This window comes from Heteronotia binoei, chromosome 6 (genome assembly GCF_032191835.1).
Source record: "Heteronotia binoei isolate CCM8104 ecotype False Entrance Well chromosome 6, APGP_CSIRO_Hbin_v1, whole genome shotgun sequence".
Lineage (NCBI taxonomy): Eukaryota > Metazoa > Chordata > Lepidosauria > Squamata > Gekkonidae > Heteronotia > Heteronotia binoei.
Genome location: NC_083228.1, coordinates 54167368 through 54311546, shown reverse-complemented (window position 1 = coordinate 54311546; position 144179 = coordinate 54167368). Strand labels below are relative to the sequence as shown.

The 144179-nt window shown below is 42.0% G+C and overlaps 4 protein-coding genes across 10 annotated transcripts; 2 read left to right on the top strand and 2 right to left on the bottom strand.

Moving 5' to 3' along the window:
* Nucleotides 1-29463: 29463 nt before the first annotated feature.
* CUZD1 (CUB and zona pellucida like domains 1) lies at nt 29464-44328 on the top strand. The gene is made up of 9 exons (XM_060241474.1): nt 29464-29600; nt 30312-30447; nt 33900-34114; nt 34945-35098; nt 36634-36854; nt 40195-40367; nt 41980-42365; nt 43227-43495; nt 44121-44328. The coding sequence occupies exons 1-9, from the start codon at nt 29519-29521 to the stop codon at nt 44291-44293; spliced, it is 1809 nt and encodes a 602-aa protein (XP_060097457.1). The 5' UTR covers nt 29464-29518; the 3' UTR covers nt 44294-44328.
* Nucleotides 44329-45058: 730 nt separating this feature from the next.
* C6H10orf88 (chromosome 6 C10orf88 homolog) lies at nt 45059-54309 on the bottom strand. 2 transcript variants are annotated; one of them, XM_060241472.1, is made up of 6 exons: nt 53940-54309; nt 52477-52680; nt 51184-51256; nt 49990-50187; nt 48614-49086; nt 45059-45674 (listed from the first exon to the last, which is right to left on the bottom strand). In XM_060241472.1, exons 1-6 carry the CDS (start codon nt 54131-54133, stop codon nt 45452-45454), a joined length of 1365 nt encoding a protein of 454 aa, XP_060097455.1. In that variant the 5' UTR covers nt 54134-54309; the 3' UTR covers nt 45059-45451. The 2 variants fall into 2 exon arrangements, with proteins under 2 accessions (XP_060097455.1, XP_060097456.1); XM_060241473.1 differs by having other exon boundaries at nt 48614-48834; nt 53940-54163.
* Nucleotides 54310-62663: 8354 nt separating this feature from the next.
* Nucleotides 62664-119458, top strand: LOC132573753 (disintegrin and metalloproteinase domain-containing protein 9-like). Of its 3 annotated transcripts, XM_060241468.1 has the most exons (22): nt 62664-62897; nt 66484-66575; nt 68500-68576; nt 70322-70400; nt 71428-71504; nt 72115-72334; nt 73775-73840; nt 73923-73994; nt 74648-74820; nt 78034-78118; nt 79530-79651; nt 81263-81434; nt 83796-83885; nt 86789-86984; nt 93524-93629; nt 107637-107811; nt 110174-110254; nt 112374-112479; nt 114569-114701; nt 116112-116190; nt 116794-116846; nt 117224-119458. In XM_060241468.1, exons 1-22 carry the CDS (start codon nt 62825-62827, stop codon nt 117315-117317), a joined length of 2421 nt encoding a protein of 806 aa, XP_060097451.1. In that variant the 5' UTR covers nt 62664-62824; the 3' UTR covers nt 117318-119458. The 3 variants fall into 3 exon arrangements, with proteins under 3 accessions (XP_060097451.1, XP_060097452.1, XP_060097453.1); XM_060241469.1 differs by lacking the exon at nt 73923-73994 and having other exon boundaries at nt 62674-62897; XM_060241470.1 differs by lacking the exon at nt 66484-66575 and having other exon boundaries at nt 62680-62897.
* Nucleotides 119459-127512: 8054 nt separating this feature from the next.
* Nucleotides 127513-141256, bottom strand: IKZF5 (IKAROS family zinc finger 5). Of its 4 annotated transcripts, none has more exons than XM_060241464.1 (6): nt 141122-141256; nt 135558-135620; nt 134467-134580; nt 130696-130859; nt 130356-130538; nt 127513-129728 (listed from the first exon to the last, which is right to left on the bottom strand). In XM_060241464.1, exons 4-6 carry the CDS (start codon nt 130826-130828, stop codon nt 128788-128790), a joined length of 1257 nt encoding a protein of 418 aa, XP_060097447.1. In that variant the 5' UTR covers nt 130829-130859; nt 134467-134580; nt 135558-135620; nt 141122-141256; the 3' UTR covers nt 127513-128787. The 4 variants fall into 4 exon arrangements, with proteins under 4 accessions (XP_060097447.1, XP_060097448.1, XP_060097450.1 ...); XM_060241465.1 differs by lacking the exon at nt 141122-141256 and adding an exon at nt 138231-138294; XM_060241467.1 differs by lacking the exon at nt 135558-135620 and having other exon boundaries at nt 141122-141144.
* Between the last annotated feature and the right edge of the window lie 2923 nt (nt 141257-144179).

Below are 144179 nucleotides of genomic sequence, written 5' to 3'. Positions count from 1 at the left end.
CCAGAGGAGCCTGAGGACTGGGTAAATGGCCCCCAGCAGGGAATCAGTGGCGTCAATCACGATCCCAGCAGCCTCCGTTCTCCCAGCCTAATCTCGGCAGTCACATAGAGAACAGCAGCCACCAGCATACCTAAAAGACTATGTATCTTGAATGGGGGGGGGGGGGGAATGCTGCGTCTTGCATTTCGGTCCCTGAATTTACAACAAAGCACGGGTACGTGTGCTGAGGTGACCTGCAGGAAACCACGGATCACCTGACAGTAAGGGACAGAGGCAATCCACCTGTGAAGATTTGTGGCGTAAAGTTTAACTGGTCAGGATTGGACCTGACTAGGAAGGGGGTTGTTCCAGGTGAATGTATATAATCGGGGACTTGGCCCCGCCATGCTGTCTTTATATGTACCCGCTAATAAAGGATGTTGACTGCTAATCGTGTCCGAACACAGTACGTTAGAAGTTGTTAAGTTCCATGACTACAACCCTAGACATTTCTTGCCTATTTTTTTACATTAGCTACCCCTCGAACATCTACAGAGAGACATATTACAACTGATAAATATAGTTGTCATTTTTTAAAAAATATTTTTTTCTTTCCAACTGTAGTTGACTATTATACACTGTTGAAGTTTTATATCATGATTTCATTCTTTATTTTTAATGCACCACATTCAGCGTCAGGAACATTGGCAATTCCCTCATCCATAAGACTGGCAGATGGAAACACAAACTGTGAAGGCTGTGTTGAAGTCTATCACAATGGAATCTGGGGGACTGTCTGTGATGGTTTTTGGGGCATACTTGATGTGCAGGTTGTATGCAGACAGCTTAACTGTGGAGAGGCCAGTTCCTCTCATGGAGGTGCCTGGTTTGGTCAAGGCAAAGGTAATATCATCCTAAACAACATGGGTGAACCCACTTTTCAGGACTGTCTCCACAACAGATGGGGAGTCCATGATTGCCACCATGAGAAAGATTCTAGTGTCAGTTATTCAGGTGTGCCACGTTATCTTTCAAATACACCAAGGAACATGAAATCTGGAGTTGTTAATAATCTGTGTGTTGGGGGGGAGGGGTGATTGTACATTTTGAAAGGACCGGAGAGTCACTATCTTTTTTCTCTGGTTTTTTATTTAATATTAGGAATTCTTCCATCCACTACAGAGAATCCTGTTTCCTCTGGTAAGCAATGGTGGAGGGTGTGGGGGGGGGGGGGGTAAAGAATGGGATCCAACCGTATTCTGCCTGCTCTGCAGTGCATGCATGGTCTCTTTGCTGGAGGCAGATGTGAAGAAAGATACCTAACCTAAAGCCCTGGCTAGCTCTGGAATATGTATCCAGTGTTCCCTGTTTTTTTAAGGGGCTTTTGCAATACTTTTAGGGCACGGGTGGCCAGCCGTAGCTCTCCAGATGTTTTTTGCCTACAACTCCCATCAGCCCCAGCCATTGGCCATGTTGGCTGGGGCTGATGGGAGTTGTAGGCAAAAACATCTGGAGAGCTACCGTTGGCCACCCCTGTTGTAGGGGATCAGATATTAGCTCATCAGCAGATGTTTAGAGGTACCGTAAACATTGAGAAGAGGCGGATTGATCATTTCAGTTGTAAAGTTCCACGACTACAACTTTGGGTTGAAATGTTTCTTCTTGTCTGTCTTTTGACATTAGCTGTCAAGTCTGCTGTGATGCTTGAGTAGTTTAGTCTCAAACTCTGGTTCAGGAAAAGGATCCTGGGCAAAACCACTCTGTATTCAGATGCTGCTAGCTTAAACTCTCCTTCCCCCCCCCCCCTCCTCTCCTTTGTTATGTAGCAATGCTTGGAAATGGGATTATGGGAACAAGATTGTGGTGCCTTCTCAGAGATAGCCGGTGCTAGGAAAGCGCCCAAGGCCAGCCAGCGCTTGAGAACGATAAAATAATAACAATGTGTGAATGTGCCCTGCATAGAGTGCCCCCACCCCCAGGAATTCCTTTGATGTATACCTTAAATGTTTGCTCTTCGTGCATGCTCGCCAGTCTCTCAATCTGCTTCTACAGTCTTGCAACATGTTACAATAAACTAGAAACTTTTTTATCAAGAAGGTCTCGTTATTGAAACATCAGACTTGACAATTAGCTACCCCTGCAGCATCTACAGAGAGGCATATTACAACTGGTAAATATAGATGCTACTTTTAAAAATAAAAGTTTTCTTTCCAACCGTAGTTGACTATTATACAGTGTTGAATGAACCCACTTTTCAGGACTGTCTCCACAATGGATGGGGAGTCCATGATTACCACCATAAGAAAGATGCCAATGTCAGCTATTCAGTTGTGCCATATTATCTTCCAAATACACCAAGGAACATGAAATCTGGAGCTGCTAATAATGTGTGTGTGGGGGAGGGGTGATTGTACATTTTGTAAGGACAGGAGAGTCACTATCTTTTTTCTCTGGTTTTTTTTTTAATATTAGGAATTCTTCCATCCGCTACAGAGAATTCTGTTTCCTCTGGTAAGCAATGGTGGGAGGGTAAAGAATGGGATCCAACTGTATTCTGCCTGCTGTGCAGTGCATGAATGGTCTCTTTGCTGGAGGCAGATGTGAAGAAAGATACTTAACCTAAAGGCCTATCTAGATCTGGGATATTTTCCTGTTTTTTTATGGGGCTCTTGAAATACTTGTATGGTATCAAACATTAGCTTATCAGAAGATGTCCAGAGGTACCGTTAACATTGAGAAGATGTGGATTGATCATTTCAGTTGTAAAGTGCTATGACTACAGCTTTGGCTTGAAATGTTTCTTCTTGTCTGTCTTTTTGCATTAGTTACCCCTCCAATGTCTACAGAGAGGCACATTACAACTGGTAAATATAGATGCCACTTTTTTAAAAATAAAAGTTTTCTTTCCAACCGTAGTTGGCTATTTTACACTATTGAAGTTTTATATCCTGATTTCATTCTTAATTCTTAATGCAGCTCATTCAGCATCAGCTACGTTGGCAAGCTCCTCATGATTTGATTCTTATTTTTTTAAAAATATATATGTCATTCTAGCTTTTCTTTGACTTCACTGCTTTCTTTGTTTGTTTTTAAAATATTGGGAATTAATCTATCCACTACACAGAATCCTCTTTCTTTTGGTAAGCAATTAGTAACTTTTCCTTGTTTGTAAACAACAGATCAACGTTACACATTTATTCAGAGACTGCACATCCAGTGAACTGTATTAGATAGTAACAGATATATAGTTAAGAATCCAAAGGGATCTGTGAGCTTGTCAACTTATTTTATTTCCACTGTTTATTGTCTGCATTTCATTGTTGAGAACCAAGGCAGAATACAAAATTTAAACCAGTGCAATGGAATACAAAAATGTGTATAATAAAGCAATGCTATAAGACTGAATTACCGTATTTTTCGGACCATAAGACGCACTTCCCCCCCCAAAAAAAGTGGGGGGGAAAGTGTGTGCGTCTTATGGTCCAAAGGTACGTACCTTCGGGGGGGGGCGAGGGGGCGATCTGCTGCCTCTTCCTCCGATCCGGCGCTTCCCCCGCGCCTGCTTGCCTGGCTCCATCTTCTTCAGGCAAGCGTGAGATCGCTCCACGTGGCCCCAGCGCTTCGCAAGCACCGGCTGCAGAGGGGGCAGCGTGCTTCCTACTTCCCTGTGTGCCTGCCTTCAGCTGTGAGGTTTAAAGCAAGCGCTGGGATCGGAGGGGGGAGGGAGCAATCCCAGCGCTTGCTTTAAACATCACAGCTGAAGGCAGGCACACAGGCAAGTAGGAAGCACCCGCCCCCTCCGCAAACGCAGCGCTTTGCGAGTGCTGGCTGTGGAGAGAGCAGCATGCTTCCTACTTCCCTGTGTGCCTGCCTTCAGCTGTGATGTTTAAAGCAAGCGCTGGGATCGCTCCCTCCCCCCTCCAATCCCCGCGCTTGCTTTAAACACAGCTGAAGGCAGGAACACAGGCAAGTAGGAAGCACCCGCCCCCTCCGCAAACGCAGCGCTTCGCAAGCGCCGGCTGCGGAGGGGGCAGCGTGCTTCCTACTTCCCTGTGTGCCTGCCTTCAGCTGTGATGTTTAAAGCAAGCGCTGGGATTGCTCCCTCCCCCCTCCAATCCCCGCGCTTGCTTTAAACACAGCTGAAGGCAGGAACACAGGCAAGTAGGAAGCACCCGCCCCCTCCGCAAACGCAGCGCTTCGCAAGCGCCGGCTGCGGAGGGGGCAGCGTGCTTCCTACTTCCCTGTGTGCCTGCCTTCAGCTGTGATGTTTAAAGCAAGCGCTGGGATCGCTCCCTCTCCCCTCCGATCCCAGCGCTTGCTTTAAACCTCACAGCTGAAGGCAGGCACACAGGGAAGTAGGAAGCACGCTGTCCCCTCCGCAGCCAGCGCTTGCGAAGCGCTGGGGCCACGTGGAGCGATCCCACGCTTGCCTGAAGAAGATGGAGCCAGGCAAGCAGGTGCGGGGGAAGCGCCGGATCGGAGGAAGAGGCAGTGGATCGCCCCCCAGGAGGAAGGTGCGTCCTATCCTCCGGAGCGCCTTATGGTGCGAAAAATACGGTAAATATTAAAAAGCAACACAAATAACAATAAAACTTGCAATATGCACATTGCAGATTCTGCCCTTTTCCCTCCCTCATATACAGAATTTTCCTTCATTTTTTCTTCCTTTTCTGGCTGAATAGCTTCTTTAATCTATTTTCTTCTTTTTTGAAAGATTATGGCTGTCCCGCCTTGTCACATTATTAAATTTTGATACATAGGGACTTAAAAGAAGAGATAAAATCCCCTCCTAAACATATACTTCTGAAAATGGCACACAAGAGACTTGTGAAAGTTCAAAAAGAAAAACAAACATTTTATTCAACAAAGGGGGAAAGGTCAGGTGGAATCAAGGATAAAATGTCTGAGGTGAGTCAATAATAACTCTACAGTAACTTAGTAATTTCACAAACTCTAGTTAATATGTTTCCACCTAGTAAGAGTTTTAAGCTTTTCACAAGGTCTTAACAGTCTTTGAAATGAGAAGCTTCGATTTCACTAACTGCTAAACACTCCAGTGGAGTGCGGCAGGGAGCAATCCTCTCACCAGTGTTGCTTAACATCTATATGCACCCCTTCACCCAGCTGGTATGGAGGTATGGACTGAGGTGTCACCAGTTTGTGGATGACACCCAGCTCTATCTGTTGATGGATGGCCACCTGGACTCTGCCCTGGTAGATCTGGGTGCTGGAGGCTGTGGCTGGCTGGCTCTAACAGAGTCAGTTGAAACTTAATCCATCAGAGCCAGAGGTCCTGTGTCTGAACTGGGGTGGAGTTGTCCTGGAATCAGGCTCCTGACCCTCAATGGAACACCATTGGTGCCAGCACCGGGGTTTAGAAGCCTTGGGGTGATCTTGGATGCCTTGGTCTCTATGGAAGCCCAGGACACAGCAGTTGCCAGATCTGCCTTTTACAATCTTAGGCAGGTTAGGCAACTGATTCCTTACCTCTCTGCTCAGGATCTCCTCACAAGGACCCATGCAACAGTCACCTCCAGACTAGATTACTGCAATTCACTCTACACAGGCTTGTAAGAACATGAGAACATAAGAGAAGCCATGTTAGATCAGGCCAATGGCCCATCCAGTCCAACATTCTGTGTCACACAGCGGCCAAATATATATATATATATATACACACACACACACACACTGTGGCTAATAGCCACTGATGGACCTCTGCTCCATATTTTTATCTAACGCCTTCTTGAAGGTGGCTATGCTTGTGGACGCCACCACCTCCTGTGGCAGTGAATTCCACATGTTAATCACCCTTTGGGTGAAGAAGTACTTCCTTTTATCCGTTTTAACCTGTCTGCTCAGCAATTTCATCGAATGCCCACGAGTTCTTGTATTGTGAGAAAGGGAGAAAAGTACTTCTTTCTCTACTTTCTCCATCCCATGCATTATCTTGTAAACTTCTATCATGTCACCCCTCAGTTGACGTTTCTCCAAGCTAAAGAGCCCTAAGCGTTTCAACCTTTCTTCATAGGGAAGGTGTTCCAGCCCTTTAATCATTTTAGTTGCCCTTTTCTGAACTTTCTCCAATGCTATAATATCTTTTTTGAGGTGCGGTGACCAGAACTGCACACAGTACTCCAAATGAGACCGCACCATCGATTTATACAGAGGCATTATGATACTGGCTGATTTGTTTTCAATTCCCTTCCTAATAATTCCCAGCATGGCGTTGGCCTTTTTTATTGCAAACGCACACTGTCTTGACATTTTCAGTGAATTATCTACCATGACCCCAAGATCTCTCTCTTGGTCTGTCTCTGCCAGTTCACAACCCATCAACTTGTATTTGTAGCTGGGATTCTTGGCCCCAATGTGCATTACTTTGCACTTGGCCACATTGAACCGCATCTGCCACATTGACGCCCACTCACCCAGCCTCAACAGATCCCTTTGGAGTTCCTTGAATCTTGTGCTTGAATCTGATCTGGAAACTCCAGCTGGCACAAAATGCAGAGGCGGCTGCCTGCTGACTGTGTCGCCTATATGGACATATATCCAGCCGATGCTCTGCCAGTTGCTCTGGCTGTCAGTTGAGTACTGGATCCATTTCAAGGTAATAGTGTTAACTTTTAAAGCCCTTAATGGACTGGGACCAGCATATCTAAGGGACTGACTCTCCCCATATATCCCCCAGAGAACTCTACGCTGCTGAGCAACATCTTCAAGTTGTCCCTGGCCCAAAGGATGTCCACTTAGCCTCAACTAGGGCTAGCAGAAACAATGAAACTTACACGTGAGGCGTGTATAAATGCATTTTAGTACAAACTAAACTAAACTAAACTAAGGAACACTGAGCATTCAATACATGAAATTTCCCCACATAGTCTTTCAACAGCCTTGTGAAATGGCTTTCTCAAGGTAGACACAATGGTGGGTAACCAGTTTGGTGTCGGAGAGCCAGTTTGGTGTAGTGGTTAAGTGTACGGACTCTTATCTGGGAGAACCAGGTTTGATTCCCCACTCCTCCACTTGCACCTGCTTGCATGGCCTTGGGTCAGCCATAACTCTGGCAGAGGTTGTCCTTGAAAGGGCAGCTGCTGTGAGAGCCCTCTCCAGCCCCACCCACCTCACAGGGTGTCTGTTGTGGGGGAGGAAGGTAAAGGAGATTGGGAGCCACTCTGAGTCTCTTCGGAGTGGAGGGCAGGATATAAATCCAATATCATCTTCTTCTTCTTTTTCTCAGCATTCGATTCCTAATGATGTGGAGAGAGTAAGGAAGGAACCGCTTATGAAAGGAATCCTCATGGTTTCAATCATCAACTTTGTCAGCCTCCTTCCCCCGATGTTACATGGAGCCTCAGCTCAATTTTTTCAACATGGATCTACTCAGCGGCTGATGAGAGCATGCATAGATCCATGTTGAAAAAATTGAGCTGAGGTTCTGTGTAATGTCAGGGGAAGGAGGCTGACAAAGTTGATGATTGAAACCGTGAGGATTCCTTTCATAAGCGGTTCCTTCCTTACTCTCTCCGCATTGTTAGGAGTCGAACGCTGAGAAGAAAAGTGCTTACCCATCATTGCGTCGACCTTGAGGAAGCCATTTCACAAGGCTGTTGAAAGACTATCTGGGGAAATTTCATGTATTGAATGCTCAGTGTTCCTTAGTTTTGTTTAGTTTAGTTTGTACTAAAATGCATTTATACGTGCCTTGCATGTAAATTTCATTGTTTCTGGTGACCTTTTCACAAAGTTCATTTATTACACCAGGTCCAGTTGTTTTGATCATCAATTAGGGCTAGGGCTTTTTCTGTCCTGGCCCCTGCCTGACGGAACAAGCTCCAAATAGAGATCTGGGCCTTGCAGAGTCTGCTGCAATTCTGCAGGGTCTGTAAAACAGAGCTGTTCCATAAGGCCTTTAGTTAAAGCAGTGGGCATCACAGACCATCAATATGGCCTCCCTGCCACATACTGGCCCCTCTGGAGTAGTGCCTGACTTTAACTATTTTTATTCCTTGTTCTTGTTCAGCTAGGGTTGCCAAGTCCCCAGTGTTGCCCGACATGGAACTTTCACATGCGCGAAACAGCTAATGAAACATAAAACCAAAGTAACCAATTTACTAATTCAAATTCATTAATTCAAATTCAAATGGTGACCATTTCAGAAATCTAATCCTTAGCTGAACATAGGGCTGCCAACCCCCCAGTCTGGCGGGGGTTTCCCCACCTGGGAGGTTCCCAACCCAAAGGCCCACATTGGCCCAGCAGGGGGGACCTCTCCTGACATTGTCAGCATGATGACATCACCTGGAAGTGGCATCTTCACACTGGCAATGTTGCTCGTGGCCGCTCTAGGCATTTCCAGGAAAACTCTATCCCCCCCGGGACACTCTAGCCATTTGGGAGGGAAAACTCTATGGTACCTATTGACGTTTCTCCAAGCTAAAGAGCACCAAGCGTTTTAATCTTTCTTCATAGGGAAAGTGTTCCAACTTTTTAATCATTCTAGTTGCCCTTTTCTGCACTTTTTCCAATGCTATAATATCTTTTTTGAAGTGCAGTGACCAGAATTGTACACAGTATTCCAAATGAGGCCACACCATCAATTTATACAGGGGCATTATGATACTGGCTGATTTGTTTTCAGTTTTCTTCCTAATAATTCCCAGCATGGTGTTGGCCTTTTTTATTGCAGTCACACACTGTCTTAACATTTTCAGTGAGTTATCTACCACAACCCCAAGATCTCTCTCTTGGTCAGTTCACACCACCAGTTCACACCCCAGCAACTTGTATTTATAGCTAGGATTTTTGGCCCCAATGGTATGCATATTGAAGAAAGCTCATTGAGTAGTTGGGCCTTTCTCTGCATTTTTCTCCCTGATGACAGCAATCAGAATGAACTCCCAAAATTAAAAAAAAAAGTGGTTTATTGGCCATGCACAAATGATGCTAGAAAATATTGTCAGGAGAAAGTAGAAAATTCTGGGTAAGTATACAGATTGTACATACATGCTTCAGGTGATTATAGACAAAGTTCTTTATTTGTTCAGGGTAAGATTAACTTTTTAATATCAATGTTTTAAATTGCCTTTCACTGTGTTCTTTCATATAGCACCAACTCCTTTACCTGAAACAGAAGTAACCATTACTTCTGGTAAGCCTTCAGACTGAAACTCACATTCAGCATCTTTTTAATTAACTTAGCCCTGTTCCACATACTGAACTTACTCCTGATCTTCTGTGTGGTCAGTCTCCAAGTTTTGAAATCAGTCTGGAATTGACCACTCTATACCTCGTCCTTTTCCCCACACTATTTCCTGCTTTAAATTCACTGTTCTTCAGTTTACACTGAGTCACGATCCAGTTTTAAAATTCAAGAGCAGCAGACATCAGTAATGCAGTCATCATTGCCATTGGATCAATTTCTACTGGTTTTAACATTTGTGCAGGCAATTAGTGATACTGTGCACTAGCACTAAATTAAGATCAATCATCCAGCACATCACTTTTTTTTAAAGACCACTACAACATGGCTACTGATTATGTTATCTTGTGCCATTTTGAATAACATGCTGATGAAAGTCCATTGCAATAAACACTACTAAACACAAATAAGAGTGATATATACAGCAAAATAAAATGACCCCCAATACACACTGCCAGCTACTAAAAACTACATATCACCCTCGGTGAAGGGAATTACTAAATCCCATGGCTTTTTAAACAGTATATTAGACCACACACCCCTGATGTAGCCAGTCCTCCTGGACCTTACAGTAGGCCCTGTACTAAAAGTCCTATAAGCTATAAAAAAGCCCTGCTAAAACCAAAGGTGGGAAAAGGCGGGGGTGGGGGGGTGGGATGAATTTGTGTGTACTGTTGAAGAAATTAGTAAACTGGCAGCAAAGTACAAACTTTATGGACACATCATGGTAGGGAACATTAGCAAACATTGAAGCTGTTGGTGCAATGCAAACAAAGGGATAACTTGGGGGGAATGGCTCAGAGATTACAGGAAAATAATGCAGATAATCCAAACTCAGAGTAATAAAAATTGTTGAAGGGTGAACAATTGCCTTTACAATAGCACATTTACACACTATTGCAGATATGATCATCTATAAATAATAGCACTTAGCTATCATTAACACACTATTGCTAATCTCCATTATAACCAAATATCTTCCCTATAATATAATTTTCCAGACAGATTGGCATGGGTTCTCCTAATTTCCCATTGGCTGAGCTGCCTGTCACCCATTTTCAATGGAGAGAAACCCCCCACTCTCCAGCTATTGGCTGAGCTGTTTGTCTCCCAAGCTCAATGGAGAGCATCCCCACCCTCCAGTCCCAGGACAGATAAGGATTGAGCCACTGCTTTGTAGAGAAGAGAAAGAAAGCCTATGCTCAAATGGCTGGGGGGGGGGCAGCCAGAGAAAGCCTTCCCTCAGTTGGCTGAGGGAGGAGGAGGGAAAAAGCCAGTCAAAGCCTTCCCTCGATTGGCTGAAGGCTCCTCCCCCTCCTTCTCTGGAAGGGAAACAGAGATTGGGGGAAATGGCATCCCATGGCAACAGAGAAATTATAGAGAGAGAGATACTGAGAGAGAGAGGAATAGAGGGAGGGAGACAGATGGAGAGAGAGAGAGGGAAAGGAAAAGGGAGAGAAAAAGGGAGGAAGGGAAGGGAAGGGAAAGGGGGGAGAGAGAGAGAGAGAGAGAGAGAGAGAGAATTTTATTTGTATCCCGCCCTCCCCGCCGGAGCAGGCTCAGGGCGGCTAACAGCATCGTTTAAATTCCAACTATACAGAGAAAGGCAAAGCAAACAAATTACATTTAAACATTAAAATTCTGATTAAGTTTAAAATTAATTAATTAAATTAGTAAAAGTGCTAATGCTATTTGTTCTTTTATGATGGCGGTTATCATTAGCAATTTCTTTCTTCATCAGTGAAAGCCAGTTGAAAGAGGAAGGTCTTGCAGGCCCTGCGGAATTGTTCAAGATCCTGCAGGGCCCGCATTTCCTCTGGAAGTTGGTTCCATAGGCTCGGGGCTACAGAGGAGAAGGCCCGGTTACGGGTGCATTGCAGCTTCACCTCTCTCGGTCCAGGAGTAGTCAACAAGTTTTTTCCGGCTGACCTCAGTGCTCTCTGGGGTTCATATGGGGAGAGACGGTCCCTAAGGTAGACAGGTCCTTGACCATATAGGGCTTTAAAGGTAATGACCAGCACTTTGTAACGAACCCGGTATATAACTGGCAGCCAGTGCAGCTCGCGCAGTCCAGGCTGTATGTGCTCCCATTTAGGAAGCCCCAGCAACAGTCTAGCCACTGCATTCTGCATCAGCTGTAGCTTCCGGGTTCGGTACAGAGGCAGCCCCATGTAGAGGGCATTGCAGTAATCCAATCTCGAGGTGACCGTTGCGTGAAGTACCGTTGCCAGATCTTGGCGCTCTAGGAAGGGAGCCAACTGCCTTGCCCGCCTTAGATGGAAAAATGCTGACTTGGCAGTGGCTGCAATCTGGGCCTCCATTGATAATGAAGGCTCCAGTAAAACTCCCAGACTCCTAACCCGTCGAAGACCGGAAGAGGTATTTCCCCTTCCTGAGCGCCCCGACCCAGACAAAGGACTTCTGTCTTCGCTGGATTCAGTTTCAGCCCGCTCCTTCTCAACCAAGTTGCCATATCCTGCAAGGCCCAGTCTAAATTCTCAGGGACGCAGTCAGGCCAGCCATCCATCAGCAGATAGAGTTGGGTGTCATCTGCATATTGATGGCACCCAAGTCCATATCTCCTGGCAATCTGGGCAAAAGGCCGCATATAGATATTGAATAACATTGGTGAGAGAACTGCCCCCTGGGGCACCCCACAATCCAGTGTGCACCTCCGGGACCGCTCGCCCCAAATTGCCACCCTTTGTCCCCGATCCTCGAGGAAGGAGGAGAGCCATTGTAAGGCAGACCCCCTCACCCCTATATCGGCGAGGCGGTGGGTCAGTAGCTGATGGTCGACCGTGTCAAACGCGGCCGACAGATCTAACAGCATCAGCACCGCCACACCGCCCCGATCCAGGTGCCATATTCAGAGAGAGAATATAAAGTCCTGTGTTTAAAACCAACATTATCAGAGAGACAGTCCTGGTCTGAAAGGTATCACTAAATGCCTTTGAGTGGGACTAGGGATGCCAGTTCCACATTGGTGGGGAATTCCTGGAGATTTTGTGGAGGAGTTTGAGGAGGTAGGGTTTGGAAAGGGGAAAGGCCTTAGCAGTTATCTCCAGGGGGAAAGAGATCTATAGTCTGGAGTTCAGTTGTGATGCCAGGAGGGCTTCAGGCTCCACCTGGAGGTTGGCTACACTGGGCCTGGTTGCTTGTTACTGTTCAACAGCAGCCCCCCTATGACAGCCAGTGTAGCATAGGAGTTAGGGCTTCAGAGCAAAGTTTGTCACACCCAGGTTCTTGCTGTGGAAGCTGACTGATTCCATACTACTTACAAACTTTCTGCCTAAACTACCTCACAGGATTGTTGTGCAGATCAAAGGGAGGGAGAATGATGTAACTTGCTTTGGTCCCCCCTCCCCTACTGTGGAGAAAGACTGTCCTTTTCCTAAGTAGAGGCTGCAGGGAGGAGGGTGGAGATGGAAAGCTAAAGTCAGACAAGCAGATACAGCGAAGAAGATAAGGTTTCCAACTCCAGATGGGGAAATTCCTGGAGATTTGAGGGGTGGAGCCTGGAGAGTGTGGGGTTTGAGGAGGAATGGGACCTCAGACAGGTACAATGCCATACACTCCACTCTCCAAACCAGCCATTTCCTTTTGGGGAACTACTATTGCCAATCTCCAGGTGAGCCCTCACCTGGAGATCACTCAGAATTACAGCTACTCTCCAGATGGCAGAGATCACTTCCCCTGGAAAAAAATGACTGCTTTGCAGGGTGGACTCTGTGTCATTATACCCTGCTTAGATCACTTCTCTCTTGCTTTTATCCACAGTGTGATTTTGGACTAGTCACAAACTTTCAGCCTAACCTACCTCTCAGGGTTCTTTTGCAGATCAAAAGTGAGCGAGGAGAATGATGGAAGCTTCTTTGGTCCACACTGTGGACTTTTCCTAGGTAGAGGCTGCAGGGAGGGAGAAGGAGATGGAAAGCTAAAGGCTGATACAGAAAAGCTGCCTTGGGTGGATGGGAAGATAGCAAGGGGGGGACACTCGCCCAGAGCATCTTTCTTTACCCCATTTTCCTTACAATGGGCCTTATTCCTAGCATATATATGTGTGTGTGTGTGTGTGTGTGTGTGCATGTGTGTGTGCGCCAGAAGGAAGGGTAAAGAGGAAGTGGGATGCAAAAGGTAGAAGGTGGCATGGATACAGAGGAGGATGTTCAAAAGAGGCATAGATTACTGCTACAAAAAATAACGATTTATGCATTTCACACATGAAGTCAAGATGAGTTGTTATTGGCTTAAAGTGCTCTGGAAAAAAATGCAAAAAAAACCCCACCCTGATGAAACTCTGACAGTGACCTGACATTTAGAAAATGAGTTGTAGAATGAAAAAATAGAAATAGCATAACATGAAGGTAAAATACATATGCAAAACAGACCTTGCTCATGAATAAAGTAAAGAGTATTTAACTTGGTCTTTTGTTTTCTTTTGCCCATTTTAGCTGCCTTCATTACTACATCAACACAAACTACAGCAGGTACATATTTTCCCCGTAATATTTTCATTTCATAGGATGTGCTATAACACTTTCCTTTCTCCTCCTGTATCAGTCCTAGTAATATCTTTAGATTTCATTCACATGTATTGCAAAACTCTAGTTTGATACTATAGGAGGTTACTGGAGTTGTTTACACAATACTTCCTGTATCTTTAGGCCCCAAAAAAGGGTTTTGTTTTTGTTGTCTTTAACAGCTCCTGCAGTTGCTACAGAAGCATCTTCAGATTCTGGTAATTTGTTGATGATGGTGGTGGTGACGATGACAATGATAATGAATGCACAATAAAATATTTACTTTGAACATCAACTATGAGGAACTTACACTCCTGGATCTTTGATAGCCCTTAAGTATTTTTGTACATCACATTATTCCTTGAGTGGCAAAATGGCATCCACAAAACCCATTGCTAGGAATGTTTCCAGAATCCATTTTTACTTAAACTTTACAGCCAATAGGACAGCCACGCTGTCTCTGCTCTCTCCTGCTTAAGGCCCTGATGAATTGTGAAAAGGGTAACATATTGGCTTGAACTGTAAAGGCAGGACAAGGCAGCTGCTGGAAATGAATAGGAAAGGACTTGTCCCACCCACAGACCTTGTCTTTCTTTTTATGTGTAAGAAAAGGAAGGTGCCAGCCCTGTGTTCAGAATCATGGAGGTGTCTCCATGAATTGACTGGCAGTTCCCATAATGTTAATGACATTCGTGACAAATGTCTTTAGGGGCTGCCACCACAGCCCTCCAGACAAAGGTTCCCCCCCCCCCTCATTCAGAATGCACACTCAAAATGCTTAATTAAAACAGACTGCTGCTGTCCCCCCAATGGCACTTTACACAGCTTTTGAGATCCCCAAAGTTCACTGGAATTTCAGTCCCACTCCCCAACAACCCTAAAAATAAGAACTAATTTAAAAAAAACAAAACAAGGAAGGACAAAACGCAATATGTGTTTCCCTAGAAGACCCCATAATTTCTAAAAAGAGAGGAGCTGATGCTCAAGCCTTCATAAAGAGTCCTCAACTCCCTGTTTCTAGTTTTTAAGATCCCTATTGAGGTAGAAATAAGGGGCACAGGTAGACAGTCCTAACTGGGAACAAATTGCACCAATCTGTTGGAATGCTACTTACTAATGTAGTATTTAGGGTTGCCAAGTCCAATTCAAGAAATATCTGGGGACTTTGGGGACGGGCCCAGGAGACTTTGGGGGCGGAGCCAGGAGACATTGTGGGGTGGAGCCAGGAACAAGGGTGTGACAATCATAATTGAACTCCAAGGGAGTTCTGGCCATCACATTTAAAGGGACAGCACACCTTTTAAAATGCCTTTCTTCCATAGGAAACAATGAAGGATAGGGGCACCATATTTTGGGGCTCATAGAATTGGACCCTCTGGTCCAATCATTTTGAAACTTGGGGGGGGGGTATTTTGGGGAGAGACACTAGATGCTATACTAAAAATTTGGTGCATCTACCTAAAAAAATAGCTCCCCCAGAGCCCCCAATACCCGCTGATCAATTCCCCATTATTCCTTATGGGAATCGTTCTCCATAGGGAATAATAGAGTGCCCAGTAGACATTTCCCTCCCTCCCCCAAACCAGGGAATCCCCTGCCCCCTCCCTCTCTCACACACACAAATACTTACTGGGTCTTGTTCCTGCAGAACTTGACTGCTCTGAAACCGAAAGCAAAAGAAAGGGAGGGGCCCTTCTCTGAGGAAACTTACTGATCCTTTCCCATGAAGCCCTTTCTGTTCCCTGCTTCCTGCTCAGCCTTAAAGGCACACATTTTAAAAACTGTTTGCAGGTTTCTAAACCTGCAGGAGCTCTACAACTACAGAATGACTGTGGGGGCGGGGCTTCCCACACTGGCCAGCTGTCTGGGGGCGGGGAGCAGCCTGTCAAAACGGGGGATCCCCACTGGGCCCTGGGGATTGGGAAGCCTAGTAGTATTGGGTGGCTCGAAATGTCAGTATGTCAGTGACAGTCAGTTATTTGCAACCATGGGTTCATCTGGGGAAGAATACATACTATTTATCTCAGATTACACTGACATGAGGCACGGAGGATACCCTGGAAAATGTGATTAACCTTGCGGGGTGAATAATAGGCTTGCATTCATTGATACACTATCTCACTTTTTAGATCTACATATTGCCTTGTGGCCACAAAGACTGTTGGGGCTGGCCACACAAGACAACAAGGCAGTATGAGGTCTGCCTAATAAATAGTAATTATTTAAATAACAAATAATTACAATTTAAAACTTATACAAAACAGACATATTGAATATTCCATTGATGGGTACACATGCACATATTCAACATCTCAGGCAGAATTCTGAATTCTTTGCTGACATTTCCTGATAACTTTTTCTTTTTCTCTGCCCAGTTACATTGACATGTGGGCCCGAAAACATGGTGGCAGTTATTAGAAAATCATATATTATTTCAAAAGGCTGTTCTCCAAAAGAATTGCGCTTGAATAACGAACCTTATAGGTATCAGCTAACAGAACACAATGCTGTGGTCTCAATGTCATATAAAGCCCATGGGACAAGAGCTGAGGTAAGAAACAGAATATCTGAAAACAACACATATGATTTTTATTACCTTTACTTAAGAATTAAGGAATGAAGAATAAAATAGATGTTTACATTATTGTTTCTTTGACAAATACAAATACGTACTTGTGATGTATATTCATAGAATGGGGTTAGTAAAGTGAAGAAAAAAATTATACATCATATTGGTACCTGTACAAACATAACCAGAAGATAGTATGAGGTATACAGACAACTGTGATCTCATTCAGGAAAATCCCAAGCGGTAAAAATTATTTTACCATATGTTGAGCATGATGTATGAATTGAAGCCACCAATTATTTATTCCATACTAATTAATGCAGACTTAAATATTATTAATATATCCTGGGATGTGGAATGGTATGGTATAATCGATCTTGTCAGGGCTGGTAAGCTAAGCAGAGTCAGTATTTGGATGGGAAGACTCTGCAATGAAAGGCAATGACAACCGCCCTGCTTTTCACTAGCCCTGAAAATCCCTTGGAATGGTCACCACAAGTGAGACGCAACACCCCAGTCCAACTCAGGAGTATACAATTATACATAAACTTAGGGTGTCTAACTTGTTGGGAAACTTGTGAAAAAATGTTGAAACAGTTCCATTCCCTAATCCAACAGTAGAACATGCATGCACACAGCCCTTTAAAAAGAGAAGCGGGGAGGAGGAGGAGATTGGATTTATACCCCATCCTTCACTTGGAATTTCAGAGTAGCTTACACTCTTTCCCTTCCTCTCCCCACAACAGACACCCTATGAGGTAGGTGGGGCTAAGAGAGCTCTCAGAGAACTGCTTTTGAGAGAACAGCTCTGAAAGGATTTGTGACTGACCCAAGGTCACCCAGCAGATGCATGTGGAGGAGTGGGGAATAAAACTTGGTTCTCCCAGATTAGAATTTGCACTCTTAACCACTATACCAAACTGATACCCATCCAGATAGATCCAAGTGGGCAGCAGTGTTGGTCTGAAGTAGTAGAACAAAATAGGAGTCAAGTTGCATTTTTAAGACCTAGTTTTATTCAGAACGTAAGCTTTCGTGTGCTCTAAGCACACTTCATCAGACGAGGAATTCGGTACAGTGAGCAGAGTCACACATAGCTGGTAGGCAGTGGCTCAGAATGCAAAATGGTACAAATTTAAGATCCAATGACAGAATATGGATCTTAAATTTGTACCATTTTGCATTCTGAGCCACTGCCTACCAGCTGTGTGCGGCTCTGCTCACTGTACCGAATTCCTCGTCTGATGAAGTGTGCTTAGAGCACACGAACGCTTACGTTCTGAATAAAACTAAGTTGGTTGTAAAGGTGCAACTTGACTCCTATTTTGATATCCATCCAGTCACAGGGCTAATGAAACACTGAAGTGCATTATTTTCAAAATATGAAGCTACTGAACTTCTCACAAAATGAAGGAGCTGGAAATGCACTATAAAAGGACCACATAATCTTTGCTCCAGAAAATGCAAGCTGTAAAGACTTGAATATTATGAAGATATTTAAACCAGCCCATTGCACCAAAAGAAAAACTGGAATATGGTGCAATCCAAAGAGAGTTGCACCATTAAGTCCTTTGGCTTCAATGATCTTAGAAGGGTGTAACTGCTTAGGACTGCACTGTGATCAGTGTGGTGGAAGGCTTTTTTTTCCCCATTACATCACAGCTGACTTATGGAGACCCTGTGGTGTTTTTAAAGCAAGAGGTATTTAGAGGTAGTTTGCCATTGTCTGCTTCTGCATCACAACTCTGGTGTTCCTTGGGGGTCTCCCATCCAAATAGGGTTGACTCTGCTTAACATCCAAGACCTGACAAGATCAGGCTAGCCTGGGCTATACAGGTCAGGGTGAAAGACATTTTACTATACATTTATAGTTAATACTGTGCTTATGATTTTTGTAATGTTTAACAGAGAACTGGGAATGTTGTCAGCTACTTGAACACTATCAGCTGCTCTGGAATGAGAAATGGAATTTGGAGAATTGTTCTGATTCGCTGTATCTGCAAAATAAACCAACAAACAACAAAAGAAGAAACACATATAGTGGATGAGTCTGACTCCACAGGAAAGGACCAGATGCCAAACAGACGATTAAAAATTAACTTTTTGTTCTACTATTATTCATTTTCACGCCAAATTCGTAACTTGCCCTACTACATTAATGTGAATCAGAATGCAGATATCCGAGTCACGCTGACTGCCTATTCTCCACATCTGGTGATATTCTTACATACTTGTGTGGTTTTTCCAGAACCTAATGGCTTCAAAACAAATGCATATTATATAATAAAGAATGGGTAAGCAAAAAGAAAAAAAAAGTATTTCTGATTTAATAATCAATATTTTCCTGTTTACATAGTATCAGTCAGAGCCCCATTTTTGTTTAGGTTTTTTTGTCCCAAGCAGATAAACTTTACCTATATTTCGCTTTCCCTTTCCAATTCCTTCTCTAAATCTAGCCTGCCAGTAGTCTAAGTTCTCTACACTCAACATTTTACTCTTGGTAGCAAACACACACACAATGGCTGCTTACAAACTGGCACTTCAGGTTGACTCAGAGACGCCAGTGAAGTCAACCCAAAAAATCCCTGCAGACGGCAACATCTGCCGGCTATCCCTATCCCGGCTATCCCTATCCCGTCCAGGCTCCTTTGACTGACTCAAAAAACTACCACTTCCAAAGTGGTAGCAAATATTTGAGCCGGGCATCAGTCACCTCCCCGTCGTCTGGACGAGGAAGGGTGCAAGCGAGGCAACTTGGCAGTCTGGAGCTACCAAGCCACCCCAAGCTGTTCTGTTTTTTTTTAAAGGGAAACCAATCAGAGCACTGGTACGCTTGTGCGCACAAGCGCTTGCCCCACAAGGGGTAAAAAAGGGAATTCGGCTTCTAGGGCGCCTTCCAGTGTGTGGAGACATCCAGCAGCCTCACAGACAGGATGGGGCTGCGTCACTGGGGACTGTCTGGAGGCTTCAGGATGGCTCTTTTTGAGCCATCCGAATTGGCATGCCACTCAGCCGCCCCAGATTGCCCGTCTGTTCTCAGCCAATATGTACTCCATCTTCTATTTCACCCTGCTTGATTTATACCATCTTCTGTTCTGAATTGTTTCAGTCTCTCCATCTCCTGAGACATACTGCAACAAATTTATTTCATCCCCATGGCCCCCAGTATCCTTCATTCTTGCACCAGTCTTAATGACCATACTGCACATCTCTGACTTCCACAAGAAGTTAAACATTAGGAAGGGAAGGGGCAACTAATGGGACTGAGACAAGCAACTTTGAAGCTATGGTCCTTTCCATGCATCACCCATGTATCCTAAGCACTGTTTTGTGACCTGTCTTAAATATAAACATGAACTTAGGAAATATTTTTTCTAGTTGGTTTGAAGCACACCCAAAAGCTTCCTGTAGTCAGAGGTTCAGCCTAACACACTCCTTCCTCCAACAGAGTAACAATAGAGATTGAATATTAAAATTATAAATTATTTTTTTCTTTAATGAATCTGCTAAGAATGATATTATCTAATTACTGCAATAGAATATAAAACTACAAATATTTTAATTCTGTATTATGCTTCTTGGAGGAGAAGGTATTTCAGCCCACTCCCCTGGAAAATTTGGTCACTTGCCAATGCACTGTGATAAACCTTCCTAGTAGGGCATTAACTTTCTAGTACTGAACAAGATATCCAGATCAAAATGGAACTAGCTCTCAGATTGGCCTATACAACTAAACTAACCACAGCCCACCAGCCATGCATTAAGGTTTGGCGGGTACCTGAACCACCCCACATAACTGTTTTATTGCCTGTGACAAGTGGGGGGGGGGAAATTGATTTATTAACCACTGATGCTCCCTCATAGGGATGTGGGGACTAATTGGGTTGGTAAATATCAAGGCTGTTCATGTATTTGTCTATTTAGGAGATTTATGACCTCTTGAGAACTAAAAATGAGTTATAAAACATTAACACAATAAAATAAAATAATTTTAGAAAAAGGCAAAACAAATTTATGTACAGGAAATTATTATAACCACTTCAGAAAACTGTCTTTTGTATAACTTTAACACACTTTTCAAAAAGTTCTTGTTCTCAAAGGCTTGTTCTCTCTATAGTATTCTTTCTAGTTTTATTTCAAAAACTATTAAATTATATCGGTATGTAAAGTTGTGTCCAAAGCATTTATATCAATATGGCATAGACATAATGCAATCTTTTCTTTTTGGACAATAGTTAATGAGGAATGAAGTGCCTTTTCTTTTTATTTCAGGTGTCCACGCATGCCTGCTTCCACCTATCATTATTCACCAAACAGAAGAACCATACAGTTTGGATTTAAATCATTCACCTTTGACCACAAACCTATAGCTTCGATGCAATGCTGGATTCTGGTGTGCCGCGAAAAAGATTTTCGATCCCGATGCTACCAGGGCTGCCAACATAGGTATAAGAGAGAAACAAGTTCTGATTCTGAACATCTGCAAGTTCTTGGGACTTTTAATCTTGAGTAACCTGAGGAAGTCAGACCTAGAAATTTCAATGTGATTCCTAGGAATTTCTATCAAGTACAATATAAGAAATACGAAATCAGGCATCTTTCTTCTTTATTGAATTACAGAATAAATAGTCATTCATGTAGGCAGTTAGAGATGTTGTTACTGTGTAATACTAGAAAATGCTGTTTTTACCTGGCCTTGTCATTCTTTTAAATTGAATATTTTTGATTGTATGAAAGATTTCTGTAAGTCATCTTGATTAATTTTCTCAAGGACTTAACAAAATAAATCTACCTGGAAAGCTTCATGTTTTGTGCATCTGGTCTGTTCCCTTGTTATTTAGTGGGCTGCCACCAGGCCTCTAAACAGTTGGCACCAAAATAACTGTTGTACTTTAAAGGAAGTGTTTAATACTACAATAAGCTTTCTCTAGTCCAGAAAAGTTCATGGTAGAATAATTTTTTTTTTTGTCTTTGACATTGCCACAAGATTTCTGTTTCTCTTTATATTCTGGGAACATGGAATTGCATAAATGTGAGTTCCTACACATGCTGGATCATCCAGAAGAGATTTTTTTTCTTTGTCAAGAGTATATAGGCTTCCCAACCCCCCCCCCCCCGCCCTGGCGGGGGACCCCCGAAATTGCGTCCTCCTCCTCCCTTGCTCTCAAAAAATCTGGGGGCGGGGGGGAGAGAGAGAACATACCTTTAGGCATCATGTTGTAAAGCTTCTGATCCGTTTTAAAATGTGTCCCTTTAAGGCTGCACAGGAAACAGGAAGGGCTTCATGGGAAAGTATCAGTTTCCATGGAGAACGGCCCCTTCCTTTCTTTTCCTGTGCTGCCTTGCTTTCATTTTCCCAGCAAGCACATTCTGCTGGAAGAAGACCAAGTACGGTAAGTGTTTGTGTGTGTGTGAGAGAGAGGGAGGGGGCAGGGAGGGGGATTCCCTGGTATGGAGGCCCTCCCTCTCTTTAGAAAGCGTGGGGGGGGAGGGAAATGTCTACTAGGCACTCTATTATTCCCTATGGAGAATGATTCCCATAGGGAATAATAGGGAATTGATCTGTGGGTATTGGGGGCTCTGGGGGGGCTATTTTTTGAGGTAGAGGCACCAGATTTTTAGTATAGCATCTAGTGCCTCTCCCCAAAATACCCCCAAAAGTTCAAAATGATTGGACCTGAGGGTCCAATTCTATGAGCCCCAAAAGATGGTGCCCCTATCCTTAATTATTTCCTATGGAAGAAAGGCATTTAAAAAGGCGTGCTGTCCCTTTATATGTGATGGCCAGAACTCCCTTGGAGTTCAATTATGCTTGTCACATCCTTGTTCCTAGCTCCACCCCCAATGTCTCCTGGCTCCACCCCCAAAGTCTCCTGGCTCTGCCCCCAAAGTCCCCAGATTTTTCTTTAATTGGACTTGGCAACCCTAAGAGTATAGGATATTGTTGACAGAACAAAACCCAATTGCCCTGGCACACATAATGAAGTGGATTTAAAAACTTGCTCATGGGTTCACAGAGCTCACAGTGGTAGTAAGTGATTCCCATCTTTGAAAGCTGGTCAGCTCATCAGTTCTATATAGTTTAACATATCCATTTTAGGCAATGATTGCAACAAGGAGAAAGCAGATTTCTGTGGAGACAAGCCTAGATCACTCATGTAAGAGAGTCAGTCAACACATTTTAAGGAAAGGAGGAGTAAATCTCACCAACAGGAGAAATCTTTCTGGATTCTCAAATATAGCTATTGGTCAGCCATATTACTGAGCATAAGCAAAAATTAAAAAGTCAAAAACTTCTCTGGACTGGCCCATAGGAGTGTCTGGAACCAAGCTGAGAACAATCTAGTGAATATAAATCCAAAAAGCAGTTCATATCATGCTTTCCCATGATAGTGTTAAAAATGTCACTGGCAACTGGTTCATGGGGCTTCTGTGTTAGTCTAGCCTTAGGTCAGTACGTGAAGAGCCTCAAATTTTTCATGTAGACAGATAAACAAATGCCAGTCTTGTAGCTTACAACAGTGAGTTCATTACTTATTCTTCAAGAGGAGTTATGAAAAGCACTGCATTGTTCTAGCTCCCAAAACCAAACAACAAAGCCTGTTTGCCCTTCAGTTAATTTTTGTTGCTTATGCCAGACTTTTCTTGTAAAGAAAACCAATGATTCTAAATTCTTGCTATGTTTGGTTCCAAATCAACATGGAGGACCTTGTTGTTTGAGATAGTTCAAAATACTGCCCTTGAGTGACACGGTTGCAGATGTATGAACCCATCCTGCACTTGCAGAATTGCACATTGAATACATTAAGGCTGCATTAGAAGATGAACTAGATATCAATTTTCCCAGGCTATTATGTATATTTACTCAGCTGCATGTCACTTTCTAATCACACAGCCTCACACATTATACCTCCTCTTTGCCTTGACTATCTATGTGCACAAATATACTTCTAGCTTTTGTGATGTAGTTTATGGTATGGGTAATACTACACCTGTGGCTCTGTCAAGGTCAGTGACAGATGGCATGGAAAATCTTAGAACTGCTCTGTTTTCTCTTAAAAATAAATACATTAAAGAGCTTGTCTCCCCTTCTAGATTTTCTTGATCCTTTTTGTACATTTGTAACATCTGGTTTTACTCTGCCCCTACTTTCTGACAATGATCAGAGATCTACAAATGTTATGATTCCCTTGAGAAGAGGGTCACCAACCTTAATAAGCCTGGCAAGTCCTGTTTTAACCATTTCAACTGCTTTGCAAATCAGTGTGTATGGGATGGGTTGCTGGTGAATCTGAATTTGCTATATATTTTCAGTGTCACGGTGTTGCAAACATGCTTGCAAATCTCTAACTGAAAATTTACAAAGCATATTGACAGGTGTCAATATATTTAATTTTCAATGTAGCAAAATGTGTGGATATTTAAATCCAGAGACATGCAGGAATGCACTGGGAAGTCTTGGATGGGTCTGGAGCAACTCCACTGAGGGGTCTTGGAGCAACTCAAAAGTGGAACAATTAAAGGTGAAACATCACCTGGTTTAGCAGTGTAGTCAATGGTTATATTGGGGGGGGCTCTCTCTGGGTGTCCTGCCCCCCCCCCAGGGAAAGTGCATGCGCAATACATCGCCTCTCCTTTCCCGGTGTTGTGAACGCTGCGTGGTCACTGTCTGGCTATGCCTGGCAGATGGTCATTGCAATAGCCTCTCCTACATTACTGCATCCATGGCAACACCTTCTCACTGCCCCCCCCCCCCCCCGTTTTCACAGAGTTTGCCACGTTATGGTGCGACCGAATGTCCGGTGGTATAACCGGATGGGCAGGCTGGGCTCACCAACCTCGCCAGCCAAGAGAAGGAAAACTCTAACATCTACCACCTGGAAGACTCGCTGCCGGCGTCCCGGCTTACTGGGCCATGGCAGATGACCCCATGGTGAAGGGGTGGAGCCAGTACTGCGCACACTGCGCTTCACCTAAAAATTCCTCTGTGCAGGCCTGAAGGGTATCCACATCCACAACCCACAACATACCAAGTCCTGCAGCGATGGGCAAGGGGCAAAACAGCAGGTGGAAGATGCCACTGGAAGCCGCAGTCCCGATCCTGCATGTAGGCGGTTCAGGGTATTGGTCGCCTGATGCTGACCCGGAGATGAAAGCATTTTTCGGCAGCACCCTGAACGACCAAGCAGCCTTATTTAGGGACAGCACTGCTTGCTCTGTAGGGAGAGGGGCCTAGAAAAGGTGGCCTAAACAAAACTCATCTCCCCCCCCCCAGTTGGCTAGCCATGGTCAACGGGCATCTTTACTTGCGGTCGAAAAATAACAACAAAGAAAAGGCATGCACCTGCCTCACAAAGTGTGCAAAGACTAAAGCTTGCGTGTTGGAACATCAGAACCATGCTTGACACAGTAGACAGTGGTCACCCTGAACGACGTTCCGCTCTAGTTGCCCACGAACTTCTCAGGTTGAATATCGACATAGCAGCTCTCAGTGAGGTCCATTTCCCTGAGGAAGGTAGTCTTCAAGAGCACGGTGCTGGCTATACCCTCTACTGGTCGGGTAAGTCAAAGGCTGAGAGCCGCCTTTCTGGCGTTGGCTTCATGGTCAGGAACTCCATTGCCTCTAAACTCGAAAACCTGCCAACAGGTCACTCAGATCGCATCATGTCTATGCGCCTCCCACTTCAAAACAAGCAGCATGCAACACTCTTTAGTGTGTATGCTCCAAACCTTCAAGCAGATCCTGCAGAAAAGAACAAGTTCTATGCTGATCTACGCAACCTCGTACGGAAGACCCCTACACAGGACAAGGTGATCATCCTTGGCGACTTTAATGCCAGAGTAGGTAAAGACTCGGAAGCCTGGAAAGGAGTACTTGGCAAACATGGCATTGGCAACTGCAATGATAACGGGCGCCTCCTGCTAGAATTCTGCATGGAGCATCACCCGACCATTACCAATACTATCTTCCAGCAGAAGAACAGTCTGAAGACAACCTGGATGCACCCACGGTCCAAGCATTGGCACCTTATTGACTACATTCTGGTGCGCCAGAGAGACCTTCGAGATGTCTTACACACCCGAGTAATGCCCAGTGCAGAATGTCATACGGATCATCGTCTAGTACGCTGCAATCTCCGTCTTCACTTTAAATCTACACTCAGGAGAGGTGGTATCCCCCGGAGGAAGTTTCATTTGGCTGACTGACTGGCAGCCTTCAGTCAGCCAAAGTTAAAGCTGCCTTCCAAGCAAAACTCCAGACAAGAATTGAGGACCCCAGTTGCCACACAGATCCTTCTCCAGAAGCACTCTGGGAACACCTAAAAACTACCATCCTGTTGACCTCTGAAGAAATCCTCGGGTTCTCCACAAGGAAGAACAAGGACTGGTTTGACGAGAATGATCAAGAGATCCAAAAATTACTGGCAAAAAAGAGATCTGCCTACCAAGCACATCTTGCTCAGCCCTCCTGTCCCAGGAAAAAAGCAACCTTTCTCACTGTATGTAGCAACCTACAGTGCAAGCTTCGAGACATTCAGAACGAGTGGTGGACCAAGCTTGCAGAAAGAACCCAGCTGTGTGCAGACACTGGTGATTTAAGATGGTTCTATGAAGCCCTGAGGGCAGTATATGGTCCATCATATCAGGCTCAGAGTCCCTTGCATAGTGCAGACGGCCAAGTGCTCCTCACAGACAAGGCATCCATAGTGAACCGGTGGTCGGAGTATTTTCAGGATCTCTTCAGTGCCAACCGCGTAGTTCAAGATTCCACCTCACCCCACTTCAACCAGTGAAAACAGAGTTGGATTTGATCCCCACCCTAGAAGACTGTTAAAGCCATCAAGCAACTGAAAAGTGGCAAGGCAGCGGGAGTTGATGGAATTCCACCAGAGATCTGGAAGCATGGGGGCATAGTACTACATAGTACACTTCACAAAGTACTTTTCACCTGCTGGGAACAAGGCAAACTACCATGGGACTTTCGCGACGCAATCATCATTACTCTACATAAGAACAAAGGGGAAAAGTCAGACTGCTCCAACTACCGAAGGATAACCCTGCTCTCCATCGCAGGCAAAATCCTTCCTAGAATACTCCTGAACAGACTGGTGCCCACCATTGCAGAAGAACTCATCCCAGAGAGCCAGTGTGGCTTCAGAGCTAACAGGAGCACCACCGACATGGTATTTGTTCTCAGGCAGCTCCAAGAGAAATGCAGGGAACAGAACAAGGGTCTATATGTGACTTTTGTTGATTTTACCAAAGCTTTTGACACCGTTAGCAGGAACGGCCTGTGGCAAATCTTGGAACGTTTAGGATTTCCCCCAAGGTTCCTCAGTATGGTCATCCAGCTACATGAAGACCAGCGAGGCCAAGTCAGACACTGCAATGATCTCTCGGAGCCCTTCCCAATAGGCACAGGTGTAAAGCAAGGCTGTGTTCTCGCGCCAACTTTCTTTACGATCTTTTTTAGCATGATGCTTCAAAGAGCCGCAGTAGATTTAGATGATGACGATGGTGTCTACATCCGCTATCGCACCGATGGCAGCCTGTTCAACCTGAGGCGACTAAAGGCCCACTCCAAGACAATGGAAAAACTTATCCGAGAGCTACTGTTTGCTGATGATGCTGCACTTATCTCCCACTCGGTATCAGCTCTGCAGCATATGACGTCCTGCTTTGCAGAGGCTGCCAAGCTATTCGGCCTAGAAGTTAGTCTGAAGAAGACAGAAGTTCTCCACCAGCCTGCACCCCAGGAAGATTATCACCCTCCTTGTATTACTGTGGGTGAATCAGTTTTGAAGACAGTCCAGCAGTTCAGCTACCTGGGGTGCATCATCTCCTCAGATGCCAAGATCAACAAGGAGATTGACAATAAGCTGGCAAAGGCAAACCGTGCATTTGGCCGACTGCATAAAAGAGTGTGGAGCAGAAGCGTCTGAAAAAAGGCACAAAGATCAATGTTTACAAAGCGGTTGTGATGACAACCCTCATCTACAGCTCTGAATCGTGGGTTTTATACCGTCATCACCTGCGACTCCTTGAGTGCTTTCATCAGCGCTGCCGTCGCACCATCCTCAACATCCACTGGAGTGACTTTGTGACCAACACTGAAGTCCTCAAGAGGCCGGAGGTTACAAGCATCGAGGCATTGCTGTTGAAGACGCAGCTGCGCTGGGCAGGGCATATCTCCAGGATGGAATACCACTGCCTTCCCAAGATTGCCCTGTATGGCGAACTTTCCACCGGCCATCGAAATAGAGGGGCACCAAAGAAGAGGTACAAGGACTCCTTGAAGAAATCCCTTGGTACCTGTTGCATTAACCATCACCAGTGGTCTGACCTAGCCTCAGATCGCAAAGCATGGAGGCACACCATCCACCAGGCTGTCTCTTCCTTTGAGAACGCACGCATAGCTGGTCTTGAGGACAAAAGGAGATTGAGGAAGAATCGCACTGCTACAGCACCAACCCCAAATCAGACTTTTCCCTGCAGCCACTGTGGTCAGACCTGCCTGTCCCACATTGGTCTTGTCAGCCACCAGCGAGCCTGCACCCTTCTTAAATCTTCGTTCGCGAAGTCAAGCCGAGAGAGAGAGAGACAATGGTTATTAGATCATCCATTCTTCCCTCCTGAAAACTGGCAGCAATATGGGACAAGACAATTGATGTATTGACACGAGTTACCATTGCCAATGAAGGATCTGAGTCAAGTGGCTCCCAAGGCTCTGGTTGCTAGAGCTTGCTTACACTTGCTCCTGGCCATCAGAAAATATCTCTGTAAGTTAAATAGCTAGTCCATTCCTGGAGCCATGAACAGACTGGACAGAATCTTTTTCAAACTGACAAAAGGTATGTAGGATTTAAAAAAAAAAAATTAGGGGGGGGGGGAGTTAAAATGCCAGTATGTTTAAGAAATAAATGTCCTCAGTGTCCATTGCTAGACAACCACAATAATATTGCCAGACCTCAAGTCTTGGTTTCCATCAGTAAAAGGTAGGGGGATGGGGCAAGGCCCTTTCCAAGGTGGTATTTGGTTTAGTTCCTCATTAGAGCCAGGTCTACTAGCAACTACTGGGTAACGTGATACCACATTATTTGCATGATTCACTAAGAACTAGCTTCTTGCTACTGTTCAACAGCAGCTCCTCATGAAAGCCAGTGTGGTATAGTGGTTATAATTTCAGACTAGGATTTGGGTGACCCAAGTTCAAATTGCCACTGTGGTGTAAAAGCTTACTGGATGGCCTTGGGCTGGTCACACACTCTCAGAATAACCTACCATAGGGTTGATGTGAGAATAAAACTGAGGAAAGGAACAATATGTAAACCACTTTGGGCTCCCCACTGGGGAGAAATGTGGCGTATAACAACCATGGTGTAACTAAGCCATAGTTTTCCTAGGCAGAGGCTACCAGGGGAAGGCACAAGTTTGGATGGCAAGTAAAACTATGTTTACTGATCGATGGGAAAGTGAGATGGAAGCTGGAAAAGGAGTCTATGGGAGTTTTCAGAGAAGGAAAAGGGGAAACAGTGGGGGAAGGAATGAGACATTCCTCTCCCCCCCCCACACACACATCCTTGTTGGTCCCTTTCTTGTTTAGTTATCTTCTGTAGCCTGCAAGCATGAGATTGTTATGCATCTTAAGGTTTTCTTTCAACACATGTATATACAACATTTAGTTAGCATGTAAGTTCTTTATATTACAATCATCAGTTTATATCAGCATAAAAGGATTGTGGACTGTTTTTGTAAGTTGGTATGGAAGGCCTCTATGAATTTCTGAGATGTATTACTTAATTGTAGATGAGTCTAATATGATAGCTAGTTAAATGGCATTAGTTTTGATTCATCGTAATAAAGTATTTTGTGGATGTTATACAAAATAAACGAATGTTCAGTTGTTTAATGTGAACAATTTATAGAATGAAAATTTATGCCTTGGCATCATTCTTGAGGTTTTGGGTAATATGGTCTGTCCAGGAAAGTAGCATTTGTGGCTTTGGTTTCAGATAAGCAAGTATGAGCAATTTCATTTGGTGTTCCCCAAACAAATAGCACACTCCATCCAGTATGTAACACCTGCATCTTTCTCACAAGTATCTCCCCTTTATGCATAAAGCACTCTAAAAGATTACACACACTATCATGGGATCACGTGGGCTGATGCTGATGAAATTATTGTGAAATGGGTAGAAATATAAAAAGGCCAGAACATGTGAGAATCTACTGTTTATCAAAATGCCCACATTCCAACAATACCCTCTCCTGGTGCTTTTCTTTGGATGGACTCTTGCAGAAAATAACCCAGTAAAATTCCAAGGTATGGAAGAATACAACATATTTAAAAAACAATATAAATTGTATATTGATAATGTGCAACAGCTGTTAAGAAGATATTGGATTTATATTGGATTTATATCCTGCTCTATACTCTGAATCTCAGAGTTTCAGAGCAGTCACAATCTCTTTTAACTCCCCAGCCCCCTGCAACAGACACCCTGTGAGGTGTCTGTTAAATCACCACAATTGCTTTTTAGTTTGATGCTGTCATGTATGTGTTGCATCTGTGCAATATCAGAAACCTTGGTATTGTAACTCTTTGATTGCCCTCCACTGAAATAAGCCATGCCTAATTCCCACAGAAATCAATGGAGTAAATCAGCAATTTAAGTCCTAATCATTTCAATGGAATTTAAGAATAGCTAACTTTTTTCTGGACAGGTCAGAAACTGAAAAAATTGAAATAATTCCCATTTGGCTACAGCTGTCTTTAAAATTAGAAACAATACTTGGTTTAAATTATAACTGATTGCAACAGCCTAGGAGGAGCTTTTCTATAGCGAGAATTTACAAAGATGCAAGTGCTGTCATTATACTTTTTAGTCCAAAGTAGATAAAGTAACATTATTAAGTGATTATTTTAAATGTTATGTGAAGTTAATTAGTTACAAGCAGCCAATCTGAATATTTAGGTTAAATTCATCCTCAGAATCTTAATATTAACCAATGATTGCTGATTTTCTAAATCCAGGGAAAACTGAGTGTGGTGGAATTCTGAGTGAGCCTTACAAAGCATTGCCAATTGAAGTAAATGAGAATGAGAGCTGCACATGGTATATAGAAAAAGATGTGGATCAAAATATTCGACTAATTTTCTCTTATTTCCAGTGAGTATTCTTTAAATGGATTCTGGACAGAGTAACAAAAAAGGTTTTAATTTGCTAGCTGCCTTGGTGGCCCTTGTGTGGGCAGAAAAGTGAGGCACAAATTTTGTAAAATAAAAATAGACACAAATAAATAGTAAAGTAGAAGTTAAGGATCACATTTTCGAGGAACTGAGGTGAAGTGCAGCTAAAACTGTGCATAGGAAGAGAGAAAGAGATTTGGACAGGTATATTCAATGAGAACAGCTTTGTGACTCAACTGTCCAGCATGGAGGTCCCCAATCTTTTTAAACCTGTGGGCAAGTGATGGAATTTTTACACAAGATGGTGGGCCACCACGGGACACACACACACGAAGCCCAAATGCAGGGTATAAGAGAAATATTTTTTTAAAAAACACTGGGAAAGAGGAGGAGAATAAAATAACACTGGTGGTAGCTGTTGCTGATACAATCTTAGAAAACTATAATATCTACAGTGGCCAATCAGAAGCCCTGCTAGCCATTTCCACTTTCTTAAAAACTCTTGGCATATGCTAGGAAAGATGTCAGTGGGTACCATGGCATCCAGAGGCATCTCATTGGGGACTCCTGGTCCAGCATAATTTTAACATGTCCTTTCCTAAGGAGGTTCAGAGTGGCATATACAGTTTTGTGTTATTTCATCCTCATAACAAGTCTGTGGGATATGTTAGAGAAAGTGAATGACTAGTCCAGGTCACTCAGCAAGCTTCATGGCACAGCAGTGATTTGAACCTGTATCTGCTAGATCCTAATCCAAAACTCTAATAATTATGGCACATGAGGACTTTCACATAGTACTGCAGTGAAAAGGGAAAGAGAAAGTTGGAGGAAAGATAGATTATGTATAATTTCTATTACACTGCTAACCTTTAATAATGTACCAAAGTTATCACACATTGTTGAGAATATTTTGGTACTTTTCAAACATTAGGAAACTATAAATACAGGCTTCAGGGGGTGGTTTACATATACAATTTGGATAACATTTCCAGAATTAATCATAGAAGTAAGAGGTTAATAATCTTGTGCTGATGGAACCTTCACTGATCCTTTGTCTATTACATTCTTTCTAAAGTGACTGGGAGTCAATAAACTGTATTTTCTAATCAGTATAAAAAATGAAATATGAACAGCATGGACAATCCTTCTATTGCTGTATTAATATTGCTACATTATTGTGCCCAATTTTTTTCAGTTACTCAGCCAGATCTTTACATGGTACTTACAAACATCCTTTATTTTAAAAATTGCCATAATTCTTAATCAGAGCTACTTAGAATATACAGAGTCATTCTAAGGGCTCCCCCACCCTTCTTACTACGGATATCTGCAATGCCTATTAACTTTTTAGAAGGAATCATAATTAATATTCTCACATCATTTAAATCTGAAACTATTTCAGCTGCTACTAATCTCTTAGCATTGGAAAGACCCTCTTCTGCTATATTTTCTTCTGGCAGTCTTCTTTCAAAGTCTTATATAAATTGAGAAAATCATCTCTCAGTGGAGGACTTCCTCCTACAACTGAGAAAACACTGGAAGAGAGTTCATATAGCCAACCTTTAGATTTTACTTCTTCCAATGTATTACTGCTTTTGAGCTTACATATAGAAAAGGGCAGCAAGAAAGCCTGAAGATTATTGCTAGAACCCCCTAAAACTACATGACTAATCTGATATACTCAAATGGGTTTTGGATTTAATAGTGTACAATGCTAGTACAGTCTTCCAGATTAAATCTCTTGTCTAAAACTTAATACAGTTCCTCTTTGACTTTCAATGGGAAATATATAAGGTATTCCTCAAAAAGATTTCAAGGAAAGCAGTAGTGTCACTCTAGGAATTCATGGTCTATGGTTCCACTTTTTATTGGAATAGCAGGCTGTGATTTAAGGGGTTTTTTTGTATCTGTGTTTTTCCCCTACCTCTGCGAGTTCTCTGCTCTTCAGTAACTGAAACTTCAATACTAGATGGCCTAGTTCCTCTAGGATATCAATCTGTGTCTTTGATCATTTAAATCAGGGGTGTCAAACTCATTTGTTATGAGGGATGGATCTGACATAAATGAGACCTTGTTGGGCCATAGTGTTGCCAATCCCCATATGGGGGCAGGAGATCCCCGTTTGGAGGCCCTCCCACTTCAGGGTCATTAGAAAGGGTGTGGGGGAATGTCTGCTGGACACTCTATTATTACCTATGGAGACCGATTCCCATAGGGTATAATGGAAAATTGGCCTGTGGGTATCTGAGGCTCTTGGAGGGGGGTGTTTTTTGAGGTAGAGGCACCAAATTTGCAGCATAGCATCTGATGGCTCTTCTCAAAACACCCTCCAAGTTTCAAAAAGATGGGACTGGAGGGGTCCAATTCTATGAGCTCCCAAAGAGGGTGCCCTTATTCTTCATTATTTCCAATGGAGGGAAGGCATTTAAAGGTGTGTGGTCCCTTTAAATGTGATATCCAGAACTCCTTTTGGAGTTCAATTATGCTTGTCATACCCTTGCTCCTGGCTCCACCCCCAAAGTCCCCAGATATTTCTTAAATTAGACTTGGCAGCCCTATCGGGCCAGGCCATGTGTGTCATAACATGTAATGCCAGGTAGCAGAGATATAAACTTTATAAAGGACAAAGGCAAATACAATTAAATATTTTTTTTTAAAAAAAACCTTAAAATAAAATATGCTTAAAAGATTAGCAATATCTTGGGGAAAAAAATATGTATTGAACTTTGATCAGTTAGAAGTACCTTTAGTATTGAACTTGAATCTATAACTCCGGGGAAGTCAACATTGGAGGGAGGGGGGATTGTAATGCCATATGGGTTAGCACTGAAAATTTAAAATTAAGATTTGTAACCATATGTTATCAATAAATTGTTAAAACACAAAAGATTAGCAATATCTTGCAATATTTTGTTTATTTAGCAGTTTCTGATAACTTGCACCTCTTGCTCTGAATTATTGCATGAAAATCTGGAGATAATGTTTGTGCTGCAGCAATCTTGAGCATGTTGTTCAGGTGTGTATCTGTAAACTGCAAACCTACTTTTGATTTATTGACATTAAGGACAGAAATCTCATGGTCAATGCTTTGAGCCTAAAACCCAGAGAAAAACATGAAATGGCTGGGCCTTGTGAGCTTTTGTACACAAGTTTCTTCATGTGCTGGTCAGCCAATGGAGATAATAGAGGCTTTGCTCTTTAGGTCCTGTGTGACTGAGTAAGCCTGGCAAAGCAAGCTGTGATGCAGAAAGAAGGAAGAGAGAGAGAAGGAAGCAGATGACAGTGAGTTGCTCATGGACCTGATAGGGAACTGATCCAGCCCTCAGGCTGCATGTTTGACACCCCTGAATTAAATAACTAATCCATAACATTATAAAGGAAAGACAAATACTGTGCTATAAAGAGCAAATCTAATAATGTCATTTTTTCTAGATTTAATCCATTATCAACCTGTGATAGAGAAAATATTATAATATATGATGGTCCTTCAGCTAACTCATCTCTTCTTGGACAAATATGCAATAGCCACGAGTCTGTTCCTGTATTTGAGTCATCCTCAAATGCTTTAACATTTCGCTTATCAACAGACTCCACAGCTTTCAAAAGGATAGTCTTTGCATTTTATTATTTCATTTCACCTGAATCAGGTAAGTTATCAAATTTCCCTCACTGGTGACAGTTTGGGAAACAAATGAAAATTACTTTTGAGCACTAATCAGAAGCTATACAATTTAGAACTTTTATTGAAAGTCCTGCCCTATTTAAATATAATTGCAGCCAGTGTTCCCTCTAAGCTCAGTTAGAGTGAGCTAGCTCACAGATTTTTAGCCTCCAGCTCACACATTTTTGTTTTAGCTCAGGAAGGATGATCCCAGAGCACAATAATTTATGCAGTAGCTCATAAAATAGAATTTTTGCTCATAAGATTCTGCAGCTCAGAGGGAACATTGATTGCAGCTGTATGAAGTGATATCATGAGCACCTGTGGAGGCAAGTTTAGCAATGGCAATTGTATTGCCAAATATCTTTGACTTCTTAATAGAATATATTACTTTTGGAGGGGGGAAAAAACTTTGTTGGAAGAAACAAACGATTTTCAATAAATCTTCAAAGCAGGCTGGCCAAGTCAACTCCTTTAAAGTGTTCCATTTTAAACTAAGGATAAGATCCAGTTACTCATGAGGCTTTCTGAGGGCTCTGATTTTGAAATGTCTCCACAGTGCAACTTTATGCCCATCTTATTGACTTTTGTGATATGGTGACAGCAATAGCTGTCAGTTTCACAGCAGTTGCTTCTTGGATAGTGTAGAAAAACCTTTAGGTCACATGGGAGGAATCAACTGCTATCAGTCCCCCTCAGTCCCCACCCCCCACAAAGTAGAAGTAGCAGGTGAACTATTCTAAGAAACCTATTGTTTACTTGTGTTATTTCTGATCTCTAATGTTAGCTTCATTTTTAAACAACTTACTTTTAAAGCCACAATTGAAAACTGTGGGGGCAGACTTCACAGTCCAGATGGATCATTCACCAGTCCTAACTACCCCAAGTCACACCCAACGTTTGCCTATTGTGTCTGGCACATACAAACAGAAGCAAATACCAGGATAAATTTAATATTCAGTGACTTTTTGTAAGTATATTTTTGTTCAATGGTTTACATTTCAGGTTTCCAATGCCACTGTATGTAATTGTATAGCAGAGATACAAAGAAATATTTGTTATTCACTTTTATATTTAAAATGTACAATAATATATGATGACGTTTCAAAATATTGCAGGTTAAATTAAATGTGACATTTGTATAACGGAAGGCCCAACTTGCTATTTGGCCCTAAAAAGCAGCTAACAGGGAACTTGACAGAGATCTGGGGCCTTAGCACTGAAGAATGGAGAATTTGACTCTTCACCCTGCACTGTTTCTGACTGACATGGCTTTTTCAGTCTGGATTTGAGCCCTGGTAGGGTAAAAAACCCAAAAACATCAAGCAGCGACCCATTTTCTAACGGAGAAACAGCACACAAGAGGAGTGATAACCCCTTCCCCAGTGTTGCAGACTTAAAGCTATGACCTTTCCTCACACCCTCTGTGTTGCTTTTTGTACAGTCAAATGATATTTTGGAGAAATTCCTGTCATAGAACATCACATCTAATCTAAACCTTAATATGAATGCACTACCCTACAGAACTTGATTGACTTAAACATTTTGCCACTAGCTCCCAAATGTAGGGAAGGGAAATTGAAAAACTGGGTCTGAGGAGTTGATCTATCCTGCTCTGCCAAACCTAGCTGGTAAATACCCTGCTGGATCATCTATCTGAGCATTCTTTTTCCAGCAGTAGCCAGTCAGATATCTTTAGGGCCTCACAAACAGGACATGAAAGTGAAGGTCAGTTTGGTATAGTGGTTAAGAGTGGTGGAGTCTAATCTGGAGAGCCAAGTTTGATTCCCCACTCCTTCACATGCAGCCAGCTGGGTGATCTTGGGTCTCTCAGAGTTGTCCTCTCAAGAGCAGTTCTTGAAAAAGCTCTCTCAGTCATACATACCTCACAAAGTGTCTGTTGTGAAGAGAGGAAGGGAAGGATATTGTAAGCCGCTCTGAGATTCCAAGTGAACAGTAGGGTATAAATCACAACTCTTTTTCATTTGGTTTTGGTCCCAGCATCTGACACATATTTAATGCTCCATTGTGAAAAATAATGAAAACCTAAGTACTCTTACTTTTCTGGGTCAAAACCTTGGAGGAAAAAATTAATCTTGCTTGGAAATATAGCTTTATGACATATGTTAGTTGTGTTACAGACTTACTCTGCCACAGGCTATTTCTAATATAATGATTAGGATCCAAAAACTTATTAAAGTTATTCTATGAAACCGTGACCATGAAGACTTTAGACGTGCTCCTGATAAAGCTCCTGTGTCACATGCCAGAAACCAGTTTTGCAGCTAAGTAAACTTGTAAAGCTGTTTATCATATAGAATAGGTATCAGCTCTCCAAGAAAGAAATCAAATAATCTAGTTGGTTTAAACAAGCCTCTTCCAGAAGCCTAAAGTATTTTTGGATCTTGGCCAATATATTCGGCTTTGCAGGCCATTTGCTGCACTGTATTAATTCCCCACCACCTGAATTCCTTCTCTGAAATTATTCACTTCTTTGATCCATAGCCTAGAAATGGATGAAAACTGCAGATTTGACTTTGTTGCCATTTATGATGGTGCAACAACCAACTCTGGTTTAATTGGACAAGTATGCGGCCTTGTCAAGCCAACATTTGAGTCTTCTTCCAACTTTATGACTGTTGTGCTGTCTACAGATTATGCCAATTCTTACAGGGGCTTTTCTGCTCACTACACAAGTATACCAATACCAACACCACAGCCCAACAGTAAGTCTAATTCCATTGGTGTGTGTCATGCAGTTCTATAACTTAATGTTGAGGCTTACAATTAGTTAACTAATTAAATATTTTTACATTTTACTTTAATTCTTTATATGAAGTGAATCCTCTGTGCCTAATTATACTGGAGCATGAACAAGTGGAGGAGAGAGGAGTGGGTCTCAGACATGGTCAACACTAAGGACATAACCCTTACTCAGATCTGTTCCATGAGGGAAACCTCACAGAATTCAATAGAACTCCACCTCTCCTTCCTTCCACCTTCAGCATGCCCAGTTTATGGGTAATGGGAATTCTTATGTGCCTTCACCTTCTGCACATTGCAAGTTAATGCAGAGCTAAATTTCATGTAATTTCGATGGTGCTGACAGGAAGGTTGGATGTGGATATGGAAACAGTAGATAAGTGCCCTGTTTCCCAGACTGCCTTGGTTGCATTAAATGCACCAGAGGTAGGGAGGGTGGGGACATACTGGATTTTGTTGCGGTCTAGCTCCTCCTCTGTCTTGGGTTTCAAGGCAAAGGGTACCCACCGGACCTTTAGCTGTATGGGCGGCACGTTGGGGTTTATTTGTAACGACACGAAGGAACCTGTGTATGTTCCTAGTATCTCATCAAAAACTGCTGGGAACTTCCCACTTATGTCCTGGAAATCCTGGAAATTGGGAGGGACGGTGGCTCAGTGGTAGAGCATCTGCTTGGGAAGCAGAAGGTCCCAGGTTCAATCCCCGGCATCTCCAAAAAAGGGTCCAGGCAAAATAGGTGTGAAAAACCTCAGCTTGAGACCCTGGAGAGCCGCTGCCAGTCTGAGAAGACAATACTGACTTTGATGGACCAAGGGTCTAATTCATTATAAGGCAGCTTCATATGTTCATATGTATCCCTGCTGGCGGGGGCATGATGGATTCCCTCTACTCGGATCCCCAAGTGTGCAAACCAAACCTGGCCCAACAGGCTACTTAAGTCCCCTTCTGCCACCAGCAAGGGAAGGTCTCTTGAAAATTTCCCGTATTGCACCTTGACTACCCCGGCCCCTTTGATGCCAATCACCCTTTTCTGGAAGTCTCGTATGAGCACGGGGGATGGGTATAGCTTAGGTCCCCCCTTGGGACAAAGTTTCTTTAGGGTCTGGGCGGAGATGATGGTGTGTGTGGCCCCTGAGTCAACCTCCATCCAACAGGAGGCGCCCTCAATGAACACAGTCGTTTTGAGTTTATCTGGGGACAGCATGGGGATATCGCATATCTGTCCAAGTGATGTGGTGATGGCATTGATATCCTCTATGACGGCGACCTCGTGACAGCAGCCATTTTCTCTGCCTTTTCAATGGGGGGGCGCTCTCTCGGGTTGGTGTCGTTTTTGAGCGGCAGACCCTGGCGAGGTGACCTGTCTTCCTGGACTGGTGGCAGACGGTTTCCCGGAATCGGCAGAAACGGCGCTCATGGTTTTCCCTGCAACTTGCACACTCTTGAGTTGGTGCGTTATCACTCGCATGTGGCTGCTGGCATTTCATGGCGGTGTGGTGGAGCTTGAGAGCGTCGTCTCCCCCTGAGTTGTCCACGTCCGAGGAGGATGAGGCAGCTTAGTGAGTGTCCGCCGCCTTGTGCTCTCCCCGCGATTTTTCATAGGTGGTATGATCACCTTGGGGAGGTCCATCTCATCTTTCCCAAGCAGCTTCCTCCTCAGCACCTCGTCCCACAGCCCGAAAATAAACCAAACCCTCAGTCTTTCCTCCAATCGGTAAAACTTGTAGTGGAGTGACAGTCGGTGGAGGGCCACAATATAGTCGACAGCTGACTCATTGGGCTGCTGCCTGTGCTCAGAAAAGTCGAAGCGCCGGGTCAGGACTGATGACTGTGGTGTGAAATGGGTCGTCGGTGATGTCCTTGTAGGAGGCATTAGCCCCTGGGCGAGCTCCTGGGTGTTCATCCCGCATGATCTGAGGAATAGCAATCTCTTTTTATTCCCCACAACTCCATAGTAGTGGATGAAGTTCTCCAGTCGATCCAACCAGGTCTCCCATCGCTCTGGGCTGGTCATATTGAACTTGAGAATCATTCCTGGCATAGTGTCCATTGTCAGCGCTGGTGGTGCGTGCATGGAGCGGAATGCCCATAGCTGCTGGCCTCGCTTACCAGGATCCCATCCTTGTCGCCGCTATAATATAGTGGGTTCTATACAGTCATGAAGCGAGGTGGTAGCGAACATAGCTCTTTTATTGAATACAGCATGGTATAGCGCTGCCTACAAAGACTAACTGCTAGGGTCGCGGGGCCCTCTATATATACACACCCAAAGTTCCAGCGCTGCCTGTGACTGGACCATTCAAACCAGTCGGGGGCTCTTGATTGGAGCAGGGCAGCAGGATTTGGATCCTGCTGCCTATTGTTCCCAAGTCCCCAAGCTCTGTCCTTCAGGCCCCAGTGAGTCAGGCAAGAACTCCAGCTTATAGATACAATTCTAAGCACATATACATCACTTATAGAAAGGTTGATGCCTTTTAGATCAAGGGAGTACTCATAGATTGTGGCAAACTGGTGGCAAATTCTAATTTCAGTGCAACTTCACAATCAAATTCTAGTTGAGGCTGAGAGCATTCTACACTTGAATGGTATTACAACTACAATCAACCCACTTAAATTGACCAATTGTGTCCATCTGTTAAACAAAAGGGAAGAAAATTATTCCCTTTTTTAAAATCACAAAAGAAATGGATAAATAACTTATTTAGGACGGTCATACAAATAACTTTCAGTAACAGTAGTACTTTCTTATGGACTCCTCCTGTGATGCAAGAAGCTCTACTATGAAAAGCCCATTGACAATGTAATCCTAAATTACACCCATCCGAACCCACAGACTTCTCATGCTGAAGAAAAGCTTCACTGTAGCTATTTCGATTCATAGGATCCTGCCCTCACTGGTATACTCTATGTATTCAATCTATCTGCATACATACAAGCATGCATGCATGCATACACACACACATATAGCATGACATCAAAATTAGTTTAAAAAGCAACAGTGCAAAAAACAAGTTGTTGAAAAGCAGAACAGCAATTATAAAAATTTTATACTGTTCCAAGTTTAAATAATTCTGTAATTGCAGTACTTCTTTGCAACTTCTGGACAGATGATTTTATTTGTATGCATCCAGGTTGCATTTAGCATGTGGCCAGGAAAAGAATTTGCATATTCTCTCCACTGAGATTCTAGCAACATCTCCATCTCTTAATAGAGGCACTATTAGAGCCAATTAAATATTTAAAAAGCATTACCCTGTTTTTACTTGTGTGGTTACACTGTTTTTTCTTTCTTTTTGTTGGTAGCATCTCTCACATGTTCTTCAGACATGATCACAGTCATTCTCAGCAAGTCTTATTTGGATTCACTTGGCTACAATGAAAATGACTTAGCGCTGAATGATCCAGCTTGCAGACCTAATGCCTCAAACCCAGTGATGTTTTCATTTCCATTCAACAGCTGTGGCACAATTAAAGAGGTAAAAAAAAAGAAAAGAAAGCAAGCCAAAGCTATCTAAATCAAACTACTGTGAACCTGTTGTCTGCCAGTGTGGTGTAGTGGTTAAGAGCAGTGGACTCTAATCTAGAGAACCGTATTTGATTCCCCATTCCTTCACATGAAGCCTGCTGGGTGACCTTGGGTCAGTCACAGTTCTCTCAGAACTCTCTGTTCTACCAACCTCACAAGGTGCTTGTTGTGGGGAGAGGAAGGTAAAGACGATGGCAAGCTGCTTTGAGAGTCCTTAATTTAAGGAAAGGAAAAGGAAAGGTCCCCTCCCTGTGCAAGCACCAGTTTTTTCCAACTCTGGGGTGATGTTGCGTTCACATTTTCACGGCAGACTTTTTACGGGGTGATTTGCCATTGCCTTCCCCAATCATCTATGCTTTTCCCCCCCAGCAAGCTGGGTACTTTTTACCGACCTCGGAAGGATGGAAGGCTGAGTCAATCTCAAGCCGGCTACCTGAAAACTCAGCTTCCACTGGGGATCGAACTCAGGTCGTGAGCAGAGCTTAGGACTGCAGTACTGCAGCTTTAACACTCTGTGCCACGGGGCTCTTAACTTAAGTTAAAGCGGGGTATAAAAACCTACTGCTGTTCTGTTTTCCATCACATTTTTATCTTGCCAGATTAATTTAGAGTCCCTGGACCCTGACACCATCTTACCACTGCCTTTTATCCCATTCCCCTCTCTACTAATTTTTTATCTAATCCTTTAAAAGCTTACTTACCAGAGTCCAAACCAGAAAATTACATTTATGTGCTAGCTGGCAAGCAATGAATGCTACTTTTCACAGTACAAGTTTTCCATGCAGATCAGCAGCACTATAAGAACCATAGATAAGGGATGCAGTAACAAAGAAAATATATTGTTAGGGACACTATGAGTGTATCTGAGGAACATGTATGTCATAACGCAGACAGGGGGAAAACAGAAAAGGGAGGAAGGAGAATCCCTCTATTCCCTCAGTAGACAAAGGATGCTTTTGTGCCTCAATCTGTATTTTCAGAAATATATAAGATCCACTGAAATTAGTGAGCCTTATATCACTGTATGATTCTATGAGACAGTAATGCCAAGATCTAAGGACCACCAATTAGTTTGACATGTTTAAACCAATTGGCAACTGTATATAGAATTCCAATCCTAAGGCCTCATAGCACTTTCAAAATACAATAAGGGCACACCTGCTTTCTTTGCAACTGCATGACTCCATGCTGTAATGGAAATTACCCATAAATTCTGGCAGCAGCTTGGTAGATGTTGACAGCATCCATGCCATTGCTTTCATTGGCAATAGTTTGCTTAATCAGATTTGATACAGAATGTATATTTTTCAAGAATTCAAATACAAATTGTCTGAAGATATTTTTCTCATGTATAAATGAACAATCACCAAATATCCGAGTCTGAACTGAAAAGGCTGGATCAGTCTTCAGACAGTTGACCAAATATTTGTTACAATAAAGTAGGGACACTTTATTGCTGTTTTCTGTTTAATTGTGAAAGTCAAAAATTTGACCAAGGACTCACTTTTTGACAATAGACTTCCTTCATCAAGAGTGATATTTGTATTACATGTTTTATGCAGAGCCAAAATCACACCATTTCTTATACCAACACCATCACAGCATCCCCAGCAGGTGATGTGATCACCCGCCAAAAGCGCATTGAGATTATTGTGAAATGTATAATGGAAAACAATTCAACTGTAGAAGTCATGTACGTAACAGAAGAGGAACTCCCACAGAACACAAGTGCTCTGGGTAGATACAACCTCAGCATGTCTTTCTATGAGTCTGACTCATTCTCCAGTCCCATACTCAGTTCTCCATACTACGTCAACTTGAACCAAACTCTCTATGCACAAATCAATCTGCATTCCAGTGATACTAATTTGGTAGTGTTTGCGGACACGTGTATAGCATCACCAAACTCTGATCTGGGATCACCAAACTACGATTTAGTCAGAAGTGGGTGAGTAATATAACAGTTCAATATTACAATTTAATTCTATGTGGAGCAAACAAAGAAATCACACATTGAAACAAATCAAATTTTTATCTCATTGTGTGTCTGAAAAAGTCAGAGAAATATATATTGTTCTTTCCTCCTCAATTTTATCCTCACAACAATGGAAGCCAAGTTGAAGGCATTGGTGTGCTTGGTTCGAAATGAACATTTAGGTGTAGAGGGTGTTTCAAAAACATGGTAAAATGGGGAAAATCAATCAGATACATTTATCTCTGGTTATAAGGTCTATAGACGAGGAAGAGTGAGGCATCTCGGGGGAGTTGTTGCTCTGTATATCAAAGAGGGCTGAGTCAAAAAAGCTAGAAAACGTTAGAGCAATGAACTCCCTGACAGAATGATTATGGGTAGAGGTACTAAGCTCTAAGGGTTACTTAGAAGCATGGGTGTACTATTGCTCGCTTGATCAAGCCCTTGAGGCTGATATCATGATGTAGAAGGAAATAAGGGAGGTGACTAAAGCAGCCAATGGAATTTGTATATTATACTTGCTTTCAGACACTGGGAATGCTTATTCACAGTGGGTTCAAATGTGACATGTTACTGTAGTAATTTCTTTCATAGAAAACAGGATTTAGAAATCTGGGTTAGAATCTTAGTTTGATTAAAAGGAACAAATGCCAGTTTGCCCAGGCAGCAAACTGGAGCTTGACTGAGGTCATTTAATACCCACAAGTTTTCATTTGCACATTTTCACATGAGCAAGCAAAAGAGAGAACTTACATTTCTGGTAAACATCTCGTGTTATTGCATAACAGGATCAAGCTAATCTGATCTTTTCAAGCTAACCACAAACTTCTATTACAGCTGTGCCAAAGATAACACATACATGGCCTACCCGCTCCTTGAACATTATGGGAGGTTCAGGTTCAATTCCTTCAAATTCCTGCGGCACCATCCATCTGTCTACATCCACTGTGAAGTTTTAATTTGTGACAGCAAAGATCCTAATTCTCGCTGCACTAAAAACTGCATCTCTCGCCATAAAAGAGAAGTTTCTTCCTACAAATGGAAAGGGGATGCAATGGTGGGACCTCTCAGATTAAAAAGAGATCAGAGTTCTGTAGCTCGCTCAGGTATGTAAAACACAAAGGCATCACTTATCTTACTTCTCATTTTACATAGGCAGATTTCACTATCTTTATAACCAGGATTTAGAAAGAAAGACCTTCAGTAATCCAGCTTGTAAAAACTGGACAAAACCACTGATGGGAAGGCAACTAACCGAGAGCCAGTTTGGTGAAGTGGTAAAGTGCGTGGACTCTTATCTGAGAGAACCAGGTTTGATTCCCCACTTGCATCTGCTGGAATGGCCTTGGGTTAGCTATAAATCTGGCAGAGGTTGTCCTTGAAAGAGCAGCTGCTGTGAGAGCCCTCTCAGCCCCACCCACCTCACAGGGTGTCTGTTGGGGGTGGGGAGAGAAGATAAAGGAGATTGTAAGCCGCTCTGAGTCTCTGATTCAGAGAGAAGGGCAGGGTATAAATCTGCAATTCTTTTTCTTCTTCTAATGGTTCATCCCATATCCACATCCAACCAATAAAAAGAAGCTGATCAAAGTGAAAGGGGATATATTAGTAAAATAATGATTGCTGAAAAATAGTGCTGATTATAAACCAGGATATGCCTAACACTAGCGTACATCACTGGGGACACTGAACTACATTTTACATTTAGTTTATCTTTTTTCCCCCTACATTCAGGTTCTGCTGCTCAAGTGCATCCTGAAAAAAGCCAGGATGGGCGGGCCAAAGGCCTGTATATCCTTACCTCTCTTGTGTTGGTAACCAATGCTGTCCTTCTGGTTGGTCTGGCAGCAAAGCATTTCATCAGTTGGCAACAAGGATACAGATATCAGAAACTGCAAAGCTATTGATAGGCATATTGCAACTTGCTTCAGTATGAATCCCCCTCTTTACACAGATATGCTCCAGAGGATTGTGTTTTTACAGATCTACCATTCTATGAAACATTACTTATTTCAAATAAAGCATGTTAGCAACTGTAATGTTAAATAAAACTGAAAATGTTGGCTGGATCAGAATATAGGGGGGAAATGTGCATATTTGGAAGGGTAGATGTGCCAGAAACAGCAAAAACACTTTTACTTTTCACCTATGAGGATGTATGCAAAAGAGCACTGAAAGTGATTTCTGTTTTTTTTTTCTAAGTAGGATATAAATTAAAGCTGCTGATGTGAGTTGTAGGCAAAAAACATCTGGAGAGCTACTGTTGGCCACCCCTGGACAAACCCAGAGGAATTAAGTTTCTTGTTCAAACAATTTCAAACAACATGTTGTTTGAAATTGTTCTTGTTCAAACAACATGTTGTAAGCCGCCCTGAGACACTTCGGTGCGAAGGGCGGGGTATAAATCCCAATATAAATAAATAAATAATAAATATAAATAATTTGATTTGTTTCACAATGCTGCAGAAACTCAGTGAAGAACAGTATTCATATCATAATTTCTACAGCCAATAGTAATACAAGATAATCAGGCCAAGAAATGGGACATACACTTTTAGAATGGCACACTATGGTTGCATGACAATTTATCAGTGATAAAAATATTCCCACTCCACACCCACCATGCCTTCAAATCTAACATTTCTGTATTACTTGGAAAGAATGATACAGTATTTAAATAACCAAAATGACAGAATTAATTTTAATTGTACTATGTGTTGCTTGTTACAATTAGGAAACTAGTTAGATAATGCCATAAATAACTTTTTAAAAATTTTGAGTATATCTCCCATTGTTTAATAGAAGACTGATAAAGATTCCCAAAAGTAATTTTTTGGAAATGTTCATGAATAAATATGTAGAAAAGTTCTTTCAACAACAAAAACAAGTTTTGTGAGGTACTAACATAACAAACATTAGTGTACAATACTGGGGGGAAATGCAAAAATGAGTACAAATACTGAAGGTTTAAATATTTGCAAGCTCACAACCATGAAGTTTTGAAAGACTAACAAAATAAATAACATTGGAAATTACATTAAAACCTTATATTTTTCAAAGATTTTTTATGTATTCCCACTAGAGTTTCCTTCTTCTACAGGATCATGATCTTGGGTAATGTTTTTGGAATTCTGAATCAAACCCATTATTGCAGCCACTTTAGAATCGAACTGTTCTTGAAGTTTCTGCACACGCAGATCAATATAGTCTGTTAATCTCTTTTCCATCAGTTCCATATGTCTGGAGATTATTTTTTCTAGGTAGAGGCAAATAGGCTGGTGTTCCACTCTGTAGGAAATAGATGCACAAATGTTACAAAGGCAAAACAGTTTCAAAATGCATTCTTTAGCACGAATTTTAAGATGCTTCAACAGAAAGTAAGGCATTGAAGATTCAGGAAATTTGGAAGTACGCAGTAGATCAAAAGTTCATTTTCTGTTAAATGTAGAACATTTCTGTCAATGAAACAGAACTTTTCTGCTTCCCTCTCCCTCCCATTGCAGACCACCTAGATTTCCCAAATGCTGTTGCTGAAGGAGAAGCAGAAAAGCTCAATTTGGGCACTGATCAAGGGGTCTGCAATTAATGGAAAATTTAATCTGAGTCCAGATTAAAAAGGAAACATTACCTTAAATACACTATTCCCAATTCTTAACCAATGCAAACATAGAAATCCCAACAATTCTGTTTCCTTGTTTTCAGAACCAGTTAAGGTACAGAGTCTAAGAACCTGCTGTGATATGAGCTATAATATGAACACTGCAGTCTTTGATACATCTGTGTTGCTTTCCGTCTCATGGGGAGGAACAGAAGCTTAGCAGTAAAGCACTTCCTCCGCATTCAGAAGGAGCAGCATATAAAACTCACCAATAGAAGTATTTAGGACTAGAGGCAAGTTCCAGTAAATAAAAGTGACATGAACAAGTTCTCACAAAAATGCAGATGTGCTCCATTCACAGCCCACCCCTGCATGAACCTACTTGCCGGCCTGGTGGAACACTTTCCCAAGAGAGATCAGGGCCCTTCAGGACGTAATACAGTTCCACAGGGTATGTTAACCTAGATGTTCCACCAGGCCTATGGCTATGGTGATAGAATAGCATCTGCACTGGTCTCACTTGCCCTACTCTCCCCCCTGCTCTACTTTATACTATTCTGGCTACCCACTTTTAAAAAATTTTGCCGTCTCTGGGCATGCATTTGTAGAGTTTTCTGGGAGAGACTTGTCAACCTGTGTTAAAGGATTGCTATTTAACAGATGCAGTTGTTTGATATTATACAGGTTTTTAATAACTGTTATATATATTTTAACTTTATTTTTTTGTTTCTTTTACTGTTTGTTGTAACCCATCCTGAGCCTATAGTGCAGGAGAAAGAGTGCTAGATATAAAATAAATAAAATAAAATGTAATGGATGCACTTAAAACAAGGCTATAAGACAGATCTGAGCTGAAGTAGTTTTCCCCCCCTAGAGTTTCTGTATTTAAACTTTAGATGGTGACAAGGATGGATTTGTTAGAAAAACTCTCACTGATCCTAATGCCGTAAGCTGCCATTTTGAGATCCTGCTTAGCCATTCAGTGCTCAGTTCTCAATCATCTCCCCTATAAATTCTCCAGACAGACTGGCTTTGGTTCACCTACTCTCCCAGTTGCAGAACTGCCTGTTGCTCAGTCACAATGGAGAGCACCCCCCACCCTCCAGTCCCAGGACAGACATGGATTGAGCCACTGCTTCACAGAGGAGAGAGAGAGCAAGCCTTCCCTCAATAGGCTGAGCAAGGAGAAGAGAAAGTGCCAGATGAAGCCTTCTCTTGATTAGCTGAGGGCTCCTCCCTCTCCTCTAAAAGGAAAACATACAGAAACAGGGGAAAAATGGCATCCTGTGGTAACAGACAAACGAGAGAGAGAGAGAGAGAGAGAGAGAGAGAATAAGAATATGAACTTTAGAGAGAACTCACTGGGACCACTCCTGACTAGGGATGCTAGTTCCAGGTTGGTGGGAAATTCTTGGAGATTTTGTGGTGGAGTTTGATAAGGGCAGGGTTTGGGGAGGTGAGAGGCCTCCAAAGCAGTTATTTTCTCCAGGGAGAAGAGAGATCTGGAGTTCAGTTGTGATACCTGGTGGGCTTCAGGCTCCAACTGGAGGCTGGCTACTCTAGGTCTCTCTGCTTGCTACTGTTCAGCAGCAGCCTCCCTCTGCCCCCATGACAGCCAGCATGACATAGGAGCTAGCTTTTCAGACTAGGCTCTGCCAGACCCAGGTTCTTGCTGTAAAAGCTGACCAGGTGATTTCGGGCCACTCATAGCCTTTCTGCCTAACCCATCTCATAGGGTTGTACAGATTGACGGAGGGGAGAGGAGAATGATGAAAGCTGCTTTGGTCCCCGCCCCCCCCCCCCCCCCCGCATTGTGGAGAAAGACTGTGCTTTTCCTAGGTAGAGGCTGCAGGGAGGGGGGTTGGAAAGCTGAAGTCAGATGGGCAGATACAGAGAAGGAGATAAGGCTGATAACTCCAGGTTGGGAAATTCCTAGAGATTTGAGGGGTGGAGCCTGGGGAGGCTGAGGTTTGAGGAGGGGTGGGACCTCAGACAGGTATGATGTCATACACTCCACCTTCCAAGCCAGCCATTTCCTCTGGAGGAACCACTATTGCCAATCTCCAGGTGAGGACTGGAGATCACTCAGAATTACAGCTGCTTTCCAGATGGCAGAGATTTCCCATGGAGAAAATGGCTGTTTTGCAAGGTGGATTCTTTGTCATTATACTCTGCTGAGATCATTTCCCTCATGCTTTGGTCCACACTGTGATTTCATACCACTCACAGACTTTCAGCCTAATCTATCTCACAGGGTTGTTGAGCTGATCAAAAGGGAGAGAAGAGGTAAGCTCCTTTGGTCCACAATGTGGAGAAAGACTGTATATTTCCTAGGCAGAAGCTGCAAAGAGGGGACATGAGATGGAAAGCTGAAGTCCAATCAGTTCCCCTACAGAAAACAGCAGCCTTAGGTGGATGGGAAGACAGCAAGGGGGGGGACACTCGCCCAGAGTCTCTTTCTGGAGCCTGTTGTATTTTTCACCATATCAGGTCTCATTCCTAGTGTACAAAAATCCAACAGCCCAAAACTTTTAACTTATTATTTATCTGAGGTGTTGACCCGTTGAGACCAACTGTATCCTTCCATCAGGATAAAAAACTTACATACAATACCAAGCCAAAAACTCACCCAACAGTTTGAGCTGTGTCATCTTCAGACATACACGCAGACTTGTTCTCATAGTTTTCATTTTTTTCATCTGTTCGCAAGCGATTTACTTGACCACATACAGTTTGAAGAAATGGAAATAGAAATGTAGAACTGGGTGCGTTTGAATTTTCATTTGTTTGCTGTTGTAAAAATGATGACACCAAGCCTTTAAAGTCATTTTGAGAAAGTATAGCATTATGCTGTGGTGTGTGAACCAATGGAGGTTGAAAAACATTATCTGTGCTAGGTGTTTGTTTGTGTATGTAGGTTTTTAAATCTTCTGGAACTTTCCCAGCAGTTGCACCAGGTTTAAGAGAAGGACCACTCAGCAAGTGGTTTAGTCTTCCAAGATCAGATGCCTTTTGCAATCCAGTTATAGCATGATTGTTTCTAAACACAAATCCTGTTCTCCCAATGGTATTTTGTAACTTGCTTCCAAAAGAGAGACCATTCTAATGGAAATAAATTGCATGGACACATGAACTCATTATATATGACACCATATAAGCAAATCTGTGAAGCATAGCCAATGCGCATCTGTTCAGATTTTCCCATCTTGAACTTATTCACTAACCTTGGACTGCATTTTCATTATTGCTGTATAACCCCTCATTTCAGTGGATCATTTTCTGCGTGTTGTTTCTATTAACTATAACCTCAGTTCTTCTGTTTCTACAAACCCTAATTATCAACATAATCACTGACATAGGAAGACAACTGAGTAGGAGGCTTCTACAGAGTAAAGTAAATATGGAGAATAAAGAAGAGGAGGAAGAACAATTTACCCTAAATGTGTACTTCATTTTAGGACAAAGGAAAAGGGTTGTGAAAGAGGAGAATATATTAATTTCTGTTAGTTTTTTCATTGCCTACTGGTTTCAGAAAACTAGATATGATTGAAAAGCAATATTAGCATGTATTTCTTAATTGTGCTATTCAACAAGGCTAAGAGAGCAGTCATATATTAATAGGCACTAAGTCAGTATACAAGTGTGCCAATTTGGTTTTATAGACTTAATCTAGATCACACCTAAAAGAAGACTCTTTAATCCAGAAACTGGATGGGCCCATTGACAAGAAGCATACTGGGGATGAAATTGGTGTGCTGCGCATGTAGAAACTGGTGGGAGGGTGCGGAGGGGAGATATGGTGTCATTTTACTTTTGGTTTTAAACTGAAAATGTTTTTAACTATTATTGTAAGCTGCTTGAACTGTGAGGAAAGCGGGATGTAAATGTTTTAACAAATAAATAAACCAAACAAGTAAATTGTGGTCCTCTCAAAGGCCCTTCAATATGCAGACCCTCCCTCAGTCACCCAAGTGCATCATTAGTATTTCACAAGCAGTACCTTACCTTTTGTTGAAGGTGAACCATATCCAGAAGCTGCTGAGCACCAGGTGACAATTTTGATCCCATAGACTCCATTATAGCTTGCACTCTATCCATGTCAATCCCTGATTCTAATGTAGAAAAGTCTGACAATGGTTTTGTAGAAACTTGCACTAAGATTCTGTTGATGAGCACTCTATTTTTTCCTTTGATGGAAAGTAGCTAGCAAAAAATATACACACTGTTGTAGTGAAGAACTGGTGAAATTATTAGTTTGTTAAGTTTGATATAAAATACCCCAGAATCGAAGAGGCAATTCTTAAAATTTAACAAAGACAAAAGCATCTTCAACAGCTGTAATTATTAACTCCAACTGGTGGTGGGCCCTCTGGTGGTGGGCCCAGCAGATTCTGGATCATGCCTATAGCTGATGTTAGGACTGATACAACCACAAGCATCTAGGTATATAAGCAGCTTCATAGAGATGAAGTAGAAGATGAAGAACTATTGCTACATTAAAATTAGTCTGAAAATCATTTGAATAATATTCCTCAAAGTGTGGCTATTCAAGCAGAATTTGTATAAATTTCATTACACATAGCAGATACGCACATTAATAGCAAAAACAAGATCCAGAACTAATGTTTACTGCATAATGAAAGGCATAATCAGGGCATAAATGATAGGCAGATGGGAGAAGTGTTGCTGACTCTTTTGCCATTTAATCTCCTCCCAGATCAGTTTTCCCACAGCTGGGCATATATCCAGAGGCTAGACAGAAGCAAATATAGGAGTCAGATGGCCCAAGGGGTTAGGGAATGGCCATATTCATCAGTATTTAATAACAGATTTAGAATGAGAAAGGAAATGTTCTCCCAAAATAAACTAGCCATGGCCTGGTGCATGGTTTACTTCTGCCATCTGTCTGTGGTTTATAGAAATTACTCCTCACCTACTTAAATACTTCTGACTACTATTTTTTTTTAAAACTAGAATACTAGTTTTAAGGAGGAAGGAGGATATTTATTATGCCAATAGGAAGAAGAACCCTGTTGCCAAAAGGCATCTCCATATTAAAAAGAGAGGAATTTTATCTCTTCAGGTATAAGCTACAGCCTTGTATCTTTCTTCCAACACCAACTGGCTAGTTCAGATACAAAATATATATTTGAAAAACATGATTCCCAAAGTTAAGAAATAATTTATGGTACTTCCTACCTTAACTTTACAAAAGGTTGTGGGGCACTCCAATTTTAGATATTTTTTGTATAACGTAACCTGGTCATTTTTGCTAGAAAATAAAATAAATAAGCTGTGAAGCTTCTACAGAACAATGTTATACATATTTAACACAATATCACTGGTTAAACTATTGCGTTTTTCAAGGTAATACTCAATATGAAACATTTTTAGATTTACAAATGATTGAAAATTTCAGCATCTTTCATGTTTTAGAAGTAATCTGGATAAGGGCAGATACCTTATCAACATCAGACATGAGGAAAAACTGCTTTTGTGTGTGCGTGGTACAAGCACTCATCCAGTTAATTTTGGTTCCAATGTGTCACCATTTGAACTATACGTCTTATGTGTACATGGGCCCATCTCACTGAATTTCTGGAAGAGACTGAGTGGAATTGCCTATTGATAACTTTCCTTTGCTGCATAGAATTGAGGCCAGTTGCCCTTAAAAGGCCCATCCACAAACAGTCTGAGTACATAAATCCAAGAGGGCAGCCGTGTTGGTCTGAAGCAGTTGAACAAAGCAGGAGTCAATATACCTGATCCCCTCATCTGATGAAGTGTGCTTAGAGAGCACACAAAAGCTTATGTTCTCAAAAAAAGTTGGTTGGTCTTAAAGGTGCAGTCTGAGTACAATCCTTTACCTTCTCTACTGCTTCAACCTATCAATATAGGAGAGCAGGGCTTTTTTTCATAGGAGGAACTAAAGCAGAGCTTCCCAATTAGAAGTAAAGTTTGCTTCTGCCTTTGCATTAAACTAAAAACTATTAGCAAGCTAGCACCAATTCCTAAGTCAGTAAGAGAAACAAACCCAGCAACACTGCCTTCCACAGAGTACATGATGACAGCACATAGTTAATACCCAGCTCTTCTGTCCACCTTATTTAATCCAATGGCAACTCATGCTCATTTAAGTGACATATCTGTTGAATATGCCAGTGCTTCCTGTCTCTGAAAACGGTATGTTGAGATGTGTTACCTTAAAAATGACCCACTCATTAGAAATAACCTAGCCGTTTGTGCTAGATTTATGTTATTGCTACTGGCAAGCAAGAACTGCCTCAAGATGAACCAGCAGGGAAAGGTTTTGTAACCAGAAATGAACATGACTCTTCTCTTTTAGACCAGCAATGTGCTACAAATGAATAACACACATGTGGACAGACAGGCTAACTAGTAAAAAGGTTTGTGAATAATGCAATATCGTAAAGCTGTAACAGTGATGTCCTAACTCAAAATTTCATGATCCAAAAAGACAAAGCTACTGACCTGCCATTTTGGTTAGCAAGGACTTTTTCTCCTCTACCAGTTGCACAATATTCTTCTCCTACATATAATTCCATGTTTCGTGCTTCGCTAATAATGCCAAGACTCGTAATTTCTTCAGAACCGTTGGAATCACAATGCAAGTAAAGAAAACATGGAGCGATGTTTTCATTATTTAGAAATCCTTCCAGAACCACAACATTCTCACTATAAAAAAGGTTGGGGGGGACATCAGGTTTTAAGTTATGTATTTTCTAATTGCAGATCATAGAAGTAAAACTTCCACTCTTCAGCACAGTTCACAATAAGCCGTACTTAACAGTCTAATCATACGTATCCAGCATCTAAAAGTTATAAATATCACTTTCAGGTGTTATCACGGAATAATCTTATATTTTAAACTGAGAAGAAAAACTGTATGTTTAAATTATATATATATACAAATAGCCAAATCAGTCCAATCTTTGGATACTTACATGGCCAGCCTGTCGGAGTAGGCGAGGTAGGTGGCCTTGGGCACCACCTCGCCTACAGGGTGCCTTTAGTTCCCCTTCCCACAGCTCTGCTGCTCATGGTTTCCCAGGTTGCAGCTGAGAGCGGCAGGACTGCATGCCAGAATGTGCTCCCCTGCAAGGGGAGGCAGCCTAGGAGAAAGGCACACCAGCCCCTTGCCTCTTTCATCCGTCCAGGATCTAGGCACACAAGGAGGCAGCGTGGCCATGCTCCCAGCTGCCTCCTCTGCAAGGAGAGACAGCCTCGGAAAAAGGCACAGCAGCCCCGCTGCCCCTTTTGCCTGCCCAGGATCTGGGCGGACGAAGGTGGCAGCGCAGCCTGACTCCCCTGCAAGGGGAGAGAGCCTCGGAGCGAGGCACAGCAGCCAGGACTCGGGCAGATGCAAAAAGTGCGTGGCCTTGCTCCAACCCCCCATGGGGAGGGGGGCACAGGTGTGGGGGCAGCCTGGGGCAGCAGAAAACCCAGCGCTGCCCCTGGATACTTAAATCTAGTGACTGGAACTGTGAACCAGCAAGACAGATCTTTCTACAAACCTGAAAAGTACTCAAGAGATTTGCAGAAAAATGTGAAATATATATTTTTAAAGTACACTGTTGGTCTCTAAGGTGCTCCTGAGATATCAGATCGAGTCTTGAAAATAGGCGAGCAAAGAGAGAAGGTGGGCACACAGAAGAAATGGGGGTGCAGTTACAAACCTCACGGAGCCTTGTGTGCCCCAGCACCAGAGTAGTGAAAGACCTGGGAGAATCTAGTCTGCAATGTCCACCCTTCCTACTCATCACGCCAATAAAGAGCATTTCAACACGTCCGTCCTTACCATTTTCCCCAAGCCAGCTGAGTGACTTCTTCTCTCGTTCACCTAATTCTAGACAGTTGAGGGCCCTCATCTTGAGGTAGCTCCCATCACCACCACGCACCGCTCCCCCCCCCCACCCTTCGAGAGTCTTCCTCACCAGTTCTGCGGGGGGCCCCAAAGCTCCCCAGCTTCGAGATCTTCCTCCGGGACAACACGCAAGACACTGGCCAGGCCCATGTGACATTTCCAGGAGGAGGAGGCTGAGATTCTAGGGTCGCGAGTGATGGAGTCGTCAGGGTCGGGCGCTTCCTCGGGTGAAGGACTCGCCATCAGGCTGCCATTATTTGCCATGGTAGCAACGAAGGCCCTTCGTCGTTGTCGTCAAGCAACACGGATCTTAGCCAACCTCCGGCAAGCAGGTCATGGGATTCTCGAGGTGGAACTAAACTTCAGGAGCACGTGCTCTTTGCCGGACGTTATTCGTCGCAGGAACTTCCGTTGTTGTTATGGCTGCTGCCTTCACGGACACCGGAAATGCTGTCTGCGGTAGATTTAAAACAAAGGTGTCTCTTCCTGTATGCCTTTTTAGGAAGAACCAGAGGGACAATCGCTTTGTATATGCCTGGACATTAGAGTGGTGAATAATGACAGCGGCATGTACATAGTCGCTGTAGAATCCCGTGACTTTATGGTTACAGTGAGCTGGTATCGTCGTGTGTCTCCCCCACCCCCATAGAAGAAAAGACAGAAGTTTATGCTCTTTCGAACTCAGGTCTTATTGTGTGATATGGGTGTGCTTTATTTAGAGTTTGTTAGCAGCTATCTTGCAAATGTTTCCTACAATAGAAAAACTAATATGGGACTGGTTCCGGTAGCGCAGGGGTTTTCCTAACATGCAGGGAGGGGAAAATGGATACGGTAAACTGTCGCTATCACAGATGTGAGTCTTTACTGTAGCAACTCACAAATTATGTTTAAGCAGGCAGATAATAGAACACTGGTATTTCAAACGAATGTATTTCTCCACCACTACACACATTTACCTAGCTGTAAGCTGAACTTAATATTTATTTATTTCATTTATACCCCACCTTTCTCCCCAGCAGGGACCAAAGCAGCTCACATTGTCCCCTCTTCTGCTTTTCCTCACAACAACACTGTAAGATAGGTTAGACTGCCAGTGACAGGCCCAAGGTCTCCTGGCAGAGCTTCCATGCCAGGGTGTGAATTCAGACCTGGGTCTCCCAGATCCTAGTCTGACACTGTAACCACACTGGGTCTCCTATACCATGCCAGCTCATGCACACATAAAGGCTTAGTTAATTCAATCTCCAGAGTCATTATGAATGCCAAGATTCCTCATCATTACTGTAAAATGCAAAAAAACAAACAAACCAAAACCCACATACTCTTTTTAAAAATCTAAATCAGTTCCCTTCTCCTTCATTCCCTTCCCACCACCCTGTCCAAAAGCTTTTGATTTCTGAGTAAAGATGCATAGGATTGCACTTTAGAATGCCTGAAGTTATTTCACGCTATTGCAGAAGATCTCAAAATTATCTCAAGCATAATAATATCCTTCACATTTGATCAAAAGCACTATATCAAGAGGCATAGCCTTGGTAACATTACAACAAATATTAAACAGGAACTGTGCCATTTTTAACAAGGTTTTATTCTAGCATGAAGTCTGCATCAAAGTTTATGCTAAACTAAAACCTTAGTAGTCTTTAAACGAAAGATTTAGTTTAAAGGTGCTACAAGACTCCTGTTTATTTTTAGCTTCTGCTAGGTAAATTTGTCACTTCAGCACAAATACTAAAACTAGCATGCATGCAGAATGTGCTTTCATCACTCTCACTATAAAACACAGATCCCTGAATCTGGAGGCTCATCTTCTGACTATTACTCCCCCCCCCCCCCGATATATTATTGAATGAAACAAAACAAATTACAATTACTATAACAACAATTGGATTATTGCCTCATAATCCCAAATGAGGAATGGCATTTAAAAATTCAGAAAGCTTGACACAAACTGTAAGCAAGTTACATTATTTTTTTAAAATGCAAAATTGTTAGAAAATAATGACCGTATTGAGAACCATTTGGTAAAAATAATATGCTACCATCATCAGGTTACAAATAAAGACAAAAGGTCAAATAAGTTTGTGTTTTTTTGCTACATCAGACAACCATTCTACATGTTCTTGGCTAGAAATAAAGTTTATAAAAGGGAACCATAATGCTTCAAAATTAGAAGTAGTTTCAGATTAGAAGCAGTTTCAGATTCATGAATATTGGAAGTTATTCTGTTCATTATACAAAAATCACATATCTGTTTTAGCCATTCAGAGATGGAGGGTATACGATCTGAATTCCAAAATTGGGCTAACATTGTTTTAGCAGCTGAATAAAACAAGGCTATTAATTCTTTTCTAATTAGTGGACATTTAAGATCATCCCAAAAATTCAGATCTTCTGACTATTACTTAAGTGTGGTTATGGAAAGTCCTGTTAAGTATCAACTGACTTTTGGTAATCCTTTGGGGTTATTTTTATTTATTTGTTTGTTTATTTATATTCCTTTCATTCCCCCGTAAGGGCTCAGGGTGGAGTACAGCATAAATTATAAAATCACAATAAAATCTCAGCAGCATAATAATAAAAATCCAATTACAATATTCAATACAACAGAATAGTCCAGCAGAACAATATGATAAAATGGCGTAGCAGGACAGTGCAGCAAATCAGCGCAGTAGGATAGTACAAGTAGGGGAGGCCAACCGATCTAATAGATGCCAGTCGCCTCATCTGAAGACCTGGCGGAACAGCACCGTTTTACAGGCCCTACGAAAGGCTAGCAAGCTAGGTATGGCTCGGGTCTCTATAGGGAGCTGATTCCACCAGGTTGGGGCCAGGACCCAGAAGGGCCTGACCCTGGTAGAGGCAAGACGGGCATCTCTTGGACCGGGGACAATCAGCCTATCTTGGGAAGCTGAATCAAGCAACCTCCGGGGCATATATGGGAAGAGGCGGTCCAGCAGGTATGTTGGTCCCAGACCATGTAAGGCTTTAAAAGTCAAAACTAACACCTTGAAATGGATCCAGTACTCTATAGGCAGCCAGTGCAGGAGCAAGAGATGTCCAGAGGTAATTTGCCTCTGTGTAGCAGCCCTGGTATTTCTTGGTGGTTTCCCACCCAAATACTAACCAAGACTGACACTGCTTAGCTTACAAGATCTGATGTGATCAGGCTAGTCTGCCATCCATGCCAGGGCATTACTTCAGTGCGCCAGTCACAGGAAAGTTTACCTGACTTTAGAAACTTCTTGTTCCAAAGAAACACACACACCCCAATGCAGTTTTTTCCATCAGAATTATGACTGTTTTAATCATGCATGTTCCTAACGTGGTGCTAAAAAAGTTACTTTATTAAAAAAAAAAACGAATAGTAAAGCCTGTTGTCAGAAGGATTACAATGGACCCTAGGAAGAAAGGGGTGTGTGTGATCATGTACATGGCAGGTACAATAAGGACATAGAATCAAGTGGTTTTAGTAATGTCAGCCCTGAGGTGGCAGTTATCAGAGGCTATAGAAGCACCTCAGGCTGACAGGTGCTGCGGGTCTCCAGGTCGAGGCTGGTGTTCCTGGGTGGCTGTGAAGGATGGCCGGGGAGGTTGAGGTGGAGGCAGGTGACCCAGGCCCATAGCTGGGGGGGCAGGCCCTACAAATCACCCCCCCCCCCCGTGTTTTACCTTTCTGGCCCCTCCAGAAAGCCAGTTCGGTGTAGTGGCTAAGTGTGCAGACTCTTATCTGGGAGAGCCAGGTTTGATTCCCCACTCCTCCACTTGCACCTGCTGGAATGGCTTTGCGTCAGCCATAGCTCTGGCAGAGGTTGTCCTTGAAAGGGAAGCTGCTGTGAGTGCCCTCTCAGCCCCATCCACCTCACAGGGTGTCTGTTGTGGGGGAGGAAGGTAAAGGAGATTGTGAGCCGCTCTAAGACTCTGAGATTCGGAGTGGAGGGCGGGATATAAATCCAATATCATCTTCTCCACGGTCGCTTGCTGCCATCGCTCTCCTGCCGCCTTCCTCACTCTCATGCCACTTTCTCGCTCTTGTGCTGCCTTCCCTGCTCTGCTGGCACCTTCCCCACTCTGCTGCTTCCTTCCCTGCTCTCATGCTGCCTTGCCCACTCTTGTGCCACCTTGCCTGTTCTGCTGCTGCCTTTCCCGCTCTGCTGCTGCGGCCCCTGCTCTCACTACACTTCCTTCCCTGCTCTTGTGCCGCCTTGCCCACACTCGCGCCTTCCCTGCTCTGCTGCTGCCGTCCTCTACACTGAGAGCAGGCCTTAGATTCAGTGGGAGCTCACAGGAGCACAGCTCCTGCACCTGAGAGCTCCTCCTCCTCCTCCTGAAAGTTCCATCTCCTTGTCCATTGAATAGTATGTGCAGCTGCATAACAGTCCTAGGATGAGCTCCACCACCTATTTTTCTACAAAATGACCACTGACTGAGAGAGTCAGTGTTCCACCTCAAAACATCACCTTCCTGCAAGGGAATGCTGTTTTTGTAGTTTCTGCAATGTGCAGGGGGGGCAGGCGGCAAAGAGGGTACCCAATGTCAGGCGGAGGTGGGGGAGTGGTGACAGAGTGCAAGGCCTCTCCTGTGGTCGCCACATCTTCCAATCAAAATTGAGGATGTGCCCACATGTTGGGCTTTTATTATACAGTATCTGTGATGATGATGATGTTGATGTTGATATGGGATCTGGAAAGGAGGAAAGGGTTGTTTTTATTCTAATCTACAAACTTATTTACTAGCATCTATATATGTTTAGTCAGAAGTGAGTTTTGCTGTGTCCAAGGGGACATAACTGTAGAAAATTGAAGCTAGTATTTCAGTATTTAGTTAGTATAAAGAGGGCTTTTTTCTTGAACATGAGGTGCTGGAACTTTCAAGAAGGAAATGAAGGAAAAACGCATTGGATTTTTTGAGACAATATCATTTTCATAGAGTACATACCAGTTTCCAAACTTTAGCCATGCTGCTGGGAGAGAAAAGCCTCTGTCAGGTTGAATTTCTCTCACCCAAATCTGCCCCAGACTCTCCTTGGGCCAGGCCCTTGTTGAAACCAGCAAGTCCCCTGCACTGTCTGGCTTCTTGCCTGCAATCTCTACTTGGCATCCCCTCATTTAAATCTTATGTTTAATATGTTTATTTTAATATGTTTGTGACTCATAAGTGACGTCATGCCCTTCCCCGGTGCCCCTCATAAACTTTTAAACTTTTTTTTTTAAACTGCTTCCAAAAAGAGGTAATGGATGGCGGAACTCTATTCTGGAATGTTCTTCTGGGGGTGGGGGCTGAGTGTAAAACAAACCAGCTGGCACCAGCTGTTTTAAGCAAGTTTAAAGCGGGTTTGGGAGGCCATAGTACAGCTGTAAAGCATCTGCTTGGTAAGCAGAAGGCCCTATGTTCAATCCCTGACATCTCCAGCTAAAACATCTGCCGGACCCTGGAGGGCCACTGCCAGTCTGAGTAGACAATACTGACATTGATGGATTCAGGGTCTGATTCAGTATAAGGCAGCTTCATGTGTTCAAATCCAGTTAAGATACTGTAACAAGTTTCTAGATTTCATTTGACTTTGATGGATCCAGGGTCTGATTCATATAAGGCAGCTTCATGTGTTCATATCCAGTTATGATACTGTAATAAGTTTGTAGATTTCATTGTTTGGTTGCAGTCTACGTCCATAATGAGTTTTAGTTGAAAGTAAGAAGTACTTGACATACATTTTTCTTACAAGCCAATAATAACAAAGTGTTATGCTGCTATCAGTGTAGCAGTAAATTACACATTTGCCTGATATTCACACATAGCATGTATATTTGTGAACGCCTGTGTTTGACAATGTCACTCTGTTGTTCACAGTGCTTTCTGCCAAAAAGGGATGGAATTTCTCGTCAGATTTGCAATTAAACTGAAAGTCTACACAACACATTTAAAACAAACCAGACTTGTGATTCAAGTTTCACTGCTAGGAGTAAAAGATGCCTATGTAAACTGCATTAGTTTATGGATCATGTGCAAACTTGCTAGGGAATTCTGTTTGAAATTCTATTTCTTTATTTCAAACAGTGCGATGAATCTCTGGATCAAATAATCATTGAGAGGCATTTAACATGAAAAAGCAAAAACATATTTATTACTACAGGGAAAGGGTACTGAGAGGTGAAAATAACAAACACTATAGAACTACATGCTTACACTAGAAGATCATGTGCTTAATGGAGGCTACTTCCTCCTTCTTCTTGACCTCTCTGCCTGAACAAAAGAAGTCACCTGACTAACTGACCAAACAAACAAAACAGGTTTTCCCCGCTTCTAGACCTTGATTGACAGCAGTCAATATCTTCTTCCTAGGTCATGCAGACAATAGGGAATCAGGCACAGTGTTAACCCTATAATGACTGGAACTTTAGAACATTGCAAAGGACATACAGAACAGATACATATTTCCAACAAAACTCAGGTCAAACCTTTTATTTCACCCAATTTACACTGAAGTCTGCAAACCAGCTATAAACTCGAGTCCTTGACTGAGATTGGCTTCAATATAACTGCTTCAATCAACTTGACTGTACAGTGAATGGGTTGAGCATCTCCCAACAAAAAGAATGCAGGCTGCAGTCTTGGATCTTTCTAATAGGTGGTGGTCTCACTAATAGGGAGGTTGTAGGGTTGGGTCAGACTTTTTTGTGCTAATGTATCTGTACTTTTAGCTATCAGCGTAAATGTTGTTCAGCAAGTTTCATTCCTTGAAATCCATATAATCGGGATCAGTTAAAACAGTGTTCATGCTAGATTTCAGGATTAAAGTTCTACTGACTAAATGGGTTCACCGATTAAATGCACATTAAAGTTCACTGATTAAATGGGGCTAGGCTGCTCCTCCCTCTCTAGTGTTTTGCTTAGATAGATGAACTTGAGCTATTATCCTTGGACTTCTGGTTACGGTTGCCAACTCCAGAGATTTAGGGATGGTGTCTGGCAGGGCTCTTTTTCTAGCAGGAGCTCCTCTGCATATTAGGCCACGCCCCCCTGATGTAGCTTAGAAGGCTCTTAGTACAGGGCCTACTGTAAGCTCCAGGATGACTGGCTACATCAGGAGGGGCATGGCCTAATATGCATGGCACTGCCTGGGAAGGGCAGAGTTTACTGAGAGAGCTCAGTGTGTGTGTGGGGGGGTGCCCTTTGATGCTCTCATTTCCTCCAGGAGAACTGCTCTTTGTAGTCTGGAGATCAGTTGTAATTGTGGGAGAAATCCAGGCTCCACCTGGAAGTCAGAATGACCCTTCCTTCATTCTGTAATTTCAGGGCAAGTGGCAGTTAGAACAAGCTCTTTCTGATAAGGAGGGAGAAGTTATGCTCCCCACAGCTTCTGATTCTCTGGCAGATGGCTGGGGCCAGGCACATCTTCTCCTTGATAACATGTTTGACCAAAGAGGGAGTGGGTTCCCTTAGTCCTCTGATCAATGGTAAGGGTCATAGTCCCTTCCTCTTCAGTCTCAAGGAGTAGTTCTTTCTGTTGAATGCATTATAGGGATGGCAGCCTCCAGGCTGGGATCTGGGGATTCCCTGGAATTATACCTCATCTTCAGAATACAGAGATCAGTTCCTCTGGAGAAACAGATGCTTTGGAAAGAGATCCCTGTTCTCCCCAGTCTCGATTCCCAAATCTCCAGGAGTTTCCCAACTAGATCTGACAGTCCTACCCCAGTCCCCTACTGGTGGCTAGGGGGAACCTGGCAAACCTACTACTATAGTTTTCAAAGCAAGAGTACAATTAATGTCAGTCAGTTACAAACATCTTGTTTTCTAAGAAACCTTTCCACATTGATTTGGCTCCTTGCAGAGGATTCTGGATCAGTTTTCACAGGGGGTACTCCTATTAAATGGAAGTATGTCTATGTTTGCAACAGTTCCATCTTACTGTGCATTGCAAAAGAAAATTGGGGGGTGGTAAGCCTGGTGATAAGCAGGCAGCTGGTACACCATTATTAAAGTCCTAGCCATAGACCCTCTGATTAACTTCTGGTTACTTAGGTATGTAGCTTGGAAATATGTTTTATTTTACACAAATATTTATTTAGATTTATAGTCCCTTCCTCCTGTCAGTGAATTCTTAGGCCAAGAAGTGATATGGGAGGGACAATTGTTTTAAGAAAATATAGCATATAAAACAAATGTTGCCCCATTCTTGGCTAATATCAGTGTGTTCTGACTAAATGGTTTCCAGATTCTACTAAAAAACAGAGTATCATTAATAGTGACAAAAGAGAGAGAATTTTTTTAAAAATATAACTTGTTCATTTGCTGATGAACAATATACCCAAGATTTAAACAGCTTACTTCACAGTGACTTGAGCAACATTATTGCCACTATACCTTGTTTACTCCTCTCATTAAAACTATTCTTGCTGTTGGTTCTGGAATATGGATCTTTACCAGGGCTTTTTTTTTGTAGCAGGAACTCCTTTGCAAATTAGGCAAAGGAGTTCCTGCTACAAAAAAAGCCCTGATCTTTGCTAAGAAAGCCCACTCTTCAGAGTTTGTTTGCCTTTTCTTCAGGGAGAAGTTTCTCTATCTGTAACTCAAATATGGAATATGCATTCTGTTTTGAAACATTTTGTACCCTACACTAGCATTCACAAGTGATGCATTCCAGGTAAATGGCAGGTGTACTAGCAGTGAAGACTGCTTAAGGACTCATAAAATTGTTTAAGAAGAATCCAGTTTTGCTCAGTAAGACTGGCCTGCCCCAATCAGAGTGTTTGTACTGGTAAGTTGTCTAACCAGTTTTAGCAGGATTAACATAGAGCAAAGTTCCTCTCACTGGGAGTGTTATCTGAATTTCTCTTCTTACTTTGTCCTCTGTGTTCATAAGATTGTTTTGCTATTTTCTAGCTATTAAATGAAATCCTTGTGAAATTCCCAACAGGAACATCTTCATAACTAAAGCTGGAAGAGCAGACCATGTTAGAAAGTTGTCTTTATTTATTTGTTGTAACGCTGACAACCAGCATTGGAAAACAAGTGCTAACAGTGGGTGAGTTTCTGGTTTGTTTGTTTTTCCCATCCTGTCTACATGTTTTAAAAAGGCATAAAAGTTATCTTCCCCAGTTCAGTTAACGCATAGTATTTGCATGTCTGTTTAGAAAGTGATCTTAAGCATGCTTTATTTGGAAAATGTTGGGTCAGTGGAACTGCTGCCAAATAAAGACATGTATGATTTCTTATTTTCTTCAATAAAGTTATGTGTTATGTCACCAGGGCTTCCTGATCCATCTCCCAACAACTAAAGTAACAGAACGCAAGAGAAAAATGCATGCAATGCAATCATGTACAGTTATTCCAGTATAATCCAATGGAACCCAGTAGTCATGGACTCGTCATAGGGTTGCATTGTCAGTCAGGAAAAAGACATGATATTGAAGTCTATAATGACTTTTTTCTGCCAAACTTTTAACATGTTCTTTGTTAAAAACGTGAATAGAGACTTGAAATATAATGGTTCCATTCAGTTTATTAAAATATGTTCTTGATAGTTGGTTACAAAAATTTTATTCACATCTGTATTTTACTTTTACAAAGGCAAAAATGAAACAGGAACATTCTAATGTAAGCCCATTTTGCTATTTCTACTGAAGAGCAACAGGAAGGGGAGACTTTGGAGCTTCAATAATGTTACATTAGTAGAATGTAGAATTGTGGAAATCTGCTAATTTGAGTTGCAGCATAAAGGTAACATTGGTGCTCATTTTTTAAAAAGCACAATAGATTGCTGCTATGGAAGTAAGCCCCACTGAATGTAATAGGGCTTACTTTTGAGTAGAGTTATTTAGGATTGCTCTCAAAGTGTGTTTGAAATTCTTGCTTTATTGAATCCAGCTGTAAAGGAACAAAAATATTTATGATTAACATGAGAGAGTTCCCTGTGCTTTGAACCCCTTAAGGGGGTGTGCAGAGTAAGTGCATTGCTATGTGGTTGTCCACTTTTATGTGAATCGCACCACTTGTGGGCCACAAAGTATGTAGAGAAAAGCGAGCAAATATTTCCGATCAATCTATGGACATTAAATAATGACACAAGAAGTTTGGTTTGTTGAAAAATATTATTTATGCAAAGAAACCAATGGGATTTTTGTTTTTTTTGAACAATGATTAAAAGATTAAAAGACAGTTTTTCAAGTATATCAGATTAGTGTCCCTGGCATACTAACTACAGAGGGTAGTCAGATTTGCAGTTGTTACTGAATACTTTACATATAATTGTCCCAGAAAATTGTCTACCACTGAGGTAATTCTAAAAGAATGCACTGGTTGTGTTGTATGCAGGTATTTGTAAAAACAGGTAGAGAAGTATCTGGTGTTGTTGATATAGGGAAGGCTACTAAGAAACTACTCCTGATACTTTGGGGGAGGGGGGAGGATAATATTCTGATATCCACTCTATGGACAGTTTTAAGCTTTTTAAAATTTCAAAATTTAAATGTTTAGAAATGTTAGCAGTTGTTTGCTCATTTGTGCACAATCTCCAACAAAACCTGTAGATTTCTATGAGATTGTTATGGGTTTTGGTGGAATCTATTTATTTTACCTTTTCATATTTTTTTTGTTGGCAATGCTGAACTACTCAACTAAAAAGAGACATGAGAAGATATATATGACACTAATGAATCCTGGGATGAATGCTACCAGTTTTTTTCACTTGTTATTGTTCAGTTGCACAGAGGAAAATTATTTTTTAGGGATGGGCATGAACGAGGAAAATGGTGGTTTGTTTGGTTCATAGTTTGTTTGATTGCACAAACCAAATGAACTACAAACCACCATGTTCCCCAAATAGTTTTGTGGTTTGTTGGTTTGTGATTGAGCATGGCTACGGGAGGGAGGGAGGCATTTAAATGTCACCCCCTCCCTCTCCCACCTGGACTACAGCAGCCACATGGCTGGGGGAGGGAGGGGGAGGCATTTAAATGCTTCCCCCTCCCTTCTGCAGCCCACAATCTCTCCATTGCTGCTGTGGTGCAACTCGAGAAAGAAGGGGTTCTTAAACTTTAAACCCCTTCTCTGGAGTTGCGCTACAGCTTCAGCATGATCTCTCCATTGTACCTTATGGTAGGCAGGCTGGGGAAGAAAGATTTATTTATTTATTATTTCACATTTCTATCCTGCCGTTCCCAAATACGGGCTTAGAGGCTTTCCTGTGGGCTCACCTGGGGCTCTCCTGGGGAAGCCAGGAGGAGGCAGGATGCCTGTGAAAGCTGATCCCAGTGCCACACGGTGTCTGAGGAAGCCAAGGGTAGGCATGAACCCTCCCTGAACCTCTCATGGAAGTTCTGGAGGTTCAAGGACAATTCGTGGGTGACACATTTCACAAACCTGCTGTTCATGAAACACAAACTGCAGTTCATGTTTCAGTTTGTGCCCATCCCTATTCTTTTTGATTACCTAAAAGGCAGTGCTAGGCATTGTAGGAATGTGACAGCAATGAGGAAGGGAGCTGGTTAGATTGAGTGGAAAAGATGGTAGGATAGAATTCATTACTGGCAAGCAAAAGATGTGTAGTCGCCTTCCCATTACACTCCATTTACAACAGGTTGAGGTGGGCTAGTAGGCACACAGATGAAAGAACTGCTTAAGTCAAAAGCTAGGCTGCTCTGTCAAAGTATTTGACAGATCCACATTACCGGGTGAACAAATGCTTACCTTCCAAGCAAAAGTTACCTTTTCATGCTTTTCAGTGGCAGTTTAAAATTGACCTTGAAGGTAATGGGTTTGGTGCTAAGGCATCAAACATCAGCTTGGAAATCCATCCTTTGCTGCCCAACTGACATCAGTTGCCACAGCTCTATCTCCATCCTGCTTGCTCAGTGAAGGAGAGGGGGAGGGGCTTGGATGTGATTTATTTATATTTTACTTTAGATTTCTAACCCGCCCTTCCCTGTGCATCATGGCTCAGGGCAGCTAACAACATAATAATAGTTAAAAATTCTTTTAACTGTACAGGATTAAGATATAACAATTAATGTTACAATATGGTGCACGATAAAATCCCTGCATTACAACTGATGGTAATTTTATTGTTCTACTGTTTTGGTTTTATTGTATTATTTTAAATATGAATTGTAGGTTTTTATTGTCCAATTTATGTTGTGATCTGCCCTGAGCCCATTATGGGAAAGGGCGAAACATAAGCCTACTAAATAAATAAATAAGAATAGAGATGATGGGAGGAGAGAAGAAAGCACCACATGGCTTGGTGGCAGCACTGGCCAACTGTGCTCAAGAATCTGCTAAAAAGACAAGAAGGCAATTTTCGAGTCTCCAATTGATAGGGACCCTAGCAGATGCTGAGATTTGCCAGCTTTTTTTCATTCTAAACAATTTTTTAAGATTTGCCAGCTTTTGATGTCTGGTCTGACTGCTCAGACCTCCACTATGAAGGGATTCCTTTGTTGATTTATAAGCATGTAAAGACTTTGTGGCTGCTCTGATATTTTGATGGACTACATTTGCTATGTTCCTCTTAAAACAGAACTGGAGAGCCTTCAGAACTTTCCAAAATATATTTTGTATCTTTTTAATAAAAATGTCTGTCCAAACTGAAAACAAATATAACCTTCTTTTAGGTGGAAGTGCTCATCAGATCCCTAGATATTCCACTTATGAAATTGTCACTCCTCAAAGACTGTCAGAGAAGCACTGGACTCATCTTCATGAGGTTTGTTTCTCTGCCACATTTTTTTCCTTTTGATAAGACATCCTGCTATACAAACTTTTCTATAAATAATGTGACAAGCAAATTTAATTACAGGCCTTTGCTCCAGAAGAAAATGTTCATAGTATCAGGAAGACGAATTGTTACCTAGCATCCTATCACATTCCATGAACATTCCTTTGGTGCTGCCAACAAACCCAGGACATAGCATAGTGCAGCAGTGTGTTTTAGAAAAAGAAGGTTTTAATATCCTGCTTTTCTCTACTCTGTTTATTTATTTAGTTAGTTGACTTACATTCTGCCCTTTCCTGAAATGGGCTCTGGCTGGATGACAACATAGATGAAACAGCAATTAATACTTATAATTACAATCAAAACAGTATGAGGCAGTACAATAAAATGATAGGCAAGTTATAGATCATAGCTGGTGGTTTCAATTGGGCCCATTCTACAATTCACTGTACTAATGGTCTAAAAATACAATGGGTGATGGTGTAGCAATAAAATGGTATCACAGCAAAGAAGGCCAGCTGATGGGATTGGACACCCATTGCCTCAACCAAAGGCCTGGCTGAATAGCTCCGTTTTATAGGCCCTATGAAAAGATAACAAATCAGTAAGGAGGCCCTGAGGAGCTTTGTAGCGGCTGGCAATTACATTCCCTTCCTCTCTTCACAACAGACACCTTGTGAGGTTAGGGTTGCCGGGTCCAACTCAGGAAATATCTGGGGACTTTGGGGGTGAAGTCAGGAACAAGGTTGTGACAAGCACAGCTGAACTCCAAAGGGAGATCTGGCCATCACACTTCAAGGGACAGTGTTCCTTTTAAATGCCTTCCCTCCATTGGAAATAATGGAGGATAGGGGCACCTTCTTTTGGGACTCATAGAATTGGGCCCTCTGGCCATTTAAAAAAAATAGGGTGTTTTTTTTTTAGGAGAGGCACCAGATGCTAGGTTGGAAATTTGGTGTCTCTATCTCAAAACAGCTCCCTCCCCTGAGCCCCAGTTAGCCATGGAGTGATTCTCCATTATACCCTATGAGGACTAGTCTCCGTAGGGTATAATGGAATGCCTGGCAGACATTCAACTCCACCCCTGTCCCCAACTGGGGATTGTCAACCCTATGTGAATTAGGTGGGGTGAAAGAGTTCTGAGAAAACTGTGAATGTTTCAAGGTCACCAAGTATGCTTCATATGGAGGAGCAGGAGAAGCATACTCAGTTCTCCTGATCAGCTTCCACTCTTTTTAACCACTACACCATGTTAACTCGCTTTTAATGATGCACTACCTTTCTTTTGCCAATTGCATGTTCAGTAGCTTTACAAAGACAGTTACAAAGATGGATCATAATTGAGGATTACTTATCTTTATACTAACAAGTTTATAGATACCATGGAACCAGCTATATCAAAACAATGATATGTGTTCCAGTGTGGTGTAAAAGTCAGTGTGTCAGACAAGGTTCTGGAAGATCAAGGTTTGAATCCCCAGGTTTGACATGGAAACTTGTTGAGTTACCTTGGGCAAAGCACAGCCAAACCAACATTACAGGAGTACTTCATAAAACAGAGGAGGAAAGAATGATTGTTGTAAGATGCTTAGGGAGACAAGTAGACTATGAATAAATGGGTTGCAGTTGGGAGGCCAGTCATTATTCCTTGCATAAGATGCTGCTTCAAATCTGTCAGCACAAGCCACATGTTGCATCATTCACAGTGCTGAAGATCTGTAAGCTTAGGGTGTAAACATTACAAATTATAACATACCACAATACCTTTCTATTTGGCAGGAATTCTGGTAGAATTCCCTATGTCTAGCTAGACAAACTCTGGGGTTTTTTCTGTTTATTTTTTTTTAAATAACAGACAACAGCACTTATTTTATGATGGATTTGAAAACTACATCTTATATGATTTATTTTTCAGGGACATTTAAGTAACGAACTCTCTTACTTGATTCAGACTGGAAATGGAACACACATCCTGAAATTAAAGAAAAATAAGTATGCTATATGGTGCTCTAAGTTTTACTTTAGTCAGTATAATTTTTTTGTATTAATATTTCATTGGAACAGTCAGTTGGAATGACAGAATGCTTAGAGAAGGAAAGGGAATCTCTTTTTTTAAATCAAGGTAATGTACAAAGATCTTAGATCATGGTGGGGAGTGGAGGGCCTGGCCAGAAGGTCACATGCTATAACGGGAGACCTGGCCTCCTTATTCAAAACTCGTCTCTTCCGTCAACTTGAACCTTAGCCAGCCCTGTATCTAGAGTGTAGTGAAGGACTTACTATCTTCTTAGTATGAGGCATGGCAGCTCAGGTGAATGTATGATATTGCCAAGATGCCCAGAGGCGAGCAAGCTGGCTGTGGAGGAAAGAGAGTAAGTCTATTGCCACCACACTGTGGCCTGCTTGCTCTTTTCCTGGGTGGCTGCTAAAGTTATCAACCTGGAATTACAATTGATCTCCAGACTACAGAGATCACTTTCCCTTCAGAAGGTAGAATCTAGCATTTCATGCCTGCTAGCCATCTCTGTGTGGAAGCAGCCTTGTTAGGGTAAGACTAGGCAGTATGAAGAGATGTCCAGGAGATAATAATATTTTTGTCTAGTCCCAAAGAGGAGTCTCTGATCCAAAAGACATTTAGATTTTAATAATTTCTATAAAGTCAACTGTGAGATTAACTTTTGGTTCAAAAGATTTTCTTAGTAGTGTGCTCTGTTTGTCTGTGTGTTCTTTTTACTTTCTTGGCTGTTGTTTATCAGGACAAAGTCTCCAGTTATACAGGAAGTTATACTCTTTAAAAACAAAAACAAAACATCTTTATTGGGCTATCCAACAACATACAAATAACAAAACAGTTCAAATGTTACACGGAAGTAAGAGGCTGCATTTTTTCTTAGTATAGCATTTTAGACAATAACCATATAATTTTACATCAACCATTTCCTTTTCCGTAAGTAGTTGCAAGGTTATCTAGCTTACTTGATAGACAAAATAGATTGACAATCCACTTGGCGTAAGAAAAAAAACAGTTAAGTTAAATAAGGGAATCTATATACATAGTAGCGTAATGTTTTGCCCCGCCATTAACCTTGCTTGGTTAAGACATTAATAAAGACAAGCAGTCATGAACCGAAAGGGAGGAGGGATTTAAAGTATGTTTGAACTTCCAACTAAGATATGGCATCTATATACGAGAGAAGGAGGATGAACCATCAGGACTTTCGTACTGTTTTTTAGATTCAGTAATTTTTTCTAAGATGAAGAACTCCCACATCTTGCTGCACCACTTTTGTAGGGAAGGAGAGTCAAAGGATTTCCACTTGCTAGCAATAGCCAATTTAGCAGCAGTGAATATCAAAGAAATCAAAATACGGTGGTATTTGTTAACTCAAATATCTTTCCAATAGTTTAATAAGAAAAGCTTGGGAGAGAGTGGTAGACGCTGACCAGTAATATCATATATTAAGGAAGTTATACTCTTGAACTGCTTTCTGACTAACCAGATGGGTGGCCTGACATCCCAACAAAAAAAGGAAGGCCAGTCTGGTGTAGCCCTTCTCTGTTATTAATCCTCTGTATACTAGATACTATTTTAGTTCAGATGTGGTAATAGGATACAATACTGCTTCCCTAAATTACTTAATGGAAAATTTGCTCTTGTACAGCTTGCTGAATTGTCTGGTTTTTTGACATAAGATTTTAATTCAGATATCATGAAATATATTATTTTTTAATTTCAGAAATCTTATTGGTAAAAACTTCACAATATTTACCTACATCAATGATGGGAAATTGAAGACAATGCCCTTCGAAGCCAAGGTATACTGTCTATGGCTGCTTACTTGTAGAGTTTTTGATCTGGGTTTGCAACCAAACAGTAATGTTTTTTTTTTAACCATACACACAATGTTGTTTTTAGTCATTCTCTGATCATCCTTTTCCTATCATTGGTCATGCTATTTGCTGTAGTTCTATTTGCTACTTACTAAAATGTTTCTGTGATGATCAGAGTCAAAGTGGGTTTCTCCACCATTTGGATGGAAAAGTTTGAATTTCTGAACCACCACAAACACCATGCCATTTTTCCTTCATATCCCTTCATGCTTGCCATTTGCACCACCAGCAAGGTTTTTGCCAGCTTTTTTATTGGCATTGCTATATCACTATAGGGATATAGCTACTACTTTTTTCTCTTAAGGGCCAAAGAAAGCTCTACATTGGTGCAGGATGGGAATGAAGCTGAATAAGGAATTACTGAGGGAAACAAAAAATATATTCCCAACTGAATACTGTGTTGTTTCTGTGAATGCCTCTGCATTCCCCATGGTCTGATCTCAGATAGGTACAACTTTAATCTTCAAAGCCTGGTACTTCATTTGCTAAGAGTCTAGAATTCCAGTTCCCTATGGTATTCATTTGAAGATTATGTGTTTTTAGGCACAGTTGGGCATTATCCATTCAGAGCAAATGCTGTCCATCACATTTTGATACTTGGGTATACAGACTATCCTAATAATTAAGTCAAAGAACCAGTCAGCTCACCAGATTTCCAGCCACACAGAACCAGAATTTAGTAGCAGAATTATCTTTTAATTAGTTTTATGACAATTTCCTTTCACACTGCTATGTCTGAATAGGAAAGATTGTGCCCTTAGAAATAAGTTTCAGTTGAATTACTTTAATGTTTTAATTTTAGGTCATCAGTTGAACTACCTTCATTGTAAACATGTTTAGGAACTGGTTGCCAGTTTGTGTAAGAATGATATGTTTGTCTCTGCCAAATGACAAGTTAAATCTGTCCCTTGCATGAGAGAACCACTGTGTTTATATTGTTAATTGGTTCCAGACTCACTGCTATTACCATGGAGTTCTTGAAGGAGTTGCTGACTCTGTGCTTGCTTTCAGTACTTGTGATGGACTTAGGTATTATCTTTTCTTTTTCATCTTGATTCTTTTAATTTGCCAGAGAAAAGGGAAACTTTATTTATTTATTAAGCTATTGCTTATACCCCACTATTGAGGGTGGCTTCCTAGTCTTCTAAAACTTTGTGACATCAAAGATTTGTTGAAAGTAATGGGATCCAGTTTTAGGGTCCAATCCTAAATACGTTATATTCGGTGGAGACTTATTTCCAAGAATGTGTCCTTAGGATTGCTAGACAACCAAATCATGTCTATAATTCCGGCATATTGTTTTTAGAGATCACTGAACATTTTATAGCATTGGTTATACTTACAAGTTTTGATTAAAGTAACTGAATTGACAAACTCTGCGAGTACATGAATCTGACTAGAATATGAAGTTCATTCATAGATTTTTTGAAACTTGAATGTGGACCAGCATGTTCAGAGATCATAGTGGCTTATTAAGAAATTGACAGAGTACCAAGTTAAAGTTTGTATATGTGTGTGTGCGTATGTATTAGTTCCACTAAATACTATTTCTGTAAGTTATTTAGCAATGATGACTCATTGTCATGTTTTTTGGAAAGAAGGAAAAAATGAATGAGTAAATTTTCTTTTGTGGTTTCAGGGGAATCCTCCATATTGGTGGCAAACGATATGGCATGGAGCCAATTAATGGATCAGATAAATTTGAACATTTTTTCTATCCAGTAGAAAATTCTCCTCAAGACTCTGTTCTGTGTGGTGTGCAGAATAATAACCTATATCATCACCAGCAGAGCATGGAGGCTTTTCTGAAATACACAAATATATCACATGATCATTTTAGCAAGGATACCATTCTACGGGTAAAAGCAATTCTTAGTTTTCAGAAACTGTATATGTTTCCTAATCTAGTTGTTATAGCTTTAATAATTGTATTTTTGGTTTTGAGCTGAGATTTGTAATTTATTTCCAATATAGAAGGGGCTCAGTGATTGATTTCCATAATTAAAATAATGCTTTGTTAAATAGGCCAGTGGTAATTTTTGAAATGAGTTGTTCATCTTGAGGATTTCCCCATTTGTTTCTTAAACCACTTTCTTCTCAGTCATTAACCAAGATGAAGATAGAAGTGCTCCTTGACCACGGTAGATTGCTGTGACAAACACAGTATTTGAATTATCCATAGAAGCAAGCAAGAACACAGATACATACAGCAGCTTTCTGTGCAGCTTTCTGTGCTTGCTCAGAGGGTGGTCCATATGCTTATTCCTGGTCTCTGGATTGGCCTAGTTCTCATGGAATACTGTAGCATAGTTCTCACTGAGTTGGTAAAGTTATACTGAAAGTGAGTCATTTCAGACTACAGGTTTATGAGATGGAATCTTCACCCAGGGAATAAAAACCCTATAAGTAGGGAGAAGGCTATGCCAGAACCCTTCTCATGGAGATCTAGTTTTTCTGTGTACAGGACATTTTTATAATGGAGGAATATTCAGTCTTTTGAGAACAGCTTGTTGGTGTAATGTACTTAAGCTGCAGGAAGGTAGATATGTGAACATTTTATTGCTAATGATGAAAGCAGTTCAATGATGAAATCAATCTGGGGGTGAGGACATTCTCCCTCGCTGAAGTCTTCAAGCAGAGGCTGTATATCTATCTGTCAGGGATGCTCTAGTTTTGGATTCTCCTATGTTGAACAGGAGCTTGAACTAGATGCCTGATAGCAAGGGTCCCCAATGTGATGCCCATGGATGCCATAGTGTTCACTGACACCTTTCTTGGCACCTTCCAAGTGTTTTGAGAGAGTGGGTGGAGCCATGTGGGGCAACTACCAAGCAGGGCTTCTGATTGGCCATTGGAGATCTGATTGGCCATGCACATTAAAAAAATAACACTGGTTTAGCAGCAGGTACCACTACACTATTGGTCTTCTTTTTCTCACTGCTCTTTCTCAGTGTATTTTTACAAATTACTCCTCTTGTCCATTACACTTGGCCTTCCTTTATGTGTGGGTCTGCCTCTCACAGCTGCCATATTGTAGTTGTACTTGCAACATGAGTCCAAATTCCATCTGTCGTGTCCAAATTAAGAATATGCCCACAGACTCAAAAAGGTTGGGAACCCCTGCCCAATAGGGACCTTCCTACTTTATGGTTTTTTTTATGAATCTTCCATTTCAAAACAATTTCACATAGATGAGTTGTAAAAAATTAATAGTACAAGTTCAGCTTGTAAATTATTTTATTACTTGGATCTCTGTTACCTTTAGAAATTTTGAAGTGTTTATTTGTTCCAATTTACAGAGGAGACGTGCTGTGCTGCCACAGAAAAGCTATGTCGAATTATACATGGTTGTGGATAACAAGAAGGTAATCTTTTGAAACCCAATAATGTATTGCTGTAGTATCTAAACTTCCCACCCATGAAATCTTATATTTTGAATTGTTTCAGTATTTGCAGAAACATAAAGATGTGGCAGCTGTGAGCAAGGAAATAGTTGAATTGGTGAATCAGGTTGATATGGTAAGCCAACACGGGGTCATTATTACAAGAAGAAAGAATGCAGTAATGTTTTTCAATTACTTTTGTAGTTCCACTTCTATCAGTATCTAGGTTTCAGTTTCACAGCCTGTTTTAGAAAGGGTTGAATTTTGCTTGTATGTGGGTCACCAACTGGTCATTTTCAGACTTGAATCACCATTGCTTTCATTAAACATTGTACCTGAAGAGCACTCAGAACTCTAAACTCTGGGCATGTTTTGAACAATTCATTTAGAAGTTATACAGATGATAGAATTGTACAAACATTAGTGATGATTGTAGTTGACAACTCTTGCAAAAATTATATGATGCTAGTATCTTCTAACATATGAGTCAAGGGGGAAGTCCAATTATTTATTATTTAATCAGAATTTTCTCTCCTATTATATACAGCTTCATAGTACATGTTATTAGTCATTCCTGTTAATACAGGAATATAATACACATAATAATATACAGATAAGGTAGGATACAGATGTAGTACTGTGTTATGTGTTATCAGGAATGACTTGAAATGCATCCATTTGTATACATGTTGGGGAAAAGTGTCCAAACAAAAATATGCAGGGTTCGGGGAAATTGGCATCTAATCAACTTACTGATGCCTTTACAGTAATGACAATTGTGTGTTGCAGATGTTCAGTTCTTTAAACATACAAATTGTCCTAGTTGGACTGGAGATATGGACTGAAGAAAACTTCATAGATGTGGATATTGGTTCAGCTGGAGATGTACTGAGTGCATTTGCAACTTGGAGACAGAAAACTCTCATGAATCTACCGAGAAATGATGTTAGCCATCTTATAATGTAAGGAATGGTTCCTTCACATCAGCCAGTCTGTGATCACAAATTGGAGCTGGGATCCTGTGCTTTAAAAAAGATCTAAAATTCTGCAGCTGGCATAAATAATGCAAATTAGTAGATTGTGCCTAAATACATTTTATGTGTAGGTTTGATAAACTTTCAGTGCAATCCTAGACAGAATGAAATCCTTCTAAACTTGTTGACATAAATGAATTTAACACAGTATAATCATGCTTAGTATTAGCACTTAGCACTGTAAGTGTACTTTTGTGTGTAATTTGTATTATTTTTCTTTCAGAATTTGAAATTTTGTGCTCAGGGGACGTGTGTGTGTGTGTTTGGATATTATGGGATTTAAAGAATGTTCATTTTGTAATCCAAAGAAAAAAAGGGGGAGACAAACAGCACAGAGGATTGGCTAACATAATTGAATGTGGGAGGCATCCTCCCCTCCCCTCATTGCCCTGGCTACTAGAATCTAAATCCTGACTGTATGTATTTATTTACATCACCTGTTCAGGCAGAGAACTGCTGAAGATGGTTCACAAGATAAAAAATGCTACAACAAAATTTTAAAAACAACAGACATAAAAATGATCAATATTAAAACAAGTCTTAAAACCAGAAGCCATGAATCAGCCCTGGGCTAGAACCAGACCACTGAAACAGAAAGATGGAATCCTTCCATTATATGTAAAGAGAAAGTTTTGGCCTTGCATCTAAAGTACAATAACGTAGGTAACAGGCAAGCCTCTAGGGGCAAAGTATCCCTACTGAGAACCCCAGTCTCTGGCTGGCATCCATCTCTGGCATTGCTGTCTCTGGCTGGCACCCATCGCTGACACTGTAGGCCAGGGCACACAGAGCAGAACTTGGGAAGACAATTTTAACTGGTGAGCTGGTCAGTACAAAAGGAAGAAATCCTTCAAGTACCATAACTCAAGACATTTTGTAGGTTAAAAAAATAGCACTTTGAATTGTGCCCAGATACAAATAACAGTGCAGATCTTTCAGGACAGAGGTTATGTGAGGTTTTGTCTGTTACTGATCCCAGTCAACTCAGCGCATATGAAAATGGTCAGAAGTTCATTGAAGATCTATATAAAGCAATGGACCTTTGTGCTATGAAGCCATTGCCGAGAATGCGGTAACTTACAAACAGAAACAATAATATACCAGGCAAAAAAGGCATGCAAGCTAAAGCCAGCCCCTGACTGTTAAGGTTCCCAGGATTAGGTGTATAACATAGAGAGTCTTCTCCGGGCGCTCAAGGCTACCAGATAATAGTTACACTGCCGAAGTCTTCCTCCTGCGCATCTTGTGAAAAGTTACCAGCAAGTGAAATGCCAGAGTAAGCACAATTAGATACATGTTTGAGCAAGGAAGAAAATGAGTATACAGTCCAGGTTATGAGGTTGTAATATAGGGGTGCAATATAGTGCAAAGAAATAGGAATGACTGAATATGAATGAACACCTCAATGCAGCATAACCATCTGACACTCTGACCCAATTAACTTGACAGGTTATATGATCCCTGTATCAAGCCCCAATTATAACCTCACTGCTAGGGTTGCCAGCTCCAATTTGCAAAATAGCTGGAGATTTTGGAGGTGCAGCCTAAGGAGGGAGGGGTTGGGGAAGGGAGGAACTTCAGTGGGCTAAAATACCAAAGAGTCCACCTTACAAAGTGGCTGTTTTCTCCAAGTGCATTTATCTCTGTCATCTGGAAATCAATTGTAATCCTAGGAGATCTCCAGCCACCACCTGGAGATTGGCAGTCTTACCTGCTGCTGCATTTTGGGCCATGTTCTAGGTTTTTCAGCAGGCTTATGTCAGCAGCTGTGAGGATTCAGTGCTGTAGTTGAAAAGGCAATATGCTTTCCAGATACAATCCCTGGCAACTCCAGTTAAAAGATCTTAGGTATTATGAAAGACCATCTTCTGCCTGAGGCCCTGGTCACAGTGCTAGTCACAGTGGACAAGACTGTCCTAGGTGGACCAATAATCTGACATGGAATTAGGCAGCTTCATGTGTTCATACTTCAGTCTGGATGTTGAGTGAGTTCATATTCTGAGTTAAGATTCCTGCTCAATGTAGGATCAGCCTAAAGCATCCTTGACAAGTGTTCATCCAACCACTGCTTGAAGACTACCAGCAAGAGTGTGTTCACCACCTCCCCTAGCCAGCTGATTCCACTGCTGAACTACTCTTACTGTAAAAAATTTTCCCTAGTATCCATCTGATACCTTTCCAGCCATAATGTAAAGCCATTATTGCATGTCCTATGCTCTGCTGCCAACAGGAACAGTTCTCCTCTAGCTGAAAGCCTTTCAGAAAGTGATCATGTCCTCCATCAGCTTCCTGTTCTCCAGACTGAAACATTCCCTTAGCCTTTCCTCATAGGATTTGGTCTTTAGGCCCCTAGATTTTACATTGGATTCCAGAGCTTCCATACTTCAGCACAAATAAAGGCCCTTTTCACATTACCATTCAAAAATGGATATTATTCATTGTTGGCCCGATTTCAAGTAAAGTCATACAAGGGATGGGGGTTTCATACATCAAATTTCCTTCTGTTAATGAGCCATCTTTGAAGTGCTACAATCACTTCAAACAGTGGCACTTTCTCCCCTGCCTTTCTTTCACTGAGCAGGACTGGATCTACATGTTTTTTGAGGGGGGGGGGCAAAATTAAAAAATGGCACCCCCTTATGGGCCATTCTGTCTTATGGTCCCATAGAATACAATGGACTCCATACCCAATTTGGCACACCCCCCCTCTGTCAGCACCCAAGGCAAGCACCCCCCTCTGCCTACCCCCCAGATCCAGCCCTGTCACTGAGTGATCTTCCTCAGACTTTAACTTTTAAAAAAGTCTGAGGAATATCGCACAGTGTGTGGGGGGAGGAAGTGCCACTGTTTGAAATGAGCATAGCACTTCAGAGATAGCATGTTAAGCAACACACCACAGCGATTCAAAAGTATAATGAAAGAGCTGAAAACGGAAAGAAGCAGTTTCCCACAAATGCAGTTTGTATGAACAGGTAAATAAATCCCACTAGCAGCTGGTTGCTAAAATAGGTCTGTCTGAAATGACCGGGAAAAAAACATACTAACCAGTTACTGAAATGGAATACAAAAGCAGTTTGAAAAGGGTCAAACTGTGCAAACAGTTCCAGCTGCATTACTCAAATTCTGTTCTTGTACCTGCAGAGGGAGACAGTCATTTGGTACAACAGTTGGAATGGCTTTTATTGGGACAGTTTGTAATCGGGATTTTGGAGGGTCAATCAGCACTGTAAGTATACTACATTCTCATTCTGGTCTATTAAGCAGAAGATGTATATACCAGAACACCTCTGTTCAGCCATGTCTATTGGATCTTGAAAATTTGCCTTGGAGTTATTAGAGACTTAGCCAACAATCACTATCTGTTCTAGCTCCACAAATATATGCTTTTTTTAAGGTGTTTTTAATCCACTGGCTCAATTTAATACCTTTGGTCTAATTCTGAAACATGACTGTTATTCATTCAGGGAGCATAAAAAATGTTTGCCTTAATTAAGTATCTATAGACATAAAACTGGTTTCATGTTGGCAAATTCCATTTCCCTCATTTGTTGGGACTTGGTGAGACTGGACTGCATCAACAATTGGATAATGAAGCCTCTGTCATCAGTTTGGCTTTCCTATTGGCTCTACTCAGTGTCACCTGCCCACTGTAGACTGTGAGATGCTCCCCCAACTGCCAAAATGAACTTGCCTCAGACAGAGACATATCTTTGCTGCTTCTCCAGTATCTTCTACAACTTTTGGCTTGCCTGTTGACTCTACTCAGTGTGACCTGCCCACTAAAGACTGCCAAACATTCCCCCAGTCACTAAAATGAACTTACCTCAGATGGAGACACATCTCTGCCGTTTCTCAACCATCTCCCGCAACCATCTGTGGCAAAAATTTGGCTCCTTCCACTTCACAGCAAAAAAAGGCACAAAGCCACTCTGAAGCCCAAGTTTGACTCCTTCAGCTCTTGCAGCCTAACTTTGAGGTGGCTGCCAGCAATGGCCCTCTGCCCCAAGCTGACCCAAGGGCTGGCCCTACTGGACTGTTTCCTGCCCCCTGGGAAGTGCTAGCCAGTCTGTTGCTAGGCACCCCAGGCTACTTTTCTCAGTGAAGGGAGCGGTCTCAGGTGAATAGAATGGCATACAGTCCACCCTCCAAAAGCAGTGGTTTTCTCCAGGATGGGGAGAGAGATGTGTTGTCTTTGGTTGTCTTTGGTGATCCCAGGAGATCTTCAGGCTCCATCTGGTGGTTGGCTACCCTAGGCCTGGCAGCACCCTCTGGGTGCCTTGATACTACCAGCAATTTTCTCCCTGGGAACCACTTTTGCCAATCTCCAGGTGAGGGCTGGAGATCGCTCAGTATTACAAATGCTCTCCAGATGGCAAGGTAGTAAGTGATGTGAAAAACTTCTGAATGAGACCCTGGAGTGCTGCTCCCTGGAGTAGTGACCTTGATAGATCAGTGATCTAACTCAGAATAAGATAGATTCATGTTTGTTCAAGCAAACTGGGCAGGTTCCAGGCCTAAGAAGTTTAAGAGCAGGCATAAATGTGAGAAACACTTTGGTGTCCCAAAAAGCCAGGAATAAATGCTGCTGCAAAAGTTTTTATTATGTTTACATAATATCTCTTTGAACTCATTGCCAGTTTAACCATGAGAATGTGATTGGTCATGCTTCAGTTGTTGCACATGAACTGGGACATAATCTGGGTATGAATCATGATGATAAAGGATGTCCAGGTTCCTACATTATGCACAGTAAGGCTGGGTAAGAACTCTTTATTTTAATTTATAGCTTAGATTCTAACATGTCAGTCTTGGTTCCTTGATCTGTTAGATGCTTGGCATCAAACACTACAATCCCAGGATTAGTATATTGCAGAATTTTGTGGTACAGTAGTATAATCGAGTCCTAAACTGGAGCAGGATATACACTGAGACTGCCTCGAATAGAACAATAATCACTGTATAGACTATAGTGTGTAATCCAGGCACGACCTTCACAATATATATCTTCTTGAACATCCAAACTCTCAATCTAATTTTCCTGCAATTTGGCTACCTATCCTAAATTATTTAACTTCCCAAAATGAGATTCCAAGACTGATGGATAATTTAGGCTTATGGTAAATGGTATTGATTGAGAATTTACAAATATTTTTATATTACAAGTTTTAGTATTGAAAGTGTATAATATGAGGATTAATACTTGATAAAACATGGATTAGTATATATTGTTCAGCTGTGTCATCAGTTAATGATTTTGAGATTATGAGCCTATATAGATAATTCTTATTGGTATTTATATTTCATGTACTTATATTATGTAATATTAAATAATGTAATATGACATTTATTGCAATAAAGATGTATTTGGGAAAAATTGAGCTTGCATTTACTAGCTTTTCATCCAGTTTCTTTCTGTATTCTGTCACATTTTAATCTCTCTTTTCCTTTAACAAACTCAAGGCAGCATAAATAAGTCTCCCCATCTCTATTTTACAACAATTCTGTGAGGTGGATTGGTCTAACATACAGTGAATTTACCAATGGATCTTTATGGATGAGAGGGCCTTTGAATTCAGATCTCCCTTTACTTATAGATCAAACAGATGACTTGGCCTCAACCTTAAAATGCAAATTGCAGGTTTATGCAGTCTCAGTTTGCCTCCACAGTTGTTCAGGCAAGAGATTGGTAGTTTAACCCTTCAACTTCCACTGGGTTTGCTATCCAAAAACAGGAACTGAAATGCTAATAAACAGGCAGGCCTCGGATTCAGCAGGAGCTCACAGGAGCACAGCTCTTGAACCTTTCTGAGGGTTCCCCCTCTTCCTTCCCACCTTGTCCATTGAATAGTAGGTGCAGCTGCATAACAATCCCTGGATGAGCTCCACCACCTATTTTTCTACAAAACAACCCCCTGCTAATAAGATATTATATGAGGTGGTGGAGATTTCAAATAGCAAAACTGAGTATAAATTAAAACCACCTCTTCCTTCCTTGGGTACCCTAAGGCAAGCTGAGGCTGCATGAGCCTACAATTTCCTCTTTGTGAAGAGATGTCCATCATTTGCTCAAGCAGTTAGCCTGACACACACTAACCACTGTGCCATGATGGCTTCCTATATGCTGATAATAGCAGAATATTTTCAGCAAAATCTAAAGTACTGTGCTGTATACTTTTGTCTTCCTCTCTGATGTTTATAACTTTCCTTGTTTTACAAGAAGCCCAGGATGTTCAGCTACTTTCCAGTTTTAGAAAAAAGAGATGCATGATCTCAGTTGTCTTAGTAATAATACTTTAGCCGCCAGATGGGTAAGAGGATAGGCATAATTGTTTGGGCAAATAAATATGCTTGACAATATTTTGCTTTCTAGTGGGTCCAAGAACTTCAGCAGTTGCAGTGCAAATGACTTTGAAAATCTCATCTTGAGAGGTGGTGGAAGCTGTCTTAGAAACCCTCCCAAACCAAGTGATATCTTCACAGAACCTGTTTGCGGCAATCACATAATGGATAAGGATGAAGAATGTGACTGTGGTACACCAGAAGTAAGTATTTTTTTATTATGCAGATTTCTTGGGTAAATCTTTCATTTAGCCCTTTCTATTGGCTTGACCTTTTGGAGCATCAAGTGATATTTCCAGTCCACTGTTGGCTCAAAATAAACAACGCTGATGGGTGAGGATTAATAAGGATGAAGGATTGTATTTTACTAGACCATCTAGTTACTCTGGTTACTTGCATGTGGGTTGTTTGCTGTGGTTTGGATGCTATTGCAAGGTGCTCCCCCCGCCCGCCACATAGTATCATGGTGCTTCTGTATACTTCCCGAGTTTTCTCCTTCTTTCCTATGTTTGTTCCCAAACCATTTGTTAGGAAAGATTGCGGCAAAGCTGGAGTGACACACATGTGGAAGGGAAAGTACCCACATTAGTGCCATTTTCCCTGCCCCAGTCTCCTGCAGCAGCCATGTCCTTTCCACTATCAGAGGGCTTCCTTTTTTTAAAAAAACCCCAAACCAGTAATTGAATCAAATTATAGTGTTATAACATCATAATCTGTCTATCAGGTTCTTCAAATCCCAATCTTTGAGTCAAAATAGAAGTCTCTAGCCTTTTATGTTTGCAGAGATATGCCTTTCTTCTTATATTTCTGCAAGAATGGAAGCTAGAAACTTACCTTTCAGAAAACAGGAAGTACAGAGAACCTGACAGATTGTTATAATGGTAGAACACTATAATGCTATTCAGTTGTCAATCATTTAGAAAACCTGAAAAAGCTTCCAGTGGCATGGATGGGAGGATGGCCACTGCTAGGGGACAGGGGCATTTTAAATCTTTCTTGATTCCTATCTTAGTGAACCTCAAGATAGTTAACATAGTCTAAGTCAATGTAATCAATAGGATATGGCAACTAATAAACAATGTAAAGATTAGAATTATAGCAGTCTGAAACAGTGTAGAGTATTAGACACGATATGTTAAACACTGCAGTATAATGGTGCTACTTAAGGATAGAAACAATGCACTGAGTAGGATAATGCATACAGCAAACAGTGATATAGCATACAGTCCCATTCTTTTTATATTGTTATGTTAATATTATGTTAATATTATGTTATAATATTGTCCTGCTTCTTTATAAAAATGCTGTTCTGACCTGTTCCAATTTAGATAGTATGGGAGCCTTCCTGACCTCAGGCAGGCCATTCCATAAGGTAGGAGCCACAATAGAGAATGTACATGCACAGGCAGTTGTTGATCTTTCCTATTTGTAGAATAGCACTCCCAGAAGGCTTTGCTCAAATGAGCAGAGCTACCCATATCAGTTAAAAGTACAGATTTTAAAAATCCTTGATTAACTGAACAAGTAGTATGGGCAGAGATAAATTTCAAAATATTTTAGTCAAAAGTCAGGAGAGGCTTTCTAACTTCAGTTGCTTTTGCCAGTTTGGCATTGTAATTGCCAGTTGTGATGGATAGGCAAACTTCCTGCCCTTTCTGGAAAAAAGTGGACAAAACAACAACAAACCGGTCCCTTCTATTTGAAAATGTGAGTAGAGCAGCTGGCAGCCAGTCAGGATCCATTGAAGAGCTGGGGGAGCCAGATGGGATAGGGGAGTGAGAGAAAAAAGATTCTCTCAGTTTTTCGTTAGATAGGGCTTGATAAGCTGGAAATAGGGTTTGCATCTCTATAGTGATAATTGCTAAGGAAACCGCCATCATAAAAGCAAACATAAAGTAAACATAGCATTAGCACTTTTATTAATTTAATTTAATTTAATTTTAAAACTTAAGCAGATTTTTAATTAAATGTTCATGTTGTTTAACTGTAATTTTATCTATCTGTATAGCTAAACTTGAATTGTGTTGTTAGCCGCCCTGAGCCTGCCCCGGCGGGGAGGGCGGGATATAAATAAAATTTTGTTGTTGTTGTTGTTGATAAGTTGGAGATTACAAAAGACTCAGAGTTTGCCTTTGGAGTGAGAACAGGCAAAAATAGTAAAGGGATAGAGATAGAATTTTGCCTCCAAAGAAGTGGATTGAAAAAAGATCTTTGGTAGGACACTGTGGTGTCTTGGAGTATAGTTTATGGGGAAGACTTGGCTGCTAACTGCTCTCTGTTCTCCTTAGGAGTGATGAACACAGCAGGACTATGTTACACCAATTTCTATCCTCTTTTCTGAATTACCTTATCCCCCTATCCCTGGGACTAAGTAAAAGTTACTGTTCTTTTTCTGTTTCCCTCAAGGATGCTGAACATCTTATATTCAGAAATCACTTGGGTTAAGTCTGGCAGTTAGTGGGTCGGGGTGGAGACTGCACTGGTAAAGCTTTGCCTCTTGCTTTCTCTGTTTCAGCATCATTTATGACCTGTGTTCATGCTAACTGAACTAATTTTCGCAATAGGAGTGTACCAGTCCTTGCTGTGATGCTGCAACCTGCAAACTAAAGTCTGGGTCAGAATGTGCAGAAGGTTTATGCTGTGACAATTGTAAGGTAGGCCTGAAATCCTTTCCCCACAAATTTTATAAGCATCTTTCACATGAATGTAAAGTTTATTCTTAAAGTGAATTTTCTATCATTCTGGAGCACTTCCTCTTTTCTAATTTGCTCTTCGTAATTCAAAAGCATAAGCACACTATAGGTTTAGTAATAACTAAGCATGCATTGCCCATTGTGTGTGTGTGTATATATATATATATATATATATATATATATATATATATATATATACACACACATACATACACACACACACACACACACACACACACACTAGGAATAAGGCCCATTGTGGGGAAAAATACAACGGGCTCTAGAAAGAGGTTCTGGGCAAGTGCCCCCCTCGCTGTCTTCGCACCCACCCAAGGCAGCTGTTTTCTGTAGGGGAATTGATCAGCTTTCCATCTCCTCACCGCTCCCTGCAGCCTCTACCAAGGAAAAGTACAGTCTTTCTTCACTGTGGGGAGCAAGCAGTGAGGAACGATATTCTCCTCTCCCCCATTTGATCTGCACAACAACCCTGTCAGGTAGGTTAGGCTGAAAGTCTGTGAGTGGTCTGAAATCACAGTGTGGACCAAAGCAGGAGGGAACTGATCTCAGCAGAATATAATGACACAGAGTCCACCCTGAAAAGCAGCCATTTTCTCCAGAGGTGAGCTATATGTAACAACCACCGGAAGCAATGAAACTATCACATAAAACATGTATAAATGAGTTCTTTTAATGCAAACTAAAATAAAACAGAACTTAGGAACATTGAAATACTTGACATTTCCCCACACGGAGTCTCACAGTCTCTTAGAAACAAGCTTCATTGCTTCCGGTGGTTTTTACATATAGCTCACTATAGATACCAGCTCCAGTATATAGCTCACTATAGCTCCATATAGCTCACTATAGACACCAGTATTTACTATTTTATCCAGGGGAGCTGATCTCTGCCATCTGGAGAGCAGTTGTAAATCTGGGTGAACTCCAGCCCTCACCTGGAGATTGGCAATAATTGTTCCCCAGGAGGAAATGGCTGGTTGGCTGCTGCTGAACAGTAGCAAGCAGCCAGGCCTAGGGTAACCAACCTCCACTTGGAGCCTGAAGATCTCCTGGTATCACAACTGAACTCCAGAAAACAGATCTCTCCCCTTGGAGAAAATAACTGCTTTGGAGGGTGGGCTCTATGACATATTCAGCTGAGGCCTCTCCCCTCCCCAAACTCTGGCTTCCATAGACTTCACTACAAAATCTCCACGAATTTCCTACCAACCTGGGACTCGGCCCAGTGAGTTCTTCCTCAATAGGCCTAGAAAGAGCTTATTCCCCCCACCTTTTACTGACAGAACCAAATTGGTTGGCTTTTCCTGACAAAAGCATGCTTGGTAGCTAAGCAACAACCACTGCCTAGTAGTTACCCAGTGGCCCAGTTCTTGTCTGTCCTGGGGCCAGCAGTGGGTGGGGAAGAGGAGCAGAGTCAGCCAATTCAAGCACTTAAGTGAGGTGTGATGGGCCAATGGTTGATGCAGTGCACACCACAGCCAATGGGAGAGTCAGATTGGGCCAATTCCATAGGGATTATGTATATATAAGACACACACACAGAGAGTTTCAGAGGGTAGCCATGTTGATCTGTGGTAGAACAGCTAGATTTGAGTCCGGTAGCCCCTTAGAGGCCTCACAAATATCTGAAAAAGGGAGATTTGACTCTTGAAGGCTTATACCCAAAAAAATCCTATTGGTCTCTGAGGTTCTGTGGAACTCAAATATAGCATATATACACATAGAGAAGAATGAGACTTAAAAGAGATTGTTGCATTCAGATTCAATTTGAACAGCCTCAAAATGGGGCAGATACCGCTTCTCACAGGGGACAGTCCTCTCGCCCACCGCACCATGTTCTGAGCCAAAGACCTTTAAAATGCCACTGCCCATAGATGCTGCATGGCTGCAGGAAAGTGAGTCTACTAATGTGTTGTAAGCCCTTAGATAGCTTTGAAAGGATATTAGACAAAATCTGTATAACCATTGATCTATTGATTACTATGGCTAAATGGAATTTCTGGATGCAGTGTAACCCAAATACCAGTTCTGTGGAGGAGACTTTGGACTCTGTAGCCAGCATATAGGCTTTTGGAGGGATTCTGGTTGGTCTCCATGGGGGAAAGGATGTTAGATCTTAGATTCTTCCTGAGCTCCCCCCCCCCCCTCCCCACACCCATTGCTGTCTTCCAAATGGAAACTTCCTCAGAGAGCTTCCAGCCTTCATGCATCCTTTGGCTTAAGAGAATTCTGTGCTACTTCCTTCTTTATTATTGGTTTTATAGATTGCTTGCTTTTATATTTTTAGTACAGGTCTACTGTTTGTTTTTATGAACCCACCTCAGCGGGGAGGGCGAGATATAAATGGAATAAAATAAATAAATAAACTACCTGAATTGAATTAGTGATGGTGGTGTGTAGGTTGTTTCTAGATTTAATTTTACTGAGTCCTCGGAACTTTTCATTTTATTTATATTGCTCCCACTGCCAAAGCAGTCTAGAGAGCTCCCCAAAATGCTGCTCATGGAGTGTAGAGGACTCCCAGGAACAGCATAAGGGAAAACTGGTGAAACACCCCCCCCCCCCCCCCATTATTGGTGAAACACCCCCAAAAGTATCCAGCCCATTATTTCCTGCTGTTTTTACTTCAGTGTAGCTAATAAAGGCACAGACATCTCCTACAGTTTTGGAACTGGCAGCCATAGTAGTGGGCCCATTAGTTAAAAACAGGCATCAACATTCTCCCTTTCTTTTCCTTTCTAAACCTGTGGCTGCAGGCATTTTTTCCCCCTCCCATGACATTTTGTGTATTAATATCAAAGCATTATTGTGCTTATAAATGTAAAAAAACCTCCCTCTTTTTCTAGTTTAAAGTAGCAGGAATGCAGTGCAGGCCAAAAATGAACAGTTGTGATCTTCCTGAATACTGCAATGGATCTTATGCCTACTGCCCAGAAGATGTATTTATCATGGATGGCTATCCTTGTAACAATATGAAACAGTACTGTTATAATGGAATTTGTCAGGATTACGATTCTCAGTGTGAATCCCTTTTTGGAAAAGGTATGTTTTGAATTATTTATGGGCAATGTGTCACAGCTGAAATACAAGTTACTTATTTCAAATATTTTTATACTGCCTCTCAAAAAAATCTTAAAGCAGTGCATATTAAAGGTAACAAAGTTATAATTAAAACAATCTCTGTAAGAACATAAGAGAAGCCATGTTGGATCAGGCCAATGGCCCATCCAGTCCAACACTCTGTGTCACACAGTGGCCTATATATATATATATATATATATATATATATATATATATATATATATATATATATATATATATATATATATACACACACACACACACACACACACATACACACAAACACACTTTGGCTAATAGCCACTGATGGATCTCTGCTCCATATTTTTATCCAATCCCCTCTTGAAGTCGGCTATGCTTGCAGCTGCCACCACCTCCTGTGGCAGTGAATTCCACATGTTAATCATCCTTTGGGTGAAGAAGTACTTCCTTTTATCCGTTTTAACCTGACTGCTCAGCAATTTCATTGAATGCCCACGAGTTCTTGTATTGTGAGAAAGGGAGAAAAGTACCTCTTTCTCTACTTTCTCCATCCCATGCATAATCTTGTAAACCTCTATCATGTCACCCCGCAGTCGACGTTTCTCCAAGCTAAAGAGCCCCGAGCATTTTAACCTTTCTTCATAGGGAAAGTGTTCCAAAGCTTTAATCATTCTAGTTGCCCTTTTCTGGACTTTCTCCAATGCTATAATATCCTTTTTGAGGTGCAGTGACCAGAATTGTACACAGTGTTCCAAATGAGACCGCACCATTGATTTATACAGGGGCATTATTTATATTTCGATACTGGCTGATTTGTTTTCGATATGATACTGGCTGATTTGTTTTCGGTTCTCTTCCTAATAATTCCCAGCATGGCGATGGCCTTTTTTATTGCAATCGCACACTGTCGACATTTTCAGTGAGTTATCTACCACGACCCCAAGATCTCTCTCTTGGTCAGTCTCTGCCAGTTCACACCCCATCAACTTGTATTTGTAGCTGGGATTCTTGGCCCCAATGTGCATTACTTTGCACTTGGCTACATTGAACCTCATCTGCCATGTTGACGCCCACTCACCCAGCCTCAACAGATCCTTTTGGAGTGCCTCACAATCCACTCTGGTTCTCACTGGGGGTGTGCAAAAAAAAAAAAATCGGAAATAATCGGATTCGGAAATATATGGGGCCAAAATATTCGGAATACCGTATATTTCTGAATATCGGTACTCGGAATAGCCATATATACGGTAGATGTACGGGTATTTCCAAATATATGGCCCCATTATACCCTATGGCCATTGAAATCAGTGGCAAAATAGGGTATATTGGAAGCCGCCTGGAGGGGAGGAGGTTTGAGGGAGAGCCCCCAAATTTGCAGGGGACTCTCCCCTGCAAACCCCCCAAGTCCCAAAAAGATTGGGCCAGGGGGTCCCATTCCAGGTGCACCCAAAGAGGGTGCCCCATCCCACCATTATACCCTATGGGCCATAGAAATCAATGGCAACATAGGGCATAATTAGAGGCTACTGTGGGGCAGGAGGTTTGAGGAAGTTTCCCCAAAACTGCAGGGAACCTGCAGGGGACTCTCCCCTTAAAACCCCCAAGTCACAAAAAGATTGGGCCAGGGGGTCCAATTCCTGGGGCACCCAAAGCCAAACCTAACTTCACACCAGAGAATCTCTATAGGACCCAAATTCACTACATCCATCTATCTACTCTATGAACCCTGCTGGCCTGGAACCAATATAAACCCAGTTGCCAACGTCACTGCCACACAAAACACAATCTGCTCAAGGTCTGATGCCCAGATGCCAGCTCTCCAGCCCTGCCCCAAACAACGTGGGGAGAGCTGGCCAAGCACATCAAGCATGCTGGTTCTGGGTCTCTCACCCAGATGCCAGTTTCCCTGCCACAGAACACACAATCTACAGATGCCAACTCTCCAGCCGTGCCCCCAAACAACGCGGGGAGAGCTGGCCAAGTGCAACAAGCATGCTGGTTCTGGGTCTTTCACCCAGATGCAAGCTTCCCTGCCAGATCTGACTCAGGTCTTTCAACACCCCTTCCAAAATTAGTGGTTCTGGAACGGGCAAACACTTCTCATCTTCCACAGTGAAGACGGAGGCAAAAAATGCATTCACCTTCTCAGCCATTTTCCTATCCTCCTTCAGTAATCCTTTGACCCCTCGGTCATCCAAGGGCCCCACTGCCTCCCTGGCTGGTTTCCTGTTTCTAATATATTTGAAGAAATTTTGTGTTGGTCTTTATGTTTTCTGCAATATGCTCCTCATAGTCCCTTTTTGCCTGCCTGATCACAGTCTTGCATTGCATCTGTGATTCATAGCAGAGGTTCATTAAAAACAATATAAAATTATACAAGCAATCAATAAATCAGTCAGAAGTCAAGGAAGGAAACATGCACATGTGCATGAACTCAAACACTTTAACCACTTACAAACAGTCTAGGAAACTAAAAATGTCTTTATGTGGTGCCTTAAATTCAACAGAGTGACTCCTAGGCAAACAGATGAGGGAGGTAGTTCCACATATGGGGCAGAACAACAGAGAATCCACTGTCTCTCTTGCAGTTCTCACTTTATTTCAGAGAGTGGCAGAACAAAAGCAAGTTCCCTACTGATGATCTTAGGCTGGCAGGCAGGCAGGCAACCTCCACCTTTGAATACTGCAATGAAGCTGCTGTTAAAAACTTGGAAACTTCAGTTGATCCAAAATACAGCCATTAGTCTTTTGATTAGAGCTAACTGCTTTGAATCTACTACACCAGTTCTTAAACAACTTCACTGGCCTCACTATATTTGTTTCTGAGCTCAGTTCTGGTTCTTATCTTTAAATCCCTTCGTGTGTTGAGATCCTTGTTTCTCCTTGAATAGCCTTGTGTGATAACTGTGTTCTCTGGAGACTGTACCATCTCTAAGAGCTGCCTCCATTCTAAGGTAGGGTGTGCACAAAATAAATCAGTATTTTTCAGGTTTGGGTATACCAAACCCCCAAAATGTCTGTATATACTAATATTCCTGGGAAATTGGGAAATAATTGGTATTGCTGAATTTTTTTTGGGCTCCATACCTTCCCTCCCTGTGTCATGCTGCAGCCATGGTACACCTCAGCAAGGGAAGGGTAGGGAAGGTGTTTAAAGACACCACAGTCTTTTTAGATACCTTCCCTCTGAGTTGGGCCACTGCTGCTCGAGGAACCCAGAAGCAGCATGAGTTCACCTAGAAGGGGGTGAACTCATGCTGCTTTGGCAAGTGAAGCTGAGCCTGAATAAAAGCCAATTAACATTAGGTTTTATTTGGGCTTAACAAGATCGGTAGCCAAATCAGATTAGAGCACACACGCCTATTCTAGGGTCACTGTATTTCTGCTGGGAACCTGAAACCTACTGCTCCCCACAGGTCTTTCCAGCCACTGTTAAATGGGGGAACAATCACTGGCATCATTGGCAATATAATGTCATTCCCATTGTGTTGCCAGCAATGCTCAAAACTCCATGGTTAAACTGGAAGTGATGTTGGCACACACTTTTGTGCTGGAATTAATGCCATTACGTCATTTGAGTCTCCTACTGTGGTTGCAAGCCTTGTGATCGCAGTGCTATTCATCTAATTCATGGGCTTTTTCTATATTAAAACTCCCATGTTCTAGACTTTCCAGAAGATGTCAGAAAATAACCTTATTTGTTTATTTTCTGATAAATACATACGTACGTAAATCCATCTTATCCCTGCAAGGCACAACCCAAAGTGAATTATCTCACTTGACATGGACAAAGTGAGCCCCAGTCCTTTACCCCAGACAAAAAGTTCCTTCAGGTCCTCAGGCACAGAGGAGGGTGAGGCTGTACAGCTGATCTTTTTCAGCCTGGTTGCTCTGGCAGCCTTAAGAACATAAGAGAAGCCATGTTGGATCAGGCCAACGGCCCATCAAGTCCAACACTCTGTGTCACAAGTGGCAAAAAATTTTATATACACACATACACTGTGGCTAATAGCCACTGATGGACCTGTGCTCCGTATATTTATCTAAACCCTTCTTGAAGGTGGCTATACTTGTGGCCGCCACCACCTCCTGTGGCAGTGAATTCCACATGTTAATCACCCTTTGGGTGAAGAAGTACTTCCTTTTATCCGTTTTAACCTTTCTGCTCAGCAATTTCATCGAATGCCCACGAGTTCTTGTATTGTGAGAAAGGGAGAAAAGTACTTCTTTCTCTACTTTCTCCATCCCATGCATTATCTTGTAAACCTCTATCATGTCACCCCGCAGTCGACGTTTCTCCAAGCTAAAGAGTCCCAAGCGTTTCAACCTTTCTTCATAGGGAAAGTGCTCCAGCCCTTTAATCATTCTAGTTGCCCTTCTCTGGACTTTCTCCAATGCTATAATATCCTTTTTGAGGTGAGGCGACCAGAACTGCACACAGTACTCCAAATGAGACCGCACCATCGATTTATACAGGGGCATTATGATACTGGCTGATTTGTTTTCAATTCCCTTCCTAATAATTCCCAGCATGGCGTTGGCCTTTTTTATTGCAGACGCACACTGTCTTGACATTTTCAGTGAGTTATCTACCACGACCCCAAGATCTCTCTCTTGGTCAGTCTCTGCCAGTTCACACCCCATCAACTTGTATTTGTAGCTGGGATTCTTGGCCCCAATGTGCATTACTTTGCACTTGGCCACATTGAACCGCATCTGCCACGTTGACGCCCACTCACCCAGCCTCAACAGATCTCTTTGGAGTTCCTCACAATCCTCTCTGGTTCTCACCACCCTGAACAATTTAGTGTCATCCGCAAACTTGGCCACTTCACTGCTCACTCCCAACTCTAAATCATTTATGAACAAGTTAAAGAGCATGGGACCCAGTACCGAGCCCTGCGGCACCCCACTGCTTACTGTCCTCCACTGCGAAGACTGCCCATTTATACTGACTTTCTGCTTCCTATTACTAAGCCAGTTTTTGATCCACAAGAGGACCTGTCCTTTTACTCCATGACTCTCAAGTTTTCTAAGGAGCCTTTGATGAGGAACTTTATCAAAAGCTTTCTGGAAGTCAAGGTAAACAACATCTATCGGGTCGCCTTTGTCCACATGTTTGTTCACCCCCTCAAAGAAATGTAACAGGTTAGTGAGGCAAGATCTTCCCTTGCAGAACCCATGCTGAGTCTTCCTCAATAACCCGTGTTCATCAATGTGCCTACTCATTCTGTCCTTGATAATGGTTTCTACCAACTTTCCCGGTATTGAAGTCAGACTGACTGGCCTGTAATTTCCCGGATCTCCTCTGGAACCCTTTTTAAAGATGGGGGTGACATTTGCTACCTTCCAGTCCTCAGGAACGGAGGCAGATTTCAATGAAAGATTACAGATTTTTGTTAGAAGATCCACAAGTTCAACTTTGAGTTCTTTCAGAACTCTCGGATGTATGCCATCCGGACCCGGTGACTTATTAGTTTTTAATTTGTCTATCAGTTGTAGGACCTCCTCTTTTGTCACCTCAATCTGACTCAGGTCTTTCAACACCCCTTCCAAAATTAGTGGTTCTGGGGAGGGCAAAAAGTTCTCGTCTTCCACAGTGAAGACGGAGGCAAAAAATTCATTTAGCTTCTCAGCCATTTCCCTATCCTCCTTCAGTAATCCTTTTACCCCATGGTCATCCAAGGGCCCCACTGCCTCCCTGGCTGGTTTCCTACTTCTAATATATTTGAAGAAAGTTTTATTGTTGGTCTTTATGTTTTTTGCAATATGCTCCTCATAGTCCCTTTTTGCCTGCCTGATCACAGTCTTGCATTTGATTTGCCACAGCCTGTGTTCCCTTTTACTAATCTCACTTGGACTGGTTTTCCACCGCTTAAAGGAGTTCTTCTTACCTTTTACAGCTTCCATTACTTTGTTTGTTAACCATGCAGGCCTTTTCTTATGCCTGTTTGTGCCTTTCCTAACTTGTGGTATGTATTTTATCTGAGCTTCTAGGATTATAGTTTTAAATAGCATCCAAGCTTCCCCGAGGGTTTTGACCGTATGTACCTTTCCTTTCAGTTTCCTCCTCACATGCCTCCTCATCTCAGTGTATTTACCCCTTTTAAAGTTAAACGTGGTTGTGGCGGTCTTTTTGGACAACTCCCTATTTATGCAAATTGCTGTCTGTCAGAAAACTAGAAGATAGTGTGTGTTTTTTTCAGAAAGACTGCACTGTGATGTTAAGCTACAATGCTTGGTTTGATTTGCCTAGTTTTTGTATTTCTTTACATATAAATCTTGTTTTTAATTTGTTTTAAAATGTAAAAGATTGTGTGCTTGTTCATATTCCAGAATGGGTTATGTTAATGTAAATTGCCTTGAGCTTCTCGTAATCCTACTCTTTACAGGAGATATGTTTTAATAAATGTATGGGAGTAGGTGGTCCTTCATGGCAAAAAAATTCCACATAGAAAAGTGCTCACACCGAGAAAGATCATTATTTTTTACAAATATATTCTGTGTTGTTTTTATAGGAGCAAAAAAAGGACCAGATATTTGTTTTGAAATCGCCAATGCTAAAGGAGACAGATTTGGCAATTGTGGAATGTCAAGATCAAATTTTGTTAAATGCACCCAGGTGTAAGAGAGCCATTGTTTTTACTCTGTTCTTACATTAAGAGTGTGTTTGTGTTTCAATAATATCTCATTTGGGAGCTAAATTAAGTTTACTGCGTGTGCCCCCTTGTCCAACTAATCTGGGAGTTTGGGCTGGGTTGTCATCAGTATGCGGATGACACCCAGCTGTATCTGTTGATGGATGGACGGCCCTACAATGCCCTGGATATTTTATACAAGGCATTGGAGACCATGATTGGTTGGCTACTGCAGAGCCAGCTGAAATTGAATCCATCCATGATGAAGGTCATGTTCCTGAGCAACAGGACAGATCTGGGAATTCAGCTACCAGGCCTTCATGGGGCATCATTAGTGCCAGCACAAAGGGTGAGAAGTTTCAAAGTGATATTGGATGTGGAGGTCCAAATCACCAATGTTGCCAAATCAGCCTTCTACCACCTCTGCCTGGTTTGGCAACAAGTTCTTTACCTCTCCCCACCAAGACTTGGCTACAGTGATCCATGCAATGGTCACTTCCAGCTTAGACTAATGTAACTCGCTTTATGCAGGGCTGCCCTTGAATCTGATCCGGAAACTCCAATACTTGCAAAATGCAGCGGTGTCCCTTGACTGTGATGTCTGTGCAAGTGCACATTCATCCAGTGCTATGCCAATTGCACTGGCTACCCATTAAGTACCAGATCCAGTCCAAGGTGTTGGTGTTAACCTTCAGAGCCCTATGTGGCCAGGGACCAACATATCTGTGGGACCGCCTCTCCCAATTTCTGCCCTGTGGAGCTATATGCTTGACAGAGCTACATTTACTGGCAGTCTCTTGCCCAAAAGATGTCTGCCTGGCCTTGACTAGGGCCGGAGCTTTCTTCACCCTGGCCCCAGCCTGGTGAAATATGCTCTCAATTGAAATAAGGACCCTGTGGAACTTATTACAGTTGCATAGGGCCTGTAAAATGGAGCTGTTCCACCAGGCTTTCAGCTAACCACCAAGTGACCACACACTTTGCCCCCCCCTGTCCAAACTGCCCTCATATTCTCCTGATGTTGTATAGGGCAATGGTTTCCATCAACAGTAACGGGACTATTATTATGTCTGTGCCTATCTGCTCTTCAATGCAAGTATGGATTTTTACTGGCTTGCCATCTGTTTCTTAATAATTGGATTTAATTGCCTTTGGTTTTATGATCTGGTTTTATTGTTTATATTTTTGTTGTGACCCACCCTGAGCCTGCTTGTGAGTGTGGTGGGATAGAAATAAGTAAATAAATAAGATTTTAGTGATTTGTTTTAAAAAGTTGAATGTTTTAAGTCAAAAGTCATTCTAATAGATCATTATTTAACCCATATCAATAAAACTGCCATGAACAAGTAGTATCTATACAATTAAATCATTTGAACCAATTAGCCTGGAGAAAAACATCCTGCCACTTTCACAGAAGATTAATGACTACATAGTGATGAGCATCTTTCTCCTGAAGCTTACATCCAGAACCAGCAGGGTATTTTATGGTCCCTCATAGGCCGTTTTCCCACTAGCGTTTGCTCCGTCGTAGCGCCCCATTTACCTCCGGATCTTCTCTTGGATTTCCCACATGCTGCTCCGGCGCTGCGGTTTGCTCCGGCGCTACAGGGATTTTACGCCGGAGTATGTTTTCCAGCATGTTGCCGGAGTTTCCGAAAAGCTCCGGATCCACTCCGGATCCACTCAGCGGAGTTTGCTGTGGGAAATCCATCCACGCCGGATCGACTGCTTTGTGGGCGTCACCCTCCCCCTTTTCCGTCCTCCCACCCCATCCACCCTCTTGGCCAATCATCACCCTTTCGCGGCGCTTCCCCGAAGTGCCGGCGCGTCCATTTTTTTTTTAAAAAAAGCATCTCAGTTTTGCGTAATAGCGATATTACGAAATAACAACCCCTCCCGGAATAGCCTCGTTTGCAGTTTTTTTTTGCAATGTTGCGCTGTCTCTCCGCTGTTACACCATTTCAACAGTGGATGCATTAATGTTTTTTTATTTTTTTCTTACTTCACTAAACCGGTCATTACGAGTGATGTTTCGTTACTTCGTAGTTGCGTTACAAATAACACATTTCGGCGGATACGTGATTATTGATAATATGCATTATTATTGGTAGGGTGTTAGGTTTGCGAGACTCTGATGGGTGCTATGGCGAGGGTCTCGCGAGAATTGCGGACGATACATTATAGTTGAGGGTGTTGGGTCTCGCGAGAATTGCAGCTGCGGAGCTAGAATCAGGGAATCGCCCACATCATGCTGCCGATGCTAGTGGCCAATCATGAGGCGAGAAGCAGCTGTCGTCACAATTTGCAGGAGCCGAACAGAACACTGGGAGGAAGAAGGGACAGATATTGCTGGCCGCCATTGAGCATCTTACTCCCGCCACCGCACAGCAGGTCCGTTTAAGAGAAGCTTGACTTTTATCTTTTATCGCAATAGCGATACTTCGTACCAACGAAACTACAAAACGTAAGTGGTTGGCCGGTGATAGGGAGCCATGGGGAAAACCTTAATGAAACCGCCCCTAGATGAAGGGAGACGTTGGTGTTTGGCACTTATTATACCCGCGACACTCCTCCGCCTTCTGCCTCCCTCCCCCCCCCCCCCCGCTTGCGTGGTACTGTTGATTTCTCTGCATTGCTATAGGTTCAAGCGGCGTGAACCCAAGCAGTGCGTTGCAGGAACAGGAACACAGCCAGGTTTTTACTGATGGACATCCAGGCGAGGAGTCATTTCGGGGTAAGTGCGGCCTGCAGTGCTTCTGATAAGTCTTATGTGGAATGTGAAAGCTTTCAGTGGAACTTAGATGCATTGCCCAGCTTACAATTGCTGAGCCATTGACCCTGCGTTTCCTGCTTCATGTATGAGCAGAACTGCCCCTGAAGACATGTTATAGCACAGATTTTTAAGGTAAGCATGGGCTTTGCGGCACTAGCCATGGAGAGGGATGAGTGTGGTGTCAATTTCAATTCCAGGTGACTTTGAGGAGGAAGAAGGGTGCTTTATCCAGAGGGGAGGACCTGGAAAGCCGTCTGGATCATGAAGATGCGATGGAGTGCTTTGACCGAATGCTGGCTTCTGAAGAACGCTGGTTCACTTTGCGGGGAGAGCGTGACACAGGCTTGGTAAAGAATTTCGAGCAGGCCTCAAGGTAGACTGTGGATGTTATGAGGGCAGCTGTTGATATGCGAGGCAGCATTGCCCAAATTTTTAGGGAAGGTCGGGCACAGGGAAGGGTGGGTGAGGCACCAGCCACTGCAACATCTCCTCCATATGCAGCATCTCCAACTCAGGTCGTGATCAGAGAGCTTGGACTGCAGTACTACAGCTTTACCACTTTGTGCCACGGGGCTCCTCTAGTATCTCTGGTATTTTATGGCACAATGGCCTGGCCTGACGAAGTGATATTTGTGTCAGATCCAGCCCTCATTCCAAATGACTTTGTCACCTCTGGCCTAAGATAAGTGTTTGTCAGGTGCTAAAGACTGCTAGTGTGAGGGAGTTCACCACCTAGGCAGCTGATTCGACTGCTGAAATGGTGACCCATTAGGGTTTTCAAGGGAAGAGCCATTCATAGGTAGTTTCCCCTTGCCTGCCTGTGTCACCACCCTGGTATTCCTTGCTGGTCTCCCATCCAAACACTAACTAGGGCTGAGCCCTGCTTAGCTTCTGAGATGGAACATCAGGCTAGCCTGAGCTGCCCAGATCAGGGTGGAAACCTAAAAAGTGTGTGTGTGGCGGAAATCCTCAGAATGTGTCAGAAGTCCTGATTTTTTGAACTGCACGGATGTCCTTTAGAAATTAAATATCGTGTTTTTTAAAAGTCTATTAGCTTGGAACCATAGGGCTCAGTACGAAATAAGGCATAGTGGGTTTTGGATAAGGCTTTTTCTTCCTCCCTTCCCCCGAATTCTTTTTCTGCACTTGCTATAGTTGCTTCACTTGCCAAGTCCTTTTTCCACACATAAGTGACTTTTGCTTTAATCAGGGAGGCCACCTGTCTTTCAAGAAGATCCCTAATAAAGTCTGAATGTAAACCATTTGAACCCTTCACAAGCCAAGATATCAGCTTCTCCTTGAACCCACCCAAAATACATTGGGAAACCAATTTATAAATAAATTGGCAGCTTCACCTAAAATGTGACTGCAGCGAAACTCATGGGCCACTGCCTTCAGATATAGCTTGCCCGGTTTTGGCAGAGCCTGCTGTCTCCTGCACCCTGCTCAAGTGGCAGTGTTGCGGCTTCCCGTAGGGGCAAGATGATGTTATTTCATTGATTACATGTTGTGCATGTTGTTATTGATGATGTTATAATAAAGTTATGTTTTGCAAAGGTCCCAGCTCGGTGTTTAGGTAAAGAAAAACGATATCTTAAGGTTTCAAGATTAACAATGATTTATTACAAATGACAAACTTATATACAACTTTAAACATATATACAACTTCATTCCTCCAACCCCCCACCCCTGGGCCGCTCCTGCCTCCGGACATGCCGCTCCAGGGCGTCGATCCGGCGTGTGAAGGCGCTCACTGGAATTTAGAAAAGAAGCAAGTAAGTGCAACGCCCTCAGTAATGTACGCACAGCAGTCCATCACTCACAAGAACCACCCATCCTGCAAAATAGTGAGCACTCACACGCTGAGCGGCAGAGGGCCTCCAGCCGGGCGATGGCCTCCAGCGGTGCCTCCGGTGCTGGGCGCCGCTCGAGGGCCTCGATTCTTTGGGTCAGGGACTCAATCTCCGCCGCTGCTGGCCGCCGTTCGAGGGCCTCGACCCGTTGGGTGAGGGCCTCCATTTCTGGCGCTGATGTGCGCCGCTCGATGGCCTCGATCCGGCTAATCAGGGCCTCGAGACGGGCAACGGTAACCTGTGCTTGCTGCACCGGCTCCTCCACCACTGAAATGCAAGCACACCATGCATGCACGTTAGAAAATTATAGGCATGTGTGCATTGTATAGCACATACAATGCACACATAGCATGTGTGCATTGTATAGGCATGTGTCCATTGTATAGCAACATTAGTTCGCAGTGCCCTGAGAGGCAGCTCAGCAAACCCACCTGCCTCTCTGGCCGGATCACCGCCCTCCTCCCGCGGGACTTCTGGGCTCACACCGCCTAAGATTTGCAAAAGTAATCATTAATTTTTTTTTCTGAACGCCCTGCGCACATCGCTTTTTAATGCCTCTAATGTGCAGTAACCCAGAGGTGGCTGCTTTGTCAGGTAATGTACCTTCTTGCTCCTCAGTACCCTGCTGCTCATCCTCCTCTCCCCCCAAGGCTGAGCCTGGCCGCTCTGCCTCGCCTCGTGGCCCTAGAGACAGGTAGTTAGTGCACTCCTGTACTCATCTGACAGGGCGGCTAACAAGGGCTGCAACATCATATTTATTAGAAACTTGCATGCCATGCCTATTGATTTCTATCTGCGGCTCAGCTCAGCGAACTCACCGGCCTCCTCAGCGCCTCCCGCCTCCTCAGCGCCTCCCGCCTCCTCAGCGCCTCCGGCCTGCTGGGCTGCTGGGCTCACACCGCCTAAGATTTGCAAAAGTAATCATTATGTTATTATCTTGAACCCCCTGCGCACATGGCTTATTGATGCGTTTACTGCGCAGTAACCAAGAGGCGGCCGCTTTGTCAGGTAATGTACCTTCTTGCTCCTCCGCACCCTGGTCCTCCTCTCCCTCCGATGGTGGGCCTGGCCGCTCAGCCGCGCCTCGTGGACAGGTGTCAACTAGAAAAAAACCAAACAATGAAACTCATACATGCAAGTGGTGTGAATGAAAGCACACATCATATGTGAAAAATGCACTGTAACCTGCAGGTAATATGTACTGGATCAGGACGGCACATCAGGAAATAGAATGGGGTGGGGGCGGGGTGTTGGATCCACTTAAGGAGGTTTCTGTGATCACCCATGCCCCCCCCCCCCCCATTCCACCAGGAATGCTCAGCAGAGCATAGGAAGGTTTGGGTGTTTGATCCACTTAAGGAGGTTTCTGTGATCACCAATGCCCCCCACCCCCCATTCCACCAGGAATGCTCAGCAGAGCATAGGAAGGTTTGGGTGTTTGATCCACTTAAGGAGGTTTCTGTGATCACCGAAGCCCCCACCCCCCTATTCCACCAGGAATGCTCAGCAGAGCATAGGAAGGTTTGGGTGTTTGATCCACTTAAGGAGGTTTCTGTGATCACCGAAGCCCCCACCCCCCTATTCCACCAGGAATGCTCAGCAGAGCATAGGAAGGTTTGGGTGTTTGATCCACTTAAGGAGGTTTCTGTGATCACCAATGCCCCCCACCCCCCATTCCACCAGGAATGCTCAGCAGAGCATAGGAAGGTTTGGGTGTTTGATCCACTTAAGGAGGTTTCTGTGATCACCGAAGCCCCCACCCCCCTATTCCACCAGGAATGCTCAGCAGAGCATAGGAAGGTTTGGGTGTTTGATCCACTTAAGGAGGTTTCTGTGACCACCCATGGCCACCCCACATTACAGTAATAAGGCAGTAATAAAGAAGGGAGGGGTGTGTGTGGCGTTTTTGTGTTGTGTGTGTGTGTGGTGTTACTCACAATCATGATGACGGTCCTCCCAACGGGGCCGCCCCGCCAACTCCCAAAGACGCACCATGGCGTCATGGTAAGGCGTCCTGCCTGACGCCCTGGGGATACCGCCCCAAGCTTCAAGGCTAGCCATGAAGCTGCAGCGGAGGCGTTTGATTTTTGACCGGCACTGCGCGGCAGTCCGGTCAAACCCCCTCCGCTGCAGCCTCCGGGCTATCGCCGCATAGATGTGGCTTGTGTTGAGGTGGGTGCTGGACATTACATCGGCCGCGTGCCCGCTCCTCTCAACAATAGCGAGCATAGCCAGCACCTCCTCCCGCTGCCAGAACGTCCCTCTCCTTCCCCTGGCTGCCATTTCGAACTAACGCTCTTTCGATGTTGCGAAATAGCAGCCTTCCCTTTCTGATTTGATTTATCCAATCATGTGGAAGGCATATCCTGATTGACAAGGCAAAAACAGACCCAGGCCAGAAACACGTGTCAGAAACCCATGGTGCACCAAAAAACTACCCCCCCCCACAACCACCACCAAAGTAAATGAACGCGGTGCAGTTTATAATGCTCAAAACTTTATTCGCTGTAACGGGAAGCAGCCTAAGTAAACGCAGGCATAATGATAAGAAATATGTAGCATTACTGGGTGGAAGTATCTACTCCGGAACCACTAAGCGGAGTTTGCTGTTGGAAATCCATCTTTTTTTTTTAAAACTTAACAGTTTTGCGTAGTAGCGATATTTCGAAATTAACAAGGGGGAAAAAAAAAACCCCTCCTGGAATAGTTCCCCCCCCCTTCTCCAGTATACATTATACATTATGGTCGATACATTATGGTTGATAGCATGTTTGGTCTCGCGAGAAATTCATGGGTGTTGTGGCGAGGGTCTCGCGAGAATTGCGACCGCTGAATGAGGATCAGGGAATCGCCCACATCACTGTCAATTAGCCAATGCTTGGAGGCTGCAAATGCTAGTGGCCAATCATGAGGCGAGTGGCAGCTATCGTCACAGCTTGTATGAGCCGAACAGGACACTGGGAGGAAGAAGGGACAGATTTGGCTGGCCGGCATTGATCAGCTTACTGCCTCCACCGCACAGCAGCTCCGTGCAATGGCGTCCAGCGGCAGGGCAATGGGGGCTCGTGGAGTTTCTTGGCGGGAGGCAGAAACAGAAGCCTTGTTGTCCATTTGGGTTGAGGATAAGATCCAGAATGCGCTGGCCTCTAACCGCAAAAACACCTATGTCTACGAGGCTATATCTAAGGCCATGCATGCCATGGGACACAAGAGGTCGGCGCTTGAGTGCCGAACGAAGACCAAGGGCTTGCGCGCGGACTACAGGAGATGCGTTAGCCACAATGCAAAGACTGGAGTATCCCCAGTTTACTGCGCTCACTTTGACGTGCTGCACCGCATCCTTAAGGATGATAAGTCCGCGCGTCCCCCCGACATGAGGAGAAGCTGGACGGCGAAGTATTACAAGGCAAACAAGGAAAACTTGCCGCTTCTGGGATCAGATAACATCGTTTCCGCTGACCTCCAAACAATCAACGCCGATGATCTCCGCACGCACACCACTGTGTCACCTCCAGGTGAGTATCAGGGCGATGCAGTGCCCCTGAGCCCTGTACTTTTCTGTGTATGGGGTTCCGTTCTCGCCCCTAAGGAAACCCACGCAGAGGATTCCTCAGTATATATGTGGGTCGCTGTGGGTTCGCCGGTGATTGGGAGGCATGGGGGAAACCTTAATGGAACTTCCCCTAGATGAAGGGAGACGTGGATGCTTGCCTCACTGTACTGTGCACTTATTAGACTCGCAATACTTCTGTGCCTTCTGCGTTAACACTGCTGATTTTCCTGCATTCCTATAGGCTCAATCATCCTGACCACAAGCGATGCGTCGCAGGAGCAGGAACAGAGCCAGGAATTTAGTGCTCAACAACCAGCAGAGGAGTCCTTGCCGGGGGGTAAGTGCCTCTGATTAGTCTTCTGTTGAATGTGAAAGCTTTCAGTGGGACTCGGAATTACTGCCCAGCTTACAATTGCTGACACTGATGCTGCTCCTGAACACATGTTATAGTGAAGAACTTTACGGTAGGCAGGGCTTTTCAGCACTTTGCACGTTAAGGAATGAGTGTTGTATCAATTTCAGGTTGCTTTGAGGAGGGAGAAGGGTGCAGTATTCAAACCGGAGAATCTGGGGATGCTGTCCTCTCGGAGCAGGAAACAGAGGAAGGAGGTATGTTTCGGGGATTTCTGCGTAAACTGCAGCAGCGGTGCCAATGCCTGCAGCACAGTAGTGCAGCTTGTAACATAGCTGAAACAATGGGTGCACTGCCAGAGTTCTCCAGGTAATGTACTCCTTCCATCCTTCTTCTTTCAGATGCTTCAGGAGATCATCTGCCGGTGTCATCAGCACAGCAAAGAAAGGAAGAGAGTGCGCAGAACGAAGCTCAACGTCAGCGAAGGGTTGCCTTGCTTAATAATGTGGCTAAGGAGATGATGATTCAAACCCGTCGGGATCACGAAGACACAATGGAGCGGTTGGACCGTATGCTTGAAGCTGAAGAACGCAGGTTCTCAGTGCAGGGGGAGCGTGATACACAGAACAGGGAGGCTTTTGAAAAGGCAACAAGGGAGACTGTGGATGTTATGAAGGCAGCGGTTGATATGCTAGGCAGCATTGCCCAAATTTTTAGGGAAGGTCGGGGACAGGGAAGGGTGGGTGAGATACCAGCCACTGCAACATCGCCACCATATGCAGCATCTACACCATCCGTCACACGTAGGCAGCTGCACCTGGATTGTGACTGCAGCTATAATCGGGGCACTCTGCCGTCAGATATGGAGTACCCAGTTTTGGCAGAGGAATCTATGCCTGAAAGTCAGCCACTCCTCTCTGTGCCTGAGAGTCACAACCCCACGTCTGTGCCTGATACTCAGACCCTACCGTCTGTCCCTGAAAGTCAGAGCGTCCTGGCTCCTGCACCCTGCTCCAGTGGCAGTGTTGCGGCCTCACGTAGGGGCAAGAAACGATCCTGCACAGGGAAGCAGAGGATGTATTTTGAGCCCTGAAAGCACTCCCTTTGGAACATCTGATGATAACTCCATTGGATTATTGTTAGGCTGCCCCTAAGGTGCACTGCTGTCTATGACAGATGCTTCTTATGTTGCTGTTTTCCAGCAATGTCCCATTCATGGGTACCAGAACCAATGCCCATCAAGGGAAGGTGTGAGTTGCAGGCATTGTTTACATGTTGTGCATGTTGTTATTCATGATGTTTTTTCATTGGTTATACCTGTTTATATGATGTTATTTCATTGTTCACATGCTGTGCATGATGTCATTTATGATGTTATTTCAGTGTTTATGCCTGCACAGGCAGTGTGCTCCTAGCTATTGCTTTGTTCCTCTGATGTTTACGCACTTTTATTAAAGTTATGTTTGCACTTCTCCCTGTTCAGTGTCTAGGTAAAGGAAAACGACACCTTAAGGTTTCAAAAGTAACAATAATTTATTTGAACAAACAACACATTTAAGAGAATGAAACTTTATTCCCCAACACCCCCACCCCTCCCAGCACCCCCACCCCTGCTTTGTCAGGCAATGCACCTTATTCCCTCAGGCCAACCAGCTGAGGGCCCTCATCATCCTCTTCCACCAGGGGTGGGCCTGGCTGCTCTACCGCGCCTCCTGGACGGTTGTCGACTGCGGTTGGATATAGAAAAGAAAAAAGTAATTAGACTCATGTGAATGAAAGCACACAGCAGCTGTGAGAAATGCACTGGAATCTGCAGTGCCACTTATTGGACCAGTAATATCATAACAGGGGAGGGTGGCTGGTGGGGGGATCCGCAGAAACACCATGCATTACAGCTCTTTTCTTAGCAATAGCATAAGAAAATGTAAATTTCTTGAGCCTTCTCCTTTATGGTTGTAGGATTGCATATTACATCTAATAGGGGAGGGCTGCAACCACACCTGGATCAATAGCGCTTTTATAACAAACTGCCCATGATCTGTGCGTGTGAGAAAGAAGATATTATATGAACTGCCTGAAGTAGCGCCATTGTTGTGCATCTGATTGTTCAACTCTTTTAATATTGCCTCTTTACTGCCTATGTTATGCTGTTAGCTGCCTCGAGTCTGTATGGAATGGGCAGGATATAAGTATAATGTAAATAAATACATACAACTACAAATTTTATTTGATTTAACATATTTATAAAAAAATTTCCCAGTAGCTAGAATGTTCAACAGCAAATTAAAATACAAACAATAATAATGAAAATATAAACAAAGCACAAAAAAGCCATAGAACATTTTAAGTAATTTATTTATTTAGTATCCAAATAGTTCCTGATAAGAATGGTTTTACACCAGCAGGGCTTATCAGAACTGGGATGGGTGGGTGTGGGTGGTAGTCTGTGCACAGACCTGGTGCCTCCCCCTGGCACACATCCCACCAGTAAGGCATATCAGAAACTAGAAGGGTGAGGGTGGGTGAATGAAAATATAAACAAAGCACAAAAAAGGCATAGAACATTTTAAGTGATTTATTTATTTAGTATCCAAGTAGTTCCTGATAAGAATGGTTTTACACCAGCAGGGCTTATCAGAACTGGGATGGGTGGGTGTGGGTGGTAGTCTGTGCACAGACCTGGTGCCTCCCCCTGGCACACATCCCACCAGTAAGGCATATCAGAAACTAGAAGGGTGAGGGTGGGTGGGGAAATTGTACTGTACTGCCATAAAGCAGTAATAAAGAAGGAAGGGGTCGCTGCCAGAAAGTGCAAAATCAAAATTCATCCATCCAATCATGGGGAAGGCATTTTATGATCGGCAAGGCAAAAACAGAGCCAGCCCAGGAGCACGTGTAGGACCACCGGTGCACCGAAATATTGCCCCCCCCCCCAACCGCAACCAAAGTAAATGAACACTATGCAGTTTATAATGCCCAAAGCTTTATTCGCTGAAACGGGAAGCAGTATAAACAAACGCAGGTATAACGTTAAGGCGATTATACATATAACGGTTGAAACAGCGTAACTTCGCAGCACCGGAAAAGCAGTCTTTCATTCAAGGGCAGCGGCAGCGAGAGCCATGGGGGACGGAAAGCCGAAGAATCATCTCCTTTGATAAATATATTCTGCGACAGCATCCCGCACAGCCCTCCCACTCTCTAACTGCCTCCTGTTTATAACCCTGAAGTCTGGTTCTTCTTGGTCTGGGAGGAGTGTTATCTCCTTATCTGGAATGTCCAGGTTGACCGCATGTCCCTTTCCCTCACAAATATTGTGCAGAGTCACAGATGCGGTCACGATGGAGAAAATACTCCGGTACTGCGCGTTCATTCGCGTTAGCAGGACACGCCAGCGAGCCTTAAGCCTCCCGAAAGCACGCTCCACCACGTTCCTGGCCCTGGCGTGTTTCTTGTTAAAGTGCTTCTGCACGGGCCCGACGGGTGTCCTGTACGGGGTCATCAGCCACGGTCTAAGGGGGTATGCTCCGTCGCCCAATACAAGCGCAGGTATGGTTACATTTCCCAAAGTCACCGTGGGGTTCCCCGGAACCCAGAGCCCTGCATCATTGCCAGAGCAGAGATGGCTGTTCGCGAGAACAAAGGCATCGTTGGTCTTTCCGCTGTGGCCGAACTCTGCATCCACGAAGCGTCCTGTGTGATCAACCGTGCCTTGGAGGATCATGGAGCAGAACATCTTCCGGTTGCAGAACTCCTCCGATTTGCCCCCAGGCGCCCGTATCGGGATGTGCGATCCATCCAGAGCAGCCACCGTATGCGGCATACCGAGCTTACCGAAACCGTCCATAATCTGTAGAGAAATGGAGCACAATGGATCAGGGATATTTCAACTTCCACTGTATTAGCAATAGAGAATCACATCAGGGTCAGATATATCGATGTTACGTTATAACGCAAAACTAGGGAAAAGAAAAAAAAAATACACACCGTTCCGATGTCGTCACCGAGGCACACGACCTTTGAGAACAAACGTTTCTCGATGGCTTCGCAGATCTCCATCACAATCCCATGGACGGTGGTAACGCCGATCCCGAACTGCGCACCGACTTCCCGATAGGCGCTTCCGGTAGCGAGGTACCACAGCGCTACCGCGAGCCGCTTCTCAGGGTGGACCGGAGACCTCATCCTTGTGGTTTGCCTTTCCAGCTTGTCCTTCAAAGCGGCATAAATCTCCATAAAGGTCCCTCTGGTCATCCGGAAGTTATCCAGCCATTGCTCGTCGCCCCAGTACACAAGCACAAAGTTCTCCCACCAGCCGAGTTCACGGGGGAACACCCAATACCTGGGCGCGAACCGGATACCGGCAAGGTAGTGCCATCTACGTTGCTGGCGGCGACTGCCACCTCTAATCAGCCGAAGCCGGTCAGACTTCCTAGAGGCGGCCAGAGGTTTCGGTGATCCAAGTCCATGAGCGAGGAGTCTTTCTCCGGCGCGGAGCACTTGGCGCGCGGCGTAGATACACAAAATCAGAATATCCACTGCTGAATAAAGCAGCGCCATAGTCTCGTCATCAGGATTCTCCATTGTGAATGCTTCTGACGATACGAGGCAGTGTGGAGGACGCCGCTGCGGCCAGTATTAAAACAGAACCATCACGTGATTGTTTGCCCGCGAAAAAGGGGATTCTCTATCACGTTGTCGCGTTGTTACGTTGTTACGTTGTTGCGTTGTTACGTAATTACGCAACTAGAATGACGTCTAAAAAAAAATGATTGACAGGGCATCGACTCCAGTCGATGCCACTGGGAAAACGCCGGTGGGAAAACGATTTGAGCCGGCGCTTCAGGGAGGGCGACTCCGCAAAGAGTCACTAGTGGGAAAACGAAAAAAGTGATCCGGAGATAATTGCGCCGGGGAATAAGGGGAGCAAACGCTAAGTGGGAAAACGGCCATAGAGTTTGCTCACATTTAAGCAACGTGAGCAAATGCCATAAAAGGAATGCATGTTTGTATAAATTTCACAATATGGGTTGTATATTGGCATTTATTTAGGGCAAGACTATTCATAATGGTGGTGGACATTTGTCTTTCCCATTCTCATATGAAGAGGGAGGGCTTTTGTAGAAAGAGCACGTGGGGAGATGAACCCAGCCTTGCCTCCTCTCAGTTTGTTTCTCAACCCATTTTCTCCATTCCCAGCCCATGTCCAGAACTGAGAAATATGTCTGGAGCAAGCAGTAGCAGTGCGATACAGTTGGGACTGGGGAAAGTGGAGTATGCCTGATCATTGTGCTCCTTTTTAAAATTAAAGTAATACAGATTTACAGATCTAACATACACACACACACTCCATTTTATGTGAACAGTAGAGTGATGGTTTTATCATTTTTGCTTTGACACTTATCCTGGTCTTTTCCACGCTTTCTCTTATGTTTGTTTTTACTGTAATTCATTTTTTGCAGTGATAGTTTGTGTGGGAAGCTTCATTGTACATCTTTCAATCATGAGAATCTTCCTTCCCAAATTTACATCCAGAACCAACAGGGTGTTTCATGTGTGACTACTGATTTTGACTTAGGATCAGATGTCCCTGATCCATCTCTGGTTCAGAAAGGCACAGCTTGTAAAGAAGGGAAGGTATGATTCTTACTTGCTTTTTACTCATTACTATTCATGTGCCAGTTGTACTTTTGCAAGGCAAATCTTCTCAGAATGTTCGGCAACAGGCTGGAGCTTTGGCCCTCACCACAGGAACAGGGGGGAGGATGCCTGGGGCACATGTGCCATGATGTTATTTCTGGGGGAAACTGGATGTGACATTACATCACTGTAGGAATTAAAAGAAAGTATGGTAAAACCCAGCCACTTTTCCCCAGAATTAATGATGCGTGTGTTTTTCTTATTTTTCTACCGCTATTGCTCTGACCGGTGGTGGGCAAAAAGAGTTACTAGGGCTCCTGCACTTGATTTGAGGCCTTCTTGGTAACTACACCAATTCTTTGGAACAACCCATTAGAAGAAATTCAGATGGCACTCTCATTTTCTGTCTGTAGGAAGGCATGAAAGCCATAATCTTCTAGAAGATTCAACTGAAAGCTTCTGAAAGCTTTTGAAAAGAATGTTGAGAACATCACTCAGATGGAAAATGAGTTAATTTGGCCAGATTTGTATCTGTAAAGTTGATTTCTTTGGGTTTGATATGAAATGCTAGTATTGAATATATTGCCAATTTGGAATTTGTAAACCAAAGCTATGGATAAAAACAGGCTGGAAATATTTATTTATTTAGAGTTTTAGATAGTTTATTAAAATCTCAAAAGTAATACAAAAATAAAATACATTTAAAAAATAAACCTCAAAATTACAAAGCAAAACTGCAAAATAATATATTTAAGTAACTTTCCCATAGTCTTTTTCCCACTGCAGCCTTCCTTGTATTCTGTAAAACTCTCCTGAAGGTTAGTGGAACCTTCCATACAGTGTAGGATGCGACACAGGGACAGAAGAGGAACTAAGTGAAGAGAAGTGGGGATCCCTGTCTCATGAGAATGCAAAGTGCATTCCACTCAGACAAGGATATTTTTTAATTCGATCTTCTGTTTCCTGCATTGCTTTTTTGTATTTAAGATTGCCAACTTTAAAAAAAAAAACATATCTCTGTATGTTTATCACCTAGTCATGGGGAAAAGTTGAGCAATTTCGGTTGTTTGGGTTCTACATCATTTAGCTATTAAAGACCATGAAAGAAATCAGACTTGTTTTTATATAGGCTTATAATTAACCTGAGCTCACACTAGTGGAGCATGAACTCATTGATCTATTAAGGTATTATCTATTCAGAATGACAGTGGCTCTTCCAGAGTCTCAGGTTATGGTATTCACATCACCTACTATGTGATTCTTTTAACTTGGTGTGCTAGGGACTGAAGCTGAGATGTGAGGACCCTGCCCCCTCCTCTAGCCAAGGCCCTTAGAAAGTAGGGTTCTACTCTTATTTTAGCTGTTTTAATAAGCACCCCATTTTACAGTCTTCGTGCCACGGAGATCTGAAACTTGGGAAGTCTTATAAAGTTACCTGGGTTCAGCCATGACACTAGAAATTCCCAGAAAGAAGAGGATGGTTGTGCTGGAATTAAAAACTGATGAAGTGCAATCTCCTTGAGGTCAGTGAAATATTGTTCTCAAAAACAAAAGACTTTTTCATCAACGGAGACATCACCCAATATCCTGATATATCCCAGAGCTGACTGACTGCCCAACCCAAGGAAGCTGCTAGTTCATTAACCAGCTCCCAGTTCCTCTTTTGCTTTTCTTAATCAAGAAGGACACTGATATAATTAATTTGTCCTCCATCCTGTTTCAGGAGCTATCTTGTTTCACCCAAACTGTTATGGCCATGAAGATCTAGCTCACTTCAACCTAATTAAAGTATGTTAATCATATTACCTTGCCCAGGCTCTTGGTGTCCATACAGATTTGGTTTGCCATAGCCTAATCAAGGAATTTTCCCCAGTTTTTCCTGCCAAAGTTTGACAGCAGTTTACTTTAAACCAGCCACTGAGATTCAAACTTCTTATCTTGACCCAATCCAAAGCCAGGAAGGCCAAACCCAAAAGACCTCATGCCCTAACAAATTGTTCCTCAGATCTCCAGTCCCAATTTCTGCTGGTCAGAGCTCTGGCCTCCTTCTGAGAATCCCTGTTACACTCTGCAGGTTTTTTCTCCCCTTTTCCTCCTTGATACCTTGGACCTCCACTGCATCTGCCCCTCTCCAGAACTCAAGCCCAGGATTTAAGGTTGTATGCTCCTTCCCTGAAGCTTCCTAATATTCTCTCTTCTACCTTTTATAATTGTGCCATCTTGCTGGTGTGTGTGTGTGATTGCTTAGGAAATCAGTTCTCAGGTTCCTAAGGTAGGTTCTTTACATCTTTATTTTTATTTTGTATACAACAGACTTATTTGTTTGTATTTACAGTCACTCTCTTCATAATTTTTGCAGGCCTGTGTTGATTTCAAGTGTGTGAATTCAAGCTTGCTCGGTTATAACTGTGATGTAGCAAACAAATGTAATGGCCGTGCAGTAAGTAAAACAATTACGATGATGCTATTACAAGTAGAGAATAAAGATATTGTATCTAGAGACATCAATCAATTCAAACTGCTGGGAAAGAAAAAATTGAACTTCTGTGGTAACATGAACTACTTGCTATGGCAAGGGTAATATGAATCTTTATATCCTGAATCCTGCCATTTGTTTTGACAGATGTAGTTACAGTGGTCTCACTCAAGCCAGTTTTAGGACTGCAGTTATAACCTCTGATTCCACAGAGTGTTAGCATAATCATTTATTAAAATCAGAAAGGTTCATCATTAAATCAGAACTGTATTTTTTCCCCATGGCAAATGTGATCACAGCTTGTGGCTTTAAGTCTTTTAGTGGCATTGTTACCATAGCTAAAGATGATATGCTACTGAGGCTTATTCCACAGAATGATAATGAAGGATTTAGGTTGACTAATTGAGAGTTTATAGATGATATATATGCAAGCTTTAACAGGGCACAACAGTTATATCCAGCAACTGTCATATATTCCTCAGATCTGGTATCTGTCCTGCATACATGATTTTGAGGCCTTCTCAGACAATGACCAGAGCTGAATGTGCTTTGTGGCCATGTTTCTCCAGAAACAGCATGTGTACATCAGAAGGGAAGGGTCTGGTGTGGGAGGGGAGGCTAAAAGAGCATGTTCCTCATGCTGTGGAAAGATTAGGGTCCTTAGGGACCGTCTCTCCCCACATGTTCCCCAGAGGGTACTAAGATCTGGAATGCAAAACTTATTATCGATCCCCGGGCTGAGAGGGGCAAGATTGAAAACTAGGGAAAAAGCCTTCTCAATCCCTGCCCCCCATTGGTGGAACCAACTGCCAGAGGAGGTCAGAGCTTTATGGGACCTTGCCCAGTTCCTCAAGGCCTGCCCAGTTCCTCAAGGTCTTTAACTGAAACTGCCAGTATATCAGTTTTAAGGGATACTTAAGAATACTAAATGTCATCTGTAATCTAAATGGTAATTAGCACCAAATTGTTTTAAATTATTTTAACTGTTTAATTAATGTTTATTTTAATTGTTATTGTGATTTTATTGCGTACTGTGAGCCGCCCTGAGCGTGCTTCACAGGGGAGGGCCGGATACAAATCTAATAAAGTAACTAACTAACATTATTTGACTGCGTTATTAACTATTAGTTACCAGAATCCAGAGTCTGCTCCTGCTAATTCAAGGATGCCCATATGTCAGGAAACTCAGGGTGACAAGAATATTACAGGCCAGCCATGGAAGACTCCTTTCCACATAGTCATTTGAGGAAAGTAACAGTTGTTATCATACAAACTTAGCTGATCTTCAAATAGATTTATCAGTGATAGACACTGACTATCTTATGAATGGTCAGTAATACAGTGAGTAAATGTACCCTTACTTGTTATCCACATAAAGAATGGCATCTTCAATTATCACTGTAGTTTCTAGGGAACATCATAAATCTAGGAATGTGTAAAAATCTTCAAGGTAATCATTTGTAATGCTAGGAAGGGCTTAAGGACTTCTTGTTCTGTTTCCATTATTCACTAACACAAAATGATAACCAGTAGCCCAATACCAAAGCTTGTTTCATCCCCTAGTAAGATAAGAGTGAAATGGTTACAGAATCAGCACAATGTCCTTTATCATACCATGGTTGCAAGTACAAAACTCAAATCAAAACAGATATACCAATGCAAACATATTGACACAGGTTAGGGTTTAAGACAGGAAACCTGAACACTACTTGCTTCCTCATTCCATGTTGACATTTTACAACACCATATTTGGAAGCTATTTAAGAATGTCCTTCTGATTAAAAAAGAATGCTGGAGAATGTGAATATACTAATAAAAGCCTCTTTGGTCTCAATGGATTTATAACACATCATGCATAGTTAGAACAATATCCATTGTCTCTTCTGAAATACTGCTTATTTTTTTAAATTATCATACATAATTAAAATAACCAGAAGATAATATACAGAAAGAATAATGAAGAGAAAGAATGTTGAATCTGGAAATAATAAAATTGAATGTTCTCATAATTCTGCAATTATTGCATATTTTAATATTATCTTCCACCATTTTGCATATTCCCTTTTTGCTTTTCAAATAACAGGTATGTAACAACAAAGGTAATTGCCATTGTGATCCTGGATGGGCACCTCCCTTTTGTGACAAATCAGGTTATGGTGGCAGTATAGATAGTGGTCCAACTCATATAGGTGAGAATAATAAATCTTTCATTCTATTTAATATCATAAATTATCTGTTTCTGAAAAATGGAATTTAGCACCTTCTACATGAATGTGAGTCTTCTTCACTGACAAGAAGTCAAATCTAGCAAACACCACCCCCAAATACAACTGCTCTTTTCAGTAAGTGCATTGAGATAATTTAAGTATGTATATTATATGTATTGGTTTATTAACGTGTACAACTAAAGCTGCAACCCTGTGTACAGTTTCTAGGAGATACATTTGGTTGACCCAAACAAGATTTACCTCTGAATTAACATGCACAGATTTGAGCAGCACATGAGAATGAATGTATTAATTCTTAGGGCATTCTTACTCTAGCAAGGAATCAGACTCAACCATTCTGCTGAAGGGCTGCTAAATCAAAAGCATCCTCTTATGCCCCATTTAAGTACGTAATTTTGGTTGATTTGTCATTTATTTTGTGTTTTGATCTGAGCAGTCTATGCAGGTTCTCTGGAGTTAATATGATTTTTAATCTGTTTTATATGTTTAAAAGAACTGGTATACCCTCTCCTTAGGTTGCCAGACCTCCCACTATGGCAGGAAGTCTCCTGTTGATCACTGCTGTTGCCCATCACCACTTTGAACACCAGAAGGAGAAGAATAAAAAACACTGCCAGCCTGTGTGTCTGAACATCATTTCTGGGTACAGCCTGGAAGTGATGTTGGCCATGTTGCCAATGTCACAAGCCCCCATGTCCCACCCCTCAACCATTCTGCTGGTTGACAGGCTCAGCCTGGCAGCCTTACCTCCTTTTTATGTAAGCACAAGTATCTGAGAGCTACCTGTCTTGAGGGCACATTACATTGTGTCTTTTACACAGAACTTGTACATTTTGACTCCAAGCTTTTACTCTGGTTTTAACATCAAATTTTTAATAATCTGTCAGAAAGTTCCTAGAAACTAGAGATTTCCTAAAACCACACCCTGTTTTTTTTTTGGGGGGGGGAGCTATTTTAGGAGGACATATTCCAGAATAGGTCTTGTTATCACCTCTCTCTTCAGAAGCAGGGGTCCTTCCAATCTCCCTTTCTCTGTATTAGTGTTTAGCCATATTAAATGTTTCATTTTGTTTGACCCACAGCAGATCTTTGTTTCTACAAATAGTTTTACAAATAGTTTCTAATAGATCTTTGTTTCTACAAATAGTTTCTTCTTCATATCAGTGCATAGATAACTAAATTAAATATAGGTAATTTAAAGTAGTTATTCTTTCCTCTGCTCTTGTTCATAATTAGCTTTTAAAGCCCCTTTCATTTCAGGGGTTCCTATGCGCATGATTATTGCTCAGTGAGCAAGTATAGAATTTTTGTATCACTTCATGTCTAATAAAATGCAAACATTTTCAATTGATCCTGTTCACATTAATCTGACGGTCATCAAATTTAGAGTACTCAAGTGATAAATCAATTTATACAGAAAACAAATTGCAAGCCAGGGTATAGTTTGAACCCAAATGATGCCAATATATTGCTGATGCTAAGCAGGTTCTACACACCATTTGGGTGCCTAGATGTCAGGCCACTAATGCACTCTCTATACCTCCACTGGGTGCGAATGTATGTGTAAACATCCTTTCAAATATACATATTCTTAGATTGCTGCAGTCAGCTTACTTACAAGTAAATAGGCATAGGAATGTGATGTAAGGGATACTTGTACTATATTTGCAAAGCCAATAAGATAAAACACCAGGTAACTAAAATGTTACAGATTAGTGAGCAAGGGGGAGAAAAAATTATTTGGAATAATGAAAACTCCTTTCTCAGATTATAGCAGTTTTAACAAAGAGAGGAGGTATGGCACAGATTAACAGTCCTATGCATGTTTACATGGAAATAACTCCCTGAATTCCATCAGCTTTCTCAGAAGTGGGTTAAATCATGCTGATTACAGAAAAGATCTTAAGTTGCACCAACAGCTTATTAGGAAAATACAATGGCTTTCCTCATAAAAATATAAAAGCCAGCAGTAGTTTGATATTTAATCCCTTGTACTATGTACTTAATTAAAAGAAAAGCAAGTAGTTTTTCATTTGCTTCCTTCCCTTAGATACATCACTTCGAGATGGTCTCCTAGTGTTTTTTCTACTTGTGTTGCCTGTGCTAATTCTAGTAGTTGCTGCAGTTGTTAAGAGGCATGCGATTGAAAGAAGGCTTTGCAGAGAATGTCGAAGACGCCGGAGGTAACAAATACATAAGAATAGGCCCTGTGTAGGATATAGTTAAGAGAGCCAGTGTTATGAGATAGCTGTGAAACATTGTATGAAAAAAAATTGTTAACCAGTTTTGTAGCCTATGTAGTTACCAGTTTTTGAAGCCTAGTGTCTAATTTGTTACAAAAAGTACTTTGGGTAAGACCATAGTCTTATAAAATCGGTACAGACCCTAATTTAAGTGAACATTCTGTTCTAGCATGGTACAATTCTTGACGGCGACTTCTCACCTCCACTAGAAATTTTGAAGCAAAATTTCAAAAAATTTAATCACCAAAGCCAGAGTAGCTTGTTACAGAAATAGGTAGAAACAGCACTCAGACTTTGTGCCACTCTAAAGATTATACACTTATATGGTAGGTGTCAGTCCTCTCTTTTTTACTTCACATATTCTAAGGGATGCTAAAACTTATCACAGTAAAGAACTTTAGAAACCACTGAAAACATACGTAATACCGGCAGGCGTTTGGTTTTATAATGAGGTCTCCGAGGCACAGAGTGGTAAAGCAGCAGTTCTGCAGTACTGTGGTCTGAACTCTCTGCTCACGACCTGAGTTTGATTCTGGCGGAAGCTGGATTCAGGTGGCTGGCCCAAGGTTGACTCAGCCTTCCATCCTTCCAAGGTCATTAAAATGAGTACCCAGCTTGCTGGTGGGGGAGTGTAAAAGACTGGGGAAGGCAATGGAAAACCACCCCATAAAAAGTCTGCAGTGAAAACGTTGTGAAAGCAACGTCACCCCAGAGTTGGAAACAACTGGTGCTTGCACAGGGAACCTTTCCTTTCCTATATTTAAAACATTTGAAACTATGGATAAACAAAATGTGAACACTTAAAACCTTTTTAAATTGGTATCCTTGATGACCAGCTGTAGATGACAGTACAGTTTTGTGCTGATCTTTATCCTTGTTCTGTTACCCCATTTGAACAATCTATCCTTGGTATCCTTGATGACCAGCTGTAGATGATAGTGCAGTTTTGTAAAATATGAAGGGAATGGGTGGGTGGTGAACCACAGAGAATAGCCAAAAAAAAAAAAAGAATGGTTCCCAGTTGTTTGGGAAGTGGATCCTTGTGTTGATCTTTATCCTTGTTCTGTTAGCCCATTTGAACAGGCTAACTCTCTTCAGACTTTAAACAGATTGTTGACTACCCTGACGATCATATATACAATCAAATTACCTCTTTCTCCCCCCTCCAATAGTGATGTATAGGGGGAGAACTTTTCTGGGGGGGAATACATGAACAAGACAAAATCTTAAGAAGTATTAAGAAATTAAGTAACTCAATCAAGACTGTGAAGCATAAATTCATTGTACTGCACTGAGTGTAATTTTTTTTTAAGTTTATGTTACTTTTACTTATTTGTTTTTATATGCAAGGGCTAAAAATGCACAGCAAGCAAGGCAGAATAATATGCCAGCAGGGCCAAACCAGCCGAATGCAGTGAACAACAGGCGGGTAAGAATTTTGATTGGTTTGATCATGTTTTTTTTTTCCCTTACAGGTTACTGTCACAAATGAAAGGGTTCCACCTCTCCCTAGTTCTTACGCAATTAATATTCAATCCCAAAGTGTAGTTTTGCAGAACACTGGATTAGTATAACAATTAAAACAGTGTATATTTCTGTAGCTCCTTCTCTCATCTTAAAGTTATATTGATTTCTGTCTCTGGAGGAATCTTTTATGTCAGGTTTTCTGTAATAATGTACAAAAATCTGAAATAAAACTTTAATAATGTGCAGGGGGGGGTTGCTAAAATACATAAATGAAGTAATTTCACTGTTATATCAGGAAACAAAGCAACATAGAAGTGCTGTGACTTTGCAACAGAGCACATATTTTCTATATAAGAGGTCCTAAGTTCATTCTTTAGCATCTCCTGATGGAAAAAAGACCTTGGACAGCAGGTGCTAGGAAACACTTCTGCCAGAGTCCATATACAGCTAATCAAAGTCAGATTAGACAATACTGAACTAGATGGACCAATTTTCTGAATCACTGTAAGCTAGTTTCATATGCTGACATGAGAAATGACTCATTCCTATTATTTTTCTTCCTCAGCCTGCTACATCAAATTCTGGAGTGTTTACAATATCACACTTTCCTACACCAAGGTTTGCAATGTTCAGAACAATTTTTCACTATACTTTAATATGTATCTGTTTCTACAAATGGGCAGTATTTTAAACTTTAAACACTTTTTGGTCTGGCTTTCAACTAAAGTACAGAGCTGCTTAACATCATGGTATGGAACTTAGCACCAAAACCGTTTTAAAAATTTGTTCAATATTTAAAGTGCAATTGTTAATTTTAATTGATCTTACTGTAATTGTTTTTATTGTTTTGTGGTTTTATTGTTTTATTGTGGATTTAATGTTGTTGCTAGCCGCCCTGAGCCTGCTTCGGCGGGGAGGGCGGGATATAAATGCGAAAAATAAATAATATCAACTTTTTTGAAAACAGGCAGTAATAGTGTTTTCCATCCTTTTAGGCCACCAATGCAACATCTGCCTGGTCCACCTCCATCAAGACCTCCTTTGCGACCTCCGATCCCACCAAGACCTGTGTTTGCAAACATATCTTGAAAGACTCATCCATTTAGACCAGCATTTTGAGCCTGCGGGCACTTTTGGAATTCTGACATGCCGTGGTGTGCGTATCCATGAATGGCTGCCATTGCTTACCTTCAGTCACACGGTGAAGATCCTTGTACTGTTTTGGCAGCTGCTGCCAAAACAACATTTTTAAAAATCTTCACACAACTTATGAAATCTCCAGTAGCCAGTGAGAGCCCTTACTGGGCAAAAGCCCCACCTGGCCCTGCCTACTTTTTAAAAATACTTGGTGTGTGCCATGAAACATATCAGCAGGTACTATGGCATTCATGGACATAACTAGGGACCCATGATTTGGATACACACCTTGAGCATCATAAGGAAAAATGTGCCAATGATAAATTAATGACACATTTTCAAGTATTTTTTTACCAGTATTCAGTAAACACCTCATTTTAACTGATAAGCTTTAAACTAATGAATCAGGGTGTGTATGGTTTAGTTTTATTTTTTCAGAAACAGGTGGGCCAGCACTAGCAAGATAAGATTGGTTTAAGTGATAGAATAAAGAAGACTAATGCTGTTGCCCTCACAACACAAGGAAATACAGCCTTTCCCCTAAGACACACAATATTTCCCATGAAGAAGTGTTCCTTTTACGTTGAGCTGCTCCGGGCACATAAAAAGTATTTTGTGAAGGAAATATAATGAAGAAGAGGGTAAACTACTCAAGAAAATCATGCACATAAAGCACTTTCCCCAGAAACATAAAGCTGAATGCACTTTCTTACCTATGTGTCCCAGTTCATCAGCTAGGGTCCAGTGCATGGAAGCAGGCATCCATGCACAAACTGCTATTCTGGATTGGGTGCATGCACACAAAAAGGTGCTGGATAGGTAGAGGACCCTGCTATCCTGTGTATCTTCACATGTTTAAGAACGGATGTTTTTGTAATCATGTTAGTGGAATATTTCTAGAGATGTTTTCTAGAAGAAACACAATATTTTTAAAGATGCCTTGTTCTATTGAAATGGGTACAGCACTGACTTATAGTGCAAACCTAAACAGAGTTACACCCTTCTAAATCGATTGACTTTAATGGATGTAGAAGGGTTTGACAGTGTTTAGAATTGCTCTGCCTGGGTCTTCCATTTGTATATTTAAAATATATGAGAATTGTGTATTATTCATTATTTTAAATATATAGTATAGAATTTGGTGACAGTATTGTATTATTGAGAGGCAGAAACCTATTAAATCTTCCATACTGCCTTTATTTTGCAAATGAAGACTATACAGTTTGATTGCTGTGAATTTTATACCTCAATCAGTAGACCATTTGCAAGAGTATTTCTTTGACTTACCGCTATCACTCATAATTAAATCCAGGGGTCGTTTTGTAGGGAAAAAAGGTGCAGGAGCTCAATAGCGTATCTCACGTGCATATGCCCTAGGATCTGTGTGCAGAAGGGAGAGAACTCCCCACTGCATGCAGACCCTGGCTGGAGGTTCAGAAGCTGTGCTCCTGTGAGCTCCTGCTGAATTCAAGCTCTGATTAAATCTGATAAAATGCTGATATTTAACCAATGAATATTTTTGTATTGAAAACAATTAAGAAAACCTTTGTCATTTGAAGGATCAAGCTTTCTTTTCACCCCACAATTGCCACATTTCTGGTAGTCACCAATAAGCAATTTTCCTGTGGATTTATTTCACCTTGAATTGCCAACTTTGGCTTAGGAAAATAATTGAGATTTGGGGACTACTGAGGTGGGACTTCAGCTTCTCCTAGACTCTATGAAATACCATGTTCACCCTCTGAAGCTGCCATTTTATCAAGGGGAACTGATTTCTGTAATGTGGAGATCAGTTCAAATTCTGGGAGAACTTTAGGCCCCACCTTGAGGTTATAACACCTATTTCATCACAGAATGAATGAAAACGGGGAGGGGGGAGATTTTGTGGGGCAAAAATAATTTGTATGCTTACCATTACGTATCTGCTTTAAACCAATCGACTAATTATTCATAATCTCTGTTCAGGTAAATGTATGATGTGAAAGAGATGTAACTTCTGGAAATCTACAAACATTTTGTTTCACGTATTAGATTTTCCTTCATAGATTGTTCTTGAGTGTACATATTACACAGAATAAATTAAATCTCTAAAACTGTGCAGTCAGCACAATTCATAGCCCACTGGAGGATAATTTTGGAACTTGGGAGGCAGGGCTGGCTTTGAACACCCCATGGAATTTACTGGGTCAGCATCGGGAAGTCACTTTCCCACCGTAACTCTCAGCCTTGCTAAAGAGGATTACAGATTATAAGGGGGCACCTCTACTACTCTGTGGGAGCCCCCTCCCCAAGTCTCAACAAAACAAGTTTTGATATTTGCTTTGTTTTGATATTTGCAAGGTAGACAGCATTCATGCTCTTGACATTTTAGTACATCAGTCTACCTAAATATCACTCATTTACACTTTTCTTCATCCACAAAGTACTACCCTGTCTCATGTTGTAGGTTATGTGGAAGGCCTCCACTTGAGTCCTCAAAGAGGCTGCTGCCAGTTAAAGAAGGCAATACTGGCCAGTAGTCTGATTCACTACAGGGAAGTATCATATGGTTCAGAGTCTCAGGGTATGGTTAGAAGGCAAATGCTAACAGCAACCTTGCTGAAGCTAAATAGGATCTGGGATTGATGGAGGGAGAAATCCTGGAAAACTCATGTGTGCAAATTAGGGTTCAACAGTGTAAGAAAGGTGGGTTGTAAATATAATATTAGTAATAATACCACATTTAGACAATCGGACCCCACTCCTCAAGGCAAGCCATTGTTCTATTTTATAAAGTATGAGCTACATCTGTCATTTTAAGATAGCAGTATGTTTCTGTAAAATAAATGAAGAGCATGATACGAAGACTGAACAGTAGTGCTCTGTTTTGTTTCACTAGATAATAACCTTACCCCAAGTGAGATGAAGAGCTTGGCACAAGAACTTAATAAGCTGAAAGTGGGATTCTTGGAAGATTTAAAACACCAGTATAATGAAAAGAAAGTGTTATTCAGCAAGCATACTTGCTATAGACACATCTTTATTCCACCAACAGGCCAATGATATTACTAAGAAATATGTGTTACACATGTAGCAGTGTGTGTATTACTGCCATGCGTAGGGAGTACAAAATACAAGTGATAAAGCATTTTGAAAAGAACTCTCATACCATAGTCAAGTTTCCATATATTGGTGTATGTGAGATTTATTTACTCTAATAATAATTTGAGGAATAAGCTATCAGCTGCTTAGAAAATACTTAATTATGATCTAATACTCCTTGCCTGGTTGAAATATTTGATGCTTCAACAAAAGTAGTAAAATGACCAAAAAGATGAGAAACATTTCTGAAAAGAAAGTCTTACTGAACAGCGCTCATTTGCCATGTGTCCATGGAAGAATTTATGTAAGACTTCCTCATTCAAAACTTCTTGCTTTAAATGTTTCTGAAGTCAAAATATTTGTGCCATACACATAAACACGTGAAGCTTTTCTGTTGCATCTGATACAGCTCATTTGGTAAGGATTTGCCATTGCCCCTCTCTGTTTTAGGCAACAGGCAGTGGCATAGATTAGACCCCAAGCCTTGCTTCTGCGTGTACCCCAGCCTTTTCCATTGCAGGTCCTCTCCTGCTGCTTCCACTCACAGGAGATCAGTGTCTTTAAATGAGCCAAATACACCTAGCACCAGAGAAATATGTTGCACCCATGCAAAAGACAAAGCACAGCAGAAGCAAGGCACAGAATTCAAGTCTGCACTTGTAAAGGGAAAACGAAATGGCAGTAATATTAAAGAACACAAGCGTAATGATAAGACTGCTAGATGTAATTGTGTGAAATGTCCTCCTTTACACCACTTTATATGATTTTATTATACTATAAAAACATAAACATAAACATTTCCCATAAATCTCTTGTATGATTACACTGTTATCATTTTGAATATTCCTGCACAAAAGTCATGGTTTCTCTACCTTAGAAAGGCAGACTCAGGTTTTTCTGATATGCATTTCCTGGTATAGTGTGTGAATTACATAAATTCATGGTAATTTTGTGATTTGGATGTCTCCCCTGACACCCCTCACCCCATTCATTCATAACAATATATAATGCACATAGCAAGAGAATTCCCAGAAGGCTGTAATGAACCCAACGGGACAACTGCATTTTATCAGGTTTACTTCTCAAGGCCTTTTTTTCTCAGAGACTAAATCTAGCTCTCAACTAACACAGTTGAAATTAATTTTAAAGTTTTAAAAGTCATAAAAACCAGTCATTTGGCTACTGTATTCAACCTGCTTTAACTTAGCTTTAGCTTAGGCTTTAACTGCCATTAAAACAGCATATGATCTTTTTACAATACTCTGCTTGCTGAGTTTACTCACTGTAGACAGCTGTTTTTATTTTTGCACGATCTGCCTTTTACCATGTTCAGCAGGCCAAACTAGCCCCCTATCTGGTTCCTCGGGACTTAGCTACAGTGATTCATGCAACAGTCACTTCCAGGTTGGACTACTGTAACTTGCTGTACACAGGCTTGCCCTTGAGGTTGGATCAGAAACTCCAGCTGGTGCAGAATGCGGCAGCACGATTGTCAGCCGATACCGCACAGTCTGCACTGGCTACCAATCGAGTATTGATCCGCTTCAAGATATTAGTACTGACGTTTAAAGCCTTATCTAGTCTGGGACCGGCATACTTGAGGGACTGTCTCTTCCCATGAGCCCCGGAGGCCATTATGATCGGCCACTCAACATCTTCTGACCATCCTTGGTCCACGGGACATTCACCTTGCCTCAAACAGAGCCAGGGCTTTCTCGGCCCTGGTCCTGACCTGGTGAAATCAGCTCCCTATGGAGGTTCGGGCCCTCTCAGATTTGTTGCCATTCCGGAGGGCCCGTAAGATGGAGCTGTTCCGCCAGGCCTTTGGCTGAGGTGGGTGTCCTTATTTTGTTACATCATCTAACTGGCCTCCTAACACTGAACACTGACTACCACACTGACTGGAGGAAAAATTAGGCCAATATAGCTGACATCTTTTGACACCTAAGCTGTGAACTTAAGTGTCCATACTAGCCACGCTGCCTTATGTTAAATCCAAGCTACCGGCTTAACTGTTTTAACTTGTTAATATGTTCTAATTGTTTGCCTGTTTTAATATTTAATATTTATTGATTGTTGTATTGAAATTGTTGGTTTTAATTGTTTGACATGTTGGAATCCGCCCTGAGCCCATTATGGGAAAGGGTGGAATATAAATTCACAGAAATAAAAAATAATAATTTTAAGGCAAGAAAATTGCAGAACCTGATTATCGAAAATTATTTTTCCAAAATTGCTGCGTAATGTTCCTATAAATGCCTAAGATCCAAACTCTGTTTTGCTAAAAAAAAAAAATTATTTGTGTTACCTATGTGCACAAAAACAGGTATGTACTTCAAGAGGTACTAGTGGGTTTCATTGCCTCCCTCCCTTTGGCTTTCAAAACCACAGTTTAAAAAACACTTCTTCTACACCGGACTACAGATCCCAGCAGCCTCCTGCAACAATCCCATTGGCCACCAGCTGTGGCCATCTTGCCGGGAGTTTGAAGCACTGCTCCCTGTAAGCGCCTATGCACATGCCCAGAAGCCATATTAAGAAAAACTGCCCCCACCCCACTCTGTGGCTGCTGGATCTGATCAATGAACCACAGGGTGAACTCACAGTGAGTTAAGGGGGGGATGTCTGATCAAAACTAACCATTTCAAATAAACCCAGATAAATGAGAGGCAGCTCCAGAACATGGTAAACTTGATGTCTGACTACAATCACACTGTTAGGCTTATTCAAACATTTTTGCAGTATCTTTTAGAGAGTGCAGCTGGAGGTCTGCTTGATCAAGTTTCTTTGTGCCCTTTCATCCTTCATTACATACTTGGAACACTCAAGCATGTGAAACAGACTGCTGAACAGATTTATCAGATTGCTTCTACTGTTCTCTGCTCCCAGCGTGATTAAAACCTTTAGGTTTCAACTTGTTAGAAGAACCTGTGAATGATGCTGGAAAGCAGTGGAAATATCATGGAAACTTATCCCAAGTGCAGAATTATGATAAACTTTTCCTCAGCACAACACTGGCAGCATATGAATTGGCTACTGGTACACTAAGACGAGTGTAAGGTGAGTTTTGGCAAAAGAACACCAGCATTCTGCCAGCATAATACATTACAAAATTGCTCCCCTGATGATGCCTGGAACTTGAGCCAGGCAGTCCCCTAGGTAAAGTGAGAATTATTAGGAAGTTGTTTTATTCCTTTAAAAAAAAAAAAACTAAGAAAAAAAGACATTTCACAATATGAGTTACATTACATGTAATTCAATTTCCCTTTCAGGGAAAAAGTATCACTATGCATTAGAACGTATTTCTTACTCTAAAGATCAGTTTACTCATACAAAATAAGTTCTTTCCATTAGAATACATATTAACAAAGTAGGTCTTAAGAGGACTTAAACAAGAGTACTCGAAGACGCTTTAGCAGGGAATACCTATGAAGCAGAAAATCTGCTGGCTCTGTATATTTATGCTAGTTTAAATCAATAGAAAACTTTGCTTGTCTGTTTTTCCAAGTTACATTCCCTCTGTCAAAATAAAAATGACATTTTATAGAATGTGGCAAAACAGCAAATGGACAACAAAGGAGAGTGGGAGGAACTTAACCTGAAAATAACTGAATTAAGAACCAAAAGACATCAGACATCACAATGATAATTATTTCTTAAAACTGGGCCAAGTTAAAATTGCTTTATCATCAATATCTGTGACTAAAGGCAGAGCCCCAGACTGCATCTAAAATGTTTTTGGGTGACCAGGCAAAGGTACACATCTGAATTACCATTCAAGACATGCATACCTGACCAGGGTTGCAGGTTATTTAAAATGAGGGCTCTGAATTGTATCTCTGCCTTGTCACAGATATTGATTATAAAACAATTTTAACTTGGTCCAGTTTTAAGAAATAGCTATATTATCATTATAATATCTGGAGCCATTGTGAAACTACATTGTTTGACCACTAAAGAAGGCAAATTGGCAAGAATGGGTTCAGACAGGGTCACAAATGAGATAAGTATGATTTTATTCTGATTTGAGGCTACTACTTGGTCCTGTATTTGTTTTTTATCCCATTTGTAATAAACACATGCATTTTTGTATATTTGGTAATATTTGTTTTAAGTTTAGATACAGAACTATTAGGCCCTCACATTTTGACTTCTTTAACCTTTTGGTTCTTAAAACAGCAAATGCAACCAGGCTGAACACTTCTTTTACAGTATTGCCATTGTTAAACAGGAATCAAAACATTGTGCTGCTATCACAAGAGTACATAGAATGCTCTCCATGCAAATTAAAGTATTTTAAAGCCCGGCTTCATTCAGTGTTGAGCATATACTCATATTCTGCCCTTGAAATTAGTGAACTTAAAGGGCTTGGCTTTGATCTGCTCATGTTAGGTATTCTGGTGATTCTACATAATAAATTTAACTTCTGGCTATAATAGTATTCCTTGCTTCATTAAGAGGCTTCAGTCTACAAAGGTTATTATAGGTGCAATGAATAGTGTATATGGCTTAAAACTATTAAATCAACTTAAGGCATCAATCTGCTTAGAGACCTCTGGACTACTTTATGTAGGTGTGTAAGACTGCCATTTAAGCACTTGAATTCCTCTGCAGAAAAGTAATTAAACTGAAACCTTTTGTTAATGCAACAACATAATCTCTTGTTAACATACAATCCATCAATAGCATTTTCACTTAGCTTTACTGGCTCAGGCTTTAAATAAATTATATCTATCTATTGCTAATCTATATCCTGATGAAAAGGCATCCCAAGGTCGTAACAAGTAATTATTTTAAATTGCTGATATACATTACACTGGACAACAGGAGTTGTAACATTACAGGAGGAAATGCCATCTGCAATGTATCTTTAGGACTTAGAAGCAAGCACAATTTTACACACTTGTTTTGGCACAAGAAGAAATGAGATAATATGCACTTTGAAGTCCTATCACTGGAACATTTGTTAAAAGGCCCAGCTACAGGACCAGAAACTGAAAGTTATATTCCACCATTACTATCCCACTGTCACCTAACATTTGAGCTTTTTGATTTTGTGATGTGGATTTTGCTTACCACATGGAGTCACTCATAAGCCTTACTATCTGCCTTATTCTGCTGGTCAATCTTCCATTGCAGCAGCTGTGTGGTTGTGATACCCCTTTGCTTGCTGAACAATAAGTGCTGAGTTTCCACCTTTCTCCCTTCCAACCAGAAATCTTGTGCTATAAAAACACCAATAAGGGATTCTGCTTTCCAGAAAAGTTATACATCTAAAGTATCTCTCTGGTATGCAGCTGTAAAAGACAAAGCTTATTTTTAAAAAGGTCGGTACCCTATAATCTTATGGTCAGATCTAAACATATTTATTTGTATTGAAGTTTCTGCTATATACCACAGTGTACAAATTACAATGGCATTCAGCAACCAGATTGGCTAACATATACTGAGCAGGCAAATATATGAGTTCAAAGACTCCAATACCTTAACCTGGCCTTGTGGGTGCATTTGCTCCCTTGTCACAGCCCCTTCTCTCCCTCTCCTTTTTTTACACTGAACTATGCTATAAGAATGCTTGCCATAATCATTAACATAGTGATCATATCAAAATCAACAAAGATGTGCAAGCTCATTTCTGGTAAGGGAGGTAAGCATCAGTTGCTGACCATTGCCCATAGGGATCAAATTAACTGTAGTTCAGTGCATAAAAATTTCACCAAGATGAAACTAGTATATATATGAATCTGTACAATCTCAACAGCTTTTACTTTGCTGTGTTATATACTGTGCATTAATTAAAAGCAAATAACAAAAGAAGTGTTTTTAAAGACGTTTTCTGGTGTTACACTCAATGCAGATCAAATAAAACAGGAAGTCGGTGACAGATTCCTGGATACAAAACATTTTCTACTGATAATCTGCAAGGCTACGGGGCTTGGCAATATTAAATGAAACAGAAGAAGGCAACTGCAAAAGTGCTTGTTAATTATTATAGAATCATAAGAGTTGGAAGGGATCTCCAGGGTCATTTAGTCTAACCCCCTGCACAATGCAGAAACTTCACAAATACCTCCCCCCCCCCCCGCCCCACACACATCCCCAGTGACTCCAGCTCCACACCCAGAAAATGGCAAAAACCTCCAGGATCCCTTGCCAAACTGGCCTGGAGAAAAACTGCTGACTGACCCCAAAGTGTCCCTGTACATCAGAATGCAAACATTGAGTAGAATCACACAGAAGTATTAAGATAAACTATGGGACATATGGAAACTGAACTTAAAGTAATAAAAGGAAGCCAATTGTAAGGGCTTTCATGCAAAAAACCCCCAATCTAATTCAAAACATTAAATGAAAGGGATTTCATTGAATGGAAGTCTTAATCCTGGTTCAGAAATAATTTGGAACTAATTCCATTTCAGTTGAAGGTTCCTATTTCTGGCTCTATACTACTTGCTTCAGTTCAGTCCACCCTATACCCTTTTAATACATATAAAAGATCTTACGTTGCCCTTATGTGTCAAAGCTATGAAATCCAAGGGCAAGGTAAATCATCAGGACAGAAGAAGAAGATATTGGATTTATATCCCGCCCTCCACTTCGAAGAGTCTCAGAGCGGCTCACAATCTCCTTTACCTTCCTCCCCCACAAAAGACACCCTGTGAGGTGGGTGGGGCTGGAGAGGGCTCTCACAGCAGCTGCCCTTTCAAGGACAACCTCTGCCAGAGCTATGGCTGACCCAAGGCCATGCTAGCAGGTGCAAGTGGAGGAGTGGGGAATCAAACCCGGTTCTCCCAGATAAGAGTCCACACACTTAACCACTACACCAAACTGGCTCTCCGAAGTGATAGCTTCATAAGCACAACAGTGGAAATCTAACTGGTTCACTATCAAACATTGCTATAACATACTGCATTTGCACAGCCGTGCATTTGAGCTGGCTGCTAATCAGTACTTCACATCAAGGCATGAATTTGGGGACATGAAGAACAAATACACTCTTATCAATTACCTCAGATCAGTTTGTGTGTGTATATTTACTTGTTATGCAAAGAGACAGCAGCAGATATTTCAAGGTAAATAAGACTGAGTGTATTAAATGATACAATCAAAGTGCATGTTGAAATAAGTATCCCCCCCCAAAAAAAAGTCCATTAAGGTTTCCCATTATGAAGCCAGCACTCCATAGTTTTTGCCAGCATGTTTTGTTTAAAGTGCCTATTCCCTTTCACTTTTGTAGGAAGTTGGACAATGTTAAGGTACACAGTTTTTAAAATTTGACTACCACATATCATTCTGTAATATTCATTCACTGCAATTAGTCTTGTCTTCTTGTCTTCACTTGTTTGGTCCAGTCAAGAACTACAACCAAAGCACTTGCCCAGAGAACACTACATGATATCCACCACTGTGTACATTGACTAGAATAGTTTTCAAAAGGAAATGCATTAATGGTTCATATTTAAACACTATTTGAAAGGGATACTGACATCAAAGTCATGCTACCCAGGTGGTTAATATGCCATGAATAGAAGGCCAAGAAAAAAAATGGCACTCACACCAGCACTTAAAGGCAGCAGTTATTTATAATTGACCACCAAGTGAGGAATGAGTATTACAGTACGTCATTCTAACATTTCCCATTTTGTTTTGTTTTTTACCCACAGCATTAAGGGTTATTGATAATTAAAACTAGGCACCATTTCCATGTTATTTCTTAAGGAGATCAATAGTACTGGAAAGTGGGAGTCTTTCCCATGTGCAGTTTGTTTGTTTTTTAAAAAAATGCTATCCTTCTAGCTTCCATTGCTACTTACATGAGTTTTAGAGGCCTCACTGCAAATACATTGTCAGATTTTAAAGTTAGCTGTAGAAATGAATATTTCCTTGTTTAATTCCTACAAAAAGATTTCTTAGCAATTTAGGGGTGTAGTCAGTTGATATACAACAGAATGATTTCTACATTAGCCACATCGAAGCACATTAAATGTGGCAAAAGAATGAATAAGCTGTTTTATGGTACAGCTTAGTCTGTAGGCTATAAATTGTACTTAAATACAGGCATTGTTCCAGAAATCCACATTAAAGTGGTTATGCTAACAATCCATACGGAAATTTAATTGCACTGTGAGCATCATTTCCATTAAGGAACCACATGAAGACCACCACCATGACTAAGAAGCATATACCCAACAAATCATGACAGTATGTAAAGACATTTGCCTTCAATGTTAAACTGCTTAATTATTCCAAAAGGGCAAGTACTCTCATATGATGTAAGAGACAGATAGCAATGTGCTTAGACACACAAAATGAAAGAAAGCAAGATGCTCCTTGTATTCAATCAATGCTGGTTATGTTGGCCTCGGGCAAAGTGGCAAGCAAAGTCATACTTGTTTTTACACTTGCAACCACATATGTTACACTGGAAAGGATTTTCAAATCCATGACATCCCATATGAATAGTATAAAGAATATTGTCAGCAAAATACATATCACAGTGCTGGCAGTGATGCAGAAGCTGAGGATCCTGAACTGGAAGAGTTGGTGCTGGAGTACTTGGCTGACTATTACTTATACTCGGAGTACTGGCATGGGCACTGTGGTCACTGCTGGGACCTGCCACTGGACTGTAGTTTCTTTGAGTATGTGCAGGACGAGGATCAGGACTTGTAGGGGGTGAGCTCCGAGGAATACTTGTTGCCACAGCTGGAAGAGCTGGTGCAGCAGGCTGCTGCATCATAAAAGGCTTTTCATCTTGACAAGGGACAACATCAGGGGATGGTGGGTTTTGGTTTTCAGGAGGCAGGCTAGACAACTGTCCTGCTAATGTGGAAAGCTGGTTTAAAGGATTATCTACCATAAGATCTTGTGGGTCTCTTGGTAACCCACCAGTCTCTGTTGGCTTTGTCATACTATCATATGCTTCAGTCTGAATGTTGGGGATTTCATGGGTGAAGTCATTAAGGTAATCTGGCTTCTGAACCACCATGGAAGGTGGACTCAAATTAATTAGTGTTCTTCGGCTGTACCCCAAGTTACTGGTCTTCTTCTGCAAGACTCCCCACATCTTCTTGCTACTAAGGGAGGGTCTTGTTCCCTTTATAGGCACCATTTTATGTTTACGTCTGCGATGGTGTGACAAGTTGCTCCTGTCACTACAGCGGAAGGAACACAGTTCACATTTATAAGGTTTTTCACCAGTATGTGATCGCATATGAGCTTCCAAATGACGTTCATAGGCAGATGCAAAGGGGCATAAATGGCATCGATGTGGCTTCTCACCTGGAAAATAAATCATACATTTTAATCAACAAGCATTTCAAAGCATACCAACAGAACAAAGAAGGAAAAATATCAGGCACATGTATTTGATTTATATCCCGCCCTGAGCCTGCTTCGGCGGGGAGGGCGGAATATAAATAAAATAAAATAATTATGAAATTCAGTAAGCACTGAGAATCAACTAGGTCACCAACTGTTGCTATTTTTAGGTAGTACCACATCAACTATGTCATATAGTTTTTGCTTGCACTTTCATGTTAAGATACACTTAAAACTACTGGGAAGAAGAAAAAAAGGAAGAAAACTCCATTTATGAAGAGCTGCAGTCTCCAGACTGCAAAACACAGTACCTGCAACCAATGCTTCCTCTAAGCTGTGGAGTCTTGTGAGCAAAAATTCTACTTCATGAGCTACTGGCATTAAAAGGTGTGAGCCACTGCATAAATAAGTTTGCTTTGGGGACATTTTTCCTGAGCTAAGATAAAAATGTGTGAGCCAGAGGCTAAAAAACCTGTGAGCTACCTCACACTAACACAGCTTAGAGGAACACTGCCTAAGACATGTGTAGTTTCATCAGCATAATCTTTTGGACAGTGGTTGTGCAGATACAAAAACTGCAGTATTTACCTGTGTGAATTCTGATATGTTCTATGAGACGTGCGGTTCCTTTGCTGGCATAGTTACAATATCGACACTTCAATTTTCCATCAAAAGTTCGTTCGAATCCATCTACTAACACTCCTGAGTTTTCATCCAATGAGACTTCAACTGAAGGATGATCTAGTCCATTTTGATCACCTTCGGTCCCTGCTGCAATAAAAAACAATAATTAAAACACACACTGGGAAATTTTACTTTATATCAGAGTTAGCTTGTATCATATCCCATTGAGAGAGGCAGAAGGAACATTTGTCCCTGCTTTTCATTTAAACAGTGCTCAACTTCAATTGCACCAAGGTTAACTTACCACCCTGAAGAGTCTCAGCTTCCTTGTCCCCACTAACAGAACCTGAAATCATGTTCACATGTTGAGTCTGCTGAGTCAAATATTCCTGAAAATCTTTTACAAAATCCAAAGGTTCTGGTTTCTTTTCACCCATATTCACACTAAAGCTTCACAATGTTGTGGGCCTAAAAGTTAAAAAAAAGAATTAGAGTTCATACAAACCAAATAGTATTTTAAATTGTTAGGGATTTACTACATTTATGTATGTTCCTGTATTCTTGAAAAGCTCAGAACATTTTAGCCTCACAATTACCCCATGATATATGTTAAGGAATAATGACTTATCAAGTGTTGCCAATGAAAGTCACAACTGACCAAGGAACTAAATTAGGGTTTTCCACATGCAAATCTAACGTACCACACTAGCAATAACGTATCTTCAATGGAAAACCCTGATCCTACACAATTCATAGCAAAAAAACAAAACAAAAAACCCAAGCAAACCAAAATGACAAGATTTGAACATTTTTCCTACAAAAAAAAAGCTAAAGAGACTAGGACTTTTCAGCTTGAAAAGAAACAAGGGATAGCATGATAGAAATTTTATAAGGTTAAACACAGTAGAAGTAGATGAAAACCTTTTCTCCATTTCTCAAAAACCAGAACTTGGGAGAACACAATGAAATCAATGAGTAGCAGATTTATTTACTTGTTTCATTTACAGGTTGTTCTTCTCAGAGACTTAAGGCATCTGCCCACATTACAAAAATTTGCACACAACAGTAAAAGCCATTTATAAACTTTCAATAAACATCAAGAACTACAACTATATCCCCATCATAGAAATGTCCTCCTGAAAAGTCACATTTGATACATTCTGCAAAAAAATTCTAGCACAGGAGCCTTCCTGACCTTGTCAGGGCCACAATACAAACTGCAAAAGTGGGGCAGCTGCTCATCTTAACCATTTGTTGGGCAGTACCTTTTAAAGGCCTCATTCAGATAAGCAAAGCTGTTGTAGCTCAGCATACTGGAAGAGGCATTCCATAGAAGTGTGGGTCCCAGACTATGAAGGCCTTTGTAGGCAATAAGCAGCACATTGAATTTAACCCAGAAACTGATTGGTATTCAAGAGAGTGACTGCAGAATAAATGCAACATGCTCACTCCAGCTAGTACCTGATAGTAATCAAGCTGTGGTGTTCTGAACCAGCTAAAGTTTCCAAGTTGTCTTCAAGGGCATCCCATGTAGATAACATTACAACAGTCTAAGCCTTGAGGCTGTTTTGGCATGGATCCACATATCCAGATCAGCTGGATTAGGGCAGGAAACCAACCTCCATGCTAAGTGGAGATGCAAGAAAGCATTAGTTGCAGCTGAATTAACTTTGTTTCTTCAGCAATAATACTGGGTCAAGTATAATCCCTAAATGCATAACAAATCAGCCATACTATGGAAGCATACTATGCTCCAAGTCTTCAATCTTACTGACCAGCATCACCTCAGTATTCTCAAGATTCAAATTTCAGTTCTTAGAGCAGACAAAAGAAAATACTTCTTTACAAAACCTATAGTTAAATTATGGAACTCAATGTCATAGGATGTGGTAAAGGCCACTAAATTATATGGTTCTTAATGCCATTTCAAGGCCATTAAGGACAAATTCAAGGACAGCAGGTCCATCAAAGGGCATGATGGCTCTAAATTCAACATATCTATGAAAGTTTCTGGGAAGACAGTAGCAAGAAGGAAGTTTGCCCCTGACATGGGCCTTCTGGGGCATCTTCTCAGTCACTGTGGAAATAGGATGATGGGCTGGATGGACTGGATTGAAATTAAATCAAAAGAATTTCTGGCTAAATATTAGGAAGAACTTCCTGACAGAGCGGTTCCTCAGTGGAACAGACTTCCTCAGGAGGTGGTGGGCTCTCCTTCCTTGGAGGTTTTTAAGCAGAGGCTAGATGGCCATCTGACTGCAATGCTGATTCTGTGAATTAGGCAGATCATGAGAAGGAGGGCAGGAAGTGTTGCATCAATGCTAAGTTCTTGTGGCCCTTTCTTACATGCCCAGGGAAATGCTGATTGACACTTTTCTCCAGGCCAGTTTGGCAAGGGATCCAGAAGGTTTTTGCCACAAGGTAAACGGAACATTTTAGGCAGAGGCTAGATGGCCATCTGACTGCAATGCTGATTCTGTGAATTAGGCAGATCATGAACAATATTTATTAAATTCTTTATTAAAACTCTTAATTTCTTTGCACAGAAAGATAAAATACATATGTATGCACTTTACATGACCATGCTAGAAGAAGACTAGACTTTTTAAAAAACAAAACCTGGGAATAACAGTCACCATAAGACCAGCATAGGGAAAAGTTAGGGAATTATTTTTGGCACCAGTGGGAGAAAGAAACACACATGTACCATATAAATCACTGACCACTGTTTAATCATTATGCATCACTCTTTGTCTTGACAGCAAAGTAATATGTGCAGCTCCTACAAGAGCTACGAAACTAAGGTGGAACACTGCACTGTTCTCTTTAATTCTGTCCCTCCTTCCAGTGGCTCCCTTGGCTTTTGCACTAACTTTCCCTGCTCTAGGTCTTCATGTGACCTCTGTGATGGAGGGGAAGAGCTTGTAAGCCTGTCTGTTTCCTCCTTTTTCTCCACTTCACACACAGCAGAAATAGTTGTTTACTTAAGGGTCAGCATTCAGAACCTGACTGAGGTCCTGCTACTTGAAAGTAAGCCTGCATTAAGTTCCTCCTTAACCTCTGGGAGCTGCACAGTAAGTGTGAAAAAGTCACATGTGGCTCCCAAACCACAGTTTGGCCTCCTATGCACTAGGTGGAAACATATCCCTAAAACACTACATACCATCTATCACATCATCTGCTATAGTGGCTTTAAGCCCTGAGGCCATCAAAGTCACTATATAAAAATGTGATGCATTGGAAAATACTACTTGCCAGTTCTTTCCTTCTTTCTTTGAAAGACTTTGGATACCCATCACTTTTTCAAGATGAAGCTTTTCAGCTGACTTCCAATTCTATAAAAACATGCTTGACAAACATTCTAGCAAGGCTTGGATTTTTATCCCTCACAGAAGGATAATTCACTTGATCAGATTTTTTTAACATGAAGGCTGAGTCCAAGATAAATCCAATTCAGATCAATAACAATCAATTAGGGGCATCTCTTAATTGCTATAGTTCTCAGTTTCTAACTCATTGAGAAAAGAGTATTAATAATGCCTTAAGATGTCTGCAACAAGGAACATGAGTGTAGATAATCTTTTTTGCTCCTTGGTACCAAGTAGTAGAAGAAGAACTGCAGATTTATACCCCGCCCTTCTCTCTGAATCAGAGACTCAGAGCGGCTTACAATCTCCTTTATCTCCTTCCTCCACAATAGACACCCTGTGAGGTGGGTGGGGCTGAGAGGGCTCTCACAGCAGCTGCCCTTTCAAGGACAACCTCTGCCAGAGCTATGGCTAACCTAAGGCCATTCCAGCAGGTGCAAGTGGAGGAGTAGGAAATCAAACCCGGTTCTCCCAGATAAGAGTCCGTGCAGTTAACCACTACACCAAACTGGCTCTCTTAGAAAGAAGAAAAAGAAATCATCTTGTCTGACTACAGTCAAAGATTTGGAAAGACAAGGTCACAAATATAAGAATTCAGAAAGCAACAATAGTTACTACTTACACTCCGTTATCTCTACCATACAAGTGTATTATTAGAGACTGGGAGATCCGTTTAAAAGTATTAAAAACAATAACAGCAATCTTACCTTATCAATCCAAATAAAATCCAAACCAATGAAAGAGACATCAAAAATCCACTCTTGAAATGCATGTTCCATTATATATGGAGATATTCTCAAAACTGTAATGCCTCTTGTATTCTACGAAAAGACAGAATACATGTTGGCATTAAAAGATAAGTCTATTATAACAGAAAATAAAAACAATCAAGCCCCCAGAACAGAAACTGCACTTTTCAGATGCTATGCTTCATAATGAACAACAGTTTAACACCCAGTCTGCTCAGTTACTTAAAATGGAGGAGAGGCTCAGATGGTGGAAGCTCAGCTCTACTTTTTCTTACTATTAGCTTCCCCACACAAACACTTCTTCCAGAAAAACTCACTCTGGTATCTGTGCTAAAGAAAGAAGTATTAGACCGAAGAAGCTGGTTGTGTGGGAAGGGTCTACAGACCTCCCACCAACTCACCTCTTAAATTCTCAAAAGTTGAAGGCTTCTTTCTCCTCTACCACCAGGCTTCAAAGGTGTCCTCCTTAAGTTCATCTGATAATTACATCAGTTATCCCACCAAGTATGAAGCTTGTAAACCTGGCGAGTCACAAAGCTGTATACTACCCACCAATGATGCATAGCAAAGGCCAGTGTTGGCTCAATAAGTCTTATTTGTCCTGCCTTCCTGGCATGGAGTAAAAAAAAAAAGAGGTTGTCAAGCAGCACAAAGGGCTGGGGGCTGTATTCAGCCTGATGAGTAATATGTTGTCCCAACTCTGCCATAGTTTGTTCCTTTTGCTTTGGAAGAAGGAAAAACAAAAATCATCACTATCAACTTTTACTCTGCTTCCTCTAAGGAGCTAAGAGCAGTATAGAAGTCTTCCCCACCACAACCACCATTTAGCCCTCCCAGACTTGTGTAAAGTAGGTTAGACTGAGAGGAGGTAACTGGTTCATTGTCACCCAGATCTCCCAGAGTAGGGCCTTACACTATTTGAGATAGATCATGAGTGAAGAGGTGTCATTTTTAATGAATTTTACTCAACTACATTATTCAGGCAAAGATCTGCACATTATGTTTAACTACAGCTACTCCATATCTCTTCACATGACAGTTGTGCCTACCTTCTTTCTGTTTTCACCAGCTACTTATAGGCTTAAGTTAACTGAGGTTCCATTTGTTGAACTCTGTAAATGAATGAAAAATGAGAACACACATCAGTGGCTTATGAGGAAGATTTTGTACTGGTTTAGATTTGACAATGCATGAAGGGCTGACACAGAGGTAGACAGATGCATGAACAAATACATCAGAATACATCGGCTACAGTCTGGCAGGGTGATTTGTAAGATCTTATTTTAAACATTTCTGAGCCTTCTCATAACCTAGTTTAAGATAGCTTTCTGGGATGAAACACCAACCAAAGTGGATTAAATATTCTGTGTGCCATAAATGAGACCTAAGTATCTCATCTATAGATATTCCTCTAGATATTCCTCAAGGTGCAAACCTATTTTTTAAGAGGGAGTACAACCTCCATCTATAACCAGCTGTATACCTCAGTTCCCCAGTTATTATTATCTATCAACAGCATCTTCATTAGTCAGGTTTGATCTTCAGTTTACTGCATTTCATGCTGCCCACTACCACTTTTAAAGACCTATTTAGAGCTGGGGTGGCCAACGGTAGCTCTCCAGATGTTTTTGCCTACAACTCCCATCAGCCCCAGCCATTGGCCATGCTGGCTGGGGCTGATGGGAGTTGTAGGCAAAAAAATATCTGGAGAGCTACCGTTGTGGTCACCCCTGATTTAGAGTACTCACTTCTAAGACTGAACTAGTTGAGAGCCTAGAAAGAAATTAGAGGATTTGTGAGGTTGATTCCCCTCCTTTTACAGGACTCATTTCTAATACATGTTTAAAGAGCTGCTTTTAAAATGAAATTTACATTCCTAAATAGAACACACAGTACAATACCCTGATTAAAAAAATCCTAGACTACCAATCAAGAAAGGTAACCATAGTTAATAGTATCAAATCACTAAGAAGTCTTTCACTGACAGGGGGGAAGGACCCTTAAAGTTGCATTTTAAATAGCTCTGGCAACCCAAAATGGTGTCAGACAACTAAAAGAGGGGCAGGAGGTGGCCTGGGGGCTGAATCAGGCCCCCAGAGGGCTCCTATCAGACCCCCGAGCAACTGGCTGTCATCTGCTCCCTATCTCTTGCTTTCTTCTGCATCACAGCTTACTTTGCAAGGCTTCCTCCATCACACAGGCGCTATAGAGCAAAAACTCTATTTTCTCCACTGACTGAGGCTCATCCCTTGGGGAGGAAGGCAGAGCTTGTTTTTCCAGGTTCTCTCAATCGTGCAGCAGAGCTACTAAGCCAAGCCTCTCTTCCTTCTATTGGTTGAAGCTCCTCCCCCTCCTGGTCCCCTGGGGAAGGAAGGAAAGAGCCAGCGCTTCCTTTGCCCAGTTCCCTGAATCCCATGGGAGAGATACAAAGAAAGCACCTTTAAAACCAATGAGTGCTAATGTTTTAAGGGTTTTTTTTAAAAAAAAAAATCTTTAGTTGTGTTTGTCTGTGTCTTTTATAAAGTTTATATCTCTGCCACCTAATCTTAAATAAGTATACACATGGCCCGGCCCACCAAGGTCTCATTTATGTCAGATCTGGCCCTCATAACAAATGAGTTTGACACTCCTGCTCTAATGTATACTCTAATAACCCACCCTGAGTCTGCCATGACGGGATGGGCAGGATATAAATCTCATCAATAAATAAAATTTAAAAAAATAAAAAATAATTTGATTTCTGTCATGCAGCATCAACATGAATAATCATCTAGCGTGGCTCTTCTGTGAAAGAAAAATGTGCTCTGCTTCACAACTAATAAAGCTGAGCAAGCCACCATTTGACATATTCATATTAAATTCTAGCCATAATTCAACAATATTGTAAACCAGGATGAGGAATAAAAAATAGTTGCTGGATTGCCTAGTGCTTCGCTTAAGAATTTGTTCAACTTTTTACTGAATAGACATCTATATCTGAAATATGTTCAGGAAATGTGAACTGTTTTTTCCAGGCCTTTTCATATGACATTTAACATTTTAATACTTCTATCACATCAGGCAGAAAATCAATTTTCACAGAATACAGGATGCAATTCTAGGAACACCTTCCTGGGTATTCCACTGAATAAAATAGGACTTGTGTCTGAGTGCACTCATAATGATGACCACATAAATTCAATCAATATGAAATCTTAGGTACAGTATGCACAAATGGTTGAACAAAAGCATTAAAGGAAGATAGCTTTCATGTGAAACAACAGATGTCAGCTAGCCAAGAATCTATAAAGCAAGGAAAGGAAAGGTCCCCTGTGCAAGCAACAGTCATTTCCGACTCTGGGGTGATGCTGCTTTCACAACATTTTCACGGCAGACCTTTTTACGGGGTGGTTTACCATTGCCTTCCCCAGTCATTACACTTTCCCCCCAGCAAGCTGGGTACTCATTTTACCGACCTCGGAAGGATGGAAGGCTGAGTCAACCTCGAGCCGGCTACCTGAACCAGCAAACCCAAGTGCTAAAGAGTTCCTCCTCAAAACATGCTGAATATTTTAATCCATTTATAGGATCCTGCTTATATAACACTGCTGTTGCTTCTACTGATATGGTAGCATGCTAAGTCAACAGCAACACACAAGCAACGCAGAAAACTTTAAACCTAGGAAGGACAGATACATATTACAGCCTCCATAGCATCTGCATGACCAACTTCAATATTTTACCTAGCAAACTCATTTAATAATTGCACTGCAGAAGTAATGATTATCATGCAGTGACAGCACTCTTGTCCTTGATGACAAAACACATTTCTCCATCCTTACAGAGTGTGGCCAGCGAGAAGAAGCGTGGAGGAGCAGCAGTATCCTCTGCACATCTCTCCAATGCTGAAACAGTTATGATCCAACATTGAGGATATTAGCTCGACTTTCCATCTACTAAAACTTTCCCACAGGTATTATGTCTACATGATCCCAAATATTTATGGCTATGATCACATTTGATAGCACTTAATTTAAAAAAAAAATGGAGAAGACAGTAGGCAGTTGGAACAGAATCCAGTTTTCTCACAAATACAATGTGTAACATGCTATCCTTCCATCACATTACTTTCTCCAGACAATTCAGAAAGCATTGACTAAACTAATATTTCTTTTCAGTTGCTATCAGCATCACAGCAATCATTGCATTCTATACTAATTTCCAGCAACACTTATTAACATCAGTGTTCTAATCTCACTGTTAAGGCTTTCTAGTTTTGTTCTTGTTTGCTTTTAACAGTGAAATACTTCATTCATGTATCATACATAAACCCAAAGATGCACAAAATGCATGTGACATTAAAAAAATAGGAATTGGCTACAGCTCTCTGTCAACTTAATTCTATGGCAAATCTGGGCCCCTGTCTTCTGCATCACCACAGATTATATGAAAAATCAGCTGTCAGCTGCCAGAAAAATTATATGAAAAATCAGCTGCCAGAAAAATCAGCTGTCGCTGAACATGCACTTCAAGAAGGAGACCACGTCATCCACTTTGAAAGAACTGAAGTCCTTTCTACGGTCTCACATTATCACACCCACCTGAACAGAGAAGCTATTGAGATTTACAAACACCAGCACAACTTTAACGGAAAGGAAGAAGGCATTTCCATCCACCATTCTTGGTATCCAGCTCTGCAAAACACCCTACAGACTACAAATTGCAGAAGGTCACAGAACAACCAGCACATTCCAGAGAACAATCAGCACAATCAACAACCATCTTCCTTATCTTCACACCCCTTCCAACCCTCCCAGCAATCAACACAGAACAATGGTCACATTCAAAAGCCAGTTTCCTTATCACTACCCTTCCAGGAAGCCCCACCAAACAATGGGCACATTCACAAACCAATTGCCCTTTCACCACACCCCCTCCAGCCTAGAAATAGCAGCTCTCCAGCAGCCCTGGCCTCACTCAATGCACAGCAGCCAAGAAGGTCAGAGCGCCTGCTCCAGCTGCAACGCCACTGAGGATGTTCTCCGCAGCTGAGAACGAAACGTCTGGAAGAAAAACTTTCTCCAGTAGAACATGGCACTTGAGCCCGAAAGATTCTACAAACCCTAACAAATTATATGCTTCCCCAACTCCACAAGCTCATACACAATCAGCCCTACTTGGCCCATACTCTATGCCAGTGGTACTCATTCTGTAACTCATGGAGGGCCACATTTGCAATTACTGTCAACCAAAAGAGGCACATTTACTTCCATCTCTGTCATAATCCTGTACCTCAAGGAGGTTTGAAGCTTAACCATTCCTCTGGAGTCACCTATTCAAGGTGGGAACCACCAGCCAACCACAGGGGTCACCAGGCAAGGGTCTTGCCCACTTCCATGAAACATAGTGTTGGTGCCACATTGGTGCTCAGAACAGCCATGAGTGGCTCCTGAGTCACTGAACGTGTTCTCATTGCTGTATGTTTTCTATCCTGCTGCAACCTGTGTCATCTTCCTTGTCTCTCAAACCACTTCTCTGTCCATTTCAAGACGTTCTGTAGTAATGCATTTCCTGAACACCACATTTCACATGTCCACTACCACCTGACTATCCAAATTTCATGTGTTTAACCTACTGCAATTTGCCAGAGTCTGGATAAGAATGATGCTCCTAGGGGGAAGGGCATGATAAAAAATGGGCTAGAGAGATAAACAGAACCATGCCATTTCCACGTTCAGGGCAACAACAGAGATAATAAAGAAGCACTTAGGAGAAGCTCATCTCAGCCACCACTTCTGACCAAATATTTGCTTTTCTGAGCAAAGCTGCCTTATACTGAGCCAGGCCACCGAATCACAGTAAGTACTGTCAACTCCAACTGGATGTAGTCAGGTCTTTCATATCACCTAGTACCTGATCCTTTTTATTTTAATCTGAAGATGCTAGGGATTAAACCCTGAACTTCTGTGCACAAAGCAGATGCCTTACCCCTGAGCCACAGCCTTTCCCATAGAAAACAAAGATACCTCAGAAGAGCTCACTGGGAAGGGAGACTCGAGCACACCAGACTTTCTTGAGCGAAGGACAGGATAAAAATGCACTAATCAGGCATGTGATTTTGCCTCCAATCACACAAAACAGCAACATAATTTCTAGATGACCACCAGACCCACAAGATGGGAGCGCAAAGAGGACTCACGTATCCTGAACCGTTAGGTGAAAGAAAAAAATTCAGCAGCATCAGTTACAAAGTATTGCAACTGGGACTGCCTGTCCCCTACTACACAAGAAGGCGCCTCCTCTCCCGACCCTAAAAAAGCCAACTTCCACATCCACCTCGGGGGTCGAAGGGTGAGAGTTCCCTCTCCCTGGGGCAAAAACTGCCCCTCCTTTACAAAGCAGAGCCCCTTCCCCTCACCAGCTCAAGCATGGCATAGCCTGCCCCACCAGACACTACCGAGTGTCTCCGCCGCTGTCTCTCCTCTCTGCTTCTCTACCATCCTCCTTAACTTCATCTCTCACAGGCGACAAACGGAGAAGGGAGAAAGGCAAGAGAAAGTGAGCCGCACAGGACGGTCTTTTCCGTCCGAAGGAGTCAGGGGCAGATGTCTTGTGAGGACTATTCCCGACTCACCTGCGCTGCACTTTGGGGCACCCACCGCCCACAATTCCTTCCTCCGCCGCCTCCATGTTTGTTGTGTCTCCCAGAGTACAGACGTAACCCGCCAGGTCCCGCGAGAGCCGCGCGATCTTTGCGCCTGCGCGCCTCAAGCTCCACTCCCGAGCCCACAATAGACGCGAAAATAGGCTTCTCCGAGGGACTGCTTTCTTAATGGTTCTGTAGAGAGATTTCCGGTTGCAGACTGCGGTCGAAGGAATCTTCCATGTGCGGGGGCAACAGCGATGAAAATAAAGGAACCAATGTAAACATATATAAGAAGGTATTTTTAAATAAACTGTCTTCCCCAACACATTCAGCAGAAGCGGGACAAGAATACCATATTTCCCCAGAACAAGAACAAAAGAGATCCACGTAATACCTTTCGTTATTGATACAGTGGAACAAAGCAGGAGTCAAGTGCATCTTTAGACCAACCAATTTTTATTTAGAATGTAAGCTTTCGTGTGCTCTTAAGCACACTTCATCAGACGAGGAATCCAGCACAGCAAAAAAGATACAAAACATTGTGCAAGCTTTTGAGATCACCAGAGCTCTTCATCAAGCTGGATGTTACAAGATTTTTAAATATAGACGGTTAGACAGACAGATTTCTCAAGCCATGATATTAAGCTATAATCTTGAAGACATCCTCAGTTTCTCTGCGTTTATATGAGTAGTGATTGATAGAGAACGTATTCATCCAACAAATCAATCAAGAGGGAGGCTTCCTCAAAGACTTTGTTCATGTTCTCTAATTTCAAAAGACATAGAAGTGTGACAAGTAAGCTCCCTTTGCAGTGTTTTGAAGGCATCATGACCTCCATTCTCTCAAAGCACCCACGCACCACCGCATAAACAGATAGGAATAAAAAATAAAGTTCCCAAGTTTCTAACGACTGAGTGACAAGGCAGAAGTTTGAAAATTATAGCCCTCCCACATCATGACAAGCAATACCGCACCTGGGCTACGATCACGCTCACTAAATAATGCACCATCAATCCACTTTCACTGCAATTTCCAATTGGATTTTACTGTGTGAACTGGCAAAATCCAATTGGAAAGTGCACTGGAAGTGAATTGAAAATGCTTAATTTAGTCTGTGTGATTGTAGCTCTGCTGAATTTCTGCTTGTTATGCCTCAGAAAGGTACAGAAGTCTTTGGCTGAAACTCAGACACTGGACGTGTGATTATCACAGTATAACCGAATACACACTAGGTGGGTCCTTGCATAATTACATAAAGCTTTTGTTTTGGAGCAAATATCCAGCATAATCCTAAATTAATGAAAGTCTGTTCAACAGCCCTTTCTTTCATTTGCCAGCAAAAACACTGTGATGGTATTTCTTTTGTTGGTGGCACTTCTACAAACCAGGTCTAGGATCCAAGCATTTAGGAGCAAGTAGGGACAGGTACATCTAATCCAAGTTGGGTGGGGTGGTGGAGGACCTAAATTGTGAGTCTATGCTATTTCATAAACAAAAAAGCTTTTTCACCCTCTTTCCTGACTCATGGCATCAGTCTAGAATTGCCAGGTCCAGGTTGGGAAAATTTCTGGAGCTCTGCGGGGTAGATCCTGAAGAGTGTGGGCTTTGAGGAGGGGAGGGACTTCAGTGCCATAGGGCACTTTCACACATGCTACATAATGCAGTTTCGATCCATTTCAGTTAAGTGACTGTTTGCAAGTGGATTTTTCCACTTCACAAGGTAAAATCCAGTTGCAAAATGGATGGAAAGTGCAATGTTTAGTGTCCAGGATCCAAAGCACCTATTTTCTCCAGGTGAACTAATATCTTATCACCTGGAGATTAGTTATAGTACCACGAAATCTCCAGCTGGTCAGATGGGAATATATGAAGCTGCATTATACTGAGTCAGACAATTTCTCAAGATCAAGACTGCCTACATTGACTGGGAATGGCTCTCCAAAGACTCACTTTTCAATCATGTAATGCCAGATCTTTTAAGCTGGAAGTGATGTGGTTTGCCCTTCTGCATGCAAAACAGATGCTCTACCAAACCATGGCCCAGTCCCCAAAGGTGGGAGAGAGGGCACATCCTGAAATGGGCCCAGATAAATAATTCAGACCTTATTTCTAAGTTCCCCATTCAAAGGGTTCTTTTCCTGTCTCCCTATTTAACTATTTTTCCCTAGAGGGACACTATTACTTAGAAGGAAAAACAGATGGAGCATTTTTCAAAAAGCTTATTCTGTATACAGTTGTGTTTTTAAAGTGCTGTTTACAAGCACCATATATTAAAGGCCAGTCCTTGGTTTCTTTTGTTGCTGTTACATTTATTTATTTTATAAGTTCCCTTTCAACAGAAAATGAGGAAAGAGGCTGATATAGACAGATGCTAATCTCCAGGTGGAGTTTGAAGTTCTCCTGGAGTTCCATCTGATCTCCAGACCACAGACATCAGTTCTCCTGGAGGGAATGGCATCTCTGAAGGACAGACTACATCCCTGATGACCTCTCTACCCTCTCCCAAACTCCATCCTCCCCAAGCACCACCTCCTAGATCTTCAGGAATTTCCCAAAGAGTTGCCAACTCCTGTTGGGGAAATTCCTGCACATTTGGAGGTGATGCTGGAGGGGCAGGATTTCAGGAAGGAGCTCAGTGGGGATATGATGCCATAGAGTTCACCCTCTGAAGCTTCCAGATCTTCTGGGTAATCTGATCTCTGGAGATCAGTTGTCATTCTAGAAGAACTCTTGACCTCTCCTCAGTAATTAAAGATTAGAAAACCTTGTAAAAGACCTTTTTTGGGTAGATCTCAACTTTGATGAGCCTACAGGTACTTTTGAAATGTGGAGAAAAGGTAGTTGATGCCATCAGAAACTGGTGGCTTGAGGGCAGGACCAGTCATGCATGGAATGCTGAGGGGCTCCACGCTAAATGTCTTGATGAAGGCAACTCCTCCTGATTAGTTGCTCCTTACAGATGCCTCTTAAGATTCTTCTGAAGGACCTTCCATCACTGAGGCACCACAGAAAAACCAGGGTAGGTTCATTGCATTGGAAAACAGA

What these genes read in the sequence shown, in the direction of transcription:
- CUZD1 (XM_060241474.1), top strand. Translation starts at nt 29,519, where the DNA reads ATGCCCACATTCCAACAATACCCTCTCCTGGTGCTTTTCTTTGGATGG. An exon ending in GCTGTGGCACAATTAAAGAG is followed by an intron (nt 40,368 to 41,979) that starts GTAAAAAAAAAG and finishes TGTTTTATGCAG; the next exon opens with AGCCAAAATCACACCATTTC. An exon ending in TACGATTTAGTCAGAAGTGG is followed by an intron (nt 42,366 to 43,226) that starts GTGAGTAATATA and finishes CTTCTATTACAG; the next exon opens with CTGTGCCAAAGATAACACAT.
- C6H10orf88 (XM_060241472.1), bottom strand. Translation starts at nt 54,133, where the DNA reads ATGGCAAATAATGGCAGCCTGATGGCGAGTCCTTCACCCGAGGAAGCG. An exon ending in TGGTTCACCTTCAACAAAAG is followed by an intron (nt 49,087 to 49,989) that starts GTAAGGTACTGC and finishes TATTTCCATTAG; the next exon opens with AATGGTCTCTCTTTTGGAAG. An exon ending in GACACAGCTCAAACTGTTGG is followed by an intron (nt 45,675 to 48,613) that starts GTGAGTTTTTGG and finishes TATTTCCTACAG; the next exon opens with AGTGGAACACCAGCCTATTT.
- LOC132573753 (XM_060241468.1), top strand. Translation starts at nt 62,825, where the DNA reads ATGTTAGAAAGTTGTCTTTATTTATTTGTTGTAACGCTGACAACCAGC. An exon ending in GCAAGGATACCATTCTACGG is followed by an intron (nt 72,335 to 73,774) that starts GTAAAAGCAATT and finishes TCCAATTTACAG; the next exon opens with AGGAGACGTGCTGTGCTGCC. An exon ending in TCACACTTTCCTACACCAAG is followed by an intron (nt 116,847 to 117,223) that starts GTTTGCAATGTT and finishes CCATCCTTTTAG; the next exon opens with GCCACCAATGCAACATCTGC.
- IKZF5 (XM_060241464.1), bottom strand. Translation starts at nt 130,828, where the DNA reads ATGGGTGAAAAGAAACCAGAACCTTTGGATTTTGTAAAAGATTTTCAG. An exon ending in AGCTGAGACTCTTCAGGGTG is followed by an intron (nt 130,539 to 130,695) that starts GTAAGTTAACCT and finishes TTTTTATTGCAG; the next exon opens with CAGGGACCGAAGGTGATCAA. An exon ending in ACATATCAGAATTCACACAG is followed by an intron (nt 129,729 to 130,355) that starts GTAAATACTGCA and finishes TTTATTTTCCAG; the next exon opens with GTGAGAAGCCACATCGATGC.